Source organism: Lepisosteus platostomus, chromosome 11 (assembly GCF_059453375.1).
Source record: "Lepisosteus platostomus isolate fLepPlt1 chromosome 11, fLepPlt1.hap1, whole genome shotgun sequence".
Lineage (NCBI taxonomy): Eukaryota > Metazoa > Chordata > Actinopteri > Semionotiformes > Lepisosteidae > Lepisosteus > Lepisosteus platostomus.
In genome coordinates this window covers 9,034,238-9,178,416 of record NC_142621.1, presented here as the reverse complement: position 1 = coordinate 9,178,416, position 144,179 = coordinate 9,034,238, and the positions used below count along the sequence as shown (strand labels likewise).

The 144,179-nt window shown below is 35.2% G+C and overlaps 4 protein-coding genes across 11 annotated transcripts; 3 read left to right on the top strand and 1 right to left on the bottom strand.

Moving 5' to 3' along the window:
- The first annotated feature begins 5,878 nt into the window (after window positions 1–5,878).
- snx7 (sorting nexin 7) lies at window positions 5,879–27,476 on the top strand. Of its 2 annotated transcripts, XM_088598324.1 has the most exons (10): window positions 5,879–6,314; window positions 9,238–9,420; window positions 9,908–10,018; window positions 10,308–10,472; window positions 12,234–12,432; window positions 12,874–13,073; window positions 14,246–14,332; window positions 15,834–15,938; window positions 19,398–19,550; window positions 25,508–27,476. In XM_088598324.1, exons 1-10 carry the CDS (start codon window positions 6,186–6,188, stop codon window positions 25,580–25,582), a joined length of 1,407 nt encoding a protein of 468 aa, XP_088454450.1. In that variant the 5' UTR covers window positions 5,879–6,185; the 3' UTR covers window positions 25,583–27,476. The 2 variants fall into 2 exon arrangements, with proteins under 2 accessions (XP_088454450.1, XP_088454451.1); XM_088598325.1 differs by lacking the exon at window positions 15,834–15,938.
- A 5,135-nt stretch (window positions 27,477–32,611) lies between these two features.
- On the top strand, window positions 32,612–88,642 carry LOC148651950 (uncharacterized). Of its 2 annotated transcripts, none has more exons than XM_088598316.1 (4): window positions 32,612–32,753; window positions 35,508–35,569; window positions 39,508–40,508; window positions 87,475–88,642. In XM_088598316.1, exons 1-4 carry the CDS (start codon window positions 32,698–32,700, stop codon window positions 87,490–87,492), a joined length of 1,137 nt encoding a protein of 378 aa, XP_088454442.1. In that variant the 5' UTR covers window positions 32,612–32,697; the 3' UTR covers window positions 87,493–88,642. The 2 variants fall into 2 exon arrangements, with proteins under 2 accessions (XP_088454442.1, XP_088454441.1); XM_088598315.1 differs by lacking the exon at window positions 87,475–88,642 and adding an exon at window positions 43,242–44,041.
- On the bottom strand, window positions 43,809–108,151 carry LOC148651949 (phospholipid phosphatase-related protein type 5-like). 6 transcript variants are annotated; one of them, XM_088598319.1, is made up of 9 exons: window positions 107,873–108,151; window positions 101,587–101,669; window positions 79,378–79,566; window positions 64,649–64,781; window positions 60,398–60,648; window positions 54,893–55,069; window positions 51,922–52,056; window positions 51,280–51,419; window positions 43,809–47,495 (listed from the first exon to the last, which is right to left on the bottom strand). In XM_088598319.1, the coding sequence occupies exons 2-8, from the start codon at window positions 101,647–101,649 to the stop codon at window positions 51,282–51,284; spliced, it is 1,086 nt and encodes a 361-aa protein (XP_088454445.1). In that variant the 5' UTR covers window positions 101,650–101,669; window positions 107,873–108,151; the 3' UTR covers window positions 43,809–47,495; window positions 51,280–51,281. The 6 variants fall into 6 exon arrangements, with proteins under 6 accessions (XP_088454445.1, XP_088454444.1, XP_088454443.1 ...); XM_088598318.1 differs by lacking the exon at window positions 51,280–51,419 and adding an exon at window positions 48,143–48,307; XM_088598317.1 differs by lacking the exon at window positions 51,280–51,419 and having other exon boundaries at window positions 43,809–48,307.
- A 2,918-nt stretch (window positions 108,152–111,069) lies between these two features.
- On the top strand, window positions 111,070–134,283 carry plppr4a (phospholipid phosphatase related 4a). Its single transcript, XM_088598314.1, has 7 exons — window positions 111,070–111,534; window positions 117,712–117,897; window positions 122,619–122,748; window positions 123,314–123,509; window positions 126,481–126,538; window positions 127,508–127,681; window positions 130,278–134,283. Exons 1-7 carry the CDS (start codon window positions 111,457–111,459, stop codon window positions 131,622–131,624), a joined length of 2,169 nt encoding a protein of 722 aa, XP_088454440.1. The 5' UTR covers window positions 111,070–111,456; the 3' UTR covers window positions 131,625–134,283.
- The last annotated feature ends 9,896 nt before the right edge of the window (window positions 134,284–144,179 follow it).

Sequence of the window (144,179 nt, the reverse complement as noted above, 5' to 3'; positions counted from 1 at the left end):
GTAGAACACATCATAAACAGTATTTTATTTTGACACTATTTAAGGGAGTGGAGAATGTCATGTTTAGTTAGGAAATTAATTTTGTTTGACAAAATCAAACAAGAATCTTCTCTTTGATACCAGATTAATGTAAAATAACTAGAATAAATGTGTTTAAATAACACACAAGTGTGTATACAGTATAGAATTTATGATTGCAGGTAGAATCTGCTGCAAAGAGAATATTTTAGGGATTATATTAACACTCACTTCTTCTTTAGATCCCACCCTCTCACAAACACTGGCAGTAAACTCTGTCTCCTGGTTCCCATAGAAACCATAAAAAGCATGTTGACTCAAAGAACTATTGATGTCAGGGGGTTTGTTTGTTTATTTTTTTAAATCTAACAGTTTTCTTCCTTTAGAAGAATAAAGATAACATTAAATAGAATGTTGTTGCTGGAAGCTTCCAAATGCTACAGACAGAGATATGACACAATGACACAAATTTAAAGACACAAGCACACATGCCTTGCAGTGCAGAACAATCCTTTTCAGTATCTTCTTGAATTGCTGCACATCTAATTTCATAGATACAGTGCACCTGCAGCTCGATGGCTTTGAATTATGTAATACTGTACTTATTGCAATAAAAAGGTAGCAATACAATCATTGTGTTACTAGGAGAAATGTTATGCCAATATAAACAATACAGCATGAGGTTTTCCCTCCTATACTGTAAGTTATAGTCCATGGCTGTGGTTGTAAATAAACTATAAATGTATATTACTTACAGTGAGTAGGTTTTATACAAAACATATTAACACACATCTTGGAAGATGTTTTTTTTCTCCAAAATTTAAGTAATACATCTCAGAATGTAATATTGCAAAAACAGTAATTATGGTAACTACTGTGTAATCTAAAGATGTTATTGCTTGCTAATGGAGTGAGGTAATAAATGCCTGTTGAAACTATCACCACAGGAGGCACATTGGTTGTCATTAATAAGGGATAAGGACAGAGGCTCATTGCCCTTAAACAACCCAGGTAAGCCAATGTGATTATATTATGTGCAGTTATCTTGTAATATTGCTTCAATATCTGACCTGAAGACACTAAGTATTTTTCATGTCATTGTGCGACAACTGATGTGATCATTTCTACAAATATGTACATATATGTACATACATATGAGTATAACATACTACCACTTGGGTGTGCAAATTGGGATGTTCCACTCTGAAAGAAGAAGGTTCTGTATTACAGGCATCTCTTATGCTGTTCTAGGACAATTAGTCTTATACTGTTTTCAGTATCACTTGTTTTTTAAAGATTAGGGACTTTTAAGTTATGAGACAATTAATAAATAATTAATAGTGTTCAGAGCTCTGATCCTTGAGGGCTCAATCATTCTAATTTTATATCCATATTATCTTAAAAATAATTAATTTAACACACAATCTGCTAAACTGTTCACAGTTAAATTGTCCCTGCTCTTTAGATTACTTATAATTACCAGTTAGATAAGGGCTCTCTGGGATCAGATGTGGAGGTCTTTGCTGTAGTGAAGCAAGGTTACTGCCAAATTGTTCAATCTGTTCTATATCTGCCCAGATATATTATGAGAAAGCAGAGCAATATTACAGTGGTACAGGAATTGAAAAATGCACTCAAGAAACATGTGCTCTGTCATGTTAGAAGGTACACAGAAATATGCTATTCATTCAAATTATAGAGACAGAGAAAGTCAAAATGAAATAGTAACACAGATCTCTTTTATAGTATTTCACTTTGTAACAGATGGAAATCCTGAAGCTCACTTTCAGTGGTGCAGACGCCTGGAGCCAGTGTCCTGCTCCAGGGAGAAAGGATATCTTGAAGTACGTATCTTGTCAATTTCACATTGCAGTGTGTTGGAGTTACCAGTCAGATGATACTACTCATTATCAAAACCATTCTAATTTACTGGCCTAGTTGTTAAGCTCAACCGTGCTGCACTTTAATGTAGGTACTAATTAATCAGGCAAATCAGGACACATCCACTCAGACTTTTAGATGTCAGAGTCCCTGTAGGCATCACTGGCTCCACTGCCACACAAGTCCAACTAATGTGACATGGGCAGCACAGCAATTATGACTTTGAAGGTTCTAGTAATTTATTAAGTATGCATACATCAGCACAGAAGGAGAATTAGTCCCCAAACAGGCCAAATCAAAGCCAATGTGTTAGTTTCATTAAAATAGCCATGAAAAATGATTAATCCTTTGGCAACAGAGATGCACTGACATTGTGGCACTTGAAGTGCATTTGTGCATAGTGAATTTTTGACATTATTGCTTATTCAAATTAGACCTTGGGTGTAAGAGAAGTAATTAAATTGTTAGAATCACTTGTAAAGGAATCCTCTGATTACCTGTTTCAATGGTAATTCCTCTTTTGTGCTTTAGCAAGGTAATAATTTTGACCACGGAAGTGAAACAATTTGTGCTGTTTTGAATGACTTGAAGTATACAAAAAGGGTGAGGTGTTCAGACAACAATTATGTTTTTCCAAGTATGAAATCGTAAGGGGTTTCCAAAACATTCAAATTACTTAATCACAATTAAACCTGTATGTACAATACATCATTCTGATTGACTAGTATCTGTTGATACAAAACAACCTCAGCTGATTAAAGTGGTGTCCAAATTAAATTACTGTAAGTTTAAAAAGTGCTTTTTCACCCCCTAAGCCTTCTAACACTTACAATTTACAGTAGGTATCTCTGTAATATCAGTGCAAGGAATTGCATATTTCCTGTTAAACTTAGACATCTTTTTCACATACAAATTTCAATTCTGATGTTTTGTTTTGGGGGGACAATCCTCATACAAACTTTATCTTGAAAATAAAATCACAGCACAAACCAAAATTATGAGATATTTGAATGGAGTAAAGTTCTCTGAGAATTTAGAGGCTGGTAAACTGCAGTATTTGTTTTACAATATTAATAAAGAAACATTTAAGAAAATAAAGATTACAGTTGTCTACATCTAAATCTTTCACATATCCAGCACCTGAGACTGGCCTATTGAGCAACCCAGGTGGTTGAAAAAAGTCCTTTTTTTTCTACAGATGTAGTTCATTTTGGTGATAAAATCAAAAGCCCATTAGCTCTCGACTCACGAAAGAGTGAACATTGACCCAGCAAGTACTGTAGAGTACGTACAAATTTAGAAGGGAAGTGAAATAAATTTGTCTCAGTTGTTTCTTGGAACTTTTCATCTGTTTCATCTACTGTGTCCTCCAAATGTATTCATGTCCCTGATGAAACAGGAACAATAAAAATCTAATAGCAGGAAAACCTATAGACTGGATAATGTTTCGTGATTATAAAATATAAAAATGCTATACAGTAATCTTAACAGCATTGTATAGACCAAGGTAATATTTGCCATAAATAATTTATTTAAGTCCATAAAAAATGTGAGTCACATTTATTACCACCCTTCTCTCACAAGGATTACACTGACTAGACGCCTCCTGTAGTGGGCTATGTGGTTCTGGCACTTCAGAGGGGAAATTTATGAACATTCCACCATGTAGAACTAGATCCTGGAGATAGAATAACAAACTTTCAATTGTATTGAGGTCTGGAGACTGAGACCAGACAACAATATTTATTTTCTAAGCAGTTACCCCTTCCTTTGTCGATCTGGATGCACTGTCCTCCTTTGGGATCCTTGTCATGGTGGAATGTTTTTGACTCCAAATAAGCTTCTTGGCAGAAAGGACCAGATAACCGTCCTCATATGAATGGGCTCCGTGACCCGTGAATGCAAAAACAAAATGTCCCCCTCAAAATATTTCACAGTGAGCATAGATATTTCTCAAAATGCGCTTCATCTTTTTTATACCAAATACAACCCTGATTAGCATGTCCAGATAAGGCATTTAAATGATCTATGGAAATCTTGAGTCACCCTTATTTGTGGCACACCCACAGAACTCCCTTCTTCTTTGCAACCCATCCACAGACGCCCAAATGCCACATTTGTGTAGGCAACTTTGAATGGCAGTTAAAAAAAACACTTATTTCGCAGCCCATAGTGGCAAGATACACCTGCTTCTTATTCAGAAGTGGTTTGCCACCTTAGTAGTAGTTTTATACTATTATTTTACACTACTATTTTACACACTATTTACTATTTACACTATTTTGTACTACTATTTATAATGGACACTATGTTGGAAAGTGGTCACGTAGATTAAGCTTTTCGTAGATTCTTTTAAAGCCATCTACCAACATGTTGTGGTCAATGACCAATGCCTGCAGTCTCCAAAGAGCTACCAGACCATACCTACAACATAATGATGCATATTGCTGCTGAATGTCTGCCCTCTGTTAATGTCCCAGAGGCTATATTGTTCCAGAGGCTTCCATTCCACTTCCAAAGAGATGAAAGGAATTGACGATTTTTTTTTACTTAGGGTTTTACTTAAAGGAATACTTTGGGGTGAAAATGAGAGGTACACACAGAACAGTAAATGTTTCTGGAATTCAATAAACAATTGAACCACAGAACTCCAAAGAAAACCTAGGCAGCCATAGGGAGAACATGTAAACTCCACACAAAAGGGTTGAAACCAGGACCTTAAACCTATAAGGCAGCACTATACACTACACCTCTGTGGCGTGGAGTAAACATTATTAACATTGGACAACATTATAAGTATTAAATATTAAAGGCCTTTTTGGGAGAAAGTATGGGCATGCTGTAAAGCTAAAAAAGATGTATAGGTTTCTAAATAATATAGATGTAAAACATTCCAAATAATAATGACATTCCTCATATCAAAGTTACATAGGGCTATGGGTTAACATAACATGTTTTTTTGTATTCTGGGATTCTTTGAATTATTCCATAAAAATACAGCGCATATAAGCTGCAAAGGGCTGCTGCCTTTCTTGAACTTTAACAATGTGCTTTAATAATGTTTTCTGACATTATCACACGCTTGCATTAACATTTGACATTAGTAAAATGTCAGCAATAAATATAGGAATGCATTATTCTGACTGTTTTTTTATGTAACATACACACTGTGATTTCTACATAACAAATCAAATCTCCAAAGATGTGTATGAATAACAAACTTCCACCTAAAAATAAAAAAGTCTATAACAAATGTTATGCAATGTATGAAATACAATATTAAAATATCATATTTTGTAAAGCAGAATATTTGGAATGCAGTTCTAAAAAATATTTCCTAAACTAATCTTATGGTTGATAGTATTCTTCTATTAACTGTATTGTTGTTTACATTGTTTATGGTTTTGGATTACACAATTGGGTGTGAAGCTATTCATTTGTAGTTTTTAAACATGAAAAAGGATATTTTACCTACGCACTAAAACGTCAGAGGTCAACTAGCACGAAGGGGGGGAAACTGCACAAAAAAATGATTTACCATTTAAAAGTTATTCAGAGATTAAAAATTAGACCTTCTCTTCATATGGGCCATGGTGAAACAACTGCTTTGTTATGAGTTGTCCCTTTTCTGTTGATGTTATGAATTGCTCATTTGAATCCGTACTGCTGATGTTTTGTTTTGTATACCATGTACAGTACGGTATGTCCGCGCACTCTTTGGGAAACGTGTGTGTACACAAATGTGTTTGCGCTAAATGTGTTAACTTTATCTACAGATGTGACCATGTCGTTGTCTCTATACTATCCCCGACGACTTTAAACTCTGTTGCCTCCCGATTTCAAACTAGACAAAAGTGTTATGGCAAATCTTCGAAAATAACTAGGTTGCCCGCATCTTTTTCTGAAGCTCTTGTGAATGTCGTCTAACCTGTTTGTCAGGCATATTATCACGTAATCTTAAGAACTACAGGTGCGGTCATGTGTCCACCGGAGGCCTTGAGCTCATGATGACAATTTAATAACAAAGCACTATAAACTGATAATCGCAACAAAAACTTTGTTTTTTTAAAAATCATACGTTCTTTTTAACCAGTTACACTTTCGATTCCCACGTTTGGTTGTGTTTTTTTCTCTCTCTCGGAGATTGCAGTCTTTCCTGTCTGCGATATTTCCGTTGTTGCGCAGTGAGAATCTGATTTTCCAGGCGGAGGCTAGAGTTGCAGTGCTTGCCGCTGAACTGAACTGAATACCTTGCTGGGTTGTCCGGAGTTTGCAGGGGAGTTGATATGGATACTTTGAACAGTGAAACTGCAACAGATTCCGCTGTATGTAGCACTTTTGCCAAAGCTGCACCGGATTTCTCCAGGCAAATGCTAGATTTAGATGAAGATGAGGACCTGGAGGTTTTCAGCAAGGTAAGAAAAGGGTAATAAGAGACTGTTTTCCATGACAAGATAAAAAAAAAGTTCCCGTGAAGAGCTGAATGCATCGGGAATTTGCTACGTGGTTTCACTAGGCTGCGCGTTTTTTTTGACGGTGCACCAAGATTAATTCGTTCAAAGTTGCTTTAGACATTTCACGAGGTTCAAATGTTTTTGCGAGAAAGAACTGTTTACACTCCACTTGTAGATTCACGATGCCAGGTTTGACTTCACTTCTTGGTATGGCTTAAAAATAACACGTAAAAATGGCAGATGCAAGACAAGCGCATATTTAGATTTATTGGCGTATCAAAGTTCAAAAGCTCGGGTTCTGTGTCAGGCGCAAGGAGAGTGAGAGTGCTTGCCAATAATTTTGAACTCTTCATAGAAGGAACAAATCAGCAATAGATTACATTCTTCACCCATACTACATACTGTACAATGTAAAAACAGTAAAGTGAGAAAGCAGTGGGAGCCTCGTTTTTTTTTTATTCAAACACATGTACAGTTTCTTGTTAACTTTCTGTCGATCCCTTATTGTGATTTGTATAGTTTTATTGCAGTTATTGGCACGCGTTAGAGGGTATGTTAGCAGAACTACTTTACAGTGATCAACTTTGTATCGCAGTTCATAAAACAAAAAAAGTTTATATAATACTGTAAGTTCTCCAGAAAGCATTATTTGCTGTTCTGACACTGTCACCTTTCTTGTGCTTTAAAGTTGAAAGGCAAATTGGGTTTAGCCTGTGTACTAATCAAGCATTATAACTAAGTACTGTCGTGCTACACAATATTTGCCATGGTCTGAATGTGGTCATGCACTGTTTGACTCATTAAATACCGATTGTTTCCTCTTATGGTTTCAAGCGAATCACTGTTGAGGGGATTTTGCTTTGCCGACTGCTGACAAGGCAGTCGCCGTGTTTTGTTACTGCTGTAGGGGATGTCATTATAAAAGCAATGATTGAAGTATACCCCGCACTGTACGGCTTGTTTGCATACTGTAGCTATTCAGAATTTGAATAGGAAGAAAGCGTTTATTGTACAATGCAAAGTTATGTAAAAACCAGAAGTCCTGTAAAGTTTTGACTGTCAGTGCTAAAAGTGAAACGTGTTTGCATATATCCATTCAGAAGAAAACAAAATGTGGTAGTGGGTGTATTACATGATTTTAAGGTGTTTTAGCATTATATTGTTAGTACTAATAATCAGCAGCAGTTCTGTTAAGTATGAAATATGTGTATTAAAAGGAATAATAGATAATTGTTTGTTGTAATATTTAGACGCCAAAAATCGTGAAAGTCCATCAGTCCTATACAGTACATTAATTGAAAATATATGGAAACTTCATATTTATGTAACACCAGCCATTTTCCCTGAAACATTTATAAGGGTGTTGTTTAAGAATTCAGCTGGTGTTTCAATTGAAACATACTATTCTTCATTGGTGTAAGAAATTATAGGATTTATTTTTTCTTTTGAACAGCTTTAATTGAAACAGGGCATTCAATTAAATTTTGTAGTGCCACATGTATTTGTAGTTTATTAATGCAAAATATGACTTTTTGCCCAGGGTACCAGAGAGTTTAAAGTTTTTTTTTTTAGGTTTCTTCTTTGGTCCCCTGTAAAGTCTACTTTGTCATTAATCACCTCATATTTCGCAATATGAGCGGGTGGTGAAAACTGCCCAGTCCATCACTGGGGTTGCCCTCCCATCTATACAGGACATTTATGACAGACGGTACTTGAGGAAAGCTCTAAGCATCATCAAAGACCCCACACACCCCAGCTACAGACTATATGATCCGCTACCATCTGAAAAACGGTACCGGAGCATTCGGGTCCGCACTACCAGACTCAGAAACAGTTTTTACCCCCGCACTATCAAACTATTAAACTCCCAGCCTCTCTCGCTCTCACCTATGATCTGAACCTCACAGTGCCTTCTTTCTTACCAAAAACCCAAACACACATTGAAAATCTACCTCTACCATACATGTCAAAAGCTCACTCCCCATAATTTCTATCCCTTTATTTCATTCTGTTGATGCATGTTTTTGCACATAACCTGTTACCTTTTTGTTGTTTTTTGCACACTGCCTGTTGTCTCTGCCTTTCTTTTGTTATACAATTGTATTGTTGTTTTTTTTTCTTTGTACTACCTACAGTATGTCTGAGAGCTAGCTAAATCGCATTTTGTTATACCATATACCTGTATATGAGTGAACTTGAACAACACTGAGCACATTTCCCTATCTGTAAGGTGCTCTCTTACAGTATCTCGCACAAAAGCACAAGGTAAAGAGATGGTATTGGAAGGAGGACAGAGTCATTAACCACAGTGCAATGTATGAGTGTTCAAGACCAAAGAATTAGTGAACAGATTTGTGACAACTATTTCAATAGTAGTAAAAATTAACTAAAAGTTTGGGTAGCTAAATCTTTTCCCAGCTATCAAAAAACACTTATCCCCAGCATTCCCAGCATAAAAGCATTCCCAGGGTGTAAGTAATTCCCACTAATTCCATTTTGATGACCCAAACCTACATACAGTAGATGTCCTGTACAAGGCCTCCTCAACTTGTGATGCTCGCAGTCCACTCCATTCCAGAATAGTGATATACCCAGCTACTCAGTTAATGTATTGATCTTACTGATCATCAACTAATTAATTAAGGAGCTGTTTGTAGGAAATCTGTAAGTGGATTAGAATGACCACAGTTTGAAATGGTCTGCTCTAGATTGTCTTTTATGACAGATTTGGGCGTAGAAGGCATCTCATTATTGTCATATATGTGTCAGAGGCCTGTTACCCAAAAGTTCCATTTGCTGTATAATTTTCTTTTCAAATAAAGTTTGCCTACAATTTGTCTGTAACCCTTTACTGAATCTTTTTAATGGTATTTTACATGTTCAGGATACAACTTTGACAGATGGCAGCTCCTTCAATGCTTCTATGCCAACATCCCCCTCATCCATGATTAATCAGTATAAGTTTGAGGAAGAGCCAGACACTAAAGATATATTCATTACAGTGGATTGCCCTGAGAGCCATGTGACAGCTATAGAGACCTTCATTACATACAAGATTTCAACTAAGGTAAGATTGATTTGGTGCTGAACTTCAGGTGTTTTATAGGAGGAACTAAAAAGTGCCATAACAAGAAAGAACTCAGTGGCTTTTTCTTAAAAATTTAGAGAATATATTGGGGGTTTCTCTGTTATTCCTGTCTTGACTGTTTTAGATTTTGTAACATTTAATGTGTATTATCTGTAACACAGGATTAAAGCATATTTTTTCAATACATACACATTTTCATATAGATGTAAAGTCCAATCCCATGTTTTTTTATCATAATTGTATGATTAACATACATAGTTGCTATCATCTTTCAAATGTTACCCTTAAACGGTTCTATCAAAAAAACATTAGTTAAGTTCCCTGCTTTAAAAATGAATGTGAATGGTTTCAAAGCAACCTGAATTTGTAATATAACTCGGCAGACTAACTAGTGTAATGCCTGTTAAATCGGTAGAAATTAATTGAAAACATTGTTTTTTGTCTAACCTTTACTTTCTTCTTTCAGACCACTCGTAGTGAGTTTGACTCTTGTGAGTATGAAGTCCGCAGACGCTATCAAGATTTTCTTTGGTTAAAAGGCAAACTGGAGGAGAAGTATCCAACTTTAATCATTCATGTATGCGATATGCTTTAACTTCCTAAACTGTTAAACCAGAGCTTATTATTGTTGTTATTATTATTATATGATTTAAACATCTTTGTTTTTGATAGCTTTTTATTATTCTTTAAAATGAACCTTTTTTCACTAATACTAAGTTCTATAAATAAAGCACTTTCATATGCAGACTGCAACATTGTTAGAGTAGTAAAATATTTAATTTGGGGGGGTTTGTTTTTTAGGAAGAAGGCTAAAGATCTAAGCGTGCTCTTCTTTTTTGGATGACTGTATCTTTTTTTCCTTTTAGCCACTGCCAGAGAAGTTTATCGTAAAGGGAATGATGGAAAGATTCAATGAAGATTTCATTGAGACGCGCAGGAAAGCACTTCACAGATTCTTAAACAAAATTGCAGATCATCCTCTTCTCTCTTGTGATGAAGACTTCAAATTTTTTCTCACAGCACAAGCCGAGGTAAGATTACATTGATACACTTAAGTCAGAGTTTTATTACCATTCAGCATTAAGTAGCGCAGGGTGAAATGGATTTTGCAGAGTTTAAAGATGTGCATTTAATGTGTCCATAGTGGCTTAATCATTAAAAATAGTGGTTCACATTGAGCGCTGACATTATCAACTGAGCATGTCTAGAGTGACTATATAAAAATCTGAGACATTGACCCTTCAATTATTATGGATTTGTCAAGGTGATCACCCTGAGAGCAGAGTCTCTTAATTCTCAGAAGAAAATCAATTATTTGTTTCATTATTATTATTAATTCTATTATTATTTTTCTTTTTTTTTTGTCAGTCATGTATACAGTTTGTCAAAGGTGTCAGCCATCTGTTAGTACAGATCATTCAGTCTGGACACTTGCAGGAAAAGTAAAATGGCTCATTAAGGACAATTTAAAACCTTGTACTGTCTCCAAATGTCCCGGGAATTATGGAGCTATATGATCATCTTAGCTTGGGATTTCCCAAGCAGTCGCTTTTACTGTGGTTTTTATAATGCTACAGGAGTCGAGAGACTTGAATCAACCCTGATATCCTCATCATGGTACAGTGAGCTCTGTAGATCGCCTTGCACCTGTGACCTTGCTTTGTGATGAGTAAGAAAAGTGAAAGGCTCTGACATTGAACATTTTAGGGATAATGTGCTAGCTTTTCATCCTTCCTGTGCTGGTATGAAGTTTGATCTTTTCACCATTTTGATTACGTTTAGAGAATTTCAAACTGGAAGGTGGACAAGTTTTTGGGGAAAAAAACCCACTGATAATTTACAAATGAAAAATTACTTTGCAGTCAATTATCAGTGCTGATTTCAAACATGTAGCAAGACTGAGTCATTGTTTTCTTAATGAAGTATTTGACAAACATGTCCCATTTTTAATTAAAAAAATATGAATTGTAATTTAGTTATATTGAAGAATGTGGTCCACAGTCAAGAGTTATGTTTTGGAAATATTGAAGTTGATACATTAATTATAAAATGTGCCTCATTGAGTATGGCTTTAAACTCACTGTTGTTGATTGGTACCTTGATTATGAATCAGATAATAATGGTTTTATGATTTATAAAGTGACCCACTTCTTAGAGTATTTCTTCGTAATCAGAATTGCCACTTGATTGATAAATCTTGGATATTTACAATTTGACTGAACACACATTGGTGAATTCAATTAGCCATTTCATCTCACTAGCCAGTTCAAAAATTCAGAACCTATTTATATTTGCATTTTTCATATTTTCCTGCTAATAAGTATTGTTATTATAATGACAACATTATTTGTTCCTCTATTAGGTATGTATTAGCAATAGCAAATGCTTATTGTAAGATTGCTAATTCTAACCCTTTTAATAGTATTTTCAAATCCTCTGATCACCTCTGTTTTGATTTTGTTTGAATTCAGGTACATCTTTGCAGGACATTAAGATGAAGCCAGTGTTACCTGTTCACCCGTATTTCTTGCTAGTAAATTTTGCTTGTCTGTAGTGATTACATTTTTGTTTAATTTCCCGAAGGACAATGAGATACTACATTCTTCATAATCACTATTTATAATCCTTGATTTATTTCAGTGTATCAAAACTGATTATCATGCTGGTAGAGATGCTCCTTTCTGCTTGAATTTCTTTTATAAGAAGTCCTGGGTATTCTTAAATGTATTGGGTACCATCATTTCTTTGTTAATGAACTGTTCTTTGTTTTTCAAAATGTTCTTATTTTCTAGGAGCTGACTTCTCACAAAAAGCAGGGCCCTAGCATCCTAAGCAGGGTAGGAGAAACTGTGCGGGCAGTTGCTGCCTCGGTACGAGGTGTTAAGAATCGACCAGAGGAGTTCACAGCAATCGGTGATTACGTTGAGACGTTCAGTCAAAAGATGATTGTGCTGGATAAAATTACACAAAGAATTGCCAAAGAACAGAAAGGTATGGCTAAAATATTAAATCGCATATAAGCCATCATAGCAGGTTAATAAAGGCAGATCTGTGTTTCAGTCTGGGACATTTGGGAGTTTGAACATACTTTTAGAAATGCATTTTAGAGTCATCTGCCAACTCATTGTCTTTTTAATATCTTTCATAATACAATCTTTTTAGTAATGTTAGAATGTCTGTGGACAAAACATCTGTAAATCCTTTCTAAAAATGCAAGTGTTGTTAAGTAACATTACCTTCAGTGTATTATCAAACATTCTGTGATGGCCTTTTATTCAAAGCCAATTATTTTTATTGAAGTTTTTATGCTAGGTTTTGTCCACTTCTACATTCTGAGTATCTCCATAGTAGCAAGTAATGCAACTCTCCCTTCATTTTGGCGCAGTGTTTTAAATTGAACCAACACGGTGTTCATGGTCAATTTTCTTTCAGAGTATTTGGAGGAGATGAAGGAATATGGTCCAGTTTATATGCTGTGGTCTGGATCTGAAGTAGAACTTGGGGATTCTCTTAAAGATATGGCTAACTGCATCGACAAATGCTGCAGAGAAACTGAGGAGCAAGTGAATGCACTGTCTGAAAATGTGGTTCCAGTTCTGCATGAATATGTTCTTTGTGCAGAGACCTTAAAGGTATGTTTCTTGTTTATAAAAACACGTCTTGCATATTAAACTCTTAAGGCAGTCCACATCATTAAATGTATTTAAGGGAATCCCATCAAGGGAACTTAAATAATAGGAACTAGGTGTGCGATGTTGGTTTTACTTAAACAGATTTTGGCAGAAACTGTAAGGAGAAGATGTTTATTTAAATTACAGTAAACCCTCCCTTTAACAGACTTTGGATTTAATGGACAAACTCTGGTAAGGAGTGTTTTTGCCTGCTAAAGAAGGGTGGTGTTGAATTGCGATCCAATACATGAAATTTCAGAGACAGTGATGGATGGATTTAGAGATTTCACTATAACTTTATGGTATAGTGAATAAAAGAACCTATGGTGAAGCTTTGAGTGCACCCACTGAAGAGATGGAAGCATTCGTTAAGGAAATTAGTAAATGAACCCAAGTTGAAGACATCATATTATCCCAGCTGTACAAGGCTGATGTCTCGATGAGACTGGCCTCTTCTGGCGTTCACACCCTGAAAATATCCAAGCGCTAGATGTCTGTGCTAGGACCTAAAATCAGCAAGGAAAGGATCTCTCTATTACTGTGTGCAAATGCTGATGGCTCACTCAGATTGCCACCCATAGCAGAGCCCAAGGGTCCTCAAGGATATGATGAACAAGCTTCCAGTAGTCTATTACCATTCCAAAACTCTTGGTTTACTTCTGACTTTTTTTTCTCATAAATGATTTTTATGAGCCTGAAATATGTCATTGGTGATTTAATAGACAGCTGGCAAGACCGGACACCCCTTTCCCCTGTTAGTCCAGTAAACCAAAGGTGTATTGTACTGTAACTCAATACAGTGTATTTATATGAACAGTACAATAAAGTAATATTAGTGCTGTGCGTTAAGTATTTACATATCCATAAAGCATATACTGTATATAGTGTATATTTTTCTCATATAACAGAGTGTTTTTGGTTCGAATGGACACCTCTTTCGCCTTTATAGTTTGTTAAACTGAGGGTTTATTGTATTTCATTATGGGTTAAATATGTTTATAATTTTAACATTACTACAGACTTCAGAGATAGCTGTGAAGTCATAATTTTTTACAAAATAACAGTTTGGGTCTCACCATATATTGTCAGATTTTAATGGTTCTTCACCTTGTTAACAAGCTTTCAGTTTTTAGGCTGTACTAAGAAGACGGGACAACATTCAAGCTGAATATGAAGCAAAAAATGATGCTTTAGCAAATAAGAAGTCAGACAGAGACTCAGTAAGTGCACAATGTTTTTTTTTTCTCCCGTAGTACACGTCTTTTAGCCACTTCATAAATATTAGTAGTTTCTGTCTTCGCACATTTTCTCTTAGTTTTAACAAACGTATTTATGTTCTAAAACAGGCCAGTTTAAAGTTTATACACATATATTGCAAACATCTATTAACTTTAAAAGGTGGTCTGAATATTTAAAATAGTTAAACTAAGCACTCTGTCATAGAAGGTCAGATGCTTTTGACGTTATGTCTTATGTCAGCAGTAAAATAATAGTTTTGAGGCAATAGGATGATACCACTCCAAAATTGATATAAAATTTGAGGTTTGATATTTGATACATTCAATCTCGCTGTCATCTCAGAGGTTTTTACATTGGCATTTATGGTGAGGAATTGAGTGCACACTTCTCATTTCTTTCAGGAAGCAAACATAGAATGGACAGTAGTTAAGTGCAAAAGCACAATTAAAATTCAATAAAATACTAAGAAGAATATGCAGTATAGTTAAATTACAGATAAGCTATTTCTTCTGGACTGATCAGATACTGTTTCAAAATAAATAGAAATTGGAAACAAAATGAAATTAGCTGCTTCATTTTAGTTGTGATCATTTCTGCCTACAGTTAGGAATGATTTCAAAGAGAATTTGAGTTCTTTGTAAGTGTGGTAAAGTGTGAACTCCAATAAACCTGTACTTTTTGTGACACAAGAAAGAGAGTGGTGTTCAGACGGTAAAAACTGAAGTGTGTTAGACAAAGGCCTTCAACGTGCTTTGTAAAATCACTTTCATTACTCAGCATAATTTCTTGGTACTATTCCATTATAAAGGTTTACATTTAGGAAGAAAGGTCTGTCTGTCAAAGTAGGTTTATTGTCTTAACTATATGATTTAGAATTGACATTATACATGGGTTTTATTTAGAGTTTGAAGTATCAAAGTCATCTCTTCTAAAAATAGCCCAATAGCCCATGTGCCCAACATAAAGCACAAATTGTAGATTTAGTTTTGAAAATTGTGCTGTGCATACACGTACAGTACAGCCTTTTTGATGTAATGTGTTACAATTTGTGTTGTAAGTAATTTGGGACAGAAAAAATGAATTCTTTTTTTTCTTTTTTGTTGTTAATTTATACTGTTTTTATCCAATGTCCACTGTCAAAGTTGTCTAGAGCGATTAAAATGATGTATCTATATGCTTTGGAGCATATACATTTGTAGCAGTCTCTTGCTAAAAATTCCTGAGAAGTTTTAAATAAAGTCTGACACCTTGCAGTAATCAGTACCCTAAACAAACAGAAAATCAGTTTTACCGAATAAAATAAGTGTTTGAAAAGCAGTGTGGGAAGATGACCTTGCAAGGGATAAAAAGTTTTAAATGATTTAAAGAACTGAAATGTTGCAGAAGTGATTTTTTTCCTACAGCTTAAGATATGCTAACTTGTTTAAAATCAGGATTGCTTACTGTCACAGCTAATGATTAACACATTCACTGTGTCACTAGCTGAAGGACTCTGATCTAAGCTTTGTCTTTGGGGGTTTCCTCGGCAAAAACCCTGAAGAAGCCAAACAGCAGAAGCAGCAGAAACTTGATGGTGAAATTGAAGAGGTACACTGAGAACATAGAAAATGCTGCAGAGCTGCTTAGTCTTGGGCTTTGGCTTTCTTCTGATGTTAACTTGAGTTGGTAATGTTTTAAAACTTTGTATTTCTTTAACCAAGTCTGGTATGATGCTTAATTAAAAGAAGTGATCTTGCCATCCTGTAACTTGTCAGGTTGTTCTAAATTGTCCAGCAGAGTTGCATGGATGTTACAGGTTTAAGTCAATATTTAAATCTGTATTTGTCCTTTCAATATCAAATTTGCTATCCCTATCATTTGATATTAAAGTGGATGAATGATACGAGTTGTCAGGCACGCACAAGCTCAGCAAATGCTTCCTATTAAACCGTGCTATTACCATAAACTTCAGGCTTTCTAGCAAGATTAAATGCTGTTTAAAATATACCATGGGTGATAGGCAAAAGCATTTCAACATTTTTCCAGGCATAAACTGTTCCGTTGAATCACTGGATATTTTTTAAATGAGTCATTATTGCCACACAAGTTTTGATTTGGTGGATTTGCGAGAGCTTGATTTCTTAATGCTTTAAAATGCTACCAACTCAGGATGTTAAGGGCCCCATCATTAAAACGTCGAGTCAGTGAAGAGAGATCCACATCAGGTTGAGAACAAATTGATTTCTCTGTTAAGTAGCATTTTTTTTTAGTTTTGCAGGATCCCTTAATCCTGTTCTGGGAACAGATTATTTCTGAAGATAGCTTGCTGTGCAAACAAGTAATATGTATATAGAGCAAAAAGGATAAAGGGATTTTATTGCCTTTCATGTAAGTGTTCTATTTTTTAATGCATAAACTATGTAATGCAACGATAAATCCATGTGTATAAAGGATTAATATGGTGGCAGTTTTTTTTTGCATTTTTATGCAGTAATGACATTTCATCTTGGATTCAGCTGCAAGGATAATAGGCTGATGTACAGGGGCAATATGTTTTAATTACAGTATACAATACGTGCAGTAAAATTAGGTGGAATTTGTGAGGAACTCTCTTGCAGGTTTTTAAGGATGGGGCACTTATCATACCATGCTAAAATTCTTAATACATTCTTATTCCCTCTAATATGGCTTTGCTTCCTTGTCCTCTGTTAAAGCAACTGTGCAATTTAATAAGGCTGTTCCTCAAGTACTGACCTGTATTTAAAAAAAACTGCTTTTATGTGTGGACACGAGGAGTTTAGCGATTTAACATTGCTTTGAGCTTTTTTGGGCTTAACATTTTGCAGTTTTTTTCTTTCATTCTCTACTGAAGGATGTGACTAAGCTTATTCATAGTGAAAACACATTTCTTATCATCTTTCGTTACACAAATATACTCAATCAGTTTATATACAATAAAATCCAGTCAGAGTAATACAGTTTGTATCACAGCAAAACTGTCATTCTAATACATACTGTAGGTTTTAGTTTGTGCCACCTGAGGTTTTATTTGATCAAATCTAATTATTTTTGTATGCAAGTGTAAGACTAGAAACAGACTCCTGTAAGTCATGCATTAACCCCCGTGCATAGACTGGTCAGGTACTTACCTTTGTTACCAACCAAAGCAAATACTACAAATTGACTAGCACTTAAAGAGTGAGTAAAGAGCAGTATGCTTTACAGGTGTCTAATTTGTTAATAAATGTTTTGATGTGAGTAACTGTAATAATATTGACATCCATTAGATGGCAGCTAAGTCAAAGGTAAACATTGGTTGAGTATTCTAAGCTTTAGTCTCCTACTTGCCTGTTTCATTATATTTATCATTTGAATTGTTCACCTATAAACCATATACTCTAAAGAAAAATGTTAAATTTTGATCACATGTAGCATTAGTATACAAAGACGCAAATACTGTCAGAGTGCGCTATATATTGTGTGTGATATTGGGAGGTCTGTTTCTACATGAACATTTAGAGTTATCTCTGGAGTGTTCTGATGTGACATTCTAGAGCAGTCATAATGTCCAATGAACAGCCCTTTAAATAAGGGTATTAAAACCACATGAGGTAGAGCACGCCTGCTCTCCAGTAGACCAGAGCTTGCTGTTCTACACAGCAGACTTTTATACACACGGCAGCCTTTTTTCTGTTGTATTGTAGATAGGCATGTTAAGGTTTTTTTTTTTCCATACTGAGCCCCTGAATGCAAATTTAATAGTAGTGAAAAACATTCTGCTGCATTTATTAGCACAATTGTCAGGGGGTGGATGATTTTAAGGAGGTTTCTTCTTATATTAAATAGGAACTTTAGCTTCTAGGGGCTAAATCATTCATTTAAATTGTATATAATGCTGCTGTCTTAAGTTGCGCATACATGGAATTGATTGACATGTCACATTATGAGCCAGAGGAAAAATTGTGCAGGTACTTGAATCTTATTAGAATAAACACCAAACAATTTGAAAGACTGAACAACAATGATTGAACCACTGATTAATCTTTGTCTAGACCATTGTCCTTCAGTTGCTTCATGGTCTTCTGGGATTCAGAACTGTTTGTGCTTCACTATAGAAAAAGTCTTGGCACTGTGTTTGGTCTCTGGTACCATGTTTTTCCAGTGTTAGAATTTTCGGGTTACTTTTTCCAATGGCTTTTATTAAGAATCTCTATTTCAGCATCAAATCATGGTGCAGCAGTTCATGTATTGTCTTTATGGTCATTTGTCAGCGGCTATATCACCCTGAAACTCACAACTGGCAGCCCACTGAAGCTCAGCAGGTGTGAGCCTGGCCAGTACCTGATGGGAAACTTCCTGGGAAATCTAAGGTTGCTACTGGAAGAGGTGTTAATAGGACCAATGTGTTGTGTGTGGATCCTAATGACCCACTATAGTGATAGGAACACTATTCTGTTAAAAAAAGGTTCCGTCTTTTGGAAGAGCCATAAAACCAAGGTCCTAATTCTCCATTGTCATTGGAAATCCCAGGAGTTTCTTGAGAGGAGTAGGGGTGTTACCCCGGTGTCCTGGCCAAATTTCCCCCTCACCTTTATCAATCATAGCCTCCTAATAATCCCTATCTATGAATTGGCTTCATTTCTCTGTTGTCCTCCCCGCTGATAGCTGATGTGTTTTAAGTGTACGGGCACATTTTGGCTGCCATCGCATCATCCAGGTGGGTGCTACGCACTGGTGGTGGTAGAAGGGAGTCCTCATGGTCTATTGTGGGACACCGTTTGCTCGTGTGAATGCAGTGATGTCTACAGTAAATGAGTACTCTCCACGTTAGCATTTTAAATGACTTTGTTCTTAATTGACTCATCTGGCTAAATGAAGTAATGTGAGTTCAGTCTCACTGATTCTTCATTATGAAATATAGTAGTTTGTGTTCTTGTAACATTCATGTGGTATGTTCAGTATTGAGGCTCTTGCTTCGTGATGCACAACATCTGTAGTTTGGAATTCTGAATGCTTTGAATGTGATACTTTAAACTGAGTTTCAATGTATTTTTCCACCTCTTTCAGCTTAAAGAAGACATTGAGAAGCTTGAAGATAAAGTGGAGTGTGCCAATAGTGCTTTTAAAGTAGACTGGGAAAGGTGGCTGAAAAGTATGCAAGGTGATCTGAAAGCTACATTCCTGAACATGGCTGACACAAATATTAATCATTATGAAAAGGTGAGATTTGAAGGTGAAAAGAACCAAGTTTTGTCATTAACTTTTCTAGACTTGGTGTAGAATTGTTTCAGTGAAGTATGTTTGCTTAACTTTTTTCTTTCTTTCTATTATTCTTTCTTTTATTATTTATTTCTTACAGCGGTTTATATTGTTTGTGACCTACTTTGGTGTGTAAACCAAAGAGTGGCTAAACTGTCCTGTTTTTTTTTAATGAAGTATCTGTGTTCATTTCAAACTATATCACAGCTGGATTCGTAAGACATCAATTGCATAGTGTAATAATTAGGTATAGATAAAAAATGTTACACTTTAGAATGGGAGACAAGTATGGCATGTTAGTTACTGTACTGTATGTGAAAATGATACTGTACTACAACCTTTGTAGTTCAAAGTCTAATAAGGAATTCGTAAGGTATTTACTAGCACTCAACAAGCAGTCATTCAGTAATAAGGTATTAAGACATCCTTTTTCTAAAAAGTGTAGTTTTAATACTAAAGTACAATTATCCTAGTGCTAAGTCTTGCAGCACCTGCAGTTTGTGTACTTACCACATGAGGGCTGTAGTGGTTCCATGTAATTTAACATTTAATGTCCAAAGTGGATTTTTAGGTTGTAATTATGCAACTATTTTATTAAAATATTATAAAATATATTTTATTGGCCATATAAATTGACACCCTAGAAGTTTCAATATTTCAATATTAATCCAATGAACCATTAAAAAATGTGGCATTAATTTTCTTTACAAAATGTAATGTCAGAGAGTTTGCAACATTGTGTGACAACACATTTTTTAGACAAGGCTTTGATAGTGACATTATATGACCAAGGACATATTTTGAAAAAGAGACAATTTTGATGTATTAATTTAATGTGATAATGGTTAAAGCTTTTGAATTATCAGGTGTATTTGAAGAAAGATATAGTACACATAACAATACAAATGATGTATAGATACGTATAGTACATGTATGAATTGTAAATAAATTAAAGTGCATTTTTTTTAAATAATACTTATATACCCAAGCAACCACTAAGCAACTGAGATAATCCTAAATAAGGATAATGAGAATTAAAATATAATCAGCTAGCTTTAAATGGTGAAGCTATAAACAAATTATTTTGCAAGTTCAGAAATGTATATACAGTCCATACAGAGAGTCAGAAAGCACAATAAAATATACCCTTTCTTCTTTTAAGTCTTTGTCACACTTATATTTATCTCCAAATGTGCTACAGAGGTAGCAGAAGGCATCTGGTCTGATAGTATTGATTGCTTTACTGTAAATGTCTGCTGGAATATTTTCCAAAGGGTTTTTTATTTCATAGGTAGGTAAGACTGAAGTGTTAAGCAATTAATGGCTTGAGGCTTTTAATGATTTATGTAAGATGAAGTGACCCCAATAAAGAAAAGCTTTGCAATACTCGTTTAGATTCCTGGATTAGGCACACGGTTCACAGAATTCTTAAACCTTCAAGGAAGTGCAATTCTTCTGTATGCAGCTGTCACTGCAATAATGTGCCCTGCTTAGCCTGAAGAGAAGGCAGTGGCAGTGCTCCGCTTTGAGGTCATGGGGATATATATTTTTACAGTGCCAGAACTGGAATATTAAAGTGACAGTAAGAACGCAGAGCCTGTACTGAAAAGTCTTGTGAGCCAGATGCGTGTTCCTTCTAAATTTATCTCCACACTTAACACAACAGTGAGGGAATTTGTATCTCGCAGTCTACCTGCAGCTGTGAGGGCTAGGTAGATGGGGTTTGACATTTGGCCGGTCAGCATGGGTATTCTCATTGATTTCATTTCACACTTAGTTTACTTTTAACTTGCTTCCCCCAGCCTCAGTGAATCCTGATAGCTCTCTAGCTCATTTTCATCCAAATGAAGACAAAATACTTTTCTGAAAATGACTCACCATGTCTCCTCCACACCTCCCATCTTCCACATGTTTTTTTTATTTCATTTTTTATTAAGCACTGTATACGGCATGTGTTACCTCTGTATGAGCTACCAACTTCAGGGGATTGCCATGGAGACACCATAGCAACAAGAAAATTGAGGATTTTAAAGAGAAGTATCCTTTTACTAAATCACTCTCACGGTTCAAATATTTTTCCCTAGTTTTTTTTATTGGAATTGTATAAGGTACATGGATGGTTTTAGATGTATTTTGAACAGGGAAGAATCCACATGTGTTGTTTCCTGAGCACATTTACTGTATCTTCTTTAACAAGCAAGAGGAAGGTTTTGCTGGCAATCTTTCCTCATCTAAATCCCCCAACCACCACTCACTCCCCCTTTTTAGCAGTCTCAAAGCTGAGTATATTCTAAGCATTCTGACACACAGCTTCAGCATCGACAATGTACAGTATGTTTGCTCAGTCCTAATCATCTCCCAGTAAAGATTTGTAATAGTAGTTTCTTATTGTTTCTTCCCTATCCTCCTGCCTGGGTCTTCATATCCCAGTAGTGTTTCAGTGGGGTTAAGACCAGCATATCAGTTTCAGAGCCTGATTATCTCCTTCTCCTATGGAAGCCATACAGTAGCACTGTTACACATTGTGAGGCTTTCCCGATTGCATAGTTGTCAAGCCAGTACCTTGTTTTGGTGTGTACAAGAGGTTAGTGGAGGAAAGAAACACGTCATCTCACTGTATTTTTAAAATTGCCGGAAAGGAACTGCACTGTCATGGGAGCACTTTAACTACCTTTAATATGGGAGTGGCAAAGGAATGACCATATGGCAATAAATCCAGTTAATACAGTTATTATTATGATGATGAAAGGGCTCTGTAAACATTTTTGTTCTCTCTTTTGTGAACATCTGACTGTCTCTCTTGAATTTGTGAAATGACTTAAGTTACAGTTGCATTTGGCTGACATCTCAAATGTGGTGCATGTAACTATTGTATGTCTTATACACATATTGTGCTGTTTTAAAATCTAGTGATAGATGTTAAGTTTTATTTATGTATGTTTAGCTGTGGGGTGAGTGTTGCATAATACGTCTAATTTGTGCAGCAACACTTTATGAACAGTAGCATGTAAGAACATAAGAGAGAGACTGTTTTTGTTCATGTTAAGCTGGGCTTGGGAGTGGTGGTGTAATGCAGTTGTGGAGGGTAAGGAAGTACCCTCAAGCAATATCCAGTTATCCTTCTGATAACACCCTGGATAATAAGCCTCAACTATAGCTCAAAACCCAATCTTGGCAGACTGAAATTCTTAATGAAGACAAGGTACAGTGTCCAGCTGTGCAATTCTCATCATTTGAAACTCCAAATCTGAATAGCTCTGAGCAGCTGGGCATCCATATGGCATTGGCACAAATATAATCAAACACTATAAAGAGCTCCACAGGTACTGTAGGTCTTTATTTTTCATTTCATTCTAATGGAAAATTCTTAGATTTCCGGCAGTTTAATTCTGTTAAAGGGTATTTTAAAGTGTCTGATAATATGTAATGAACAGACTCTTCATTTGTCGGCATGGGTTATATAGATAGCACAATCGCAAAACAAAGTCTTAACTAAAGTTTGTTAATTAATGAAATTGAGATATATACAGTATATGAATCTGCATTGATTCTTTTTATTTATCCAATGCTGTTTTTTTTATTTCTCGTGTTTTTTGTATATAAGGGGCTTGATAAATCACTTTATAAACTGCTTAGTTTAGTAATACAGAGAATTAACTCAAGGGAGATCTGTTAAGGGCCATATACCAGGGGCCAGCCCTGATCCTGGGTATGGTGGGTGTGTCTGCAGCTTTTATTCCAGCCCATACCTTAAAGAGCTTAACTAGCTGGTTACTGCCTTAACTGTACTAATTTAATAGCTTCTCTCAGCTCTTAAGAAAGAATAGTGGTTTCCAGCATTCATTTGTTTAACTCTTGGGAAGTGTCAAGGCAAATTGTGTGTATACTATATATGATTTATGAGTGTAATTTTCTCGCACAGACTTACCAAGGTTTTTCCACTCAATTCAAATGTGCCTATAATGTTTGCTTTCTCACATTGAAGTTTGGTTAGATCTGATACATTTCTGAAAGGACTGGTGATTGCTGAAACTCCTTGGACAGACTGTGAAGTGTCATATATTTTGTATTTAACCTATATTGTTACCTTCAGCTGTTGAGTAAGTATGTGGTGCAGCAGTTAAAACCATTTACCCGTATAAGCTTTTTTTTACGAAACATTTGTAATTGAATGCAAATGAAGAAAAAGTTGTGTTTTGATAGTATGGCCCTCCTTCAATGCACTGTACCTGTCATGCCAGTAAACCCTATTTATGAATCAAAAAGGGGCAGAATAAGATGTAACAGACTTCACCACCATTGTAAACCAGATGGCAGGTTTTATGAATAACCCCCTGTATGCCTAAAATATATCAACAGATGGGAGGTCTAATTTAATTATCTGGAGAGGTTTAAGTGGTCACCCAACAGTTTTTTTTTCCTCTTTTTCTGTTGGCTCTTTCTATGTATTGCTGCATTTCATTGAATATTTGCAGTTCTCACAAACTCTGCTGAGCTTGTAAGAATGGGTAATTAAAGTATTACACTTAGGACAAAAAACAGAAACTTTAACAGATCATGTTTTATCCTTGTTTCCTATGTATATGTACTGTAAAACGTACCTTAGAAAATTATATATGTGTTTTTTTATTGGATGTCAACATGGTTTATATTAAGATTACTGCTAGGATATTTCAAATTTAAGTATATGTGGATCCCATAGCATTTTCCATTGGCATCATTGAAAGAAATCTACATTAGCAATTCAAGCTAATATTTTTTTTTTTAGGATTTGTCTTTTCTGGAAGCATTCTTCACAAAGTTAAGAACCGCAAACCTGTGATTATTAGTTTGTTTCTTACATGCTAATAGCCACTTAGCAGGCACTGTCAGAAACATCTAAGGGAAAGGTCAGAATCAGGCTTGCATCCGCTGGTAAGCTGCCATCTTGATTAAATCTTTGTGACAGTTTGTCAGCTGCAGTGTCTTTGAATTGGCTTCAAGTCTGTTCATAATCTCAGTGATTCAGAAGAGCTTGAAAACTTGCGGTGTCAGAGGAGTGCATTGGGGCTCAGAACAAACATTAATCAAAGGCTTGCCAAATGACAAATAATAACTCAGCTTGGGACTGACCTGAGCTTGTGAATGAAATTGGATGCTAAATTTGAAGTAGTTTTGTGTCTGACTTGCTTCAGGTATTAAAAAGACCAGTTTCATTTTTGGTTTTGATTTACTGTTGCAGTGTATGAAAAAAGCATTTTAAGCAACGAGTGATCTGTCATTGGTAATTGAAGCCTGCTGATTTATAACAATGATTTTTTTTTTCCTGCCAGGTTTGCACATCCTACATTACACAATAAGCAATTAACTTTTTTACTGAATTGTGTGAGCCTGAATCGAAAACATAAAGGTGTAAAGTTCCAAATTGCAATAAAGTTGATGAACACTTTTTAGAGTTTAACAATCTCTGTGTTTATTGTTCAGTGCCATCCTATTATGGGAACTGCAGTGGGGTTCTTAAATTCTGTTTTGCCCCAAGAGAACTGAGTTAAACATTCTCAGTGGGGAGGGAGAAAAGGGTCAATCAAAGCCAAACCATGCTTTTCCCTTTGCTGCTTCATTAAGATTTAATTGATTTTCTCTTTGAGGAACAAATGGCATTATATTGTCTTATTGAATTAGCTATGACTGTCAGAAACGTTACTTAAGTGAATAAGCAATTTGAATTATTAAGGCTATATTATCACACATTTTCAGTACAAGCAGAGATAGGGGAATTTTAATATATGTCTGCTTTTAGTTCTTAAGTGCTTAAATTAAAAACTTAATTGTTATCAACATTTTATTTTGAATACTGCCTGTATTACTGTGATCTGGTGGCCTTTTGATGAAAACTATATGAAGAAACTCTACCTAAATTTCTGTTTCATGTTTTGCAGTGTCTTGCCATATGGGAGTCCTTCCTCATTTCCCAAAAAAATGAGCTCAGTGTGGAGAATGGCAGAGATGAGTAATTCTAGGACAGCCTCCGGCACTCTTAACAACTGACCAAAGCAGTACCCCAGGTTACTTAAGGACATTTATATTGAATTGTGTGTTTTTTTCCTCCCATTTATTTTTATATTATAAAAATACAGACCATAATGCATTGCCAAGAATTCTGTCTAAAAGTCAACCTCAGGGTATTCAAGTGCCACAATACATTGGATCAGGATACTCAGTTCCACATATGTGGCCTTGTTCATAAAAGATGCACAAATAAATACAAATAAACTGTGGGGAAAACTGATGCACATACTATTGGTATTTATGTTCTACTTATATAGGATAGAAAACGTTAAGAAATATTAAAGTAGTGCTTGATTTCTTTTTTTCCCCACTACACATTCCTTAGCTTTGTAAAAATAAAATGAAAAATAGAAAATAGAAGCATTAGCAGTAAGCGGTTAGTTGTGTAAGCAAACCTAGCTAGGTTAAAAATGTGATTAAACTTCAGTGTGTGTTTTTGTAAGATTAACTAGGTCACTGATGCATGACTTCAGTTGTGCATTTATTATAGTGACTTGTCTTTGGTCACCGTTAATCCATTCCTCTGTGTTACACGGGCTTCTTGTGAATACATGAGTTGATTTTTGCCCTACTTTGGGCTAATTAATATTTTATATATAAAGTCCTTGCTTTATAAATGCATGTGACAAAACCATTTTGCCTAAACTGGTGTGATTCTTTAAAATTTTTGTCCATGTTGGCTTGCATAACCGAGTAATTTGTACGGGGAGAATTACTGAACGTAATCTTACGATTCACGATGAGCATCCATGCATTCGTATAAAATTAGATCAGAGAAAAACAATCCCAGTTTGATTCATGTCGGCCTTAAAAACTGCTCTGCTGTCAAGGATTTCTCTATCAAAAAGCTGCCTCTTCTCATGTATCTGATAGATGCATACTTATCTTTCTTTGATGGTGCCCAGCAGAGTATTCAATATAGCTACAAAAAAAAGAAGCTGCACAGCTTGAGGTTTGTAATCCCTTAGCATCATTAGGTGGTGAGCATTTATTATTACTATGGTATATATCTGGGAATTTAGCTAAAAACGTCATTATACTGAATCTGCAGTCCAAAGTAAAGGAAGAAAATGGTTTCGTATTTTGAAAGTGAGGCACACAGCACTTAATGTACATCTCCTGATAAGATGTTCATTTTTCTTGAGCTGGTGGCATTTGAGGTGTCAAAAAAGTAATGAAAATGCAATAGTTTACCATAGTAACACATTTAAAACATCTGAAAACATTTTGCATTTATCTTTTCACATTTGTGAAGAAAATCATTTTCTACCTTAAAGCTAGAATCCTGGATCGTTCAGGCATGTAATTTGGATGAAAAGTATACACCTAATGCAATTTCTGTTACTGACATACAATGTAAACTTTTTTAATGATAAAATTATCCTTTTACGTATGTTTTTGTTTGGTGAATTTTAGAAATGTTTTTTTTTCATTTACCCTTTTCTGAATGGCTAAATGCTGATATTTAATCGCTGGAAGTTTATTTAAATGAAACGCTTACAAAAAAAAAAAACCTCAGCCACATTACATTTGTATGATATACCAGATACAAAACTGGGTTATTGGCTTGGTTTTATCACATTAAATATTAAATTGTTCTCTTTAAATTGTTCTCAGTGGCCTTGGTTTATTCTATTTATAAGTGTTTTCCTTAGTATTACAGCTGTACTGAGCTGTGTCCAATTTTATTGTTTTGAATTTTTTAATTCCACCATTACTGCAAATTGTAAATTTTCTGTTCAGTAGTATCAGTTTTGTTGACTGTTTTAGGTTGATACGCTAAAACATCATCTTCAGCCAATATGTACCTATTATATGAAATAAAACATTTGTACAAAAGCTGAGATTTCTGTGTGACTTTTTACTTGAATGATGATTACAATCTTAATTTTTTCCTTAATTTACAACAAATTAGAAGTACAGTGCATTAGCATTTAATGTGGTTACAATGTAGTACCTGTTCCTACTGTGAACAGATTTTCACAAAGCAAATATTTAATTTCCTATGAGCATAATGCAGTGCATTTTCAGTTCTTATAATAGATTAATATTACTTTTTTATTTTGTGTTAACTTCCATATCAGCTCTGAAAATGAAACATTAATTTGAATTGTTCTAAGAAAATCCAAAATTATATGCAATATATAATGCAAGCAATGTTGTACTGTATATGGGTCCCCTTCTGCACCCACATATAGTACATTCTACATCTCTTCGGGATCCTTTGAGATAAAAACTACTACATACTCTGAAATCAGTTGCACTGATTTTCTTCTGGAGAGAAAATAAATGTAGAACATGCAACTAAGATGCTTTCTGCTTAATCAAATTACAGTGGAAGTTCATCAATGAAGCCTTTTAATTATTCTGACCCTATTTCCATCTTTCTTACTGGACTTAAACTGATGGATACTGGTGTTGGACTTGTCCAGATTAAAGGCTGTTCAATGTTTTTCAGACTCGGCTTTGTGCCTATGCCTTTGCTTTGTGAATAAGTATATATTTCACGTAAGAGCTAACAAAAGTCCCCGAGGTTACCATGAAGTCATACATCAGAAATCAAGCTTCAGATGAAGCAGCACCATTCTAATAAGAATAAGAAGTGGAAGAAAAGCCAGAGGTCTATGAACTAGGGATTTTGCAGATCCACAAATAAATTCCTGATTGACAGTAAAGAATGGAATTGATCTGTGATTAATTGCAGTAAAGAAGGTCATGCATTGTCGAGTTCTTTTTCACTAGTACCAACAATTGTTCAGGCACTTTCTTGTTCCCTTATAAATGATTATTCCTAATGTCTCAGTGGATAACTGAAAGTGTTAGAAAAGGTAACAAACATAAAAGAATAGAAAACCAGGACAGAACAGTTTCTAAAACATACATATTGTTGTAACTTTGATTACCTGCTTTATTGTGTTTAGCACTTCAGAATTAATCTAATAATTATCCCACTAGTGTTTCACATTAATGTCTTGCTCTTTATACTGAATATCAAAGAAAACGGCACTTACAGTGATTAACCCTTCTTTTAATTAAAGAAAACTTTAAAACCAAAGTATTGCATTTATACACTTAATTATATTATTTACAATCACTATGCAAGCAAGTACTCATTATGAATAAAAGCCAGAAGACCTCAGGCCTTCCAGGTGAGTCTAACGTGCCTGGGATGAAGTAATTTTACAGTCACAAATATCTCCAACCTTTTGCATAGTAGTGTATTCTTCCTGACATTTTAATACAATTGCACAACATTCAAATAGCTAATTTTTGCATCCAAAGTGAAAATTTGGAATAATAATGCATTGTTATTGTTATTGTTACTGGTTGTAACCAGTGAACCATGTAAGCTTCTTTAAATCTTGTTGTATAATATTACAGTAGCTCTCTGCTTAACAACTGTACCTGTTCTTGTTAGTGAAAATATTCTATACTAAAGAAAGGATACTAAAAATCATATGGTACATACAGTAGGTTGTTCATTTGCCATGTTAAATGTGGAGTTAAAAAAGAAAGCAAAAAAATAATATTCATAACATTTTAATATTTTGATTAATAATAATAATAATTACTTACACTTATATAGCACTTTTCTGAACACTCCACTCAAAGCACTTTACAGGTAATGGGGACTCCCCTCCACCACCACCAATGTGCAGCATCCACCTGGATGATGCGACAGCAGCCATAGTGCGCCAGAACGCTCACCACACATCAGTTATCAGTAGGGAGGAGAGCAGAGTAATGTAGCCAATTCATAGATGGGGATTATTAGGAGGCCATGATTGGTAAGGGCCAATGGGAAATTTGGCCAGGATGCCGGGGTTACACCCCTACTCTTTTCGAGAAACACCCTGGGATTTTTATTGACCACAGAGAGTCAGGACCTCGGTTTTACGTCTCATCCAAAGGACGGCACCTGTTTACAGTATAGTGTCCCCGTCACTATACTGGGGCATTAGGACCCACATTGACCGCAGGGTGAGTTCCCCCTGCTGGCTCCACTAATACCTTTTCCAGCAGCAACCTTAGTTTTTCCCAGGAGGTCTCCCATCCAGGTACTGACCAGGCTCACACCTGCTTAGCTTCAGTGGGTTCCCAGTTGTGAGTTGCAGGGTGATATGGCTGCTGGCAATATATAGAATACATTTATACTGGTATTTGAAATTATAATCATGTACTTAAAATGGAATCACGCAAAGGTAAATATAAAGTACTGTCATATGAATGATTCATTGATAACAATCATCATTGCATTGTTTCTGGAAATCCATATTGTGGTTTTCAAATTGGTCTGAAATCGATTCTTCACCTCCTAAGGTAAAGGATCGGTTCATGTGTGTTAAGACTACCTTTGGCTTGAAATATCTTGTACTGTAAGTAAAAAATCGTACTTCTCTTGAGGTAGAGTTAGATGTTATTTACTCTATGGCATAGTTTGTTTTGCTATTTAATTTACTGATACAATGCCTTTTCAGATGTGTACAGTTTTAATTTCGTTTCTTTAAAGCTTGCTGTCATGATACTCCGAATCTCTAAGTTTTTGTTTCTAATGTTTTACTTTTTTGAAGCTTTCTATCATAATACTCTCAATCTCTTAATTGTTACATTTAATTTTAATAATGTCACATCAATATACTATATATATATAAGCTTTTCCTGAGAATAAGCTCTAGATACAGCATATCATTTATGCTAGAATTACACTGCATAAGAATCTTTGAATGCCCTTGTGGCATGAAACAGTTAAGTCAAAACACATTAAACCGAAGTGATAAGATAAAGGCTGTCTCCTTGATCCAAGATGCTCTCTAAACTCATTCTTTGTTGACTTAAGTATCTGAAGTCAATCATTTAATCTGTTTGAATATATTAGATATAACTTTGTGTTTTGCAGTTTTTTCTTTTTTTGACAGTATTTTCAAAGTCATACTTTTTGCAAAACATTGGCTGGTTATTGCTAGGGGAAAAAATATGGTTACATGTTTTTCATTTAGACTGCTTTCCAGTTCTTTTCACCTGAGAACCACTGGAACATTTGAGGGAGCTGTTTCATCAGCCGACTTTTATATTCTGTAAATAGTCTCACTGGGTGGTGATTAGTTAATTAATGAGATGATTGGTGAAGTGTTTAAAAGTCACATTCTCACATGGGGGGGGGGAAGGTCATCAATTAGTAATGTTTGTATAGTGACCTCTCTAGGCATGTAGTTTGAGGTATGGAACAGGGTAACTAGGCAGGTGTTTTGCCTGGTTAACTAGTTGCCATTTTTTCCCTGCAATGTCTGGGTGTATTGTAAGAGTTGGAGTGGATTGAACCCTGTGGGCTGCAGGGAGCTTCTGTATCAAGGACAAGCATGATGGCCATTAACCTGTCTAAGTGGAAGAGCTGAAATTGATTAGTCCTGATCATAAAAGGAGTTCTCCTCTGCCTAATGTTATGTGGAATCTGATGTGTTTATTTGTATTTGGATTATATTCAAGCAGTTGTTTCCTTCTCACTGATTTCCTCCTTAAGCATGACCTTGGATTTTCCATTGGGCATTTTATGGGTATAAAGGAGTGGATGCGCTCCAGCAAGAGGTAGGAGGTTTCAGGAGTATTGAGAGCTTAGAGCCTTTGACTGAGGTAAAGAGACTGCAGGACAATGGCCAGAGAGTGGTCTACAAGACCCCTTTGCCCCAGTTCTGTGCTACAATAAATGCCCTGACTGTCAGTAGAAACCATGACAGACTTTGCTGGAAAGAAGTTTAAAAAAAAAAAGCATCATTCTAGTACAAAATATGATATAGTCCCCTCTTTAAGTTGCCCTTCCCTCTCTTTGTAGTATTGTACATCCAATTCTCCAGCCCAGAATGACTCTTAAAGTGTTGTTGAACACAACTGTGCTTCTGGTTGTAGTATCTTGAGTACAGTATGGCTGTATGATTTTTTTTTTTAGAAAAAAATGAGAACCTTGTTTGTTTTTGCCTGAAGGCAAATGTTTGAAGGATAAGTACAATTTGTTTTGTGTGTGTGTGCGCGCACACAACCTGTAAGAAAAGTTACTAGTCTTTGAAGTATTCAGAGTCTGTAATGACATGGACACTGCTCCTGTTGGGTTATTTCCATTTCCATGAATTTGTGTACCTGTAAAAGGAGAAAGAAACATGTACTGTATAAAAGAAATAAAGAATAGTAACTGTTCCTTTGCCTGGTTTGGGATACTTTGGGAATGTAAAAGTACTACTTTATGTGTTACTGAAAATTGTTTGAATGCTCACTTCTCATGGTAACAATATCTGGTTTTATTGCTTATACTGTACATTTTAAACTATTAAAGAAATGTGCACTTTAGAAACCCTAGGTGCATGAACCTAAAGCATGATTGGATATATAAATAGAGCATAATCCTGATATTGACTTTTCCATCAACGAATGGGTAGCAGGAAACTCTTGAATTGTACTAATGTAATAAAATTGCAGAAAACTATTATAGGGCTTATCTTCACTTTGATCTTGTCCTCAGATTGTAAGTTTTTGAAAAATGAGTTATATGGTTTGGCATGAAAATATAGTCAATGCCGCATTCTAAAGATGAGAAAAGCAAACCTTTGCCAGACATTGAGGAAGGTTTTCATTTATCGTTTTCCTGTACTTTGTCTTCAAAAGCTTTAGAAAAGTGAAAGCTATTGTTTTAAATTAATTTTCACTTTTAAGCTTTATTTTTTTTGCATTGGCTCAAATATTTATTCTGCATTTGAACTATGGAAAAGCCTCTAAATACAAGAGCACAATCAAGATGAAAACAAGAGAAGGCTTTTTGGCCCGTCTAGTTTGGTTGACGGTATTTTCAAGTTTCTCATCCATCCATCAGATTCCACAACAAGAAAGGGCTGGATAACTTCCTTTGTCCCAGGCTATTTTAAGCCGGTCTCCTTAATTAAGCAAATACTGTTCCTGGTTACTGTTGTGTATTATAATTACGAGGGAGTGACCAGCATCAATATTGTATGTCAACATCATGGCTTGCTTATGTGTCTGAGTAGCTGTTGCTACTCTTAGCTGAGTGTTTCAAAGAATGAGCAATATTAAGGACAGGCAATATCGAAGAAAGTCAAAACCAGCAGTTAGCAGGTAATCCCATTCTATGTTTTTCTTCCTTTTTTAACTTTGTAAAGAAATGTGGGTACTTCATTTCTCCTTCACATAGTGCTCTAGCAGTGAATAAATCCAAGTCCCATATAAACCATTTTTTACTCTTTCTGTTGCAGTTTACTGTGTTGTACAGTAGCTTTCTCTCTGCCTGGAGGGATGCATCTGTCACAAACCAAGGACATGGAAAAAGTTTGTTTTATTGATTAATGCTGTTGATTTTAGTCATTAAAAATGTGTATTTTCTAAGTTATGAACAGCTAAACAGTAAGTTCTGCCATATCTATTCTATCTGTGGACTTTTCTGTTTAATGCCCAGACTGGCATCTGGTAAACGTAATGGAAAACATTAAGGTAGAAAAATCAAGCCATAAGGATACAGTTTTATTTATGTTTCTTAACATAAATTGAGGATCTTCGAAACCTTAATGAGGGTATTATTCCTTGAAAATTGTTTTGTACATTGTATTTACAGTATACCTGAGAGTAGCACCCATTTTGACGGCTCATGAAGCTGTAATGTATTTCACAATGTAGTTCAGGTGGGTAGCTGCGTCAGCATGCATAGGCTGCAAAGGAACAAGTAATAGGTTTATTCCATGCTGAAAAAAAAAAGAGAAAACACAACATTTTGGCTGTGGAGCCTTCATCAGGTGTTTCACAATGTGCTTTTTTTGTTTAATTTTAGCTGTAGTAATACATTCCAGAACGAGAGTTATGTAGCACCATGAGCAAGGCCCTTAACCCAAACTGCTCCAGGGGCGCCGTACAATGGCAGACCCTGCGCTCTGACCCCAGGCTCTCTCCATATCTGTGTGTCTCATGGAGAGCAAGCTGGGGTATGCGAAAAGATAATTATTAATGCAAGAAATTGTAAAGGGTTAATAAAGTGATATTATTTATTATTTATTTAACCTGCCAAACCCAAAGCTAGGGTTAGGGTTAGGATTGTTTGAAAACATAGAGGATTTTTGATGCCATGGCTGTGTTTTAGGGCAGAAATTAAATTTAGGAAAAGCAATATTTCAATGTAATGTTCACTTTTTTTTTCTTGCATATTCTGCATGGTTCCATACACTGCATTGCCCCAAACTGTTGCATTTGGCATTGAATGCACTGGCATTTTAACAGATACAGCTCACATTTATTGGGTATTCCTGACTCTTAACCCTAAAACCATACTCAATAGAGCACCATTCAACACATATTTTTCAATTACAGAATGCTTGTCAAACAATAAAATTGTACCATAGTTGATACAATTTATTTGATTAGGCAAGGTTGCTGAGTCTTTTCAAACTAATATGTTGATGTCTTGGGTTATATTTCCCACTCAAAAGAGTGGAAAGGCTGCATTACTTCTTTGAAGAAAATCTGATCCCTAACCCTAACCTGCCAAACCCAAAGCTAGGGTTAGGGTTAGAATTTTCTAGAAAACATAGAAGGTGTTTGATGGAATGGCTGTGTTTTAGAGCAGAAATGAAATTTAGGAAAAGCATTATTTCAATCTTATCCTCAATTATTTTGCTTAGGTGTCTCTATACATTGCATTGCTTAAGGGAAACTGCTTATGCTTTTCAAATATTCAAGTTTGCATTGAATGCATTGGCATTTTAAGTTACATCTAAAACTTACTGAGTAATCCCGACTTCACCTACTATACAGTATAAAGTATCGTGGTACCGACTCGTGCAACAAATTCAGTTAGGGTTTAAATTTTATGTCCCTTCCTGATAAAGCTGCAGGGTTTAGCCATTGCCAGCTTTAAATTGATAAAATAATCCTCAGATTTTAAATTGATGTGATGGAATGGGTTTATCTGTTGCAGATTGTCTAATTTGTAGTAGTTAGGCAGAAAAAAGGGGAACACATTTTTTGAAATGTTAATGCAAGTGAAAATGTTTCATTAAAGGAAGACGTTTAATTGGACTGAATTATGAAAAACAAGTGAGTTGCCCCTTGTGTTCTGCGTACACACTCTATGAAAGTTCTGAGTTTCTCCTGAGCTGGGGTATATGAGACTTTTTAAGCAAAGTTTATGGCACATGATCTGTAGCATACTGTATTAAAAATGCGTTTTACAGGATTAATTGTGTTAGTCAGAAATGTGACTAAAAAGTGACAGAAGTGAAACATAGATTTGTTGGTTGTTTAAGGATACGGAAACTACAAATTCAGACGAACAACTTTAAGCTGTTGATTATTAAAAGAGGTATGGTGCTGGAAACCCCTGGATGTGTGGTTGTGTACTTATACCAGTGACACAGCTTCAGGGATTAACTAATTAAGACTGCAGAGGCTGGTCATAGTGCTATAATGCTATCAATCATGGCTTAGTTCACCAATATTCTCATTCATGTTAATACAATATTGTATTATTATTGTTATAATAACCCAATATTATTATTATTATTATTATTATTATTATTATTATTATTATTATTAATAGCAATAATGTTTTTAATTTATTTTGTATTACTGTACGTATTTTAATTTTTCGTCTGTTGTGATGTCTTTGCTTATCTTGGGCTGGGCTGCTGTAACACCTCCGTTTCCCTTCGGGATCAATAAAGTCTTATCTCTCTATCTTATTAATAATCTCTTTAAAATATTCATTTTTCTATGGGTCGTAAGGCTTGATGAATATGGTTTACAAATAAATTATTTGCATACATACATGGTATAAATCTCTGCTTTTTAACATTCCTGAGAAAATGTTTCAAATTTTGTTTCCAGAATTGAAGAAAAGGAATGTCGATACACAGGTTGGAAGGTATGTGATGTGGAAGATGCAGTGGGTAAGTCAACAGATCAAGCTCACTCATATGTTAGAAATGTGTTGCTCTTTCAAAGTATGGTACATCCATATAAAATTAAAGCACCGGCCATATCTGTTCCTTTCCTTCCTAATCCTAATCTAATTCCTAACACATGAAGTAAAGAATGTAAATATTTTCATTCCTGACTAAGGGCTTGTATTCTATTCAACGTTTGCAGATAAAAAAAAAAAAGGAATTACTGTTGTATAAAGCAACAGATTCACTTGAGATTAACCACTACCCATTTTCAGGGTTAATGTTTGTGCCTGATGGTCCCTTAAAAAGAACTGTGCAATCAGATATTGATTGCTAACCTTGTGTGTGTACGCTCACCCATTTATTTTTATTTCCTTGTACCTTGCTCCTCAGCCTGATGATGCATTGCATGATAAAATACACTGCTGCAGTTGACTGCTGTGAGAACAAGCTAATCATTTACCAGTGGTATCTTCAGCAAATGGTACCATTCTGGGAAATAGCACCAGCCCTTCCAGCTACTGCTTTGTGGCACAGGATTTTCCATGACTTTTTGTGGAACACAAAAAATTACGTTAGTTGTAGTGTCATTTCTTCTTAAAAAATATGTATCAAAAATACCCAAAGGTATCTTTTCCTGCTAAAATAGAAACAGTACATACATATCTCCTTAGAGGTTACATATTCCAGAGTTCATGTGATCGTCAGTGGTTATCTTCTCATATTACAAATACTTCGCAGGGTTTGTTCTTCAAATATCTATTTAGCATTCTTGAGAGTATCTTTCTCTGCCAGTGTATGCTCAAAAGATTTGTTACTTTGAGTCAGCAGCTGGTGGATTTGGGTTTGATGCCAGAAAAGTTTTCTTGATTTTCTTCACTTTAGCTATTGTGAAGCCAAACCATAAAATCTGGCAATGTGCACTGAAGCACAATGCAGACCTCGTATTATTTCTGTGTACACTATTTCAACTCTATGCACAAAAAATCTTATTTTATATTCCTATTTTCCCTTTGTTATACAGTACGTTACATTTCTGCAAAACATCTCTTGAGATATGTTATGCATCAAATTCAAGGAAAATAATTCCTTGATGTATTTCAACACTATGACTTCCAGTTTCAAAAAGAATACATTTAGATTACGCTGCTCTCTGCCTATAAGCTTAAATCCTTTTCCATTAACTACCAAGAAATCATTCTAATCTTTATTTTTCTGTTATTAAAAAACATTTTTATAATATACTCTACTGCAATACACGTTATACTGGTAATGCATAAATGTGAATATAACAAAAACAAATATAGGAATAATTACAAATGAGAGGAGGGTATTTGTAATATTTAGCCTGTTTGTTAGTCAGTAGTAAATAGATCCAAATATCTTATCCAAGAGTTTCTTGAAAGAATCCAGGGTCCCAACTTCAATAAATACTGTACTTTGTCCACATTCTCACTCTTTGAGTACAGAAATGCATCCTGTTCTCCCTTTAATATAGTTTCTTAAATTGAGTAGTTTAAGTAGACCAGAATCCAGATAACTGATGTAAGTTAAAAGCAGTAGTGATTGTAGGTAATGTAGCTCAGATTCCATTTAGTACTTATTAACCAATTAACCATTAGTTGTTTCTTGTTCAAAGAATTCTTACAATTTGGTAAGATCTATGCCATAGATGATTTAAATTATTTTTTTGATTCATGTACTACAAGCTCATTGCCTGGAGGAAGGCAACCATCAGGCCTGGGACTCTAGAGGTTTTTCCCCCACTGGGAGTTTGTTTTCCTCCCCTTCACTTGGTTTGCTGTTGCTGTGCAATATTGTCATCTCTATAAAGAGCTGGGATGAAGAGTGGCAAACAAGAATCCATAACAAAAGGATGGATTGGTTGATTGATTAAAATGCATTACCCAAAAATGATACGCAAAAGATATTTTGTACAAAATGGGAGCTGCTGTCTGAAGTGGCTCAGGTCAAGAAAAAATATCAAAATGTGCAAATAGTCAGAAGAAAGCAAGCATCTACTTTAAAAAAACAACTCCTCTTCATTCTTGAACCTCCCATAAAACTAACACAAAATGAGAAGGATAAATTCTTTGTGGCCTCCTCTTTCTTCCTTGTGCAAAGAAGCAGTATGCTTTCAAATTCTATGAATGAGATAGCACAACTCTGGTTTACAAGACTGAAGCCTATTGCTGGCTGACTGTGAATGAGAAAATCCTATGAAGTAGATCTGCTAGGATGTTTTTCACAGGAATTAACCCTGGATACGTCCACAAAGTCATATTTAGGCTAAGATCTAGTAAGTGTCCATTTCACAGCTGACCACAATGTATTGTATTGACCCACTCATATTTTACAAGTGTTATGCGTCCTTCCAAATTAAGCTGTCCTTTCTCATAAGACTGGACAGAAACCCTTAAAGAAATGTCCTACAGTATACTAGCGGGATAAAAAAAAATAAAAAACCTTAACTTAATTCTGAACTAATTCTGTGCACAGTCTAAAGTACAGTATCTGACACTGATATGATATAGAGTAATGTAAATGAGGTACAAAGGTTTTGATTTTCAAAATATTTTTCTTTATTTGTTCATCCATAAATGGAATACTTTTGTTATACAGCTACTGTACTTATTATATCACAACATTAGCAGCAACAGTTTCACTTCTTGTTCAAAATGTTTCCCTGTATAATTCAAGACCAAGGAATGTATTATTATTACGCACTAGAAAAAAACTGGACTGGAATTGATGTAGCTGCCATGTCTTTTTAAATTGATTCACCTTGACTCTCAGACAACAGAAATATGAATTTTGTACTGCATGTACTGTAAATGTATTTCACCTACAAAGCACAATTTATAAACAGAATTAACTTTTTTTTTTGCAAATGGCACATTCATTAATATTCTTATGCATTTACTTTCTTTGTAAATTATACGTAAAGAGCATATAGTACATTACATATGGAACCAATTTGAATTTTGTCTCTTTTCTCTCAGGCAGTCAGATTACTCTGAAACGTCAGTCATTACTTTAATTTACTTTGTGGCTGAAAATGACATTGAATTTGTGACCAAAACAAGCTTGTGTCAAAGATCAAGTACATTTTAAGTCCAATCTGAAGAATTGTGACACTACAGTGAAATCAGAATATATGCATAGCTTTAAAAGCCCAATTGTAAATTCTCATTATTCATGCTAAAATTGTACATGCTCATTACCCAAGTGATTCTTTCTGTTTCTTTTCTTTTTTTTCTTTAATTTAGCAGTCAGGGTCAATACTAGAGAAGGCTGCTGGAAGTACATTATTGATCTGCTTTTGCGGGGGTGTAGTTGGATCAGACATTTATAGTTATTGCTTCTGATTAATCATAGCCTTGACACAACTAAGCAGGCTCAGCAATTCTAATGTGCTTGCTTTGTAACACAGCCAAGCTGAAAAAGAAGTACATCCTCTCAGGAAATATTTTGTTCTGTGATGATTAAGAGCACAACCAGGGCATGGAATATAAAAAATATATACATGTACTGTACGTGTGTATTTGTATATGTTATGGACATAGACTTTGCATTCAGTCCATAATAGACATTTACATTTATTCTTCTCAATTTTTCATTATTTCATTTTGAAGTTGTATGAATCTGGAATTGGCCCTGTTTTCAAAATCTCTTTCTCAGTTCATGATCTGGAGAAATCTAAGACTGAAATATTTCAGTGGTGTTTGTCACAATAATAAATGTCATAAATGTGGGTTCAGCTTATTTTATCGGAAGGTTGTTTTGTATGCTAAGTAAACAATTATAAGTCTAAGTGCTTGTGAAAATAATATAACCTCATTTATACAGAAAAGCTTCCAACTAGAAACTATAGCTGCATTACTATAATTTATTTTTCCTTTTTAGTAAAGAAACATTTTGTATTTTTAATTTTATTTCAGATACTGAATTTCTTGGAATCCCAGAAGTTAAATCGGTACGGACACAAAAATGCAGAAGCCTAGATGAGAACAATATTGTTGTATCATCTCATTTACTGGTTGAGCCTCTGTCATCATACGTCCAAGATGGGCCTCTTAAAGAAGATCTACAAGCAACAAGACAATTGTCTGCCAAGTGTTTCTCATTTGAAAGCTGCTCCACAAGAGCTCTCAATGTTCACCAAGACAAACAGTTACAGAGCACACCCAACACTGCAATTAGAATAGATTCATTCCTTCCAACAAACACTGAGCCAAGAAGGGCACACAGGTGCAGGAACCCCAGTGATACTTCCTTCAAATTTTCAGAGATTAAGCAGATCCTATCTCTGACACATGGTAGCTTATCAACCCCATTTACCCAGAAAGCTATGCAAACTGCTATCAGCAAAGAAAAAGATGCCAAAGTAACATCACACCATCTCACCTATACCGATTGTGTATTTCAGGGATTTTCAGCAGTGTATCCAAAAGAAACGGTACCAACCACACTTCAGGACTTTAATCACAATAATTTTTGTGCTGACCATGCCATGCTAAAGTCTGCATCAGGAAGCAGCATATCTGATGAAATAAGAGCACTAAGCAATACTTCACAAAGCTGCAGTTCCATGATTCTTGGAAATAATTTTAATGTAGGTGACCAAATAAAGATCAACCACATACAGCACCCGTTGGACCCTGGAACCTCAAGTTGCTGCAGTCCAAATTGCTGTTTGGGTTTTTTAGTGCAGGCCATGGCTCAGCACAACTTACAGTGCATGCCTTCTTCTTTGCAAAGGGTAGTGATTAAGAGATGTCATCCAAACAAAGGCCAGCATTCCACCAGGCAAAGAGGGAGAAACATGTCATACCAACAGAATCAACAAGTGATTGAAATACCCTGGAGGAGAGTTCAAAGGGACACAGCGAGATTCTCAGAACAAACCATTGGCAGTGGAAAACAGAGACCTGAGGCTATGGTAAGCATATGTTTCTTGTGCATTGACATAGAACCTGACAGAGCACAGGCACACTTGAATAAACTGCAACTTTTCTATTTATTACTGAACCACAAGAAGGAGAACATGAAAGCAGTAGGTCAGTGTGAATGTCAACAGTGATATTTCCCAATGGTCCATGCATGCGACATACAGTAAATATGGATCACAAGGTACTGTATAACGCACTAAACTCACAGATGAAGGAACACCTCGGATAGTCTGTAACTAATTCTCATTGGGAGTCATTTAAATATTCTTTAAAAACAATTCTTTGTGTGTATTTCTTCACATGCACATATTTTATGGTATTTGTACTTTCTATGACCTCTAAAGTAAGCTTCATGCTTTCCTAATCAAAAGGTGGAATTCTTCAGCAGATTCATACCTAAAAAGTAAATTTGGGCTGATATTGATTAGGTACAGTATATAGGAACAATGAATACTATTGGTCTGATATACATGTACAAGCAGTATACTATATAGAAGGCTATAAAGTAAAAAAAATCAAGCTCTCAAGCTCTGTGCACAGGCACTTTCATAAATCTATCCTGGACTCCATTTCTTCTTGAACAAACAGACACTCCCCCCAGTGCAGCTGAGATCAGGGTATGATTAGCAGAGTGTAAAATACAAGCTGTCATTCTCCATTTAAAACCCTTTGGAGATTTTGCATAGATTAGAAATGTATTACGTGATTAATGGAAGAATAAGTGTCTTTTGGGAAAAAAAAACGTTCTTTATAAGTTGATATTGTCAGTGCAACACTTATAACAATCAGCAACTCAAGTAAAAATCCTTGGATACTAAATGTTATTAAATATACCTTATATATATAAAGAACAAATATATTTTGGATCATTTTGATTTATTGATAAATAATGACCACAATTCAATTGAGTGGCATTTGTTGCATAAACACTACATCCCATAGTTTGAGAATTGTTTAAGCACAGATCATAAAATGATTTAAGCTCCTGATTTTTAAGACGGATGTAAAATGTAAACAGACAAAGCAAAACACAGAAAGGAAACAACATATCCCTGTTATCAAAAGATCCATGCCTTTATATTATCAGCATGTTGGATGCTAGACTAAGTGCATGCACTGTCACTCACTGTCGGGAGTGTTCACAACCAGCTATTTCTAACTTGTCAAGATATTACAGCCCAACACAGACCATGAATTACAGGCCACGATCTGGAAGACCACAAGTCACAAGTCAAGTGATTGGGGGGGGGGGTCTAAGTTTAAGGGTCTGGGCAGATACAGTATATCTCGTCAATACAGACGATCCCCAAGTAGTGATTTATGGTAACCTGACTGCAGGGTTCTACATTAAACATGCGATCTCACTTACTGCCCTTCCTGTAGGCTCATATTAATGTAACAAGTGTTACAGCGGGACAATATACATCTCCATGCTGCTTGTGTAACAATGGCTTTCTTGTGAGATGAGAATGCAACAGTTAATACATTTAGTAGTAGAAGATAATTTAAGAATCTCATGCAGCTGCCTCTTGAGAGAAGGCTATCACAACATTTTATGTATGTAAAGTACTTCCTGTTCTCATTTAAAATGCATTTCCAATCAGTTTTCTCGTGTCCTCTGGGTCGTGTTTTCATTTTGATTCTGAAGCAGTGTGCCGAGTTGACATTTGGCTCAGCTCCCCTCCTAGTTTTCTCTCTTCAAGGCAAAATATTCAGTTGTTTTAGTCTGTCAGTGTAGAATAGTCATCTAAGCCCCTGTTTGCTTTTCTCTGGACTGATTCAAGAGCAACAGTACATTTTTGTAATATGGTAACCAAGACTGGAAACAATCCCCTAAACCCAGCCTTGCTATTATTCCTTGAGTTAAATTGAACATTATATACTAATGGAGTAAGTAAAGGTTTATTCCATGCTGAAAAGAGAGGAAAAAAAACACAACATTTTGGCTGTGGAGCCTTCTTTGGGCGTGTCACTTAGTGGCTACGTACTTGAACTGTATTATATACTGTACTAATGTTTTGTTTACCTTTTTATTGCTTCCCAGCATTGACTAGAAAATGTAAATGATGGTGAGGATGGGCAGGGATGACATCTGGAGTTTAGGGATTTAGAGACCAGTGAACAGGCACGTGCTTGGCCAGGCTCTAAGACAGGAATTACACAGAATATCACAAGACCGCTTCGGCAACCTGATGCAAAGCATGCATCACAGATGTACAGTACAGCTTGTATTACTTCCAACAGTGACCATGCACTCTATCAACTTGTGGCTGTTACAGAATACTCCCTGCTGATCAGCCCCATTGGTTACAAAGAGAAATTACTTACAAATACTTTCTGTTTTTTGGTATTTTTCATAAGGGATCTTTTCTCGCTCACAAATGAAATCGGAAAGCCTTGAAGAAAGCAATTCTAAATAAACTAGGGTCCAGGGTAATCAATTACTAGCTTGCAGGGAAATGACATTTTTAAAATGCTTCACAATACTATTCATTTCCCTCTGAGGCTTCACTTTCCACCCAGGGTATTCCGTGATGAGCCTTTTTCCCCTGCAGAAAAAGAAGTCAATTAAAAAAAAATAATCTGTGGAATCAAATGCAGTTCACATTTGAAAAAAGGGTTCTCTCCTTCTCTAAAAAAGTTCTTCCGTCAAGGGAGGAAATTAACTTTTGTCCCTGGTTTCTGATACCTGGTCCCTTTTCTTCTTGTTTGATTTACGACAGGAGAGATTTTGTGAGCCAGACTCCCAGCGTTACCAGACTGCTGCAGAGCCTGAGATGCCAAAGGATTGTGTCACAGTGCCACTTATTCTCCAGGTTATTAGAGAGAGGATGAATCAAGCCTCTACAGCAAGAAGTCCAATTCACTAGTTAATTACTTTTACTTACCTTTTAAGGAAATTCCTTTATTGAAATTGCTGTAGATTTTAAACTACCACTAAATGATAAACTCTAAAATATCACTATAATGGAATATTCTGCTTTTTGGTTATATCTTTTTTTTTTTTACTATGATGTTTAGTGTAATCAGATATATTAATTTTTATAAATAATCATATTTCTGTATAGCAAGGCCTATATATATATGTTAATAAACTAGGATTGACTAGGGCTAATAAGGGAACACAAAGAAATAGCTTGAAATTGAAAGATCCCTCTGCAATTAAACTCACACAACTTGATAAAATATTATGGTGTAGTTTTGTTAACTTTATTGTGCAAGTATAGTTTATCTTCCTATTTACTGATAATGTTGATATTAACACTAATACCTATAGACAACGTACACAATTTCTTCTAGATTTTTTATTCAAAGAAATCTTCAGACGATGTAATTTTCTACAGTGTAAAAGGTAATGACTTCTTAAATTAACAAAGGAAAGAATATATGTAATAATTGTACAACAATGTGAAATCCAGAATTTTAACAACAGAGTTACAAAATCATTGGCTATCCAGATGATACTGTAAAGGTTTAAATAATGCAAAATAAATCAATAAAGCCATTTCCTTGATTCTTTAAACAGATGTGATACATTAATCCATTAATATATTACTAACATATATTAGTCCATTAATATCTGTGATACAAGCAAATTCTGGTTCAGCGGCTGTAATATAAAATTCCATGGAAAAATAAACATTTTATTCAAAGATTAGAGCCCAGAAAGCTGCTTAAAGTCATAAACTGCCATCAAATCTCAGCATTAACACACTTATCACTTAAAATAACAGGTGCTGAAGTACGCTTAATTCAAATGCAGAAAACCACAAAGCAAGCAAGTGATTTTCATGCAAAAATTCTTATTGATTCTATTACTCATAGTCACAATCATAGTAATTATCATGTAATGTACATGGTTCTAAAAGGGAAAAGGAGCAAGAAGGGGGAATGATGCATTTAATTTTTAGGATATTGTTAATTATTCTGGCTATTGTGAAGCAGCTCAGAAGATATTGAGAGTAGAAATCAGCTTGGTTAAAGGTGCAAGTTATATTCTTAATCTAATCACCTCCTGTCGAGAGAAGTTTAATTAAAGTGATAATATTCTTTGATGATATTCTATGATTTGTGCCTCTCTGGGGAGTTATTATGAAGCCTCAGCACTGTAGTCAGCTATTGTTTACATTAATGGGTTAGAAACCACAAATGTTACTGCTCTGCAGATTACTCTGATAATGTAAATAGAATTTGGGGTTGACATTGCATAATATTCAAAGGACAGTAAGTAACAAAGCATATTTGATGAATAACATATTCATCAAAAATACAAAATTAACTGTATTGCATCCACGAAAGCATCGCACAGTTTATTTCACAATGCTATTTTAAGGTTAATTTAAGCCAGTCATTTTTTAAATAAAAACCTTTTATTTGGCTTTTACCAGGTTACAGAATGTTAACAATGATGTAATCCTCAAGGGCCTGTCATCTGTCCCTACGTTGAAAAAAACAAGGACGAACAAAAATATAAAACTTGACCTAAACATTGAAAATATTCACTGTTCGTGCAGACTAAAAAAACAGCACATGAAAGGTACCGACAATGGGAATGTCATTTGGCCTAACTAGCTCAAAATGGGAATAATATCATTTGTTTTCTAAAGGTCCCAGCTGTGAACGAGTTTTGTGAATGTTTGTGGAAACAGTAGCATTCATACTGAATATATTAGTGTATATAAACATAAATTTTAATTATATTACTGTATACTGCTCAAACTAAAGCAGAAAACTTTAGACTATTTCAAAACCTATTATTAAGTGAATAATATTATTATTATTTAGATACTATCAATATCTTAATTGAGAGACACATCCAGAGAGAGAAAATCTTATTAAATGCAAATTTACGAATGCTCAAGTCCTTTCAGCAACAAACAGACAAGAAAGAGGCCAGCTAGTGCTCAGTTATATCTTCTGGTACATTCAGACACATCCTGATGAAGACACTGTGAGATCCCATTAGGCATTGAACTACCTCCAGAGTGGTACCATCCCTGACCATGCTAATGACCTCTGACAGGTTCCGAAAACACCTACTGTAACACAATCTGAGTCACTGTTTACTGCTCCTACAACAACACCACAACTACAAATCCATATATGATATAAAAGTGACCAAGAAGGTAGGGAACTGGAACATTATATTATATATGAGTGCCTGTAAATCGCAACACCTGGTGACTTCAAATCATGCTGAGTTAGTTTCAGTAGCCTATCGGTTCATCCATGAGCAGTGACCTTACTTTACTGTACATGTTGACCAACTCATGCTGGCTATCTCATGTTACAGTAGCTCTGTAGTAATATTTCTATCATGTAATCCTTTAATTGTTTGGAGCACTCAACATATAACATATTTTATTTACTTACAGTATTAAGGACCAGTCTACCAATGAGGATGAGAGTAAATTATATTTCACAGAAATAGTTTTGAATATAATTGTTTCCTCTAATCTAAAAATGAACACATTTATAAAAAGTCTAAACCTGTCTAAAACCCTTGATCATATCATTTATTAGTAGGGGATAACAATAATGGTATAAGGAAAGAAGACGTTTGGTGCTCTCGGCACATAAAACAACAAAACCTTTCCAAATATGAAGGGTGACATTAAAAAAAAGTCATAATAACTACTCTACTTATGAAGACAAAAAGCAGTATCCTATGAAAGCATTATGTATCAATGTGCTTTTTTGTGGAATGTTGATATGTATTGTAATACTAATTAAACAGCATAATGACTTTTAATTTACCAAAATAGATTGTTTTATATATTATGAAGGTGTATAAAAAGTAAAATTGTACCATACATAGTGAAATAATGCTTATCCTCTGCCAACAACGAAAGATGAAATTTGACACATAAAAGAGAAAAGCAGCATGGACAACAGAAACTGTTAAAAATACCTTAATGTTATTACTAGAGGACAGATCTTTTGACACAGTAACATGCCCTGAGTAACTCTGCATGTACTGCAGGAATATTGCAACAGCCTATGAACTCCAGTTTGCCTGGGCTCAATCAGAACAGCTCAAGATTTCTCCAAGCAAAAAATACTGATTGTCTACTGCAGCCAAACCTTCATTAAGCTGTAGGCTGTAGCTGTAGGCTTAAGTCCTAACAGCCTCATGGCCTTTTCACATGTACCATCTCTAATTTAGGATCTATAAATTGTGTATGTAGCCAAACAGAAACATAAATACAAATCTTCTTCATTTTCTTGTTTAGGGAACTTTAAAACACTTGTGTCTTAAATGACGTATTTTGTATAGAGTGACTATGTTCAAGATAAAATGTTTTGCTTATGACAAACATAATCTCAATCTTTCCTATTAACCTACTGTACAGCAATGGATAGTTTCTGAAATATACCAAGAGGGCATGTAACTGAAATTACATTAAGGGTATAGATCACAAATGTTCCATGTATGTTTCTATGAACAATTGCTTTATATATATAAAAAACAGGACAGTAATAGATAATAATTTATTGCAATGTGCAAATATGGTATAAAATCAGAAATAATGAGTGAAGATTAATAAATACATCAAAAACATCAATATAAAAAGAGCCAAATACCCTAGATTGTCTTCCTTCTTTTCATTTAGACAGTGCAATCAGCTTCCATTAATAACAATAATGCTGCCACAAAAAGACAAGGTTCATGTATGAAATGTATTAAATGTTTGCACAAAAACAAGACCTTCTTGGCATCTGTGCCTCATGTATGATTTAGTACAAAATCAGGGGAGAAAGAGGGGGTATTGTCTCTTTAAATACTGCAGTTTTCCATCTGGACTGAGTAGCCTTTGTACTAATGCGGCTGAAGATACTGTGATCATGAACAGGTAATCTCAGGATTAGAATAGCACTCCAACTATGATGACTGAACAGTGAACAGCGATGATGTCCAATGAGTAGAACAAACTGCCACTTCAACGTCATGTGACCTCAGCGAAGGCGATGTGATTCTGAAGGACAAAGAAACAACATTAGACAGGCATTAATTGAAATTGAATCTAAATTTAGTTGAATTGTTTACCTGGCACACCCACATATAAGAACCAAAATATACATGTAATATACATTATGTTTTAGACAAATCAAATCTTTTGTATTTTCTCTTCCACTACTGCCATATACAGCATGTAATATAATGTGTATACATACATATACAGCACATTGAAAAATAAAACACAGGTAATTTTATGATGTAGTAGGGAAATTCACAGTGATGGTTTTTGACATTCTGTTATAAAACAGATGTAGTTAACTCAGCTGAGGAAATTAATTTTTCATGTTTTCTGCATGATATTCATTTTGCATAAGTCGCTGTTCCCATTGAGTTGAACAGAAAAAAATGTCCTTTCTTTGTACTCAAATACCACTGTCTTGAAGATAGACTCTTATTAGTCACAGTCACAAGAGTAATTTATCAGTAAGTCTGAACAGACTATTAAGTGTGCTGTTAAAATTTAATGTTTGCATCATTGCAGTTAAGGTGATATAATATTCCCAAATGCAGTTGTCTGAAAAACACTATTTGCCTTTATTCTGTGCATGTTAGTTTTATAAGTGGTCATAAAGCAGGCAAAAAGCACAGTGTGTGGATTTGCACCTTTGATCTTGAGCAGCCAAACCTGCCACTGATAGACTGGTGGTACTGTTGTCTTGGTAGAGCCATCATAGCAAAAGGAAGCAGTGATGCATTGCAGGCAGAAATATCTTTGCTACCTTGATAATCTTGTTCAACTGCCATATAACCCTTGTCTGCCTCCCATATCTGAAACCAAATGAGGCCCCTGTGAGATGCAAATCAAGCATTTATGAAAAGAAGCTGAATCCACCCTGTAAAGATGAACATTTTGAAACAAGAAACAAAAGCTATTAATTTCAGGGAACATTTCAAGATTCTGAGGTCCTTCTGATCACTGAATATTTATACCATCAAATGTACAAAGAGTTTTTTACTAATATAGATATATTAGGAAATCAAACTGTACAGTAGTTTAATGTTATGAATAGTACACTTCCAAAAGCAGTCCTTTTTGAATACCTCCTCCTTCAGGTACATTTTAATTTTGACAACAGCAATTTTGCACAACAATTTATCTGTAATGTAATGTCATTTCTGCAATTGTCGAAAAACCTTCAAAAATAAAGATCACTGGGTTAGCAAGGTCTTTTATATTCCTTCACTGATTTTTGGTTAACCTTCCATTTTATACAATAAAATAAACCAATTTTGCCCATGTCTATCATGTGAATTAACTAATTAATTAACATACTGCTTTGAAGTTGAATGGCTGTTCAATTTCAACATGCGCTTCAATATTACTTTACATCTTATGTGGTTATGATTAAGATGAGAATGTAAAGTCCCTGAATGTTCCAAGCATCTGTTTTACAGTAGTTTATGCACTTTTTTCTTTTCTGACATCCATTTTCAGGAATTCCTATTTGACAAAAGCTATGATGTCAGAGTGATTGTAATTTCACATTAATCATACTTTATATGACAGTTCTAGTTTTGCAAACAAATATAGAGCTATGTTTTACTTTCCACAACCAAAGGTATTAAGAGAGTCACTACAGCTCAACAAAGAATTTCATTTTTTGTGTGTGTTGACAGTACTGAATACTAAAGGCTAGTTAATGTACTAACAAATATTTCTACATTAGTGTTCTTTATGTAAACATTTGTAGAAAAGTTTGTGAATAAGATTAATCTCTTCCAGTATTCTGGTTAAGGCAGAGCTGATCGTGTGATGGTACAAATATTGCCATTATACAGTGTCAAATAATTAATTCATAAAATGTATCATGTAATATAATAATTTAAGGAAAAATGTGGCACACTTAACTGGAATCATACTGTGCCAAAGCCCATATGTTTATTTAGATAAATAACAATATTACTTTTATACCTGCCACTTAATATAACATGTACTGTACACACATAATTGTGCACATACATTCTTTTATATGTTCAACACTTGTAATGTAAATATTTATATCATTTTGAAATTGCATTACACAACACACATTATTTAAAATGATTTATTTTGCATAAACATGAGTGAAAAATAAAAGTCCTGGATGGTTATGTATGTACTTGCATGTGATCTTGTTTTGTAAGAATGTCTGCAGTATTCTGTATAGAAAACATTATTTATCCACTTAGTGATCTGCGGCATTTTGAAAACCAAATTGTCTAAAAGCCTTTTTTGAAACCAGAAAACAACAGATGAGAGGAACATGGGCTTGTATCATTCTGATGAATTGCATGCTCTCAAACACGTTATCCTTAATCAAAAACGTTTCCCTTAATGCATCTAACTGAACTGATGATCTATCAGTTTGCTAACACACTTGAAACACAAACACTATATATGTTTTATATAGAGAGAGAAAATCAAACCACTCAGGGGGGATTTTCTTTTATCTTTTTTAGTTACCTCAAGAACAAACAAGTTTTTAATCTATAAGCCACTTTTGCCCTGAATGAGGCTCATTGTTGACTTCACTAAAATTTTTATCTTTATTTCAACTGCTAGCTTTAAGTACTGTATTGCTAGGGATGATGATGGACACATATTTTAAAAGGACAGCTGCCAAAGGAATCATGTCAAAACAGACAGAAAAGAATAAAGCAAATAAAGTTTTTCATAAATTCATAAAATCGTACTTGTGAAATTGCCATGGATACACTGTATGTTAATATGTAAGTGGGAAAGTGAGGTGAATTTTTGTATAGGTTTTCAAACATACATCAGTTGGGGACCTGTCTTATTTTCAGCACAATCCAATTGCAGACAAAACCACAAATGTTTTGTCTCTTTGTTTATATATGAGAGTACTAAAAAAGATAACAGAATCACTTTTGTGATTTAAAAGTTCATGCTTGAAGTTTATGCCAGATCTCAAATGGAATGAGAACAGATGAAATACAAGTATGTGTTTTAGGTCATACTTGTACCAAAAATGCAAATCCAAGAACTTATTTGCCACCACAGCAACTCAGGGTATGTTAAGGATATTATATTTAGAGACATTAGTTCAAATTCTTAAAAAGGTGAATCAGTCTCATACGACAAAAAATGTAGCCTGAGTTGTGATGTCACTGGGTAACAAAAACATGTTTCTGTCAATGTGATGACTTAGTATCCTGTACTCGACCAGCATCAATGTATTGCCCTAGGCTATGCTCATACTGAATTCAGATGAAGCAGCAAAGTTGACCCCAAAATTTCACAATGAAAGAGAACGTGTAAAGTAAAAATGTATAAAACCGTTTTTCCATGCAGCTTTATTGTCTTGGAAAACATGAAATCAGGGTCTGATGAAAGTTTTTATATTTAGCTATTTTTTAAGGAAAGTACTGTGAAGTCCAGTATAAATGTCTATTCTAACGTTTATCAAAGCAGTGATGCTTTGGCAGTTGTCTATGTATGACAATAGGATGCATTCTTCTGTTAAATATACGTAAAAGTATTAATAAAAAAGCAAGCAAACAAAATTTCAGTCATGACTGCCAGTAGCTCTGGATATTATTAAAATGCTGCTATTTTAATAATTATTGGAATAGCTAAAGCATATGGGGTTTTGTTACCAAACTGGGTATCAGTAGTAAATCCATCCATGCCAGGTCAGTGGCACTGAACACCAGGCCAAATCAAATTCTTCTTTGCTCTTAACCTCCAAAGACTGGCAGTCGTAAGTTCTTCACACAGGTGCGCGTTGTTGCGCACATACGTTTATTGCCTTGTGTGATGAAGATGTTCGAACCGGTTAATTCCTGTGATCCAGGTAAAGAACCTTATGAGACGAGCTTTAAGAGAGTTCGACTGAAGTACTTCTTCTCCAGTATTTCCAATCCCACAGGGCTGTGAAACCTGAAGCATGTATTGTATTAAAAAGCAAAAAATACATAAAGTTTCATATAAAATAATGTTTATACTTCTGTTAATGGCTAACTTCATTCCAGCTTTATTACTTGATTAATTAATTTGAAAATTCCTTTCTTCGTAAAAGTTTAAATGATGCTGCCCATTTGTCAACAGAAATCCAGAGGCTGGTTTAAAAGGTTTTTAATACAACACATCTCAAATATTTCCTGTATTCAAAATAACATTCCATCAACATTCTTTGGCACAGAACAATGTGACACACATCTAATTGAAGTGCAAAATGTCTAACAATTCACTATGCAAAGTTCTAGCAGACGCGTTAAATCCATGACTCATCTCCGTAGAAAGTACATGTATGATTATATTGACATCAAATGTGATTTTCCTTTGTACAACAAAACCCCAAAATACCGTCCCATTTTGCTGCTGAATGCTCATATTAAAATTGTTGTGGAAAGTATTGCAGTTTGGATGAAACACTGTTTACCTGTGAAGCTGTGTATTTCTCCAAAGGACTCTCTACTCTTGGAAGGTTGATCATAGGCATGTTAGTCAAGTTGTCAGTTTGGGGTTTTTCACTCAGCAAGGTCTTCCCTTTAAAGTTATGGACCACACAAACCACCTTTAATAATGGAAAAAAGGAAGTACAAAAGAATAAAAGAAAACATTTCAATTGTGATTCATTTTTACAAAAGAATCATAATCCAGTATGGCGTAAACAATAAATATCACCATATTCCCTGTCATTTATTTAAGGACTTCCTGTTCTACAGTAGTATGTGCTCTAACTTATCTTTTCTTATGCTTAAAATTGCCATAGCAACTAACCACCCTGATAAATACAGCTTCTGAAAAGGCTTTTTGAAGCAGGCATAAATGTAACATTAAATGGTGGAGAATGAAACATTTCCATAAGAGAAAATTGACAGGAAATTAGTAACACGAATAACCTTATCTTCTTTTAACATTAGTGGTTTCTTTATGTTACTTCATTTCACTAAATGGAGCACAACACTGATGGAATAATAAATGCAAGAAGTATGAATTGAAAATAACAACATGTTCAAATGGATTTACCCTATTGTTTATATAAACAGAAATCAGCTAATTGGTTTGCTTCAATTTTTCAAAGACAAAGTAATATTTAGAAACTATAAAAATGATGATGAGTAGTAGTACGGCTATTTTAAGCTATTATAACCACTTGCTGTTAATATGCAATTGTTATACAGTAGTATGCAATTTGTGTTCTGAATACTAAAGGTATTGATGTCTTCTAGATATCAAAGCATTCTTAGAAAATAAGACACCATCATCAAAGTTGTTTAAAACTGGCTTGGTTCCGTATCTCTGTATGTATGTTTCAATAAAATCATTTATACAAGTAATACCATATCACTAATTTTACATTTGAATAAAGGCGGGCATTCTTTACACCATTGTTTTACTATTTTTTGTCTTTGACACATTCAGTATTTTCCAAAATGTAACATTTTAAATTGTTCGAATATCAAATAACTATAAAAAAGTAGCATGTGAGGTAACTTTGTGAGAGCCATCTGTTAATAGGAAAAGCCTGTAGAATCAGGCACACCTAATCTGAATGAGTAATTAGTCTGATTGAAATTCCACATGAGGGAGAGGAGCTGTCAGGATAGGCTCTGCATGGAATTATCCACACCTTCACGTTAATTGAGAGGCTTATAAGAATAGCTAGATGGCTGAGTGTGAGAGAAGTCTAGATGACATACATGAGGAGTCCAAGTCCAAGTCCAAGTCCAAGTCCAAGTCCAAGTCCAAGTCCAAGTCCAAGTCCAAGTCCAAGTCCAAGTCCAAGTCCAAGTCCAAGTCCAAGTCCAAGTCCAAGTCCAAGTCCAAGTCCAAGTCCAAGTCCAGGGATGGAAGTGTTAATTTACAGAGCGTTGTCCCTGGCCAAATAGGATAGTTAATAATGAATTTCCGTGCTGTTAGTGAAGACCTAGTGCTTGATGAAGAGTCAGCGTAAGCTGAATTGTTTTTATACCTATTGTGACTGGGTGACATGGAGTGATCCTGAGTGTTCTAGTACCTGCTTCTTAAAGAGTAGTGACACAGGGACTTGAATTCCAGAATTGGAAAACCTGGAATTAATTAGGTTGAAAACTCTAGTACTTAGTGATTAGATGAAAAGATCTAAGTAGTACTGTATGTAATGTCAGAGTAAAGTTTAATATGAAGAGCAGCCAAGAAAGAGGATTGTAAAATCTTTGAGAAGGGTATACCCTGAAAGAAGTAGGATCCTGGAGGGGGTCAGAAAGAAACTTATAAAATGCAAAAATCTAAGGAGACATACTGATTGAAGTGGACTTTAGAGCAGTGGGTGTGTGTGCTAACAGATGTGCCTTTCCTACCACCCAAATCCATTTCTATTTTTTTTAACCTGGGTACAGACAAGCAGTTCAATGATAATTGAATATTAAAAGTACTGTCAAAGCATTTTCTTTGTTTTTAATGCCTTATGAATAGACCTGCTTATGTTGTGTATATCCTGTAAGCACTACACTATATGTATGTATTTTTTATATAGTGTATATAGCGATCTGAAACAAAGGAAGTCTAGAGAAATAAGGGGATATATTTAGGTTCACATAAATAGCATTTATATTAGGGTTTAAAATCCTGTTTTCTATATGACTAAGAAAACTCACTTCAGCCTTCAGGCACAGAAGTTCAAAGTGGTACCTTAATAAAATACCATTTAAATATCCTTCACAATCAATTAGACTGTGTTTGACATAATCATGGCCAATATTTAATCAGTGTGAAAAGAGAAATGTCTAATGCATGATTACCCTGGAGTCATATAAGAAGTGAGAGACCAAGTAGTATTCTTTTATAAAATGCCTATCCCTTGAAGTATTGTACCACTGATTCCTGTTGACTGCTTTTATGTGCCTCCCAAGATAGAAGAGCTCAAGCCCTGTCAGGATGGGTTCTGGTTTAATCTTATCTGATGCTGTCTCCTTTTAGCATTTAACAGATTTTTGGAATAAGAAGTTGATAAGTATCATGTGTTTCATCTCTGTGTACGATTCTACAATGTACATGCAGTAGAGATGGGATTCTGATTTTAAAGATCAACTCAGAGAGTGAATATATAATCTGTTTAATAGCGTATTTTGCATTGTGATGCCAGTGCGTAATTATCTACAATATGTTCTTCCAAAATGCCAAAGTGATTTAACTGTAATGTGCGTTTTTACCACAAATAGACAGGAATTTTGGTAAAACAGACTATGACACATGGCACAAACCAAAAGCCTAAAGAGTGCATTATTCCCATCTGAGGTCATGTGGATAGTTTGCTATCTCCTTTGACTCTGTTTCGTCTTACAGTACTAAGACTTCAGAAGACTCTAGGCAGACAGACCTGTTTTTTCACCCCTCCTGAACCAACACAATGGAACATGCAATCTTACCAGAAAAGCTGCTATCGCCACTCCTATAATAAATCCTGCAATGACATCTGACCAATGGTTTCGGTATTCTGCTACCCGATTTATTCCAGTAAGAAATGCCAAGCACATCAGCCCCAGAGACAGCACAGGCTTCGCTAATCTCGATCCTCTGGCTTTTACTGTGCTGGTGATGTACATCTAGGAAATAAAAACGAAGTTGTTTTTCAAGATGCTGCAGTGATAAAAGCCAAGCAACTGGATTAATCCCATTGATTGGTTTTTCAAAGTTCTTTAAAACATGCACTTCCAGCCACATACAGTACAAAAAATAGCATTTTCTTTCAGTTCTTAAAATTTTTCACTAGGAATAACAACACTCAAGAATCACAGTAAGTGTTGAGTGAAAATTTGGCTTAACCCGCTAGGCTGAGAGCTGACCTTCTGCCCAGAGGATGAGGAGGCTGGAACCCCCATGAGGAGTGAGGAGTGACCAAGGGGCAGCTGCAAAGGTGGAGGTGGGATGCAGAAAGACAAATGTGAGGGAGAGAAGTATAGTATTTATAGAGTTTTAGGACAGGAAATGACATCTGGAGTGATAGCTAATTACTGACAGCCAAGTCTGATTGAACCTGGTTCTTGTCATCCCTGCCAAACTTTCGTTACAAACTCTACTAGGTTACTATCCCATTGAGAACTCGGGCTGTAAAAAGAAATATAGGCAGGCTTCCTTAAAAACATATTTAAAAGTGTGGTCTGAGGAAAACCAGGCAACTAAGAGTGTATGTATGAATCACTAAGCTTAATAAATAACTTGAGCTAAACATGGATATTTAAATGTCATGCTTCCAGTATAAATCATCTCAGAAAAGTACAGGATAACGTATTTTAACTATTTGACATTTGTAGAAAACTATACATAATGAAAGTAACACAGATCAGGTGTAGTGAAGATAATGATCACAATCTAGTGTATTCAAGAAAGTTATCAAGTAGATAACTCTACCAGAAGAAACACAGACCATTATTTTTGTGCATGTATACTTTGCCATACACAATATAAATGTATTTCTTGAAGATGAAGATAAAAATGTAATGAAATAATGGAAGGGCATTCATTGCTTTAGCCCGAGGGGAGTTGTGTACAGTACCTCTAGAATAAAAGCACTTTCATTCAATCCACAGATTAAAAGAGACAAAGCTGTTTTGTACTCAGTCAAATTATGTTTCCTCGACGTAAACACAAAAATTCATATCTAAACAGAAGGAACATTAGAAACATCATAAACACATTCTGCTGTTGTCCTTGAAAGAGAAACAAAACCTTAATGTATTTTCATATCTTGACCATGTGTTAAATTAGAAAAGAGTGTACTGAAACTGCTTGTGTTTTTTTCAAGAAAAAACCCATATTCCAACCCTAATGACATGTCTTTTTATTTATGTCTTTTATATATAAAGTAAAGTAGCAGCCAACTGTATGTAAGACAAATGCTGAGATTCAACATTAAGATGTAAATTAAGCATTGCAGGATGACATTTACTGTATATTGGTCTCCAGATACAGTATGTGTAAGTCTCAAACTCTATAATAAATACTGTCTCACTTATTTACAAAGACAACTGAATTCTCCTTTCTGCAATATATACTGTAAGCAACAATTTGAAATCCTTCCTACACTGTCTGCAACCATATACTTCACACAAATATCATAATACACATACTGTACATGTACAGAGAATTTTCATCCTTCATCCAGCTTTAAATCTGACTGACTCCAGCCACTCTCATAGAATAAAAGGAAACTCTATTTTAACCAGCGAAAGGAGGGAATTCTTCTCATTGAGCAGCCCAGCTGCAACACCAGCAGATCCAGTGCCTGCTCCAGGAGGTGCTCAGAAGAGCAGCTGGTGCCAGCTGTAAGCTAAACAGGGAAAGCTAATAAAAAAGAAATGAACTCCCCAGAGCAGTGATGTCTATAAACCACCAGGGAAGGGCAGCAAACATAGGAGTGATATAAGATGAGTTCTATGTACAGTATTAGCAAGTTGTTCTTATTCTTTAAATTTTGGTTTCAGGTTATTTCTTGTGGGGAAAGAAATCTGTCAACATTCTGCCATCATTACACCCTTTGATGTAATGTTAATTCTCTTCAAAGGAAGGTTGTTTTCTTAGTGATACAAGAGAGTCATTTATGAAGGAGGTCTTTTGAAAGAGATTTATTCAGAACTGTCTCAACTCTCACATAGCAAGAACACATTATTTACATGATGTTAGTAAGCTCACTTTCTGAGCTTGTTTTCTACACTCACAAAGTTTGATCTTTACTAGTAAGTAAATTATTCACTTGTTTAGCCTTAAAATAAGGCCTTCTGTTTCTCCCATGAGGAACAAAATACAACACACTGTAGAAACTAAAGCATTGGCAGGTGATTATGATGTAACTGGAATCAATCTAAGTTTATTTTTGTTTTCCACAAATGGAAATTAAGAGGATGTACTTAGACGTTTTTTAACAATAAGGGTTTTGGGATTGTGGAACAAACTATCCAGCCGTACATAGATGGAAGTGATCCTCCTATCAATTAACTACAAGCAACCAAATAAATTAGATGGTGTGGATGGCCCCTCTCATTTGTAATATTTTTCCATTTGAATAACAGTGGCAGTTTTTTTAGAGTACACTAAATAATTTCTCTCTCATGCCATGCATTTCCTAAATTTCCCATATTTTCCCACATTTTTTCCACACGTCTTGACGTTTTCATGTCCAGCTTTTGCCACTGGCTTCATTTACTTGAATTGTGGCATGCTAGACAGCAATATGTTTTTAAGAAGATGCAAATGGATCATTTGCGATTGTAGAATTTGTAGAGGGCATATTACTAATATAATTTCAGATTTGCGTCTTTCAATTTGGCATCAAGTAATGAATATAGGTTCATTTCATAGAATAAAATATTCCATTTATTATAGAGACAGACATTTTTTATTACAGCAAGGCTGGTGTGTGGAATGAATAGAGAAGTTTGTGACTGTTCCCAAGAATATGATTTCAATAACAGTACTGTATGTCCAAAGAGAAAGCTGGATTTTAAAGATAGAGAAATCTTTGTTGTAATCAAGTTCTAAAACAAATTTATCTTTAATTCCCTTCTTTCAATAGAGTGAATCTAATCAACCAAAACGATGAACATAGACAGACTTTCTTGTTTGGAAACCATTGCAATTTTTATTTCTCTACTATCACAGACAAAAGTATAGACATGTGCACTTACCGAAGAGTGCTATTTCCATCACTTTCACAGGTAATTAGTAATTAGGTAACTCTATTTAGCAGATACAAAATAACCCAGCTTTGTACTGGGGTTTTAATAATTATTTGGAAATTAGATTTTTTAAAATAATAAATTTATTTAACTTATAATATTTGATGCTACATAGATATAAGCAACAGGAAAAAGATTCTTCACAATTACAAAAAAATCTTTTAGCTTTAGCAGTGTTATTAGTGTCCCACCAAAACTTTAGAATTCAAGGCCGCTGCATTTTGGAATATGTTAATGCTTTTATAATGTACATGTCATGAATAGCAATAAACAAACATTTTAAACAATTAAACGGCTTTTTTATAGCTGGTGATAAACCAATGTATTTTGAAATCTGCTTTTTGATTTCCAGAATTAAGAATAACAGCTTCTATCCTGGATAAAACCAGTGGAAAACAATATAACATCTGACCTACTTAATCTGTTCAGATGTTAAGGGTAAATAGTGCATGCAAATATTGCCTGTTGGGCAGAAAGTCTTAGTCAAAAGGCCCTGTGTGCTAGATGTCACAGATGAAGCCAATGCAGAGGCTAAAAATCATATTACTAATAATAATCCCCACTGAGTTACTAATTATTTTATCTTGAAACGAAAGAATTTCATTGTCATCTATTCTACACCCTACGCACAATGATCTTTATTGAGTGATGTTCTTGTTAAGGAGCAAAAAAGACAGCACATTCCAACTAAGAAAATGAAAACTAAAGCACAAAAATGGCTTTAATCAATTTTTAAAGTGCCACTTCAAGCAATTCAATTCCTACGGCAGTGTATTTTAAAAGACAATTTTAACACTAGCTGTTACACATCACATCAGTTTTACCCATTTAGGAAAATTCGCAGTATTAGTGTTTTTTTTTTCTTCATTTTTTACTATTTGCCTTTAATCTAAAAATGGCTTTGGAGTGGGATATATTTTTGGAAATGTGATTATATATTTAAGACCTACTGTATATGCTAAGCAAATGTAGAGATATTTAAATATAATTACCAAGAACTATCCATAAATGGTTTTAAAATGTCTTTAAATGTACAGTATACCATGTACTTTATAAACACTATTTTTTAATTCTCATTTACTTATGGGAAATCTTAACCTCTGTATGCTAAGATGTAAAACACTATAAACACAATCAAGAACCAATGAGCCTTATGACAAAAGAAGAGCTGTATTTTTGGCTAACTGAGCATTAACAGAACCGGAATCATGTGTCCAACTTTTTCCTAATCATCCAGAGATCTTGGTATTGCTAAAGACCAATGCATTTCTTTATTTGAATATTTTAAAATAATTTTTGTATACGTGTTACATGTTACGTGTTACACGTGTTTCATGAGACCTTTAAATATATTAAAAGCTTCCTTCTAAACTCAATACAGTAGAAGGTAGGTATATTTTAACCTTCCTTCTATATAAAGTTATTTAACAGAATAGTTAGCAGTTGTCATTTCTAAATATACAGTACAAGGGCCATAGCAATTCATTATTATGGGTATTGTACCCACCACGTTCTTTAAGATTCTGTTTCTAAAGCTAATGAGTTTGAAGGTCTTTATATTACAAGTGTAAATGTTTTTTTGATGGAATGTTTATTAAATAGTCAGTTATGCCAACATACATTAAGCAAGAAATTATTTTAAAATGTCTACTGCCATAAATTGTGTGACTGACACAGGAATGATTAACCTGTTCAACATAGAAGGGTTTTAGCTTTGTTGTTTGTTGTTTAGATTTGTTTACACTGTATGAAATTCACTTACTGGGTTCCCAAAACACAGCTGAAAGAGAGATCCCTGTTACAACAGAGAACATGTAAAATACTGTAGGATGATTGCTTTGTGAATTGTGAATTCGAGATATAATCTCCCGTGCACCATTTACAGAATAACTAGATGGAGCCCTCAGTATGTAATCCAGTGTGGTATAGTCTAACGACAACCTCTCTTGCAAGTCAATAAAACCTTCAAAGAAGCAAACCTCAGATTTCAGGAACAGCCTGGTACAGTATGTGTAACCTTCATCAAAACTTTTTTTTTCAATTAAAAAATATTTTTTCCGTGTTGAAAGCATGGAGACGAGCATTAATAAATTCTTAAATCATAAAGCATCAAATACTGTCGAATTGAACACTTTTGAAACTCAAGATGAAAATGAAATGACTAGTATTAGACAGTAGATGCTAACAATGTGTACTTACAGCTAGGTAGAGGGCTGCATAAACACTGAGTGCTGCCTCTTTTGATGGGAATGTCTTTCTGGCTCTTAAGATGTCGTCTTCATTGCCTGTGCAGGCCTCCTGGTGACTGATGAACCGAATGGCCTGTTGACAGCCCAGAGCAGTGTAATTGGGTTTACAAACAGTGAGGAAATGTGGTGCAAGGTTCCCCGTCACAACCTGTCCAGCATTAACGAATATATCGGTGGCAAAAAGTCCAAATATATAGACACCTGCAAAGAAAGAAACGAGTTACTATATGACTCACTTTACTATATATTCACTGTAAATGGCTTTCCGATCTACCACATACCTCAACAGGTATTACAATTCTGATCATTCAAAATGTTATCCCAAATCCTCTACAAAAAGTGTACAACTAGCACAAAACAAACCAGTGAAAGAAACTTCATCTTACCCAAATAAAACCCAATCAATTTTTTACACAAAAACGCAAATGTGATAGTACATTATAAAATATTTTAAATATTTCTCATGTAGGAATTATATTTCCATGTATTAATATATGTTCATTCAATAATTAAATCAAGTTTGGATATTATACTGTAAATATGTTTTAACAAATAAATTCACATGTTGTCTGTCTAAGATATTTGCAGGAAGTAGAATGCCATGCACTTTTCAAAGTATGTTCAACACTGTTCCCTATGGCCACTAATTTGAAATTTTCTATGCTTAGTTTATTAAGTTGACAATAGAAATATTTAAAGGGATCATAGGCAAATGTACTTGACATCTGCTTCACTATCTTAAATATTTGATTCAGTTCATGATCCGTATCTGTATGTTCAATTTTTTGTCATTACAAAGTTTAAACCAAAGTCATGTGTCTGTTGGCGTGTTAAAACTCATAACAAGTTTTCAGCATAAATTAAATTGTTTTCATTTAAAAAGGAATAGATATGTTAACACTGGTAAAGGAAAGGAAGATGAACAAGAAACAAAGGGAGGATATCACTGACGACATAGAGTATCTATCACAAATCAGTTACAGATCCATAAGGTTGATTCACAGTTCATCTGCTCTTAAACAACAAATTATGAATTCCAGTTCAGTACATTTTAATTGGACAGAAACTCTTCTTGAATTATTTTTGTGCTTACAGAAACTTTCAGTGTCACATGATCTAGAGACACCATTTTGAAGCACAAGCAGTAAGGGTTCGATGTTGTCTTCCAACAGCAGGCATGTTGTGCCTTCATACAGTACAGTATGGAGTCCATTTAAAACAGCAATTACAATACATGAAAATAAATACCCTTTCGAAAGAAAGCACATTCTAACAGTGTCATTGCTGACAACAGAGGGGCACTGCTGTTTTAAAGTGAGTTTTGGATTAGTTGTATTTCTTGTCAAGTGACATCAGATTTCAATTACTTTCCATTAATTTAAAAAGAAAATGACTGATATCACCTTACTTGGAGAAACCCAGAGTGCTGTGCTTTCAAAAAGAGAAAGACGTGATTGATGGTGTTGTGCCACTAATGAATTAACTAGAAAACAGTATACTTGGGGATATTATGTTTGTCTACAAAGAGCCAGTAATCAAAACACAAATGAAATTTGTTGCTAATCAGTAAGGTGCTAAGCCTTAAAGCCTTCAAAAATTAAACTTCAAGCAGGAATAATAAATCATTGCCATCTAAGGCTGGTACTTTTTTTAAGAAAGTTATCCAAAAGCCTGCTGTTTTTTTACAGAATGCCTTCCTGATGGTATAGTCCAGTTGTATTTTTCACTCTTTTTTTTCTATTGTAATTGAATGCTTTCTTTTCACGATTTACTTTATGCATTGTTTCCTGTTGGCAGCAGCAGGACTGTTTCTTTATCTGTGGTACTATATGATGTATCTGAAGGGGTGCAGAAAGTGGCTCACACCAGGGGTCTCAAATTCAGCTCCTTCAGGCCCTGTGTCTGCTGGCTTTTGTTCCATTCTGAGTAGCAAATTAAACAATCCGATTATTTATTATGTTCATTTTCTTAGTCTTTTACAGTTGATTAAACATTCACTACATTAAAGACACCTGCAAAACACCTCAGAGCCTGGTTGGAAATTATACCGCTAATTAAATAATTACACTAACTGTGTAAGTGAACAAGCTATAACAAAAACAAGACAGTAGACCTCCAGGAACTGAGTCTGACCTCTGGCTTTCACACTTCGAATACTGGACTGCAGTTTAACTCTAGAAGAAATCATCACTGTCCTGGAATTTATTTATTTAAGGTCATCCTGTTAATTAATTGTTGTTTTCTATTTTGCTTCAGCGTCTTGAATATACTGTATCTCTCTGGCTGCATTTTGTAGTCTTGACTTACACAGTAAATCAAGCATGAATGCCCATGTACTGTATTTGAATCTGCTGCTAGAATATTAATGGGAGTTTCTGTGGTGTCTTAATTTAAGAAGAGTTTAAAGTTTTAGTAAATATCACCAGAAGGACATAATATTAACATACAGTACATATTAGAGGAAAGATGTTTTACACTACTTGCCCTGAAAGAACCTCAGCAACTAATTAAATTCAATTTACTTTACATTGCTTCTCAGCATTTCATGTGTTTTTTAGAAAAAAATAAAATTTGGTTTTCTTCTTGATTTCAGCAACAATTGTTTATATTTTCAGAATTATTTCCATATTTATGCCCTTTGACACTGATGCTGCATCTATGACGAGCCTCATGGATCATGGGTGGGTAGGAAAAATGAAACTCACATTGGTACAAACTTTGATGACCAAAATATTTCTAAAATTAAACTTCAAAAAGTATGAGTCATTATACAAATTTTAAAGACTGCAGGTTTCACAGCAACTGACGTCATCTGAAAAAAGGGAAACTACAGTAAAAAATGTTCCTTCTGGTTCTGTAAGGTCAAATACATTATTTTGCTGTAGTTGGTGATTGCAGGCGATGCTGAGCAGAGAAAAAGCCTGCAGTTACTGTATGTTACACCACATGTGTCACCAATTTATACAGTAGCTTTCATGTATTGTATTTGTAGAATTATTTGATAAAAAGCTAACCTCCACAAATAAGACAATATTCTGCTAATTTTCTATGTAATATAAAAGACTGCAATTTCATTTAGTTTCGTTTTATTTCCAGCAGCACCAAAGCATTATTTTCCTGAAATTTACCTGTTTGCTAATATTGCTTTGCTGGAATGAAAAATGTGATCATGGGAAATGTCTAGAGTTTAGGACTGGTGTGTATATTTTTCTAGGCTTGGACAACTGACTCATAAATTTAGGTAACCGAATTTTACCTAAATTACACACCAAGAAAATGATGTGGTCTTGAAGATGATAACCTAATTAACACCCAAGTATTTGGTGTAGAAAATGTTTGCACAGACTTAGAAAGCAAAAAGATATAGCTCCATGAATTGTATGTGTATAAGCTCTCCTGATTCCATTTGATCACTGAAGAACTCATTACTCATTACTCATTATTTAATAATTATTTTTAGTTTATAAGGCAGCAAAACAATGAATTTCCTTAAGAGTGTAACACCATATGGAGAAAAGCCATCTTGAAACAGGAATATTTAGTCTGCATAGTATTGAGTTACTAAAGCAGGAAATAAATAAGGATTAAAGCAGCCTGAGTGGGATTTTCATCGAGGCACAGAATATAAGGCTTGTAGTATTCCCATCTGGACCAAGCATTTAAAACAGAAAAGAATCTGTGGGATATGTGACGAATACAAAGTGTGCTTCTTTCTCATGAAGATTATCATTGATGTTTTTTCCCCTCTTAGTTTACATACTGTAGCCAGCAGCTTCACACTTATTTTTGGAGCACACTTTACTAGGAGACAGCGAATGGAACCCACCTGATTCCATCAGGATTCCAGAAGTAAATTAATTATACAGATGAAAGGGTGCTACATGATGTGAAGTGACTTATTAACATGAAAACAATAGTGTGTTACACATCCAAAAATATGGTCATGTAACACAGTATTTTCATCAAAGACAAGGTTGTGATTTTTCCATGGTGCTTTGTGTGAATGTAGTAATAATAGAATTAAACATGTTTAGGTGATATAAGAGATTTGAATCCTATTATGAAAACGTCCACATTGGTTGGAATTTAACATAAAGCAAAACATTTTTCTCCTGAAAGCCAACATCATGTTTCTTCTCTCGTGCAAGTAAACATTACTGATCATAAAATGAAGTGACAGTTAGCAAAAAGTCTGTCATACCAAGGAACCTGACAGTTCTGCGCACAAATGGGTTGAGGTAACAGCAGTCTCCAGTGACTATGGTCTTCTCACGGTTGTCAAAATCTTTTGTAGCATACTGAAGGAAAAACAGCACAGATTCTGTAATTGTTATCTAAAAAGGGAGAAAAGAGAGAAACTAAGTTAGAAATTAAGTTGCTCAGGAATAATGCAAATTAGTGATGATATTCAGTTCTCAAATCCTCTGCATAAAGTATTGGTTTCATGTGCATGTGACCTTCACTGAAAGAATTCGAGTGGCATCTGAGAAGCATATGCCTATGCTACTTATGCAATGTTATACTGTCAGTAAAGCACATTTTTAGAACTTTTAAAATGTAGGATACACATTGAAATTGATCATTCTGATTTGATGGGAGATTATTTCATAAATAAGAAGGTAAAATCAATTGCGATACTACTGAACTGCACTATAAATCACACATTACACACTGAACAATATTTACACATTCTAAAGTGAAAATGCAAACCATTTGTAATTGAATCAATATACAGTATAGCACTTCTCTCTTTTAGTGTTACTGCACTGTCATACCCTAAATTACACAATACTGCTTTATACTGTATGTGACATGGTAAGTTGGAGATGTCAGACACTATACAACAATATGAATTACTGATTTACAAAGCCTACTGTATATATTATTCATTTTTTTAACTATCATATGAGTCTGTTTATTATTCAGAATTAGCACAGATTAGAGGAAAGCTGTTGAGACATTCATCTTTACCATTTTCCTAAGTGCAAATAAGAACATACACACATTACAGAAATGTATGGTTGACAGATTGTCACTTCCTCATGTACTAAAGGCATTTGAAAGTACATACATTGGGTAACTGTCATTGCAAATGACATAAGTAATGCAAAAATGTCATTTTGTCAAGCACAAATGCTATGAGCATTTGTTCCATGTGTCTTTTTTATCTTTAAACACTGTGGACATTTGATCTTGAAGATTCAGTCATCAGCCTCCTGAGGTATTAATAATAGTTATTCTATTTCAACATACCTTAAAAGCAGCCATCAGAAGCAGAGGCACTATAAAATGTAACAATAATTTTTGAAAACAGCTATTTTAAAGTATGTTGTGCCACGTTCCTTACTTTTTGAATAAGTATTTAGCAATAAAATTGCCAGCTCTATATTTAATGCATCACTGGCACAGTAATAAAGGTAAATTTGCAGTCACAAATTATTTCACAGTACAAAATATTTGATTTGCTTACAGCTCAATATTTCAAAATGCTAACATAACAATTCAGTATTCAAAACATGTATAATTTATTAATGCAATGTTTGTCTTGCACCTTATGTTAGGTGTAAATGTACAAATGTGTAAATTCAATATAACTTTGAAGAACAGTCAGATAGCTTGATACACATTTTTCTGAACACTGAAGTGAAATCAGTTTCTCTCGTGGTAGGTTTATGTGGTACTTTTATTTAAGCCTTTTATTGTGCTTTGAATTATAGCAGGTTGTGACGATAATAAATCTCAGATTATGGGGAAAATACTTTAATACTATGAAACCAAAAGTGTGCTTTTAAACTGAGTTATAAAATTTTTATTTGAGGACTTGAGATTTTTTTCAGTTTTGCATATCTTAGGCAGCAACCGCAAGCAGCAGTGGCTGGCATTGCTGCCTCACAGTGCTGGGGCCTTGGGTTCCATTCTAGACTTGGGCTGCTGTCTGTGTGGAGTTTGCATGTTCTCCCCGTGTTTGCATGGGTTTCCTGGTGCCCTGGTTTCCTCCCACAGTGCAAAAACATGCTGGTGAGTTAATTGGCTTCTGGCAAAATAGGCCCTAGTGCGCGTGTCTTCGCCTGTGTGTCTGCCCAGTGATGGACTGGCATTTCGGCCAAGGCATAACCTGCCTTAGGCCCATCGCTTGCCGAGATAGGATCTGGGTCCCCCATGACCCTTAATTGGAAGAAGCAGTTAGAAAATAGACAGATGGATGGATCTATATGAAAACTGAAACAAAAGGAAATACAAATGTTACATCTTGATGATTCATTACTAGCAGATTACTCTGTTAATGATCATGAAATATTATGCCTGTTGAAACGGTAGAAAACATACCCCTTTTTGCACTCCTTGTTACCACCTGAGTGTGATATGACAAAAAGGGTAACAGTATATGGGCGGTAATTATATAGTCTGTATATGCTTGTACTGTAAGTAAACGAGTGAACAGATAACCTATGCACACATAGAAAGCCAATAGATCTGCCTGTTTTAATCATACTATAGTGAAAGGTAAGGAAAGGGAAAGGTTATTCAATCTATCTACCTTCACAAGACTCCAGGACAGTTCTCAACAGACAGGAAGCTGCATATTGTATTGTACTGTGTATTTTACTTGAGCACACCTACTGTACAGTAAATGAACACTATCATTCCAGTACTGTAAGTGGATATACTGTAACAAGGCATTATACAGTACCATTGGCATGGGTAAAATAAGATCAGTGGATCCTTGGTCATCTCAAATGTTCAATTTTACTTTATGAAGCACTTTTCCTTGATGAATCCTGTTGATAGCATTTATGTTATCAATAATTAATCAATAATGGAATATCAATAATTTGGCTTTTCTTGTTAAACTTGATATTTTATATCATTTTGTCCTGATATTGCATATAACCTGAAACTATCTAACATCACATACTTTACATGTTTATATTATATTTGTGAAGGTCCTAATACATACTGTATATTCTGTAATTGTAGTTTTTATGCTTTCATAATGTATTATTATTAAATACACCTCATCAAAAAAATGAAAATAATTTTCTAAAAAAATAGTGTACAGTATGATTTTTGAAATTCCAAAATATATTTACTGAGTTGAGTCACGTTACTTAACCTGAAGGCAAACACATGTGTAGTATGTAATGAGCAAAACTGAAAAGTCACTTTGTTTTTTCCTTACATTGTTTTAAGTGGGCTGACCACATCAAGCTCCTGGTCATGTCATGATAACTTAGTTAGCTAGAGGCAAACAGCTGCATGTGAAAAGCAGTATACAAGCAATGGGAAAGGGCTGCTCTTTTAAAAAATTACATTTCTGCCATTCAGTGCTGTAGCTAAACCTCTTCTGTCTGTATTTTATCCTTGGCTACATACAGTATAATGTACAGTACTGTATGTAGTGTGCATATGTGCACTAAGGACAAAACAGTCCCATAAGCTGTACACTGTAAAGAAAAATGCACATTGTATGTAAAGAAATTAGTTTAAAATAATTTACCTAGAATTATTATAAACATTCTGCTTCAACCCACTTAGTTGTAATTCAATATTTAGTCCAGGTAACATAGACCATAGATTTATATAAATATTATATATAATTTATATAATAATTGTTTGAGTTGCAGCCAAACCTTAAAACATCTTTTAGGATGTGCATCTAATAGGCTAGATTAAACCTCAAACTTCAGCATGACCATGAAGCACTCAGAAAATCCCTTAATATCTTCTTGCATTTTAAGCAATTCATGAATTCCTGAAGATGAAATGCTAAAAGCTTTATATTAGTTCAGCTCTCTATAACTCGGAACATTTGATGGTGCAAAATATTTTATTGCAATTTTCCCATTAGTCACCTTTTGGGATTTGACAGACTGGCACACTGTACAATTCATGCATGATGATGAGATTATAATTTATCCCTGAAACATGGATTTGTCTTTCTCATTGTACGATTTCAACAGAGATGGAAAAACAAGATATAGTGTGTTTTGAAATGGACAATAATGTCTGTTAATAATTGTAAGGGTTTAATTCACATTTGATTAATGTGTTTTGCATGCAAATCAAGATCAATTAGATATTCAACAGCAGCAACGATACAGTACAAACACTGACTTTATGGTTTACCAGAGGATGTATTTGCCTCAAAAATAGAGAGGAATGCCATCTTTCAAAGATACATATTGTATGTTTAAAATGTAAAATCCTGAAAGGAAATTCTTAAAGAGGTCAATTCCACTCAAGCATTGCCAAACACACAAATTGTTTAAATAAAGAAAAATAAAAAACTCAAAAGCATAATAAAAATAGTACTGTAAGGCAAGCTACAAGCTACCTCACAGGAAGTGAGATTAAAAAAACATGCAGATAACTAATAAAGATTATGTGTGGTTTTGTGTAGAAATCATTAAAATTAAAACAAAGGGAATAAAGAGATGTTTTTGTAATGTAACATTTTCCAGTGTATGGCATGCCCATTTAATACTTGTGACATTAAAAATAATCTATATTCAATAATCAGTAAAGTTACTTACAGTATTTTCAGTATACAGCAGCAGTGCCACCTCCTACCCTGACTACAACACACCTCTGAAGCCAAGCAAGACTAGAACTATTCAGTACCGGGCTGGAAGACCTCAAAAGAAAACCAGGTTGTTGGATGGTAATACTAGTGGATTGGTAGATAGTGCTTTTCCCTCTGGACCAATAGTTCTAGACTAATTCCCCAGAATTGTACTGCGCCGTAGGAGGTAGAAGATATTAAACCAAGGTCCTTACATCTTTGTCAGTAACGATCCCGTGTGAGGTGGGAATACTCATTGACATGTACTCAGCTATATTTTTTAAATGTGTATGCTCGAATAGTGTTTCTTAGATCCATTCTAAATAATGAACGTGCTTCATATGGGTATTATACCTCAGAGAGCTTTCTTTGCAAAGCATAATGCATGTCAGTGTAGACATAATATATTTCTCCTTAGGCACCCAAACGGTTATTATTTGTGCTGTCCTATCAGTAACAAGAGGAATGTAGTTTTATTTTTAGTTAGCTTTTTGTCCTTCCAGTAATCACATTTCTTATATTTAAATGTATGACATCTCAGCTAAACGATAATTTTCAGCTCCTTTTTTTACAGTTATAGTACTATATCAGGCTTCTTCCATCTCCAGATCAGTTGGAACAAGCCCAAGGCTTCATTCTGACAAACAAAAGGCAAATCTGGATGGAAATAAATTAGGACATTTAAGAGACCAAAATTTTCTAAACAGCTCATTTGTAATTGATTTATGTCCTTGTTTGCACAAAGTGGACACTATATACTGTATTGTAGCATTTTTTACACAGAGGTTTTAACTCACAGGTTGTCATTTTACTTCCTATATTGGCTTCTAAAGATGCATGACCCTTGTAATGGCATTAGGGGCCAAACCATTATAGTACCTTTTACTAATGAACACTGTTACCTCCATTGTGAAAAAAAAAGTTGATATGGCATGCATTCATATCAGAAAAGAGTGGTTTATTAATCCTCTAGGATTCATGTAGAGCCTGGAATGACACAGTTTGACATATTTCTCTATTTTCTTCAATTGTTTGAGCATTTTTGACAGTGAGACAATTAAATTGGAAAGTAGTGTCCATCAACCCATCCGTCTTCAATTCCTGTTAAAGAGCAGGCAAAATTGTATCCATCAACAGATGAATTTATAAAAATCATTCAATACAGGAAAACTCATATACGGTAAATCATATACAGTACGCAATATCTTATAAAGTTTTAGCTAGATATGCATATACAATAAAAATATTCTGTTTGAAGAGTGTAACATGTGATACTTGAACATGATTGCCCTAGTCAAAAGACGGATATAAAGTCTATATCAGGAACTTAGCTTGTTTGGCTGTGCTGGTGCAGCTGGCTGTGATTGTTTTCCCCACATCAGTGAATTAATTTGCTTTGGTTATCCAAAAGGAGCAGATGGGTGTAACACTTTTTGTGCAGTCCTGTAATGAACAGACTGCATTTTGATTTGTTCAATTGAATAAATAGAAATGCGAACACTGCATTTTGAACAAACAGGCAATAAACAGAAGGCAATATGGTTCTTTCAATTTGCTCAAAAGGGGGGAAATGGGAAGTCTCTGACTTCTTTTCAACTAAATGGAGTTTAGAACAAAAGGCTGGGTGGAGATCCAACCCTAACCTCAACCACCTCCTACTTACGATAAAGGTGTATTCCATACTGAAAAGAGAAGAAAAGAAACACAATATTTCAGCTGTGGAGCCTTCTCTGGATATCACAGCTGAACCATTGTTGCTTTTCTTCTCTTTTCAGCATGGAATAAACCTTACGTGTTCCTTTGCAGCCTACGCATGCTGGCGTAGCTCCCTACTTGAACTTATACAGTAAGTATCCTGCTTCTTGCTTATTCACTTCATATTCATATCTCTCCCTGCACCCCATCTTTGTTCTGGTAGCAGCTCCCTGGCTCACTCCACATTAAAGGGGTGGGGGTGTTCCGAAAGCCCTGTCCTTACAGACAGGTTGTCCTTCTCCTCAGCCAGGCCAGTTACCCCAAAAATGCTCGCTGTTTGAATCCCATCTTTCCTTTGCCTTAATTAGGGTTTGAATGCAAACGCAGCAAGATACTGTGCTCAAAAAGAAGTAAACGAAGTAAAACAGAAATGCAGGTTTGTTTTGTGAAACGGATAGCACTTCTAATGTAATTTTACTTTGGTTGTAAGGAGCAAGGAGAAAGCACTACAGAACAGGGTCAGTATGGTGATGTGAGGGTAGGTTCCTGGATTTGATTCCATTCAAAGAAGGTGTGAGTATGTTAACCTGAACTCATAAATGTTTTTGCCAGGTTCTCCTGTTTCCTCTCAACCTCCCAAGACAAGTTAGTTAGGTACTACTGTCCCTAAATTGTCCCTGAGTGTGTGTGCCCTTCAATAGACTGCTATCTTATCCATAGTTCAATCCCACATTAAGCTCTATACTCTATACTTCCAGGTCAGGCTCTGGGTTATCACAACCTTTACCAGGAACAAACTTTGTCAATAGATAGATATATACTTTTTTTTAAATCAGATTTTTCTTTAATACAGCATTACAAACAATTTCAAAACTATTTTAATATATACTTTCAAATAGTTTATAGTATTTTTTGGTAACAGTATTTTCTAAGCCGAAGACATGTTTTTTGTGATACATGAATTTACAAATCCTGTTTTATTCTATTTTAAACCAGACAATTACCTAGGAATTGATCAAATAGTATATTATATTGCAGAATTAAAATGCATTATGTTTTTTGCCTTTTCTTAAAATGATCTCTTAAGGGTTTGTAAATTTTCTTTTTTTGTCTCTCTAATTTTCTTCTTCATTATTTCAACTCAACAAAACATCCCAATTGCACGTTTTAAATACGTTCTGTACACTCTATTATTTATACTTTACAAAAGGAAACATGGACTAATGACTGAGGAATTAGCATACAGTACGTATAAGAAAAGCACCAGGATCTCCTTCAGATCCTCAAGCTTCTCATGATTAGCAAGAGACACATGAGTTTGTGCTATTTATGGACACTGCACTGGAAATACATCAAAGGTTTAAGAGTCATCAGTGCTAGTAAGCTTGCTAGTCTTTCACTAATAAAAGGATTTGTGGCCTTGCCCACAATAAATGTCAAATAAAATCTGATAAGGTGCAGTGTTGGCAACAACCACATCTTTTTTATCCTTTTAATGTCATTCTCTTAACAAACCACATATTCAGTGGAAGTCAAATGAGCCTCACTTTCAATGCATCAGTGATTCATCAAAGACAATAGCTTCTTAACTTCATATTGTGCTGGCAGAACAATACATAAACGAGCTATGTTAATCATTATTAACTTAATTAAAAGCATTCAAATCAAAGTGCCTGTAAATGATTCATAATATTGGATGGAAAATGTGTGTAAATAAAAGCTGAGTGGCAGAATGAACTCACATTTCCTCTTAATAGTGGTAAACACTGGTTAAATCAAAATAACAGATGAGGATTATTGGTGTTTAGTTATTTATTTAGTTAGAGAATAATCCTAAGTAAATAATTCCATGGACGTTTAATATTTCTTGATAATAAATCAGGTATTACTTTAGCTATGCATTTTTGCTGGATCACCCAGCAAGTATTGTACGGTACATTTCTTTATCTGCATTTATATTTCTACAACAAAGCTAATCACTATGATCCTAACAAAGGCAAATAAATTGCAACTCAAGTATGAAAAGGATGCTAACTCAACATTGAGGGTCTGAGGACTGCTGGGAGTTCAGCAAAAGTGACATTACAATGTTAGCCACATCTTCCACAATGAAATCTGTTAAAAATGGATTTGTGACTTCACTAGTTTTTCAATGTTGTGGCGTTACTTTTTTTTATGTTGAAGGACATCATACAATTTTCTTAATGTATAAAACTTCATAGAAACACAACAGTCTGAAAAACACAGGGATTTATAGTTTTGTTGAGACAATTTGCAGAACAAAGAAAATATATTGATGTGAACAGCCTTGCAGAATATTATGTAAGCTTTGTGATACTTTCAGAATAAGTAACTACGTATGGGCAACATCTGATTGGCCTTTACATACAGTATGTACATAATCTATTACTGTATACTCTTATGCTATAGCAATCATTGTGCTGTTGAGGACAAGTTAAACACAAAGACAAATCACCTACACAGAACAGTTCGTAAAACGTCACAAAGATCATAACACTTGGTAAGCTACCCAGCATTATTGACTCATGTGAGCAATTTACAATCCCTAAAACAAACTCAACTATTTAGTGCATCTGGGCCATAGCCTCCAAATAAACTGTGCATCAATATGTTAAATATTATTTTATTTTGTCTGTTTCTCCTTACAGTAATAAAACAAGGCAAATTCAGGAAGAGGAAGAGGGAACAATCTAAGATTTAAAAATAATATACAGTAATAAGACCTAGGATGTAATATACTAGTTGCACTAGTATATGACTTTGATATGATATATTTTAAATCATTCTAAATCCTGCTACTCTACTCTGAAAAAGTACTACCTAATACCAAGATTAAAGGCTTCAATCTATTTTCCTTTAGGCTACCACAGTCAGTGATTATATAATCTTTTCATGTACTAATAATAACCTCTTCCAGAATTCTAACTGATTGTATTCTGCTTGTCCCCCCTTCCACTATTTTCATTAATTCCTTTTGCAGGACGCTGCTCATTTTACACTGCCAGAAGTATTAACAATTATCAGTGACTAATAACAGAATGGGGAGGACTAAGAAGTGATACACTCTTACTGTATCAGCAATTTATCCCTATTTGAAATCTTTCATTTAAAAATTTGTTATAGCTAGGTAACTCCCACAAGTCATTATCTTTTGCTTAAGATGTGATTACAAATTATCCGGGGTTGCAAAAACTACAGTAGCAGTGTGAATCAAGACTGTCAACTTTTATTTTGTGTGTGTTGTCTAATCCTTAACACAACATTGAGTCAACAAAGATGACAGTGAGAAATAAGTAAGTAGTTGCAAGTAACAAAAAAAAATACTTGCAAGCCCTTGAATATCATATGTTTTCAGCAAAACATTCATATCATAACTTTTTCAGCAAATGTCTGCATTCCATTTAGATTCAGGGAACCTTGATAAGAGTATATCTTGGAATTCCAAATTAATGTAGAGTTTCCAGATTGTTGGTAGACCCTCACTTGCAATGTATCTGTGATTCATCAAATACATTAATTATTGATTATATACTTTCTAATGAATCAACGGTGGCCAAGTGAGTTGTTTAGATCTGCTTACTACAGAGGACAAGTATGAATACCAAACCCAGACATTGAGTGAAATAACTACCGCAGGCAAATTTCATTTTTAAGGCAACTGTTGTTAGAGGTATATTTTTCATAAAATGCCCTTACAGAATTAACAGTACTGTATATCATGCAATTTTAATTAGTTCAGATATTAATACCATATTTTCCTGGCCAATTACATTATCTTTATCATTGTTTTTGTTATTACACACTGTATGTTTGCATAAGAGATGGCTTCTCATTCATACAGTACATAATTAGTTGTAGTAGTAATAGTATTTTTAGCAATTACTGTACACTGTACTAATTCCTTGTATTTTACAGTGTTCTTTATAACTTCTCACAAAGCGCTTTACATATATTATGGGAGGCACCTAATCTGCAACTGAAGTGCAGCACCAATCTGGGAGACAGCACATCATCAGGTGGAGAAGTGAATTGAGAGGAAGCTTTAGGTAACAAGACTATACAAGATCAGAGTGTAGACTGGGGTTTTACAAGGATTTCCAAGGATTTGTTTCAGTGCCAGTGTACACAATGTGGGGCATTACAGGGTAAAACAAAAGAAACATCCATCCATGCATTTTCAAACTGCATTTTCCAGTTCTGGTTTGTCAAGGAACCAGTACAGGCACAAGGCAGGATACACTCTGGATAGGATGCCAGTCCATCACAGGGCAGACACTCACAGTCACGTCAACCAGGGCCAATTTTCCCGCAAGTCCATTAACCTACCAGTAGGTTTTTGGACTGTGGGAGGAAACCGAAGCACCTGGAGAACTCTCGCATGAACACAGGGAGAACATCCAAACCTCATGCAGATAGCACCCCAGGCCCAGAAATGAACCCAGGACCCCAGTGCTGTGAGGCAGCAAAGCTAACCACTGAACCATAATGTTCAACCAGGCCTGTATTTCGCTTATACGGTTTGATAGAATCAAGATGTCTTACATAGGATCAGACAAGTACAGAGATGTACTGTAAAGCAGGATGTCGTTACAGTAAAAATGAAACCTTTTTGCCAAATGTCTAATCAGAGTAAATAGATTAAAAACAATAGGACAGAGCTTTAAGGGACACCTGAAGAGAATGGGACAATTTTGATCTTAAAATTCTTAATGGCAACAATTTTTCCCCAGTTTGACAAATAAAACTAAATACACTCTAATACCAGTCCCCAGTCACAAACTGCATGTCCAGAATTACTGGGTTAATACCCCTTCTTATGAACAGTGCCACAAGACCTTTAAAGGCTGAGGAGTTGGGGTTTTGTCACATCTGCGTCTATTTTCCACCATGTGATCATAATCTGTTTGCATTGGCTTCTGCATTATTGATATAAATTGGCCTCTGGGTGCCGTGTTTTCATCTGCTATTAATTTCACAACTGGATTAACAAAACCTGACGTGAAATTGTTTGACATACTGTAGGAAGGTAAAGTCCAATAAGCAGTGTAGATATCACAGTGTGCCATCCAATTTTGAAGGACAAGAAACTTAACTGTACATTTCACTGTTTACTGTAGGTAGAGTAAACCAAAAACTAGGAAAAACAAGATACTGGGTTAAGATAAATGTACTGAATCCTTTGGATAACAATAGTTTAATATTACTGTGGTAAATTAGGTGGAGTCTAACAATATGTCGTTAATGTGCAATTACCAATTAGTAAATGTGGAAGTGTTAAGGCTGGTCCCCTTAACCCAGGCTGGGCTGAAAGCAGACACTATAGTTACAGAAATATACATATTATTAATGTTGGAAAAACATTTTTAACTAACTACTTTTAAACCAGCCACCAATTCAAGGATTCAAAAATGTCATCGTGCTTCAGGTACAGTATCTTTGTTGTCGTTTCTTTTTAAAAAAAAAAATGACACCACAATAAAAAAGCTGAAAAAATTCCATGGTGAATTTACAGCGTTGCATAGTTTGATTAAGACATTTCCTGTTTTGCTCTCCAATTTTCTGTTGGACACACAAACATGGAACACATAAACAACAAGCACAAATTCTGCACTGATTCACATTGAAGTTTCCACTGTTATTTCATGTATTGCTAATAAGGCTGGCAGATTTTGATTTCTGGTTGTTGCCATGACTAATCATTTAACCTCCCTGTAAACAACGAAAATAAGTAATTGTTTTTTCACAGCTGTAACCGTTTGTAGCACCAACAAGAACCATTTTAAAGAGGTACTTTATCTAAAGTGGCCATTTACTATCCAATAACGATTGATCTTCTTTACTTCAGCCCCCAAGGTGTGAACTCCTCTGTTTCATGGGTTAAGTTAAATAATTATCTATTTAAGAATGCCTGTGACTTGTTAACGATGATGAATAGGATTACTTATGCAATTATTTAAATTAAGTAAATTAAAGTAAAGGTGTATCTAAGACCCTTACATTTTTCACTTCTGTGGTTTAATCCATCATTGTTTCCAAGCAAAACTCCCATTGTTTAGACAAATATCTGCTGCTTCTACACAGCCAGCAATGATAATAAAAGACAGGATGGCACACATCAGGACCCAATTCAGTGTTCAAGAGACAAGAGGAGACACGGTACTTGATCTTTTTGTACCTTGCTCAATTACAAATCAATTGCAAAAAGTCAATGTCAGCCAAACACCAGTCCCTTGTGATGCTTTTTTGTCACAATAAATAAACTTTCAGTCTATACAAAACCTTTCAATGCTTTCAAAAAGAAGTACATGTACAAAATAGGCCATACGAAATAGGCCATACATAAAGGGAAGCCATTAAAAAATCAATTGAATTTAAAAAATCACTTCAACAGCATGAACTATAATACTTGTAATATGTAGCCCACAACAATTTTAACTCAAATGAGTTTTAAAAGACAGTGAATACGAGATGTGAAAAGTGAGAAATGTATGAAGTAATGTATAACATAATTATACATTACTGATAGCTGATGTGTGGTGAGCGTTCTGGCGCACTATGGCTGCCGTCGCATCATCCAGGTGGATGCTGCACATTGGTGGTGGTGGAGGGGAGTCCCCATTACCTGTAAAGCGCTTTGAGTGGAGTGTCCAGAAAAAGCGCTATATAAGTGTAAGCAATTATTATTATTATTATTATTATTATTATTATTATTATTATTATTATTATTATAAAGACATAAGTGGTATTCTTACTGTTACTGTTTTTCTCCATCAAAGACTTCAGTATAACAATTATCTCTTTCACCTGGCCTTTTATTGCATACAATAAAAGTGTACTACAGATGGAATTCTGTGTGTGTGGGTTGCAGTATGTGGGTGTCGTTGCAGACTGTTATTATATGGTTGTATTTTTAGACCCTGCAATTAGATGCTGTGCTATGCATATTGAGTATATCAATATGTTAGATCTTTAACATTTCCTTAATACTTAGGTACCTTGGGTCACAGGAACTGTCATAAATAATTTGTTTATTTTACTTTAGCAATTAATGCTGACAGCCACATTTAAACAGGCTGTTGTACCTATATTTTTAACATCACATTATACATGTTCATGGTGTGGCATAGTATAATACAGACTGCTTAACATCACATCCAAATTAAAGGCTTCACTGTTCATCCTTTACGTTAAGGGTGGTTCAAAGGGATTTTTATTATCATTTATAATATCCATTCCCATTCAGTTCATGAAAAACAAGCTGTTTTCTAATGTGTTTTTTCTTACACGCTTGTGTAGAATAGACTAAGAATAGAAAGAGATGACAAAACTTAAAACGTAATTGGAGAATCCACTGATAAAAGCTTTGTGCTGTATGCAACATTTCTTGTTTCTATCTACTAATTGTTGTAGTGAAATCATGTTTAAAGCCTACTAGTCCTTTGGTGTTGCTCACAATACAAATCTAAGGAGGCAGCAACCACAACCATTTCCACCCTACAAGACAGGCATCTCCGGCAGACCTTTTAAATGTGTGCATTCAACCTTTTCAAGTTGTGTACTTTCAATAGTCAGTGGTGTGACTTAAGCAATTAAAATGCTGTTGCATTTCACTGTGTCACAGGTTCCATTAGGAAAATGAAAACTAACAATAACATATCAGTTTTCTGCAATACTGACAACATTAATTGTGATGGAGGCTGAAAATGAATTATTTCCCTAATTTCGATAAAAGTATTATTTAAATTAATATTTTACAATAATTAGACCGATTTCGGTTCAATATAATCAGATTAATAACAATGATTTGAAATCAAATTCAACTTGGTTTCTTTTGAATAACTGCAGGTGGTGCTAAACATTAAAAGAAATTAACCAGACTCAAACGTGTTATGAGATACAGTATTATTTTAATTTTTTTAAATATCTTAACGCTGTGGCTTGCGTGTTTCCAAACATGAATGAATAAAACATGAATACAGAACGATGCTGTAGAACTCAGCCTCTTTATCTTATAAACTGGTTTTAGAGTACATATAGTATACTTAGGCTATTTTTTTTTTGTATATGATTGTAAATACGTCTAAGCAGTTTAAAGAAAGTCAAAATCTGGATCTGGATTGTTTCCAAAAGAAAATCCCGGGAATTTCAATATACAGTATGCTCTAGAGCTATTTCTACAAAAAAAGCAGAGAAACATCCTCTTCTTGAATACTTCGTTTTAACTGAGGTATCTTCTAGAGCACACACTTTTGTGGAAATCAGTACCTTTCGTTATTTCTTTTACTGAGTTTGTGGTGTCCAAATCGAAAGGATTTCAATTTACTGCATAACAATCGCGTGCTACAATTACAGTATATTGACTGCAGAGCAAAGTATCTAGTACAACATGTTAAAAAGGCCGATTACATTACATTTAATCGTTAAACCTTTTAAATCATAATTCATCATGAAAAACAAAACTTAACAATGAATTAACATCCTGTCAGCTCTTAATTGGTGAATTGCATATATTTTCCTTGTCGACTAGCATTCATTGCTAGGGACCGAACCCGTAAACCACTGTTGATAATTGAGGACTTGGCTATTGATCATTATCCCCAAGGACAGCGAATACAGTTCACAGTGTATAAAAGAGGAGAGAGGTAACTTACAACAAGAGTAGGGACTCCCGCGACCACTGCATACAGCAGAGCTGGAGGGATGGCACTTGTATCCTCCGGTCCAAGATAGGGCTTCGTGTACGAGCTGTCAAAGCAGAAAAATCCTTGCACATGCACGTTGAAAGTGTCGGTGTACTCGAAGTAATATGCCAGCATGACAGTTCCTGCCATTATCACCAGCTGAAAATAAAGCATGATCGTGAAAGACAAAGGAAAGAACATTTAACAACAGGATCCAGTGTCATAAAAACACCACTATCTGTCTCCCTCTCCCTCCTAATGCAACCCGGTCATAGCTCCCTCCAGCTCTGTGTTTCTCCTGCATTCACAGCTCATTAGAAGGGCTAATCCATAAAACATTGAATGATCCGCAAAAAATGCGCCCTCTTTCCACCGTCACTGTTTAAGGGCTGTGGATGTACTGAGGAGAGACCGAAATTAACAGAAAACGGTCGTGTCGGTTCGCGTCTACGAGGTTCAAGCAGTCACCTACAGTACTACTTGCTTTAAGCTCGGAATGATTGACACAGCGCTGAGCTCCATCCCCTAAACAGTTTTGCTCACCTCTGAGCAACTTGTCAGACCATTAGGCTTGTTCCTCAATAAGCTACAGTAAATCAATCACTGATTTCGTCTCAAGGGTGCTGATGTCGTTATTGTAAACGATGTGATTTGTTTTGTCGTTATATGGAGTAAGATGCTGTTTGCACTGCAGTGTGTACCGCTTGGGAAATTTTAAAATGACATCTACAGAACAACTTCACTGAAAATCACCCAGAATTGTATCACTGTATCACTAAAAATCTAATGGAAATGATTTTTGTGGTCCTGGCTTTAATACATGAATGTTTACAGAAAAGGATGAATTGCTGTGTACAAAATAATTGAAAAAGAAAATACATTTCTAGTAAACTACATTTGTAGTTTACAGTAAATTACTACAAAATCCTTTTTTTCTTATGAACAATAGTTCTACTTTAATTGTCTGTACATTACAGCCTATCAAAATCGAGTTTGCACATCAGTATTAGGGAGGTATGGCTATCACAAGTGCATGTTTGCATGTCCACATGCTTAGGCTTTAAAACAATCATCAGTGACTCTTACATCACTTTAAAATTATTTTAATTTGTTTAACAGATAGAGGAATCTTATGTTTCAGCAGTCCATTAGATGTCTGATTTCTTAAATACCACAGAAGTGAAGCAGCCCTCTGAAACACAGGATAAATTAAAAATCAAAAGTCTACTGGTGTATCAATACCATACCTACATTAATGCAGTTGGGTTTGAAGTTTATTTATTATCAATATATTTTAAGAATAAGCAAGTAATTCTAGAACCCAGTAAAGGACTTGACTGTTTGAGATGGAAAGGATTAGAGTGGGGAGAAAGTGCTCTGATTCAGTAATGATCTGAGAATGAGCCCCGCAAGCAGCTCAGAAGTTATCAGCTTTGTCACATTCATCTTGTTTTCAGTGTGTTGGCGTCAAGGGAACAACAACAAATTTCACATCGGCCATTCCTTTGTTTTAATTGAAAGAGTGTCAGGCTAGGACCCAGATTAGATCAATATTTCAAAAGATCCTCTATTCATGCACTACAAACAGTCCTGGCTCTAGTAAGAGCCCAGTCCCCCTCTCTGCTAAATTGATATGGGGACCCTACGAAATGCAAATGAAACCATCAAATTTCAGATTTAAGTAACCTAACCTGTAACAACTGAGGCTATAATGACTTCCAAGAAAAAGGAAATGTTCAGAAAGGTCAGAAAACCTTGGAGAGTTCTACCCCACTTAGCCAACAAAAAATGACTGATGGGTATTTTACCTTACTGTGATTGGGACATTTGTGGGGACACCACCATGTGATATTGTACTGTACTGTATGTTGGGCAACAAAATCTAAAGCTAAATTTACGAGAACATTTGATGGATGGTTTAATGTCAGGTAGAAGGAAGAAACATCTAACAAACATCCCAAACAAGTGATTTTTTTATAATCTGTGGGTGTACCAAAAGTCTGCTGCAATCTGTAACTAAATAGATTTAGCTTCCACTGAAGTGGAGTTACAGGTGTCATCAGGTACAGCTTGTATTGAGCTCACACACTAAAGTAACAAATGAATTGTACAACAGGAGTAAATACGTGTCGTATTTTGGTTTTGGCTAGACTGAAGTTCTGCCTTCTGAGCAAAGAGCTGATAAATGAGGTACCATTCATGAGAGATTACATGTCAGTTGGATTTATTGAACATTATGCTTGTTTACTACATTCTTCAGACCTAGTTACTAGAGCGCCGAAAAGCACTGTAATAATTCCGAAGTATTTCAAAACACTATAATTTGTTCATTTTGACCTAAATCCATAATAAATTAAATTACTTGTTCTTCATTCAAACATATATTCATAGTCCTCCAAAGTACAATAAGCTATAGCTGTTCATCACAAATCCACCACCTAATTTAAATAATTTGATGTGGATAGGAGGATACCTAAATTCACCAATGTGAGAAAGAAAGGGAGACACACACTACGAGCATTTCAAAAAGAGACAATCATAATAACTAGGTCACAAGTACTTCCCAAAATATGTTTTAAGTCTCCAACCGCATGGTATTTAGAGGGTTTTCATAAAATGTGCCACTTCCAACTTGAACCATAAGTTAATCAAATACATTCTGCTGCATAAATCAGTCTTTAGAAATAATTTTGTTAATGCTTTCTTTTGCCTTTTTAGAAAATGGTGCTGTTTTGCATGGCTTGGTACGCTGTTCTAGTTGTGTTACAATTCATTTTCTTCCAGTTCCTTTAAATGTATCTTGAAAATGCAACTTTTCTTTCTAGATTTTTGAGTCTTTCATTAAAAGTTTTTTAAAATAAAATAATGCCTGTTAAAATGCTCTACTTTAATCAAGGAAATGTTTCCTTTTGAGTAGAAAGCCTTAACTGAATATCACATCTGATTTTCATACACAGTGTTCTAAATATCATAAGGTATAGACCAGGTGCCAAGGTATTGTAAATTTCACAAATGTAAGAAAACCAAGGGGGAAACAACATTTTCAGGTAAATTATTTTCTAAAAATGCTGAAGCACTGCGCAAAATCAGAAAGCAGACAGGACCTGGTAGTATTTCTAAACCCCAAAAAACTGCAATCACAAATAATACTTGGATTTTAATTCATGGCAAACTGTTATTTTATTTAAGATTTATGGAGAAGAAAAGCAAATACTCCACATCAATTTGGAAGGTAGGCTTTTATTTATTTTAAAACAATCTGTTTTGTGGAAACAAGAAGGATCTCCATTGTAACTGTTGAATTGTGCTCCTCCTGCCCTTTAACCTTAACAATCAGAGTCACATCAGGACGGTTCTGTAGGAAAGGTTGCACAGGAGGCCCCAGGACTTGTTCGAAATACAGTAACACCAGGTTGCCATCAGTGACTGCAAACCCAGATCTGCAGCAACAGGCATTCCTGAACTGTTTATCACACTTAGACCTGCCCATTTAGCTTGGTGAGTTGACTCATGGTCTCCCAGGCCGTCATTGACAGAATGTGCTTGGTTGTAATGTCTTGGCAGATTAGAAGCAACTGAGAACACCCTAGATGACAAATGACAGTGCAGTTTAGTCCCGCTTCCAAAATACCAATGGAAAAAAAGCATTGTTCTGTTAATATGTGGGGCATATTAGTTAATTTCTGTGTTGAATTTTCCCTAAATCTGGCATTCAACAGGTTAAAGTACCTCATCCTCTGTGCCCAATCAGCTCTCTAACTAAAATGATTTAGTAATTATTCAAAAACCAAAGTTACTCACAACAATCACAAGAGTAGCACATTCAGTTACAGTAGTTAATAGTGATCAAAAATATTAAAATCCTAAGGCTGCATACTTTAATTTTCTAAAAACGTTCACGTATATGATATGATCTGTTTCTTTTGCTGCTTAATATAAATACATAAGTAAAACAAATAATCCAAAATAAAATGTTACTTTATAGAGTACTTTTTTTCGATAGTTTGTGTTAATGTATAACAGAATATACAAGGTGACCATTATAAAAATTGCTGTACACTTAAGGAAACCTCTATTGTTATCTTTTTGTCATTCATCTAACAAGTCCCAGTGCTCATTCTTTTTTTTCAGGAGTATATTATACACTTTAGCTATTATATATGCAAAAAAGTTTGTGAAGGAGTTTTACAACAGCATCCAAACTACAGTACATCCCCCTGTGTTTTGATAAGATCCTAATTAAAATTCACAATTTTGATATAATCACATAGGATTTCTAGCAGTAATTAAAAGAGCTGTGTCACTTCAAACCAGCTCTAATCAGGTATAAAAGCTCATTCGAATGGGTATGTAAAGGGAGAACGACAGAACAGTAATTCAATTCACAGAGTATTAAACACAACTAAAAACAAACTTTTAACATGATTTACTGTTACTTTTGTGACCTGGTATCACAAACTGGGTTTGCCCTACTATATGCCTCAGTGAAAATACAATCAGCATAACATTTGCTATATTCTTTCATTTTAGTTTTGATTTTGATTACTCTTTGTTTTAGAAAGTAGGTTATGGATGTCAGGTTTAATTAAACTTTTTATTTTATTTTATTTTTATTAACAGTAATCAAAATTACCCTCTGATAAGCCAACTTCTCTTCCACCCTATGTCTCTGTCCCAGTCCTAAGGCTGTACTTTATTTAGGCATTAAAATCTTCCCTAATTTGTAGCAGATTTGTAAAGAGAATATACTCAAATGTCTGAATAAAATGAAAGCAGATTTGAGTAGATGGTCTTCTGCAGAGGCTACAGAATTTGGTAAGATCTCCATTCTAAAAATTGAACAATCTGCCTTGCATTTATTTCTTATTTTCAATTGTCCTCATTTCGCGCCCACCACTATACCAACTACAGCGTACCACCACGATATCAAGCAATCTAATTATTTAATCTGAAGGGGTTAGTGGCCAGGAGCTCAGTTGATAACTGAACAGCACCTCAAAGCTTCCACCCAAACAGGACTAAACCAAGTCATCATGTTTAAGTGGGTTTTACTAAAACCTAGTCAGCTACAGTACAGACAACATTCCCCAACTCCATATCATCTCGACATTGACATTAAAATCCCATCTACAGTCCTGTAATTAAATGCTGAAAAGGCTTCTGATCACACAAAATGGGGATGGTTGGTATTAGTCCCTCATGGTCTAGGGACTGAGTTCGATAAATTGCTCAAGACTTTATATGCAAACTACTCAGTGATGATGCTGTCAGGCTGCAAGTGTTACCACGGTTCTCTGAGCTTCAGCGGTACTCTTCAAGGCCTTTTTCATTCTATTCACTGCTGTTTGCCATTTCATTAGAGCCTTTTCACACAAACATTCTGCCAACCTGACACGTTTGTCCCTATTAGCATTAAAAATAAGCAAGATCACATCTCACTTTATGCTGACAGTATCCTATTACTGTTTGAGGATATTTCCAAAACACTCTATTTCTTACTCTGTCTTTTCAAGGATTTTAAAGTGGCTTCGGGATATAACATTAAGTGAAATAAGTCTGCCCTGCTGCCTTCACATACTTCACTGGCAAAGTTAATTCTAGCTGTAGACACGCTAGTGGCTAAGCATGATACAGTAAGTACCTTGGTGTTAAAATCTACCCATCCCTCTGCATGACTGTTTGTAATTTTTATGTTAGAAAAACTGAAATATTTGTACTGTAAACAGATGGGTGCTATTTTCTAGTTTCCTGTAGACCAACATTTCAATGTATTTTCATGTATTGGACTAAATTGCACTCTGTAATCTATAGATTTTTGTGGACTGATATACGACCACCTGTCAAATACTTGTTTTATAACTGTCTATATGAAAATATCTTTTAATTTACAGTAAAAATGTTGTTTTACACTTATTTTTATTGGTGAATTCACTGTGTGACATTTGTTCTTATGGAATGTGTTCAATGCCTGTAGTACTGTGCCATTTATTTCAAATCCATCACAATACTGGGTACAAAATAATTCGTACTTTTTTAACATTTTTGCTTTTACTGAATGTTCTTATGAATATTTCCTTTTGCTCATTTTGGGGGATATGTTTGAGAAAGGAGGGAGGGGGCTTTAGCAGGTGGAAGCTAGAATGACCTGAGAGAATGTACATGCTTCTTCCTTTCACAGACAAAATTGAATGTGTATTCTGAGATCTTCATTTGTTCATTAAAAATTGTCCTTCAGAATGCAATCAAGCAAATGAAAGTAACTTCATATGAATTTGTGAAAAGGAAACCGAGTGATTAGTGTTGATACTGTATGTAAAGTTTTATGACATAGTGTTCTACAGCTCTTGAAGCTGAACAATGATGTGATTTACCTTTTGGCAGATTAAGTGGCAATTTGTAGGTTGGCATAGGCATTTTAAAACATCTGTTGTGGCTTTTAAAGGGTTTAATTACTATATTCCCTTGTTAAGACATTAAAGCAAGCAGGAAAAGTCAATATACAGTAAATATAGTCAAATAAAAATGGGTCAGATGCCATTATACAATACCTCTGTAGTGAATGTTGATTACAGATTTGGATTTGGGAGTAGATTAAGGTTTCCACCACGTTCACTACCTTACTACAGTACATCTTTCTCTGTACTTGTTAATTGAGGTATTAGCAACATATTCTCCAGAGCAGGTCTTACTAATAATGCTAACCTGATAAAAAAGAAAAAACGAATTTCCTTTTCTAAAACTGTAAGTACATACCCTGCTGGATCATGATCTTGTTAATTACTATGATTATGCCTCTCAGTAAAATAAAATAATGATTTGAAGACAGTAAGTAAAGATGCTGGCTATGAAATTATTCTTTCCAGCAGATAAGCTAACAAACACAGTATTAATCTCCTTGAACAATTATTTTGTCTTTTGGATATTTATTATAATGTAAATACATCTTAAATGAAAAAAATGTTATTTTGCTGGTGGGACAGGTGAAGATGTAAATGGTAAGAATAAGGTATGCAAGTGAATTAATAGGATATTATTTTGGAGAAAAAAATCAGATCTCCAGCAACGAAACAAATAATTGAATACATTTGGACCCTTCCAATTTATGTAAGGATTGTCATACAATTGCTAAGTGCAACAGATGCTATGAATACAAATACAAAAAGAGCCATAGAACAGCTCATTTAGATCATTAATGAGCATGAACCTCTGAAAAATTACAGCAGGTTCTTTTTTTCGATACAAATAATCAAACTCTATACCTACAGTATTATAATTGAGCTCTATATTGGTTGCCTTAATTTACATAGAATTCATTCTATAGACCTTCAGAAGGAGGTGCTTCTTCATTATTCTTCCTTGTATATCCTTGACTATCATTCACCTGTCATAAAGCTGAGTTTAAAGACTTCTTTCAACTATAAAAGAGTCCTCCTCACAGTACACTGAATATCACACTTGTTGTGACCTTTGCCTGTATGCTGGAAATTCTGCAATGCAGTGCAACTCCTTGAGTTGAGATGTTTTTGCACAGTGCTGTTAGCACCTAATGCTGCCCCCTAGAGCTATGGGGTTGAGCCAGTGCACTGAAAATGTCCACTTGATTTCAAGTCACTTAAACTGCCCAAGTGCTGTAGGTGTATCCAAGCCTGTACCATCTGAGCTTACTGGACAAAAATAATATTCTGTAAAATAATATTCTCTGGTAACTCAAGTCCCACAAATGTCAATGTTAATTGTTCAGCAATTATATTATTACAATTATAGCTAGTAATTGCAGTGGTTGGTTTCTCATGATGTATTATGCTAGCAATCCATAGTTCAAGCATATTAAAATAAAATGTCAAGATAGTTGGTAGTTGAATATAACAAGGTTTTGAAAACAATGCATTCCTGATTTGTATTCCCTTTCATATTTTGCTTTGGTTTTGCAAATCTTAGCATGAGCTTGAGCAGATTCTAATAACTCCTTGTAATTTCAGTTATCATATAATCTTTTTTGAAGATACAGAAATAACAATGATACAAGTCTGTAAATGTTTATTTTATAAATGTATTTTTTACCTACAGGTCAACCCAAATGTTTAAGATGACCCAGAACGAAGCCATTTTGCCTTCCTGAGAAGATCACACACAAAAAAAGGATCCTAGACTGTCATATGCCGCATATTCCAGAACAATGATTTGTTTTTAAATGCTAAGTGACTTGTCAAAAACAAATTCGGTTGAGTAGGAAAAGATGTAACTAAAATAACAAATGTACTGTATAAATGTATATTTAATTTATTTTAAAAATATCTCAATAGGCAGAGCACTTGTACTTTTTTTGATTTCCTCATTCCAGATGAATAAATACTAGATATTATAAGGCAAACTAACAGAGAAAAACTTCAAAGCGCCAGGCTTCAAGCAGCAGTCTTATCTTGCGTGCCATGCTTCATAAGAAATTCATGCACTGTCTTCCTCATACCCCTGAAGATTTCAAAGGATCCTGTTAGCTTTTTGAATGAAAATGTTTGTGGCAGCCAGAAAAATAGTCCGCTGTAAAGGGGCAGGGGAACATGTTAAACTATCCCTTTCTTCACATCTGCCCTGAACATCAGGAAATGTTAGCTGGGTGAAGTGGATGAAAAGGAAGTGTGAAAATTTCTTATTTTTCATATGAAGTGGACAAAATTCACATTCACCCAACATTTTGCAAAGATCATATTCCATACACTGTTTAAAATGTATTCAATAGATACTGTATAAAGAAAGAACCCACATTTTTTTTCTTTAAGTGCAAAGGAACAAAACCATTCACTTTTTCCTCCACCACCCTCTCTCACCAAGTGGGCATTTCATCAGTCTTGTGAGACATTTATTGAAGACGTTCACAGAAAGAGGTATCTTACTGCTCAGAAAAATAGCAGTAAGCTTAACCTATGGCAATGTGAAATACAGATAAAGCTGTAAAGCTTTATATATAAAAAAATAAAAAACTAATAGTGTTTGCCACAGAAGGTGCTCTACCTGTTCTCTGATACTGACTTAAGTGTGCCCTTACTGACAACGGAAATAGGTGTTTTGTTCAAATTGATTTTGACTAAAATAATACTAAAAATGTACATAAAAAACTTTAGTCTTATTTTGGCTTAAAGATGTTGTTTTATGGGTTTTTTGTTTTTGTTTTTACCATGTTGACTTACTGTGGTTTCCTTAGTTAAGCATTATATACTCAAAAGCTGCCTTACATTGAATAGAAGTTGGTTTTATTTTTTTAAGAGTGGGCAATGCTATAATCCTGTAATCCTGCAAACAGCTCTTTCAGGAACTGCGTACGGTTTGCATTAGGACCTGTTAACACCTAGAATACTTAAACTGCAGACTCCTGAGTGGCTTAACTAGAAAGGACAAACTGAGTCCTTCAGTCTGCACATTGCCAGTTTAAATCTGGTCTACGTCATTAGCTGACCAAATGGTACAACTGGCAAAGCACCACCAGGGCCAAATGGACTTGTGGTATCTCAACTCACCATGAAACAGTGACCTGCCAAGTGCCTGCGAGTTTACACTGCTGTCAGTGAGTAGCATGATTCCTCTGATCAATGTTAACCCTCCTGTGGGCTCTGTGGGAATTGCAGCACTATGAAGTATAGTACTGTAGGTACAGTAGCTCTCGCAAGTACTGTATATACAGTAATGTGTTGTGAAGTTTACATAGTCTCCAGTCCTAGTACTAACATTACGCTGCTGGTAGTTTTGTTAACAAACCAAGTCTGTTTCATAAACAGACCATTCTAATCAGATCATGTATATATAGCAATCTGAAATGACCATGAGAAACAGTATTTAAGTCACAGAAAACAGTACTGGTTTTATTTACTGTATGCCTACATTCCAGGAAACAATTCTAGCTGAAAATTGTAATTGTACTAAAATTTGGAAGTACGATGCAATTTGAATTATGCAAATTAAGCGTGATGCAATAAGGAATTAAGGAAAACAATAAGGTAAATTTGCTTTGAATGCACTTTTGCACAAAGACTATGAAAACATTTTATGACTGTTTTGAAAAAATACACGACAAACTTTTGCTGTTTTAAAATGATAAGTGATAGGATTACTCAGTGCCATTCCTTGAATGTGTTTGAATTGGGTTTTTTTATAAACAGGATAAAAAAGCTGGCAAAAAATATTGACTACATTTAACAGTCAGTGCAAAAATTGCAAAATAGATTAATGAGTCTCACTTTTGAACAGAATGTGAGATGAAGTGGCTTTTCAGCTTAAAGACTAACTGTAAACAACATGCTTACAACAGCTCATTACCAGAGCTACAGTGACTAAATTACGGTATTCTTTCCTTCATTGCTGTAATGTCAGCACACTATTGTTCAAGAGACACAGCAGGGAGGTCCTTGCTTTCAGTACAGTTTAGGAAAAGACCAGAGACTGAAGGCATAGTGCTCCTATTTAAAAAAAAATGCTGAAAATACTTAATGATAACAACATTTTCATTTTATTCCATCAAGTTAAATGCCCAGCTGGTGCTGCCAATTTTGTCCAAGGAATATAGATATTGATTTTCTTAGCTTTGAAAGACCGCCAATTGATCTTGCCTTACAAGAACATGAAAATTCTGCCCACTCTCAGTGATGGCTAGATATGTACTAGACTCTATCTCAGGTAACTGGCAATCAGCTTCATGCTTCACAATTATCGATTTGAGCTGCTTTAGGATAAACATTATTTGTAGCTTGTTTGCAGGCAGTAAGTAATAGGCCGTACTTGAGCCTAGAGGGTCATCAAACCAGAGCCTATACTTGTTTATGATACTTGTTTATGAAGCGTTAAGTGGAGTTAAGTTGAGCATGTGACACCCTCTAGGAAGGGATGGTAGTCCTTTGTAGGGTTAGCCCCAACAATGCTGGTACCCATTCATACAGCTGTGTATAGTAAAGCAATTACAGCAACACATTGTACTCAAGAGCTTAACTGCAGTGTCTGTAAGAGAGGTTTGTACCCACAATGTTTTAGCCAGGGGTCCAGACCCCTATCTACTACTTTGAAATCTCTGTCCCTTGATGAATATTTGATTAAATGTTGAGATGTATGTCTTAGAAATGCTTATTGTTTCAATACATTAAGCATTCAATTTCCATTGTTTTTTATTAATAGCTTAAGCACAGTGTTGGTTATGTTTTATTCAATAATGCAGCCAAGAGTCATTGAACACTCCTTTAATTTATTTTCATGTCTCTACACAAGGAGACCGAAAAATAAACCCTTCTCTTATTTGCAGTGTATCAGTTATTGCCTCAAAAATGATCATGTGTGCCTGTGAATAAAATTGGCTGTGTTTTTAATAAACAACTTTTTAAAGTGCAAATACAACTCATAAGAAGTTAATGGAAGTTGAACACAAACTGAAAGAGATTTCTTTTAAAAGTGTTTAGTTAAGGAACAATAAATAGCTCTGAACTGCACTTCCTTAGACTTCCTGTGATTATAAGGTTTGCTTAGTTCTCGCCTCCACACAACACTGTGGTATGCTTCTGCCTTTGTTTTACTATAGACCTGTCACAAATGATGGAAGGAACTCCTTGTTACAAGTCACATTACGTTCTCCAGTGCTGTAATTCATTTGGGGTGAGAAAGATGTTTTTTGTTAATTGTTACACAATTGATAAGACTTTTTTTTGTAACCACTCAAACATTTTTCAAAGAATGGGTGATGCACATGTAAATGAGCTGTCAAAGCAAAAAGCTCCAGAGGATTAATATATTGAAAAATAAATTATCACTTTGCTTACAGGAACATCAAGTGATTGAACTAATTTATGAAATACCTCTATGACCATGCTTGAAACATCCCAAGACACATACTGAACAGTGCCTTGCAATAGTATTCACCCCCTTCCAATGATGTTGCATTTTATTGAATTACAAACGACGTATTGTATATGTAGCGGAGCAAGTTTGGATACGGTGACATCAGTGCCCTCACTGCGCGTAGCAGGGACCTCAGCTGGCTGGGCTGGGGAAAGTCTCCTTTAGCTCATGCTGCTGGTTCCCTGTTGCGTTATGCCGGAGACCCGGGTTCGCGCCCCAGGTGCTGCGGGACGGAACGGGCGGCGGAGGGCACGAGTCCGCGCCCGTTCCGTCCCGCAGGTCACCAACAGGTCACATATACATAGTTTAAACTTTATAAGTCCCCAACCAACTTACAGTAACAGAGTTTGAATACGTTTTCGAAGAACAATGGGCAAAATGTGCACCATCTTGGTATCCAAAGGTGCTTCCATACAGGACTGGGATCTGATTTCAGGCACTTGTGGGCTCTGAGAATAAACAACTGTACTCTGAGTCATATTACATATGCAACAATTCAACAAAATGAGACATCACTGGAAGGGGGTGAATACATCTGAAAGGCATTGTGTACTGTATATTGATTTGTGGTAGATAAAATGTCATTTGACACCAAGATGATGCTACACTAATATACTGTACCTGTTAAGTAAATTACCTGCCCTAGTAGAAAACCAGTTTAAGATTCTTTCTGATGTTTCAAATTGACAATTTAAGCATATCTCTAAAATCTATATCTATGGCAATTGTGATCGTTAATAATAGGCAATGTTGTCATACATTTGTGATACACTTGATCCTTTACATGTTCACATACAAGCCCACAATGTGGGGTCTAGGCTAGGGTATGGTCTAGGCTAAATGTGTCAAAAACATTTATATCATAAGGTTTACCTGCATGTGTTTCGGCCAAGTTTTACTAAGATGTTTACTGGCTGAAATTTTATTTTTTTAGATTTGGATTCTTAAAATATATTATACATACGGAAGTAGCTTTAAAAAAGGCAAATAAAAATGTAAAAGATTAAAACAAGTAGTGATCTGACTGACTTTATCAGTTGCATGTATATTTGAAGATAGTATCTATTACTCACACAAGATGCATAATTTTAACCTATTCTGAGTTTGTGGTATTCTGCTTTATATGGCCATATGCAAGTACTGTATTTTGGTTAAATACCTACTGAATAGTAATTCTGGTCATATGAACCCATGTACTCTATACACTAGTTTCACATAACACTAGATATTTTAACAAAAAAAATATTATTTCTACTCTCCTTTCAATGTGTATAGTATTAGAAGCCTTAAAAAACACAATCTCATTTGGTCTCCAATCTGATGAAATAAGAATATTTGTTCATCAAACGTTTCAGACTTGGTACTGATTGGTAGATTTCTATTAGGCAGAATAAACTAAAATCTATGTCCAATCAGATGTATCCACTACTTTAAAATATTTTACCATATTAACAGTACTTTAGACCAACAGACAATTATCAGTTGCAACTGTATAACTAACAGTGAACAGTGCCCCGTAACAACTATTAAACAGACCTTTTTGTTTATGTTTTCATTAGTATGGTACACCAGAAGTTAAAAAAAGCATCAATATTGCAGCTCAGTGAATTGGCTGACATGATTTCCTGTTCTTATTCAATATTGCATTCTTTACTAGATTGTAATATTAATTGATATGCATAACATGTAAAGGAATGATCAATTGTCTTTCTGTGAAAGAAATAAAGTGGTGAGTAATATCTCTTTAGGAAGATAAATAACAGGCTTTAAAACAAGAGGATAGCTCATCTGCCTTCTCCTGTTATTTCATTTTTATGTTTGTTTTTCCATTACAACTGTGTGTATTGAATTATTTGCTGCTGTTGTTTCAGTTTGAAGTGTAAGCTGTCATTCAATTAAATTCATTGGATAACAATGCATTAGAATAAAATTCAGAAAGGTTTATGGCCAAAACATTTTTTAATTTCTTCACACTTTCTTGTAGGCAGTGTTTTCAGGAATGCTTGTGTTTTTAATAATGCTTAATTTGTCTTCCAAATCATAGTATAGGCAGAAAAAACAGAAGGCAATTACAGAGAAGATACTGTATACAGTACACTCAAGTTCAAAATGGTATAAAGTTCCCAAAATCTCCTAAGGAACAGTGTCATTTGCAACCATGTCATATTGGTAAACATTTCATGAAATGAGTTGTTACATTAAATGGTCCCTGGTTTCAATGTCTTTTCCTTTCACCACCATAAGTTCAGAACAACACTGTACACTGTGGTAAAAAAAAGATGCATGGCCGGTCAGCCACTTCAGAAGCCACAAATACTTCCACTCTGGCTGTTCCAACAACTGTGAGCGTGGCATTGCTGCATATCTCAAAAAAGAGATCTGGGAATTTAAATCATACAGTTTAACCGACAGAAAACCACGACATAAAACAAATTGATACGTAGTGGCAGTCCAGGAGAGGAAAAGACAATATTTCAGCTATCTTGCCACTCTTCTTAAATCCTTTAGCTCTTTCGGGAGCATACAGTAGGTCATTCACAAATGCTTTTCAGTGGGCTCAATGCTACACTGATTCTTTCCATCACCCTCCATGATGTTCGTGTTCATTTCAGTGTGGCCTATACTGTTCTTCTCCAGCAGTTTCTTGGTCTGCCAGGTCTCCTCTTCCCCTGTGGGTTCCAAGTGAGGGCTTGCCTGTTAATTATTGATTTTCTCATTCTGTGCCCGATTTTGCCCTTATTTTCTACGTTTAACCTGTTGTTCAATTTGTTCTTGTTTTGCGCTCTTCCATAGATCTTCTATTATGTTTGGCCAGTACACTTTATGCCAAGGATGTGTATCAGGCATTCATTTATCAAGGTTTAACACAGTTTTCACGCTTGTGTTTCTTTTGGTTCTCCATTTAATAGATGGAGTGTACCTGCTCCATCTATTAAAACTGACTTGACACTGGAGTTAATTATTCATATTTTGGTCTGATTTGATATCTTTTGGGAGAAATTTGTCATAGCATTAGAAAAGTTTTTCTGGCCTTCCTTGTTCTGGTCTGGACGTCTTTGTCACTCCCTCCATCTTTCCCAGTGACACTTTCCACATAAGTGAAGGTGTCCACTTCTTACAGTTGTTCTCCATCAAGTGTAATGGGCTCATTTATAGTATATTTTAATTTATATTAATAACTTTTGTTTTTGATTTGCACTGGAGACCATTATAGACTGCTAATATTCATAAATTGCTACACTTGAGGTGAATTTGGTCATTATTAATTAGTAAAGGGTTGCATGTGACATTCTCACTCTGGGTAATTAAGTCTGTTTGACATACAGTATAAAGAGCTTCGTTGTGGTAGCTGGGCTTTATACCATCAAGTCTTTTTTTGTATCCTGGAAGATTATGTCACACTTAGCACTCCCTTCCCTGTTTCTCACATTATTTTTAACTTATGGGGCAGTACACTTCATTGCAAAATTTAACATTAGTACCCATTTTCAAACACTTTTTTTCCAATGCTTTCTTTTAATGATCATATAAGAGGAAGGTGCTATTCTGTTGAAATTCTGAATGATTTAAAAGCGAATGAATTCAATTGTACGTATTATAGGAGCTAATGTAGAAATCCATTCACAATCATCTTCACATACTGTACCAAAATTAAAATTGAATTCAGAAAGAAAGTTTTGTACAGATGGGCAAATTTGTAGTTCTGCATACCTGTATCACTACAAAACGTTCTATGCTGTTGTGGCCTGCTCGCTGGTTAGTTTTATAAGCTGAACAAAGTAAGTGAATTTATACACAGACATATGGCAGCACAATGTAACCCCACATACATTTAATTTAAAAAGAGAACTGCAGTAGACTTTATTCAAGAACATAATCATTTTAATGCACATTTTTGTCACATTTTTTACCTTTTTGCTGTTTTACAGAGGGATACTAATTACACTGCAAGTTATCTTTACCTCAGCACAGATCTTAAATAATTCTGAAAAGGAAACAACAGGTTAGAATATGACTGTTTGACAACTATTACACATTATGTAGAGGTATACAGTACAACATGATGTTTAAGGACAATCTTTGAAATAAATTAAAAACAACACCACCTAGTGGAAACAGAACATATCAGAAAGCAGTATTGTTCACCGAAGTCAGTAATCTGAATGTACTAACAGATTTTCTTATAACACAGTTTTAGTTTAACTATTCAACAGAATAGCTGCAAACAAATGGTAATTAAGGAATCAGAAAACTGAATAACTATACAGTATTGAGAATAAACTGTGCATTACCACACACATTTAACATTTTAAACCTAAAAGTAATTAAATGCAAATATACCTCCTTTTTAAATAGAAAAACCTGATAATGAAAGGCCAAACTTCAGAATTAAAGTTAGGGAGCATATACAGTACTTACATAAATATTTGAACACCAAGGATGAAAAAAAATCTATGCACAGTACTATACTATAACCGCAAAAAGAACAGTAAAAGATTAACATTTTAGTATCCTTTGCACAAGCACACAAGGATACAAACAGAGAAATCATATGGTATATTTAGATTTTCACAGGGCTTATGACTCACACACAAAAAAAAGTTCCACTAAAAAATCAATTCTAAACTTAAAGAGGTAGGCATCCAAGTTAACGCATGTATTTGGACGTAAAAGTGCAAAAGTGCATTTGGATATTCAAATTAAAGTGACAGAATTAGCAGAGATCACAGGGATTTGGGATTTAGACCACTACTCTTCCCCCTGTATATCAATGCGTAAGTTTCTGGTGATGTTATTGAAATTATTTTTTTTAATTAGGAAGATCAAAAAGCACTGTAGAGACTACAAAAGAAATGCAAAAAAGATTAAAACCAAATCCAAAATAATAATACATTTAATGTAGACTCGTGTACAGAGTCCTACAGGCAGGTATTGAAAACATAAACTACAAAAATATAGTGGAAAAATAGTGGAATAGTGGAAAAAATGACCTTACAGAAGCTGCCCAAGAAAAAGACTTAAAATGAAACATCATTTTCCGCTACTTAACAATACTGGAAAGGAGTAAAAACACATAGGGTTAGGATATATAACTAAAAGTTTTTAACTTAAAACTAAACTTTTAACTTAAAACTTTAAAGAATGTTCAATAAAATGGGAGATATTTGGACGGCAATAAATGCTTTTGCAAGGCACTTGATGTTGGGAGTATGTATCCAGTATACTCAGCATCAATTTTCTCTGAAAAAGATCAGCATAATGTAAAAGAAACTAAATGCTATGTTTTTTAAAAAGCAAGACATTTGTGTATGCAGTATATAACAGAGTAGTGACATCTGGCCCTTAGGGTTTCTCTATAGCAATGGAAATTGTCAAAACATAAGCTGTCAAATATGATAATCAGGATTTTGAACTCCTTATCCTTTGCAGGACTACATGTGTGTCAAAGCCTCAGCTGATGATATGCAAATACTGTACGTCTGTAGATTATACATATTTACATATTGTTATTCTTGCTTTTACAAGAATTTTACCCAGCAGTATCTTTCAAACATGACTGAATGAGTGACTTCTAAATAAATTAACACGAGCCAGTAACAAAAGGATTATGATCCAGAATTTAATTTGAAGATTGTGCGGTAATGCAAAAGTAAACCATTGGTTCTGCTGGCTAAGGGCACCTTGATGTTTTGTCCTCTAATCTCATGCTGTAAAAGTAAGATAGCATGTCACACTTCATCCAACTAGCCAGTACAGTGCTAAGTCTAAGATGGTATCGTGCTTAAAACATTTGAGTTTAGAGAAGGCTTGCTATTTGAGTATCATATTATGTAAGAGAAACTAAAGTGTTGTCAGAATCTGACAATGGAACTTAAAATTTGATGATACAACTTAAGGCACTGATGTATTCAATTATAAAGTATACAAACTATACAAACTATGGTGCCTTCCAGATTTAATAATTCTCCCACAACAAAAAGCATTGTTCAGTATAACATAAAGATCAACAGATTAGATTGTTCTTTACTTTAAAAGAATTAAAAAATGTTATATTATAATCTTAGTAGCTGTGCACAGAAAATAATGAAATTAGATTGTAAAAGCACAGATGCACACAATTAATCACACCCCCGTCGTTAATATTTTGTAAATCCTCCTCTGGCATGGATAATAAGAGACACATTCTGTAGTATGCTATGAATTTCTGACACTTCTGAAAGGGGAATTTTGACCATTCCTCCAGGCAGAATTGTTCTTGTTTCTTCTGGTTTCGATAAATGCCTTCTTTAGTTTGAATCGCAAATGTTCAATTGGATTGATCAAGACACTCAGTCAGGATTATGGATTTCATGTGTAATTAGCTGATAAAATGTCAATTTGGAAGTATCTTTTGGACGATTGTTATGCTGGTTGGAATGTCCATCTTCTTGGCAGAGGAAACCAGGTGTGTGGCCAAAATGTCCAGGTGCAGTCTGTGCTGGAGTTCTCCCCATCTTAACAGTGCAAAGTAACACATGCAACATAATTCAACCCCACCCCATATTTCACACTGGGCATGAAGATTTTTTCCATCATGAGACTCATTTTTGTAACCCTGATGGGCACGTCTAAAATCCACAATTTTCATTTCATCTGACCAGAAGACATGGTGTCAATTGTAATTTAGATGTAGTCTGACAAATGTGAAATACATCTTTTTGTGGTAGATCCTCAGTAAATTGGTAGTACCACTGTTAATTTAGAAATGTGCAGCAATGTATGTCCTTGTACATGTAAGCATGTTTTAAGAATGACAGACCTTTGTCGAATAGTACTGTAAAACACGAAAGCTTCATGTAGTGCTTACCATAAGGAGAGAACATGCTGTATGCTGCAGGGGTGCCCTGGAGTGTACTTCAGCCTAATTCTTGACATGCAATTTAAGACTGAAGAGGCCAGTCTCTCAACCTATTCTACACATCCTAAATCAATTTCTGCAAAAAAAAATCTATTCATAATTCATATTGAAACAGATATCACCCAAATACGTAGGGGAAAAGACACTCATATTTTGTTTTTTTCTAACTATGTGAAAAATAGGAAGGATTCCAAGTGTATTCTTTTTCCATGGTAGTTCAACCAGACAGGAAGAGGGTCAACCTTTTTAAAACCTACAGGTATTATCTTTAGTGTAATTGGACTTATAGTAATTGGGGACAACAAGCTTAGTTCTTGAATCCAATGATTTTGAACCTCTCTTGACATGTAGTCATTTGTAAAAAAATGCACTATGTGCTCTTTCTGTGTCCTGTCTTAATACAAAACTGACTATATGGTGATTTACTAAAGATCTTACTAAAAGAAACACATTACTAAAGAAAAACACTACAAGCCTGTCAGTTTGTATTGTAAAGAATTAACATTGTCTTCAGGGGGAAGGGAAAACTTTAAGTTTGAGCACAATAAAAATCAAATATAAAAGGAGCAAAGCCTTGTCTTACGAGGTCTACCGTTGTCAAAAATGATCAAATAAATAAACGTTTCTATTCCAGCCAAAAACCAAGATGTCAACATTAGTCTTGCGATTGAAATGACTAGAGAGAAACAAACAGTCTGGTTCTGGCTCCTGCTGTGTAGGGGTATTAAACCTACATGATGTATGACACAGGCAATGGCAATTAAACCGAACCCAATGGCTCTGCTGACTCAAGAAAACCTAGAATACTGAAATCAGCTGAGGCTCTAGCAGCAGCAGCAAAATATCACCAGTGGGAAGAGAGTGTTCCGGATTTCTTTTAAATGTTAAGCTTTTCCACAAAGGGTATGCCATATGCATTCTGTGTTTCTTCTGTTGTAACACCTTCAGACTTGCAGATAATTAGTGTATCATCGAAAGCGAAGCAATGCATTACTATAACCATCTGCACAAGACGAGTCCCACTACAGTCATGACTACTAATTTAAACAGGCCCTGTGTTACAAACGTTCATTCAAAGCTGTTAGAGCTATCAATGTTAGTAAGTTGACTTAAGGAAGGAATCTTAATACAGGTGTATTTTGTTCCATGTATTGTATGTTTTAACTATAACAAACTTATAAAAAAGGAAAAAACAGTATTTGCCTTCTTCCACAAAAACTTAACCTAATCAGAAAATATACTTATGATACATACACATAAACATACATATATAATATGTAGGTATATTTTGTGATATAACTCAATTTCTATCCTCCTAGTAATATGAATATAAAAAAAATCGCCACATTTTTCCTTTCAATCATTTGAAAAATGTAAGAAGTAATAAATTATTACTAAGTGAATAAATATCTCCCAGTGCAAGCTCTAATATGTATATGCGTTATTGAGAGATCCATACCAATACTTACAGCAACAGCTAAATACTACCCTAGGAAACAAGCACATTGTATACAAGACACATGACACATACTGTAAGTATTAGAGTTTCTGTTAAAATGCCAACATGGATACCAATCCCATCAGACATGACTGTATGGGATTTCAGAGAATTCAGATGGTAAAAAAGCTGTCAGAGAATGCTTCCAAAAGTTTGTTTGTACAGTATGCTGTTTATACATTGTTAAGCACAGACTGGAATTATTTTTTCTAAACAAACATAAGAGTAGATTTAAAACATGAAAGGAAAGGAAAAGATGGGCGTGTTGAAATAAAAAAATAATAATGTTTTAGACCTTGCAGCCAGCACAATGCACTAGTGTGAACTGCAGTAAATCTAGCAAATAATCTGGGGCTGTAATTACTCCCTCTTGGTTTGGGGTATTTTTTCTTGGATTTGCAGCTTGTTGATGTGCTTTGGACAAGCACAGTCTAAGACATTTTGATTTGTTTTAATATTCTTGTGTTATGATACTCAGCATTTTTTTATTCTGTTTTCCTACTATATATTTTTCTATTATTTTGTCTTATATGCCTTATATACCCACTACCTCTCAGTACTTTGATTATTGGACTTAAATCACATCATTTGGGCTTTATAACCTCTTGGTCATGTGCTAGAAAACTGCAGGAGAAACAGGACGAGAGGGATAAAGAAGACTCTGTGAACAGCTCTTCTGCTGTACAGGAAATAGAAGAACACCACATCCTAGGTGGAGACATAAGTGTTATTATTTTCTGTGTTCTGTTAATTGTTCCCTCTAGTCAATAGTAATTAAAACATTGATTTACTTATTCTTACCAGGGCCCATTGTTCTCTCTTGAACCCACATGAAAAAAATATCCAAGCCAGTTACATTTTAATTTTACCCCTAATTTATCCACCAACAGGAACTTATTTTTGGACTGTTCTGTAATGCCACTTCTTGGATGTTGCTGTGTAAGTACAGTCATGTTATACATTTACATATTTACCACATATGTAACACAGCTGCCATGCCTTCTTTTACAATTAAAATCAAATTTCTGGCTAGCCGTATCCTGGGGGATTTAAATGCGACAGTTGCTCAGACAACATGTTGCAGAGACAACTGCCACGGTCGTCATCCCTCCTCTAGAGGGCGCTCCTACCATTTCCTGCATTGTTCTTAGTTTAGTAGTTTCACCTGTGTCTCATTCCCTTTGCCTTATTTAAGCCCGGTTTCTCTGTTGATCCGGGCTCAGCTTTGGAAGATGGATGCCCGGAACCCCACCTACCACCGGGCACAGGAGTGGCCCAATGGCATAGGCTTCATCACAGCGTCCTAACCTCTGAGTCCGTGGCCCATTATGGTTTTACCCTTCCGTATTCCTACTTCCCTGTTCCTGTGTTCGTCTCGGATGGACATCCTGGCAATGGACTTTGGACTGAGCTTACTATCCCTTTGGACCCTATTGGATTTGTCACCTCGGCCTTTCCCTGTGCACCGGATCTCCACTGTCACAGCCCCCTGTCTGTCGACCCAACCTAACCTCGCTGTGCCTCCCCCGGATTATAACTTCCGGATTATACCGTCAGGCATAGGGTCTTTTACAACGCATTTCCACAACAACAGTAACAAAGGCAGCTGTTTTAATTTGAGGAGTACTGGTACTTACCTAAAAAAGCAGAGGAATTATAATACTACCACAGGATTAAAGCATTTTCCCTAGTATATTATTTTTATCTAGTGTACTGCCTTCCATTTTCACGGCAAAATAATTAGACATAAATATTATACACTCATTCATTTATTAAAAATTAAAGATGTACTTAAGAGCCTGAATTATTTATGTTATATGTTATATGTTGTTATACAGTACAGTATGTTATACTGTATGTAGTAAGATATATTTTGTTAAAATAATTCCCAAAACAGCAGAAACAATCTTACCTCAACCAGGACAAAACAGTAGATTAGGGTACGGCTTTTCTGAAACTCCCTTTGCAGTGGCATCCTCTTTATATTGTTATCACCTACACACAGAGAAGACACAATAGTAAAAACCTGGTATTTATATTGAAAAAATGAACCATGTGAAACATCCATCCCTTTTCTAACCGCGACATCCAGTTCAAGGTGGTGGGGGAGCCGGAGCCTGTGCTGGCAAGCAGCAGGCTCATGGCGGAGTACAACCAGTCCACAACAGGGCAGACATTCAGACACACAGCGCACTCACACCAGGGCCAGTCTTCCCAGAAGCCACCTCACCTACCAGTGTGTCTTTGGACCGTGGGAGGAAACGTGAACACAGGGAGAACGTACAAACTCCAAGGAGAGAGCACCACAGGTCCAGAATTTAAACCACGGCCCCAAGTGCTGTAAGGCCATAAGGCTAACCACTGTACCACTGTGCAAATAATATAATAATAATAACACGTATGATTTTCAGGCTTTCAGGCTTCTGGTCTTTTAAGCCTTACGAATGGCCATACAGTTTTCAGATACAGTATACAGTATAATGATCAGAGATGACAGGCACAGCAGGACATGTCCACCTGGACAGTCCATCTAAAATCCCGGACTAAGAAAAGATGGTAACACACAATGCATTCACCCTTCAGAAAGCAAGTTTTAAAACTGACAAAGTGACAACATAGCAGACAAATATAAGTCCCTGCTACGTGTGTATGTGGTAATCTGAGATACATTTTACTATCTCAATACAGAATAATGCAGTATGTAACAAATAACACAGTTTTACTTTTTTACAAACTAAAATTTTTGAAAACAGAAACTTCAGATTATATGGTTGTATGAAAGCAGAAGACAGATTGCCCTGAGTGATTTTCCCCATCTCTAGTTATGTGGGTGTTTGGAGATTTTACAGTCACTGGGCACAGCTATACGCTGGCTTTTTTTCAACAAGACTGTGATGACAATTCACCACTAGGTGGACTCTTCTTCTTGCGTCATTTTTTTTTCCTGCTGAAGCCTCAAGTGAATTATTTTGTTATACTTTTAATTCCACTTCATTTTGCATTAGGGAATGTATTTATGAACTAAACATCAGCAAATTGGGCAAATTGCGCAAAGCAAGTATTTTAATAAGAACAGCAGTTACTGCATTATATAAATGCCATTCAGTTCTTCAAAGCTGCCACCAGATGGCAAACACTGCAATGTTCTTAATTCAAGGTACAAATTAAGATCCAGCAGCACACAAAAACTGGCACAGTGAAGCAACCATACAGTAATCATAATAATGAAATAACGATGTCAAACACGCTCTGCAGCTTTAATGAAAATACTGACGTTAAAGTGGAACATTTAGTATTGCGGATGATGGGAATGTTTTTAAATGAAATGTATTTTTAGACACAATATAGTATCCATAAACATAATTTCAGTTAAATGCTGCATCTGTTAGCTACTGTGGTACTGAAATACATTTGCTTCTACTCAGCTATATCTACACGTAAAATCACCTTGAACTGTTATTTAAAATTGCCATCTGGGGTTAAATGCTATTTATTCATAATCCTGTGGTTATTCCATCTCAGTGTCAAATATTACTAGACAAGACATATCCAGTTTGACTTCATGGAAGTGCCTTAAAAACTGGGAACAGGAATCACCCAAAGTGTTGAAATATGGAACAAGCAACTCAGCCATATTGTTGAAGCCAATACCCCAGCTTCTTTCAAGAAGCCACTGAATGAGATTCTCAGATTAACCACTAACAAATGCACCAGATGAGATGAATGACCTCTTGTTTGTCATTTTTCTTTACTCTTATCTTCTTATGAATGGCTCTGGTAAATCCACTTACAGTACCTGTAGTTTTAAATGGGCCTTTGTGCTAATCAGTTGGTAAAGACTATGTTCATAGAAGAAGAACCCACGATACTCTATACCGCTCCAGAACCAATGTTGGAGGTGCCTGCTGTACACAAGTCAAAGGATATTTTGAGGTCCAATAAATAATTTACAGTACTTTCTATTTTGGTGCAAGGACTATACTGAACATTATATAAATATTATAAAAAACATTCCTTTTTAATTAATTTAATTTAGTTTTTTGTAGTAATTTAATTTATCTGTGAAAGTCAAGTGCTGTATATACTATACTCACTCGTTTTGTAAAACAAAACTTTTGAGTTCATAGTTTTTTTTATTATTGTTGTTCACTTTGGATGAAAGAAGGTTAATCTTTTTTCAGGTCAAGGAGGAAAATATAAATTTAGGCCATACGTCTTTTTCCAGGGGGACTGAAGCAACCAGGCCATTTTCCTCCTTTGTGTCTATTCTAAGAAGGTTTTCATATGTGTTGCAAAATTACATTGAGTGTGGAAAATTACAACCAGCCTGAAATATCCCTTAATTTGTGGTGCTTGAATATTTTGCATAATATATTTAAGAAACTAATTAAAATCACACACAGTGATTTTAAAAATAGCACTTTTCGCCTCAGTATTAAAATGAAATTTTCATTTGAAAATGTATTACTGCTATCACAAAAATATAATTAAATCATTTTTTTAATAAATATTGTTTCTGTATTTTATACAGAAAAGAAAAGGGACTAAAGACTGGCATGGTGACACATTGGTTAACATTGCTGCCTCACGGTAAAGGGCCCTGGGTTCAATTCTGGACCTGAGCTGCTATGTGCAAGGAGTTTGTATGTTCTCCCTGTTTTCATGTGTATTTTCTCCAGGTGCTCCAGTTTCCTTCCACAATCTAAAGATAACTGGTAGGTTAAATGGTTTCTAGGAAAACTGGCCCTGGTGTGAGTGTGTGCCTCTCTGTCTCTGTGTGTGCCCTGTGATGGACTGGTGTCCTGTCCAGGGTGTACCCTGCCTTGCACCCATTGCTTGCTGTAACAGGCTCTGACTCCCCCATGACCTTGAATTGAAAGAATACTTTAGAAAATGGATGAATGGAAAAAGGAATAAACCAAGCAAAAACAGGCCCCAAAACTTTTTGGGGAGAGGCTGTTGCAATTATGCTCCCTGTCGGTGCCTGCCCTAGATTGACAGAAGACAGGCATATTGTAAAGAAAGTTCTAATATAGTATATTTGTAACTATTTAAGGAAAAGGAAAAGGTTTGGGTTCATGTTCAGAGTTGTATACAGTATATTGTCCACTTGCTTAGTTCTATGGCATTCCGTGCAATTTACTGCACAGTATGTCATTGTAGTGTAATAGAAGATGATCTTTTTCTTCACTGAGCAGAGAATACTCTCTTTCTTTATCTACCGTACAGATTGATAAGTAAAGTGAATATGTGAAATGTCCACAAATACTCTTCAGGGATCAATCAGAGAATGTCCGTCAATACACCAGGGCTCTCACAGTGTGCAGGTGCAAACTGTAATGCTGTAGATAGAATGACTTCTCATTTGAATCACCAAAAAAACACTTGGCACCTACCTAGCAAACACTCCACAAATGTATGTATTATGGCTTGTGCTGTACCATAGTAATAACAGATACTGTGGCATCTACAGTATGTAGATACATGCCTATCATTGTATATCAGTCCATCAATCCTGGCTACATTGTTTGACACTGGTCATCTTGGAGTGAAGCACAAATTATTTTCAAAAGCTTTCACACAATTCATCCACCCTTTTAAGTGTTTTAAAGGTCACACCATATTGTGCAGACAGTCTCCTATGAATTCCACATGGTTTGACACCTTCAATGAAAACAAATCTGTCGAAGGCTTGCTTCTCATTTAAGGTACATTCTTGTACAGGCCATCTTTACAGAACAAGTGCACTTAATAGGAAAGATGGATACTAAGTGTTCATCAAATGACTCATAAGAGTCACATCCAAACCACACATAATACAACAGCATTACACCAATATACACGTTTTGATAGTGAACCTCACTTCAGCTTCTTACTCACAAAAGTAAATGCACTAACTCTAGTCACAGGGATAAAAAAGTGAGAGTTGGAGTAAAAATGCACAACTTGTATGATTTAAAATTTGTATGTACTAAATGTATACTGGCAGAACATGCTGCAGCATCCTTGCAGATAAAACTAAATCAAAACCCTCACATGAAATTGTTCATCTACTGTAGCTGTTTATTGCCATCAGTAGTTCTTGTTGTTATTAGCCCTTCTTCAAGGTCCATAGGCATAGCATAGAAAGAATGAGGGACACATGCATTATTCTGATTTTCTTTTAGGCTGCCTCTTGCAATTTGCTTGACAGCTATTCATTATCTCGACAAGACGTTCATTCTTACTAATTGAACATGTTGTTCTTTCCATCTTTCCTTTGAGACTGCTGAAAACTGTTGATTTCACTAAATTGTTATTATTAATGAAAACTATAAAAAAACACTTTAAGCGTAATTAACATTTGATTTAGTCAATGTACTTTGACTGTTAATGCATTAGAAAAACATGAATTAATACAATTCTGTTTTCCATAATGATTAATCTTTTCTACAGTGTTTGACTGTTTTAACATTACTGAAAGTACAAGAAAATTATTCAAGAAAACTCATTTTCATAATGCACTAGAGTGGATGAAGAACATTTTCATCATATAAAAACTTTGCTTTATAAAATGTGAAGTTAGGTAAAACATTATTAAATGTCACTAATTTCAGTTTTTTTCTGTGGTGACAGTAAAATACATTAAACAAACTCAACTACAACATTCATATTACTCTTTTCAGGAGACTTGGAAATGAACTACTGTATAAATGAATATATGAAGATGAACTATATTCAATTCAGAATGTTGCACTCTTACAGTAGATGTACATGTACTTGACAAGGTGACATCTGATATTTGCTCAAGTGAAAAATTATAATTGTACTATGGCAAAACAACCATTTTCCATGATTGACCAATTTTTGTCTTTTAAATCAGTTTTAAAGGACATTCAATGCCATAATTAATTGATTACTACTGTATGTGTGTTACTTGTTGATCAGTATACCTACTGTATACCTACTGTATATTACCAGCATATTGTCAGAGTATTTTAAACACTGTATCTTTCTAGATTAACTTTTTTAAGTGAAAACATAACCTCAGATTAAGTTGGTTCCATAATCTAGTCCATGCTCATTAGATGAATTAAAACAGAAAATCAAATTATTCTAAAAACAGACATAAATCTTAAAAGGTAATAGAATTACAGTATGTGTTAGAAACCAAGTTTAATCATGTAAATCCCTCTTTCCAAAGTACATTTGGATTGTGTTGAAGTTATTTTTAGTTATACCTAAGATTAGATGACATAATAAAACTACATTCTTCTTGTTAAGCAGATTTTTGTTTTAATCAAGTATTCTGTTTTTCACTTCCTTAAAAGGAGTCATAGTATTACACTCAAACGACCTCCTATTTTTACTGTGAGTAAATGATCTGTAGTGTACAAGTTCACTGTTTTAAGAACTTGAGCTCTCCCATGTAAACCTTCCTACACTGAATTTGGAATTAAGATGCTTCTTCATTTCACAGGAACGTAATCCAAGTCAGAAACGCAATCTAAACGTGACAATTCCAGAACACAGTTGTACAATAGTTTAAATAATAGTAAATACAATAGTAAAAATAATACAGAACAATCACATGATCATGCTAAATTATTCAAGGCACGTATTATCAATGAAAGTAAAAGACATTCTAAATAAGAAGAAAGGTTAAAAACGAGAGGATTCCAGATTTAATCATGAATATTTATTAAAAGTTAAGTATTCTATTGTAAACACAGAATAAATAAACCAGCTAAAACAATTAGACTAAGTTTTACGGTAGACATTATTATTACAGACATACAGTACTGTACTATGTCTCAAATGGTTTGAATCGCTGTATTAAAAACACAGTATTAACAACGAATATGGAATTATTTTAAGTACATTCTTTTATCAACACACTATAGTTTATGATTTCTTATGTTTTTAGATTGAGAATTTCTTTCTCCATCCTGACTTCTTCCTCTTTTTTGCTTGTCATTTCCACCTACAGTACTGTACAGTAGGTACAGTACGTCCTTGAAGTAGTTAAAACCTCTCAAGGCAGGAAACCGTAGTTTTTCTTCAGTGGTGCATTGTAGTCTTTTTTCATTCGCAGCACGTACTGTATGTACCACAAATACCATATTTTGCAGACAATTCCCTTTAGTAACACAAACTCCGCACGGCTGTATTTTGTTAACGTGATGATAAAACAATGTAAACTACAAAAGAAGTCCTACCTTGGACAGCGCCTGCAGTTTCGGTTCACAGCGGTTGCAGAAAGGTATGCACGCATTTAAGGGAACTAATTCTTTTTTCTATTTTTTCGATCTCTTTTCCTGAATTATTTTTGTTTGCAAATAACTTCTTCTTTTTAAAAGTTAGTGTTCCTTCAACTAATGTTTAGCTGCTTTTAGGCGACTTTGTTTGCCTGTATTCATTTAATTACTGTACTTCATACTTCGCGTAGACTATGCAGGAACGCGCAGGCGCCGTTGTGAGTGTCCTTTTCAGTGTAATTTGGCCCTGGAAGTGGAGTCACTATAGAGTTACTCCCCTTTTTCCTTTTACTGTACAGAATAGATATCCCTTTGGGAGTTAAAAGGTGCCTTAGAAGTAAAGCATTGGATTTTATATTAAAAATGACTAGGCAGTTCAGCACATACTGTATGCAGTACATAAAGTTAGGAAAACAACTCAGAGTTAATACGTTCGAAAATATGTAAAAACCTGTTTTGTTGCACTGAAGGGGCAGCCCTGTGTTTGTTTGACAAACTATATCTAAAAAACATACCAGGATCATCAGATTTTGGGAAACAATTAATGAGTTTCTCAAATTAAATCTGAAACTTTTGCAAATGTGTTTTCATGGAGTCAAGTTTGAAATGAGCCTTAATGAGCGTGGACTTATTGCCAGCTCTGGCTAGCGATTTTGTAGATTTTTCAAAGGACACTTAGAAAAATGTGCAACCTTTTCAAGCGCAATTCACTAAGTGTGTTCTCATAAAATGAAATGTGATTCCGAGTGCTGTGCTGCCCTTTATATGGGCTAATAAGGTGTGATATATTTATATTTACAATGTGGTGAATATTGCATTGATAAGGTACTTATTAAAAGAAAATAAATCTGAATCAGCTTACACTCCATATATTGTAGGAGTCAATTTAATTTACATAGCAGTCTCCAGATAATAAAAATTAATGGAATATAGCTGCAACATGTACAGTACAAGTATTTACCCCTCTGCCCAGTCTGTCACTTACAGTACATGAAGTTTACATAAGCTTTCAATCAACGTTTTAATTCTTGTCAACTTTAAATATTATTTATGAGGGTCACAGAACAGTATAGACATTCTAATGCTAAAAGTATATTCAGCATGCAATTAATGGATTTGCATCTATAGTAAAATTAACAGTTCTCTAGAATTCTTTCTTGCTCTTATGTTCATTGGTGATACAGTATATATTCAGCATTTCTACCAACACAGCTGGAAAAAGCTGTATGATTCCCTGTTATCTGTGAGTACCAGGCACTGCAGTTTTGTTTGCCACTATTAACATTTTGTTTCAATATAATTTATTATGGCTATTAGAAAGCACTGCTTAATTTTAAGGAGATTGTAAAGAATATTTTCCCTGAATTTAACTTTAATTCAGTGCACTTGGTTTCTATTTCCCTCAGTGCAAGACACACTTAGGATAAAAATTAAAATATACCTGTGGGATTCAAAATAATTACCATCTTGATTAATATCTCAAATGAATTCAACCTTAGCAAAGTAGTTTAAGAAGACTGAAAAATCACCTTTTTGGTATACTATTTACATGTATAAGTAATTATACCTACTGTATTTGATTAAATGCATTAAAATAATATGAAACATCTTGTAAATAATGGAACTAAATACTTTGGTATTTAATGCATCATTTGATAATACTTGAAACTGATGAAAAATGATTAAAAATACCTTGCATTTTTATAGAACTGTTAATCCCACAATTATGTAACTTCTGTTTTAGTCATGTAAATGTATGAAAGAAAACATGTCAAATAGTTAAGGAACAGGAGATATGATTAGGGATCTGGAATACATTTTACTAATCATTTATCTATATGATTTTCTGTCACACTATCGTTAAAGAATTAAGTTCAGACTCAATGATTTTTTTAAACTGATCTCAGTTCGTTCCAGATGTGTAAAGGAAAAACATATCTCTATAGATACTGTTGCTCATCTGTCCACAAAGATAGAAATGCCTTTTCACATGAGAGGATTAGACTTATTTGCAGGATTCTGCTGCATCAATAGATATGCAATATAAATGCATCCATATAAACAGTATACTGTACATGCCTCTCAGAAGAAACTTCATAGCAAATAAACAAAAGTTGCCAGCTAGTTTAGTCTCTTTAGGCTGAATCAAACCAAAAATATCTGTAGAATAAATGATGATATACTGTACAGTACATCATGTCGAGGCTTCTGGGAAAACCGGCCCAAGGTGTGAGCGTGTCTGTCTGCCCTACAATGGACTATAATCCCTTCCAGGATGTACACTGCCTTGGGCCCAATGCTTGCTGGGATAAGCTCTGACGGCCCAACGACCCTGTATTGGAGGAAGCAGTTAGAAAATGGGTTGATGGAAACATCACTCTGAGTACTTTCATACTGTTAAAAAATAAGAAAATAGAAGTGATTCATCGACATTCGAAATTAAAGAACCCACTTTAGGGTTGTTCTGTGTTTCTCACTACAGTGACACAACATTGCTGGTGGATAATATACTTACTATGAGGTGCTGACTTCTGGTTGTGGTAAGGCATGGTTTTCACTCTCCCTGAGGCTTTGATCACTCAGTTGAATAAATGATCATTGTACTAAGTGGATGGTTGCACTGTAGTGTTTCTTAACTTGCAGTATTACGTGATGGCAAAAACATAAAGTTCTTTAAAATTCTCTACACATGAGAATAAGGATTGGGTTTTGCTTTAAGTTCAACTACAGGATGTGTTTAAGTTTTTCTATCCAAACTCTTAGAGTGCAAAACATTTTAAGATAAGCAACACCTTAGTCATAGAAGGATGTAATTATGAAACTGGTACTCTTTCATGTTGTGATCAAATCTCTTTATTTTTAAATTCAGTAAATAAATCAAAATGTCCTTGCAAATAAACAGGCAACAAGAAACGCAAAGGATGTGAAACAAAAGTATGATTTTTTCTACATGTGATAATTCCCCAAGACTGACTTAAGAATGTTATATGATCTAAAAATTAAATATCTGAGGACTTGCCACAACGTTGTTGTTTTTGGTGGACTATGGGCTTCATAATTAAGTCTTGATAGTTTTTGTGCATGTGTTTGTGTGTGCGCGTCTCGCTTGCTGTGTGCGCGCGTATGTGTGAAAAAGCTTTAACCCAGTTCTGACGTCAGGTCGCTTGGTATTTTACCTTAGCGTTATCCTGCAACACAGTTCAGTAAGTAGATATCTGTTAACGTACAGTATAGAGGAAGGGAGAGACAACCCAGCAAAATATTAAAAACAAAAACAAATAAGCGTACTACTTCAGGTGTGCTATTCGTGTCACATTAGCGTTAGCTAACCTTAATTGTATTAGATTTGGTATTGTTCAGAGTAGGCAGCATTTTGTTACAGGCTGGTAAGCCGTAGAGAAATCGCACTCTCCACCCGTAGCGACAGTTGGGAATGTAGCTCCAGCCGTAACCGCTTGATTTTTAAAGGCAAGATCGTCTTGGATTTTCTTAACTACAGAAACCGCTTATTTCGCCCGTAATAAGACAGAGGCAAAAGATCCAACATGTCTGCGAAGGAAAGGCAGAAAGGAAAGGTGACCAAAGACAGCGTTACCTTGCTGCCTTGTTTCTATTTTGTTGAGGTAGGTGTTCTTGTATTTAAGCATCTTTGGAGAGTACAACACAATGCGTCTCCAACAAGGTTGTTGCCTATGGAATAGCAATGATAGCAGTATGGAATCAGTGTTTTATGCAGTGTGATGCATTATACCTTAGGTCTGCAGCTCTCTCAAATCAAGTGAGGTTTTTGTGGATTTAAAGGATTAACCGCTATGCACTAACTAGAGTATATTTGCATGAGAATCACGTTTAATAAAATGTCTCCATGACCACTGGTATTACGTACAGTACTGTGGCTTTCAGTACCTTGAAGCTACATTTTTCCTGCCACCATTAAATTAATATATTAATTGAATAAATAATTAAATGAAACGTTAATACCTCCCAGTCCTGTCTGGTTTGCGTTAGCAATTGGAAAAACTTAACATTTTTTATTGAGTTCGCAGTACTTAACAAGAGCAATGTTATTGTTCAGTATCTCGTATCATTAATTCTTCAAATCCTTTAAAGGGTACAGGCAGAATCTGCATGCATAATTAGATATTAGTCCCTAGCCTAAAACAGTTTCTCCTGCTAGTTTTTCAATAGAAATGTGTCATTATAAAGACATTTGCTTTGTTAATGTGTTTGTGTTTGCGTCGGCAAAGCGTTGATCTGTTTTTTTAATGTTAATTTCAGGAGCATCTTAAACTAAATTGAGAATAAACGCTATGGTCATTCAGACAGTAGGCTATGTACTGTATGTGAGTGATAAAATATATACATGTGCTATGTAAGCTCTAAAATGCAAATTAACCACTTTTAATAGGCTAATTATAGCATTACATATAACTTAATACTCTAGGTTGCCAAGGGAGTATTTATAATAAGGACATGCAATATTTAGTATTTGATATGATTATTGATTGTGCACAGATGTTTGTCCATAATTAGCTTCCATTCTAGATTTGATGTAGAACGGTTGTACTTTCTGTGCAAAGAAACTAATAGAAAAGAGTTGCTTTAGTATATTTTAATACAAACGTTTTTTTTTTCAAATTGTAATTTTGTTGGAAGTTATTATTGCTCAAGAGTGTATAATGTTGATTACTTACAGCTCTATTACTGCAAGTTCATGTTAAGGCCTAACGTACTGTTTTCTAAAGTTACAGTAGCTGTTTTTTAGAGAAATTCTGTGCTATTGAAGTTCATTGTTTTATTCTACTAATCATTTCAAGTGCAAATTAATCATTACTGTCATACTGCAATCAAAGTAATTTTAGTTACTAGTTTTAAAGTATAGTTCACCCATACAGAAAATCGCATCTGTAATGTCTTCAATGCAAACTCACAGCAAAAAAGGTAAAAATGTCTTGACTGCACACTAACACTGTGAAATTTCTGCATGGTTATAGGTTTAGAGCATCTCAGTTAAAAACCTTGTTTTTAGTTTTTGCTTTCAGGTTGAATTTGAAGACACTTTAAAAAACAAATAAGGTAACATTTTCCTTTTTAGGATAATATGTAAACTTAAGAAAGGAAAGAAAAAACTGTTCCAACGCATGGCCTGAAAACAATGACTGCAGCATGTGTATCAGGCTCGCATTAAAGCAAAATATATTTTCAACAAGTAAAAGAAGGCTGATGTAACACACAAAGTGCAATATGAACAGATGTGTTAGCTTACAGCTGACAATGAAATAATTGTTCACATCTATCAGTTTATATTTTATCTTATATTGATCAAAGATTGTTATAACTGTGTAAGATTTTTATTTAAATGAGCTTTTGAAAAAACTACATTGTAGCTGTTCCCCTTTTACACATGAAAATGGAAAATTATTGCTAGAATGATATACAGTAGGGGATTCTATGGCTTTTGTGGTCCACTTTATAGGCCTAGAGAACAGAGACAAAAAAGGAGAGAAATACAGACAGAAACCCCAAATTGCCAAATAAAGAATCATTGACCCATTTAAACTATTTTGTGGTATGATACTGTATTGAAGAAAGTACCTGTTCCATTAGCATTTATAATATCCAGGCAAAAAAGAGAACATAAGATAAAGGGTTCAACAATCACTCTTTAATACAATATACAGTATGTGGCTACTTACAGTAAGATCCCAATGCTTCTAAAATGGTTCGCTATTGTAGAATCACATATAAATGCCGTATAAATGGGTGACCCTGCGCTCTGACCCCAAGCTTCTCTCCCTGTCTATGTGTCTCATGGAGAGCAAGCTGGGGTATGTGAAAAGACCAACTCCTAATGCAAGAAATTGTATATGGCCAATAAAGTGATCTTATCTAATCTTATCTTATCTTACATTTTGGACCTATTCCATTATTCTGAAAAAGGGGAACGTTTCTAGTTTTGGGACATTTTAACTGTATAAAGACAAAGTTGTGGGATTCCCTCAGTGGCCATTGTACTGTACATGTGCCATTGGTTCACTATAAGATTGCAGTTCAGGTTACATCATTATTCAAGCAGAACTCTATCCTCTCCTCTGGGTGTGGGCTAATTAAAGCACAATACATGCCATCAAGACAAAAGTGATTAACACATTTCTTGAAACACAGGATTGGTTCCTTCCATGGCTGCAAATCGGGAATTCCATCACTTTCAATCTCATCTACAGGGAAAAGCATAAGAATGGAGAAAATAATCCAAATCTCCCATCAACATGACGTCTGCATCAAATACCAGATTCTTAATAAGGAATTGTATAAATCCTTAACAACCAGCATAACATTAGATTTAATAAACCTTACTAAAAAGTGTTGGTGGGTGAATTCTATATGCAGTACATTAAATGATGCTCCGGTTTCCTGCCACAGTCCAAAGACATACTGGTAGGTTAATTGGGTTCTGGGAAAATTGGCCCTGGTGTGAGTGTGTGTGTACAGTATGTGTCTGTGCCTGTGTGTCTGCTCCTGTGATGGACTGGCGTCCCATCCAGGGTGTATCCCACCTTGCGTCCATTCTTTGCTGGGATAGGCTCCAGCTCCCCTGTGACCCTGAAATGGACAAAGCAGTTAGAATTGGGTATGTAATGGGAGATACTATCAAAATGGCTGGAAAAGGGCAAGAGAAGCAGCAGACATTATCATTTCACTTTGTCTTACACTGAAATTCCTCCTTGGTGGCTACACCTCAACATTAGCAATGTATGTCTCATCTTCATAGAGAGAAGCAAAGGACAGAATCAGAATTGCATGAATGACAGTTGCACAAGCTGCATGAAGTTACAAGTAAGGGATATAACATGGCAGATATTTATTAGTCTTTCAGTCAACAGCAAGACCATGCAATGACATTTTGTATTTCATTGGTATACTTCCCTAATGAGTTTTATCAGTTTCCTTTTTATGTTCAATTACTATTCATTCAACTACTATTCAAATGTACAGAGGTGATGGCACAGTGGCACAGATATTAGCATTGCTGCCTTACTGGGACCCTGGGTTCAATTCCGGACCAGGAGTGCTATCTGTGTGGAGTTTGCATGCTTTCTCTGTGTTTGCCTGTGTTACCTTCCAGGTGCTCTGGTTTCCTCTCACAGTCCCAAACATTACTGGTAGCTTAATTGGCTTCTAGCAAAATTGGCCCTGGTGTGAGTGTTGTGTATGTTTGTGTCAATGTCTTTGCGTCTGGCCTGCAATAGACTGGCGTCCTGCCCAGAGTGTATCCTGCCCTGCACCCATTGCTTGTGGGGATAGCCACTGCCTCCCCACCACCCTGAATTGGATGAAGCAGTTAGAAAATGGATGGATAAGATGAGAGGCAAGGAATCTCATTCCCAGATAAGTACCATTTCCATTTTATGAAGGCTTAGGCCCACCATCTCCTGTTTTTATCAAATGTGCCAGACAAAGCAAGCAGTCTTGCATTTTTACAAATGAATTATTGAAACTCTACTGTAAGCAAAGTGGCTTTCTATGTTTGTAATCATGGTATTGTGATACCTGGGGGAAAAAAAGATTATTTGAATATAAGAGTAGAATGATTTTAAATCTTGAGTTATGGAATAATGTATGAACAGTTAGGTAAACTATACATAAAGTAGGTATACAAGAACAATTGGAGTGTTAAGTTTTTTTTTATTCTAGTGATGTTTAACACACTAACCCATCTTGGCACCATATTCTTAAAAAAACTAATTCTTCCCTATGTTTATACAAAGCACTACATAAGGGGGTTTCTGTTGAATTTTACATAACCATTCGTGATAAATACAATGATGTATAGTAGATCCATGTGAAGAATGAAGATAATGCACAGAAGCTTTTTATGTAAAGTCTGCTGGGTTGTTCTATTATTGAGGTGGCACAGCTGACCTATATTTCCGTCCAAATACCAACACTTGGGAAATGTAAGAATAATCTTTTGTGGAGTGATCTGAAGCAAAATTTAAAGAAACAGAGAGGAATGAAAATCAAAACAACTGTGTTGTGTGCTTTTTAAAATTCTTTGTAGCTTTAAAATGCTGCTTTTGCCCCTTCATGCATAATATGGATGGACACATTACTAAAAGTGACACATTATTCTGTAAAAATATGTGTGATTAAAAACAGAAAAGTGCCTTTAAGATGTGCTACATCCTGTACTCCCCAATTAGATACAATCAATTGACATTTGAGTTAGATGCCTCTGCATCAATGCAAGAAATATGATGTAATGTTACATAAAGTTACAGTGTACAGTATGCATTTTTATCTGTCGCTTAATGCTAACCTGACAATCGTGTGTGAATAAAATATGAAACAGTCATGTTCAGTGTTACACTGTCACTAATAGCAATTGCAGAGTATTTTAATGACACCTGTCCATTTGATAAAGAATGCTTAGCAATTGTTATTCAAAGACATGCTTAAAATTCTTTGCTTCCCACTATGAGTGAGTGACAGGGCTCAGTTAGCAATAATTGGGTAAAAGTGAAATGTTTCTCCTGAATTTTGGAAAATGCCATGATGTTTACTATTTGTGACTACTCATTTCCATTTTGAAAACTCATTAATGAAATACTGGGAATATACTGAATCTGAAAAAAGTCACCATTCTTAACCTTTACAGTGTCACAGTGGCAAAATAATATTACAATTGACAAGTGTATTTAACAGTGCTAAAAGGTACACAGCGGAATTCTGTTTTATCTGTCATATAAGATGTACTGCACAGAGTACATTCTGTTTATTTCAAAAGCATAGCAAATTGTCTTTTCCTTATTAGAACAGATTTGGTCCTATAGGTTAGTAGCTGGGAAAACAGCACATTTAGCACAAAATATTATATATTCGTATTGGGTTTCCTTAAGAATGTTTCTTATTGCTAGATTTTTTACATGGAGGTGGTGAAACTTGACCATGTCTCATGAACTCAGTTACAACTGCCCAATGATCTGTTCTGGGCAGAATATCCTTTTAGGATGGAAAATTTAATTACTACTCATACGGTCCTATAAAACTTGGCTAGCTCAGCATGAGTCAATTAGAATTCTTACTTCAAGAGACCTCTCTCTGTTCCAGAAAGGCAAACACACAGTGCCGATCGATTGTGTCCTTCTTATCAGACATTCTAAAATAAATTTAGAATCATTCCATATACTGTAGAAGTTCTTGTGCCCGATGAAAGTAGTGAACAGTGAGATTAGCAGTACTCGGTTTACTGAGAATCTGACAATGATCATCGATTTTAAAATCTTGATGATCTCCCGGCCTTGAATTATTTTTCTTTTGCAGAAAACAAAGTAAAGAGCATTTAAGAAGGACCAGATACCTAGGGTTATACAGTATTTTGCTCTTCTCTCCTAAGCCTCCCAGCCCTCTCCAGAATATAAGAATAAATTCTGCTGCTACTAAGAAAGAAAAAATGTTATATCTAGCATCAGCTATATTGTCTCTCGGGAAACAAGGTACTTCAACCACTTTAAGATAATTGCCTAGATGTGCACAGGGAACTGTTAACACAATAGCAGAAAGTCAGTACAGTACATAACAGAATCCACAAAATACTCTGAATAAGTAATTAGTTTTTATGTCTATTGTATATATTAATAATAGTTTTGAATTTCTAATCTCATTTAGGTACAACTAAGTGATTCCTTGGACTAATACAACTTACCAACCTGAAGAGGAAGAAATAGTTTGTTTTCATGCTTTTGCTACCTAAAAGGAAACCTAATCCTTCTTAATTCTTTTGTGTTACTAATTTACAGCTGCCAATTCTGGCCTCCTCAGTTGTCAGCCTGTATTTCCTGGAGTTGACGGATGTGTTTAAACCAGTGCGCTCTGGGTACAACTGCAATGACCGCAGTCTGAGTATGCCCTACATTGAACCCAGTCATGAAGTCATTCCATTCCTCATGCTGCTCAGCCTGGTATTTGCTGGACCTGCAGCTACGGTCAGTGGTACTCCACAACGATTAGAAATAAGAATGCGACATGAAGACTTCGCTTGTATATTTGTTGTGATTTGTTTTGCTTCAGTCCTAGGAATATTTGCTGAGGTGACTGAGTGTACAAATTGTTATTGTCAAGGAGGTTTCAAAGGTGAATCTGTTTTAACTGTTCAAAATATTTAAGCTTTTAGTGGAATTAAATTTAATGAAGTGTACAGCACATCCCCAGCCCAGATTTGGTTCCTTTCTCTCAAGCATAATGTCAGCTATAGGGCACACACCCTCCTTTAACAGTAGTGAATTCTGATATGCCAAAAAGCAAGCCTCTCTTCACAGGAGTATTAAATGCTGCTGAGAGTCCTAGATGGTTATGTCACCACAACACTTGTAATACAATGAGCCTTGTTACAAAAGCATACATTTTTAAAAAGGTAAGTTTAAAGGCTGGGGGCCAGTTAGCTGTGTTTAGAGACCAGTCATCCATCCTCAGTTGCTTCCATGGCAACAATTTGGTAACCCATTCTGTTCAATTTCTTAATCCGTAAAACTGTTGCATTAATTATTATCCTATTATAGAAGCATTAACACCCTTCTGTAGTTTTTCTAGTGCCATTTGTATGTTTCCAGCATTTTTCTTCTGATCTAAGCTAAAGGAAACTTTTTGTAACATAACGCACAGTATACAGTACCTTATAAAATAAAGATCTATCTTGGTCATGAAATGGGCGAACAAGAAGACTGATGGGTTTTAATGGACCACCTAATTATTTTCACACTCCAATACCTATGACACTAACACCACTCAGTGACGCAGAGCACCCATAAGTCCCATTTTATATATCCAGAACTCATACAGTTGTAATGTTATGACTCAATCTCACCAGGATTCTTGCCTGCAGAATACAACGTAGATGTGTTTTCTCCCATAGATATTGTAAAATGATAGTGTTGTCAGATAAATTCAGGTGTCACTTAGTAAAGACACAGCATACACTGACAAAAGAAAAAAGAAACTACAAAAGACTTGCTGAGATCTCCTGGTGTCAGGAGTGTAACATGTCTACTTTACTGATCACATTTTGAGACTTCTGATGCAGCAACATTAACATCAGTGCAACCACTTAATCAATATATTAATCATATGTCAAGGGTCACTAAAGAAACCACTAAAGATGTTCAGCATAAATCTTGGACCATTAAGATTATGATCCAGCTGTTCAATGCATTTGAGTACCTGTGGGATGAGATTGGTAGGTTTGTGTGTCAGTATCAACTACAGTACCAGCAAATTATAAAAGGAGCACACACAGCCTATATATATTTGTAATACTGTACACTGTTTAGTTTTGTGAATGTTGCTATACTAACACTGTGTTTCAAGAGGACTCCCTTAAGCCTTTATAATTAAAGTCATATCTTTGTAATGACATATTTTGTGAACACGACTGTCATTTCACAGGACTTTCCTTTTCCCTCCCTCCATATTCTATCATGTTCAGTCTCTGGTGCATATACTGTTTTTTGTTACTGTCAGCTTTAATTTTACTTCAGCCTTCCCAGGGCAAAATCTTACCATCACTTGGGGAGTCTGTTCTCTCTGCTCTGGAGGGTGATTGTTGTATTATTGATGTCCGGGCCTTTCTTTAAACTTTCAATGTAACAGTGAGATTGCTGGCCATTTGAAAATAATGGATTTTTTTCTTAAATTCTGCTTGGGTTTTTTGCAATTGTATGGCTAGGAAGTTATGTGATATGTCGTATTGCAGTTCAGTATTGCTTTAGTTCTGTTGTTTAAATCATAATTCTTGATAAAGTTACGTGAATTAGGATTTGTTTAGGTAATATACACGGTACTATTTGTTATGCTAAATGTATTGGTTATTGTATAGCCGCCCAAAATGGCTGTTAAGCAGAGGAATGCTTTTATCTATATACAGTAGAGCAACACAGTCAGATGAGCTGACAGATGAGTTCTTCCCAGTCAGTTTCCCTGTCCAATGGCTTTGATCCAGATAGGATTGTTTAATCACAGCAAATCTGCATGAGCGTTCTTATAATCTGCTCATACATAAATTGAATGGGGGAAGGATGGCAGTTTGGAGGTCAGGGCTGCTGCCTCAAAACTCAGTTTTGGATTGTGGTGCATTTTGTGTGGATTTCACATGTTCCCTCCTGTGTTTTGTTCCGGAGCCCTGGTTTCTTCCAACCTTCCAAAGACCTTAATCAGTGTCTCTAAACTGCATGTGTGTGCCTGTGTGTGCTTTGCAACAAACTGGCATTCTATCTGCAGTGAAGTCAAGCCTTGCTTCCTGATTGTCATAGGAAAGGCTCCAGATTGTCACAACACTTATCAGGAATAAGCAGCTTTCTAATAATGGATGGATAATTTGAATTATTTTTCAAAATGTTTGCCCTGTGATTACTTTAATTATTTTTAAAAATGGGTTCTGAGAACATACAGTTTTAGTCCACTTAATGGGAACCTCATGCATGAAGTGGTAGTAACTATGGAGTTATCAGTCATTATCTTAACGTCCTTGCAAGAACCACTTAAGGGCCTTTAAAACAATTACTTTGGGAATTCTATCTTCTTTTTTAAATGTTTGACATAAAAGCAGTCATTGCATCTCAATGTCTGTCAAATTCCATTTGAGAAAGTTTTTAATCTCCTTTTTAATTGGTAATTACAACTGTTTTCTAGTTCATTAATCAGAAAACCTTCCTTCTTACCTCCCCTATATGTTAATTTGATTAGTTTTTTGGGTGACTTTTTTATTCATTCCTGTTAGACACCTCATTAGTTGTTTTTTTTTCATTTGTTTCAATTATGTTTGATTGCTTTGAATTTAATTTACCTTGCCAATCTAACTCATTATGAGTCCCATGGTTCCATTTTCTGCCTGTAATGGGTATCATGTATATCTTTATACATTTCCAGTTGTACAACCTGGAATCATTTTGACTGAGTATTTGAATGTCTTACAGTAGGTGATTTTTAGTTTTTCCAGATCATAAAGCAATATCTTATATCAGAGAGGTGTAATACTTCTTTCTTTTTATTAGAATTTCTCATTTGTTAATAAAATTAATTTATCTCCATGTAATTCAGTGTCCCATGTTGATTGGGATGAGTTCTTTCAATTTGGAAAAAATCTATTAATGCCAATCAAATTACATTTTTTTTCCTTTATCTTTGTAAGTTGCCTTTTTAACCCCCCCACAAAAAGTATGAATCTTTTAACCTTGGAGGTAAATCCGAGAGAGGCAAAATAAAAATCAGTAAGTGTCTTTCAGTCCCACTTTGTTGCCAGTTGTCATTCTCAATAGCATGAATCTTACCACCACTGGTAGACACTTAGCTCTAGAGAGGAGGGTCATGCTCAAGCAGTCACTACAAGATCAAACTGGGCTCAGGTTCAGGTTGTTACAGTGCTGTAGAGTGAGCCAGTCTCAGGTGATTTCCATTATACCAGGATCACAGCAGGACAAGACCAAATATATTGCTCACTTTTTCTCCCTAGTGTGATAATAAAACTGGCACCACTGTTATAAACTTATGATATAATATAACTTTCAGTGTATGCACTGAGTGCCTTGCAAATACATTCACTTCCATATTTTATTTTTTTATTATTTTACTTTGCAGTTTTTGCTGACGGATAACTTCTTCCATGAGGTGTCTGAACATTCAGGTTTTAATGGAAAGTATACACTTTAAAAAATGTGTATACATCATTTATAAGTCAGCAAAATGGGACATCACTGGAAGGAGGTGAACTCCTTTGTAAGACTGTATTGTCTGTGTAAAGTATGCTATGGCACTTCAATAATAATGATGATTTTGATCAAGGTTTCTTATGTGCTAGAAGCAGTTTGAAACTGGTAGTAACTCTTTGTATGTCTACAGCACATAACATACTGTATGAATTTTTATTTTTTAATTAATTTTCTGAAACGAATTACAGAAGGAGAAGAAGGCCCAATAATCTTTTTGGAATGTGGCTAGACAGCCATTGTTCTATTGTGACAAGCTTGGATAATTCGAACAGGAGAAGAATTAGTAGTTTATCTACACTTGTCACACAAAACAGAACACTAAGAGTCCTCTAGAGCAATCTAAACTGCAAGGCATGCACAGAATATAAAGAAACTTAAGAAGTTGCTTCTTAACATTGAAACAAACAGCAGTGTGACAAACAGCAGGCTGTCCCTCCATGGTGTCCCAAAACCATGTCTAGGTATACAAATTAATATTTCCAAATAGAAAAATAAAAATATGGGTAATAGGTTATTTTTTTATACATGAAATGTGAGTCACATTTTTTGTGTAAAGAGTCATTTTTGGACATCAGAACTAGTTACACCTCATTTCTCACTAATTAAGTGCCTGACAAGCCTGAAGAAAGCAGTGTGCCTCATTCTGTGTGCAGGTGATCTTTTTAGATTCTCCTGGCAGATAGTGAGATTGCTGAGGAAAAGTAAAAAACTCAGAAATCATCATCCTTAAACTTTATGGAAGACTAATGAGAAAAGGTCTGTGAGGAACCAGTAAAATGTGTTTGTGGGGAATGTTTAGAGGGAGTTCTGGAATATAATTTTAAGAAAAGACATACTGGAGCTCTAGGATTCCTCTTCTTTTTTTATTTTCTTTGTTAACAGTACATGTTCACAGTCTTGAACTTTTATGACCTGTACATTGAAAACAATCAATCATCTATCCTCAGATTATGATTGGAGAAGGTATTCTTTATTGCTGCCTGTCAAGGAGAAGAAATGGGCTTGGAACAGAAGCAAATATTAACGCGGCAGGATGCAACTTCAACTCTTACATTCGGCGAGCTGTCAGGTTTGTTGGTAGGTCTTAATTTTCATATGTCATGGAAGCATTTTTGGTCTACAGTTTCAACTTCAGCATGAGGGTTGTAAATTCTGCTTCATTAGTTCTGTATTCCCTGAAACACTTTTTTTTAGTTCTGAATGTACTTCAAGGAAACACCTTTCTGAAATGGTCACGTATATAACATACATCAATTCTTAACTTGAATATACACGCATGGCTTAAGTATTAATCCCTTTCTTTAGCCTTTATTCTTCATATGAGTTTGTGGTATATACTGTACATTAACCTTCTTTTCTCAGGCAGGCTTTGGAATACTGCCCAAAAAGTGTTTTGCTTTTCATTTACAATAGGGGTAGGAGAAAAAAATGTATGTGTGTGACATCTAAGTTCCATGACTTAATTTCATATGCTTGGCCTTCTTTCCAGTTACAAACTTCAACATCAAGTATTCTATACTAATCTTTTAAAATATCTTTTAGTTTAGAATTCCTAAATAACTATTGGTAAAATAATAATTAATCTGTTAAAACGTATCTTATAACACACTTTTCTTATTTCCTTCTCTGTGTTTCCTGTTAGGGGTTCATGTGTTTGGACTCTGTGCCACTGCTCTCATCACCGATATTATCCAGTTGTCAACTGGATATCATGCTCCTTATTTTCTAACTGTATGCAAACCCAACTACACCACACTGAATACATCCTGTGATGAGAGTTCATTTATCGTAGAGGACATTTGCTCAGGTGTAGACTCTGCTGTTATCACTGCTGGCAGGTAAATTAATTCCGTCTGCTTTATACTGTATAACACTTTAATCTTTTGTCTACTTTAGTTATCAAGTTAAATTTTAAGTAATGAACTGAATGTCTTTTTTCTAAGAAAAATGTTGAAATTTGAAAGGGGTGTGTGCCTAAGAGTTTCAAAGAGGGAATTTTTTTAAAGTACTCCATTTATAATCATAAACATCTTTTTCATTATAAGATACTCCAATTTCAATAAGAAAATGTAACCACTAGTTTCCTTTTTACGTATTTGTTAAAACAGCAGTGCAGTCAAGCTAGTCTGAATCTTGCATATTTTAATACAACACCATACCTTCAAATTAATGATTTTTAAAAACTATTATGTTGAAATGAGTGCGTAAGAGTAATGTAAAACTCGGTTATGTTAGAGCAATTGTATTATTTACACCTATGAAACACAATATTAAATGTGGGTTTTCATGCTAAGTACACTTTTTTCATTTGGTTTTTAATGTTTATTGAGAAATGATTTAACAGATTATCACAAAACCCATTAACTGTAACTTTGATAATGTGTTACCGTATGTGGTTGTTTGATACACTTCAAGAGTAGGCTATTAAGAGTTTCCTCTCACGTTTTGCTCATATTTTATCTTAAATATAAAACACAAAGATAGAAACTTAATGGAAAACTGAAAATATGTTCCTACTTTTAATATATTAAAGTAAAATTGTATTCATTATTTTACAAAAGGTTCTTTACTTCATTTTAATAGGATTTTACTGTGGCTTTGGGTTCCTTTATATTGACATGGAAAATTTAAGTGCCAATTGAGAGATAAGCAATTGAAACAAACTGAAAGATATCTCCTAGATATAGATGTAGAATCTCTTTTTCTTATGCCTGACTAATTTACAGTTTATTGTGGTTTCAATTTTCTTTTATTTTGGTTGATAATGTTACTCTTTGAATGAGGTAGGATTTGTGTCTATTCCAGGTAGATCAGATTCAAGGCTTTTGAAAATGAGCTCATTGATTCTAAAATGAACCTATAGTATCAGTGGGACTAGAAAAGGGACAGATGGCAAATTCATAGAGTTGACCATCTTATTTATTTTTCATTGTTCATTCTCTTATTGAGTGAGTAATAAATTAATTGAAATGGTTTTTCACACTGACTGAGCACATACAAATGACCATTATATCAAACCTAAGGATTATAAAATATGAGATTGGCAGTAGCTCAATGTATAAACACTATGTAGTTTTTTTCCCAGTAGAGTACATAATGTGTTGATCCAGTCATTTGTAATAATCATTGTCTTACATATAGTATTGCGTAATTTATAAATTGCATAAGTTAAACCTTAAAGCTCTGCACTGTTGCTATCATGTATGGTTTAGGGGCATCCGTGTTTGAATATATGATTAATCTTTTTTCTTTTAATCAAAGAAAACAAACTCTCATATTGTATGCATGTAATTGAATACATGTAAATACTTCATCAGACTTTACAAATGTCAAAATGTTTAATGTAATAACATATAAAATAACCCAGTATTTCAAGATGCAATAATGAGTTATTCCAGCTATGTGTTGTAGTTATCAAATAAATGAAGATGTATTTAGATTCTGAGATTCTTTAGAATTCAAAAGGAGTTATTCTAGTTTATATTTTATACATATTCAATAAAAGTGCAATGGAGCAAGGCAAACACCTGCCCACCACTTGCAACCTTTCATTGAAACCATCTGTCCATTGAATACTTAAATTATTTTTTACAGCGACTTAAAAGAATAATCTTGGCTTGAGAATCACTAGAGACTCTCATGCAGAAGTCTGAAAAAATCCCTGTTGTAGGAATTGAAGAGAACAGTGAATGTCATTCCTTTCAGCCCACACAAATTTGAGCTCTAGTGCACTTACTGGATGAAGCATCGTGCCGTGCAGCAGTGTAGCTAAAAAAATTGCTAACACCTACACGCTTCCACGCACAAAATGCAAATTCGGATTTATTGGGAAAAAGTTTCCTGGTTTTGTCACTGTATGCAAAAAAAATCAAATCTATCTTGGGCTGTACTTTGTGACATCAAGATTTGCGGTTGTGTATATGCTTTAAAAAAATCAAGATCGGTGCCTTAAACGGCTGATTACTTCAATAAATACAGTATGACACCAGTGTGTAGAATATTTTTGTTGAGATTCCTAGTGGCTTTCCCACCAAAGGTGCTTACATACAGCAAACAAAGATGTCTGTAGTCCAGACAATGCTGGCTGAATCTAAAATATGCCATCAGTGGAATCAGTACCACCAGGGTGGGTACAACGGAGAACCTACAGTATGACTCACAGTGTGAGAGATGGCTGATGATCCTGACAGAATGTGTTCCTGAAGAAAACACGGAGAGACCCCTTTTCTCCTATTATAGGAGGATCAGAACAGTAAACGCAGGTTAACTACCAATTCGTGTCCCAAAGAATGAGATGTAAAAATAATTCCATATTTCAAATTTTAAAAACAAATAACAAAAGCTCATAGTATTCAAGTCATATTAGCTGACTAGTCAAACGCCACTTTCATTTCTGAAAAAAATGAAAAAGTGCATTGAAAATGTGCAATTGGAGGAAACATTTTGAACATATTTAGTGATTTATCAAAATGTACTCTCAGATTTGTATTACATCATTTAAAAAAACATTCCTCTGCCTTTTGTATATGTTTTTTTCATTTAGTGCTTCTTTTATACAAATGACTTACAAATCCTACAGTTTATCATCACTGCAGCGCATCTTTATGTCAGTGTCAAGCAAAATAGACTTTTTTAGAATTACTGTAATGCATTGCACATCTGTAAATGCACTTTCATGGTCTCAGTAAATCTGTATACAGTTCCTGCTCATCTTCACATTTGAAGTATCATTCAAATCCGTTGGTCTCTAGTCAGAAGCTGGAACATTTAAAGCAGAAGAAGAGTAATCCTGTTTTTCTTCCTTTTTAGGAAATCCTTCCCTTCCCAACATGCTACACTGGCAGCTTTCGCGGCTGTGTATGTCTCTGTGAGTAATTGATGCCGTGTTAATTGCCTTGAAACACAAGGAGTGTCTACCTAAAAGACTGGTTTCTAAAAGCAACTATTATGTAAAAATAATTTTGTTGTCTGCTGCCTTAAGAACAACAGCCTGTTCTTAAATGAATGACAGCCATTCTCTTCTGTGACACGCATATAGCCAACAGTGCATGTTTTAAAGATAGATAGCAGCATACTTAAAATTGTCGCAAAATGCAATTCCATTTTTTACAGCATTTGAAATGTTTATACTAGAAAATAAAAAGAAGGAGTAACAAAGAAAGAGAATGATATGTGTTAAAGATCTCCATATGCCTTAAATACACCTGTAATTAAGAGATATTTTAGATTGAGCCTCGTCAGTACTGGGATAGGAAACAAAGTTCCTGCTATAAGTGTTGTTGGTGGACCAGTACTGGTACTCTGGTTCCCTCTGGACCACAATTTCCAAAACCAAAGCCTCATTATAGAGACAAGTATCAGTGTGATGTAGTTGTTCCTCTTTCAGATGAGATGTTAATCTAGGAGGCTGACTTTTTGAACAGCAGTGTTAACATCTGTGTCCCACCCAGATTCAACTTTGGATTTTAACAGTGTCGCCTACCTAAAGTTGCTCCTTAATTCAATCTGTGAAATTTCTCCACGTGATCTTCAGTAGTATGGTATGGTGAGGTTGCTGGTAGACAGTTGTTTTGCTTGCTATGTACAAATGCAGTGAATCTTAAGTAATGAAAATATTTCCTTTGACAATTATTGGAAAAAAATTTGAGGATTAATTGATGTTGTTACATTCTAAAGTGACATCTGTTTATAAAGAATTCACAAGGAAGGCAAGAAAAAGTAAGAATGTAGTACTGTATGAAATACACTGTCGAAAGGTTTTGTGGAACAACCTAATCAGACACAGTAAAAATGATTAAACGCAATACGTTTTATATTTCTCAATGTTGTTTTTCAGATGTATTTTAATGCCACATTGACAGACTCTTCTAAACTTCTGAAACCGCTGTTGGTTTTCTCCTTCATCATTTGTGCCATTATTTGTGGGTTGACACGTATCATTCAGTATAAGAACCACCCTATTGATGTCTACTGTGGCTTCCTCATCGGTGGAGGTATAGCTGTATATTTAGTAAGTAATCAAAATCAAGACTTTTTTTGCAGACTACTTTTTACCTGTACTTGGTACTAAGATTGCAAATAATTACCTATGGTTATCTACTTAATAAACCTTAAATGTGTTCATTATGTACTATTGGTAAATCCTGTTCATATACTGTAATAGAACTCTGAACTCTGAGACTACTATACTCGAAACTGTAGATGAGGTAACATCCCCATAGTTTCCTTTAGGGATTTAAGTATCTAAGTGTTTTGGATATGGGGCCTTAATTGTACCATAATCCATGTCTTTAGTTATGAAGTTAAGAAAGTCTCAGTAAGATAAATTACAACACAGTGTTTCCTCTTTTTACAAGTAGAAGCACTTTCACACAAAGGGCCTGACTCAGAACAACTCTAAACACTGCTTTCTTCCATCTTATGCTTGAATTAACTTCATGCAGTATTTCAATAGTTCATGTCAGATAACTCTTGATGGTATTCAGTCTCAGTGAAATACAGTGGAGAAGAGTATGTGGAGGGAATGATCCTTCTCATTCTCAATTAAATCATCTGAACTCAACTTTTGGTGGCACACTGCAATACAGCAGGACATCTCTGAACTCTGAATTCTTTCTGGCTATAGGTATTTTATTCCTTTTAAAATAGCTGAAGTCACAAGCGTTCTTCCATAAGGCTCATGTGACTTTAAATGTAAAATGATTAGTTGGTTGAAGATAAGCAGTAATTGCGTGGGCTTTATCATGCCACATCTCCTTGAGTTAAATGTGGGATTTCTTTTAAATCAGCGTTTGTTTGTTTTTAATTCAGGAGGAAAATAAAAAACAAAAACAACACAGCACACCACCTCTCACTCCCCTCCCACTTTTCCACCATTCCTGCCCATGTGGCCACCCACCACCATCCCAAAACTATAGAGAAACCCAAATATTTTCCACGGCAGCACATACTGTACAGTAGGAGTGGGCTTAACAGAACTTTGGTGTTGTCCACCTCTGAACCACGCAGCTGGTCAGTCCCCTGTCTTTAGCCATGTAGGGTGGCAAGGAGTCAAAGTGCATCTCAGTGAAGGTTTGAGATGAGTAATTATGACGAAAACAGCCATTTCCAGAGAACACTGGAGAAGACACACACCAGGTGTATTTCCCACAGTACCGCGAATTACAACTGTATTACAGAGGGATTTATAGTCCAGCCATTGTTACCCTATTACCATGAATGGAGGTTTATGAGTGGCCATTCTACTTGTGGCCCAGTGGCTATTCCTGATGTTATCCCCACCTTTCTCCTATTCGTGAACTATCACGTACAATAGCAGGTGTCTGTTTTAAATTCACTCGAGCCAGGTCAGGAGGAATTGCCCCAGGCCAAAGTCCGATTTCTAGAGTTGGAGCAATGCAATGCAAAACTCTGTATGAGCAACATCAAGAGAAGAAAGGATCCACTGGCACCAGGGGAGGGAATGTAACTGCCACCACTGAGTGACCAATCTTTTTAGCAGCAGTGCTGCCAACCAGCCAGATCTGTCTTTGCTGTACAGATAAATCAAGCGATGATTCACCATTCAACAAAGAGATCAACAGAGAACCAGAGGCTTTGTTTCCCGAGAACAGTCAGCCAAGTTGAACAAACCTGCCCCCAGAACTCAGCCTTATTATTCTTAACATGCTCACATCTTTAGAAAAGAGGGTGTCAGTTGCACCCCGGGGGTACAAAGCACCCTTCAGGGTGCCACTGAATGATAATGAATACGCTTTTAAAATCTCTTGAAACCGCTGTATTGTTGCATGCATCCTTGAAGAACACAGGCATTATAATGAAGCCAGGGGCTTTGAATAAGGTTTTAGATATTTAAAAAAGTGCAATATTTTATAATGAAGTGACATGTACAGTACACTTTAATAACTGATTATACAAATTATTTCTAATTGAAAAAATAAATATGCCACAAGTTACATATAGTTAAAATCATTATCTTGAATTAATTTTGCTATTACATAATTAACATTGAAAATTATATATAGTATATATATATATGTTTGACCATGTTTGTTATAACAAATATATTTAACCTTTACAAACAATGGAACTTGAAGGAATACACTCATTTATACACCCACACACATACATATTCACACAAGAATTCTGTTCTGTAATGCCTTTGGCGGTATTCATCACTCATTAATGCCATGACAGTAATAAAGACTGACAACTGTGTTTTCACTGACCCTGCAAGATTCAGATTTAATTCACTAGTGACATAGTCACATTATGTTTAGTGACATAAAGGACAAAATCACAAAAAGAATTTTACTACTTTTGGTGAAGACTCAAGTGTAATTATTCTATAGTAAGAACAGTTACAAATGTGACAAGGCCATTCGCCCATCTAGCCAGATTGGTACCAGAAATCCAAACGGTTTTTGTCTTTGTTTGCTTCTGCTGAGTTTGTTGATCTTAGTTATTTAATCTACAGTTTTTAAAGAAACAAAGATTTACAACTGTAGTGCAAAAGAAGAAGACAAAATCGTAGGTATAAAAGCATGTTGCTCATGTGTGGTCTTCTGAAGAAGCTGTGATGGCGTTTTTTTATTTTTGGTTTTCAGGGACTCTACGCTGTAGGCAACTTCCAGTCTAGTGAAGATAATACAAGCCAACAGGCACATCACAGAGAACCTCTGAGGTCTCTCACAGACCTCAGCCAGGACACAAGCAGACACCTACAAGGCAAGAACGGGAGCAGCAGCGATGGTATCTCCTCCCACCATTCCGAGAGCATCCTGAACCGCAACCACAGAGAGTCCAGCTCCCTCACCAACCTCAAGAGAGCCAGCGCCGACGTAGAGATCATAACCCCCCGCAGCCCAATGGGCAAAGAGAATATGGTGACCTTCAGCAACACCCTCCCCAGGGTGAACACACCTGCTCTGGAGGAGGCTGCAAGAAGAAATGCCTCCATCCATGCGTCCATGGATTCGGCACGGTCGAAGCAGCTACTCTCCCAGTGGAAAAATAAGAACGAGAGCCGCAAACTGTCCTTGCAGGTCATGGAAACCGAAGCAGGGCATTCTCCTCAGAGGTCCATAGAAATGAGGTCAAGCTCAGAGCCAGCAAGAGTAGGTGTCAATGGAGAACACCAAGGTCCAGCAGGTCAGTACTTGAAACTTGCAGCCGGCACAACCCCCTTGCCTAATAACAGCAGCGGTATTGCTGGCGGGGCTAGAGTGTCTATCCAGTCACGCCCTGGTTCTTCACAACTGGTTCATATTCCAGAGGAAACACAGGAGAATGTCAGCACATCTCCCAAAACCAGTTCAGCAAGGTCAAAATGGCTGAAGGTTGCAGAAAAGAGTGGAGCTTGCAGAACTAACAACCAGCCTAGGATAATGCAGGTTATTGCTATGTCAAAGCAACAGGGAATGCTGCAGAGCAGTCCTAAGAGCTCAGATGGCAGTACTGTCAGTTGCACAGGAGCAATCAGGTACAAAACGCTGACAGACCAGGAACCTAGTAATATAGTCAGAGTGGAGGCTCACCCGGAAAACAACAGGCCAGTCGTTCAGCCTCCATCAAATGATGGAACCGGTTCGTGGAAATGGAAATCACAGGAAAAAGGCAGCATCCGTCAGTCTTACGAGCTTAACGACCTGAACAGGGACTCAGAGAGCTGCGAATCCCTGAAAGATGGCTACAGTTCAGCTGACAGAAAAAGAAGCAACCCGGACAGCAGCAGTGAGCACCACCATCACCATCATGGGATAACTACCATAAGAGTGACACCAGTAGACGGGAGTGAGGCAGCCTCCGAGACTTTGTCTATAGCCTCAAGTCGTGACTCTACACTCAGGAGGAAAGGTAACATCATCCTGATTCCTGAAAGAGGCAATAGCCCAGAAAACACCAGGAACATCTTTTACAAAGGGACGTCACCAACACGGGCTTTCAAGGAGTGAGGTATTCTAATGTGTGGCCTTGTTCAGTGGATTTACATTGAAAGATGTGAATGAAGCTTGCACTTGGGTTTTTTGCTGTCATTCAGTCGTTTTCTGTATAGGCTAGTCCATTGCTCGTTGCCCTAACTGGAAACGTACTGCTTTTTTCCCCAAAATAAAAAGCTATATTGTGCATGATATTTACAGTTTTGTATAGACAAGAAAGCACAAAGCCCAGTGTATAGGTAATACATTTGATGTATATTTCATAATAATCTTCATTCTTCACAGTTTCAAATCTGACACTCATTCTGATCTCTGGCTATATTTAAAATGTTCCAATTTTTTAAAAATAAATCACTGATTAACTTTTACATTCAGAAAATCTTCTGCTTTCAGACAGAATTCAGTTATTTCTTACTTTACACCATTCGCTTTCTTAAACACCACAGTGTTATTGCTTATTGCACTTAAAATAATCACCGCAGGATGTGCTTCTAAAAGATCTTCTTATCATAAATATTAAAACAAATTTCTATATTTTTTCCAGTGTACATATTTGTGCTATAATATGGGTGCTATACCACCATCTTACTCAGATTCTGTCACAGCTGAAATTCATATAATGAAAACAAAAAAACATTTATTTAAACTTATTCTCAAAGACCTATAACAGGGGATTATTTATGTTTGCATTTGCCAGTAATTAATGAAAGAAACTGATGTCTCAGATTGGTTTTTATTTTGTGATGCATATTTTGGATTTGTGCAGACCTTGAATACACAATTACAGACATTTGCTGCCTTGGGAATGCAGCGTTGAAACCAATATGTGCACATCATGATTAATTATGAAATTCTTATACAAACACAACAAAGTGCTCTTCTTTGGCGACATAATTTACTGTAGGGATGAGTATCATGGACTCTTTTGTCTTAAAGTCTGCTTATGAAGCTGGTAAAACTACTGTTTTTAATATAAACATGTTTTAGATTGTGCTAAGTCAGTTGTATTTTTTATAGAATTCACACAGATTTTCTGTTTTTCACCTCTAAGGAAGAAACAATGTAATATTATTTTTCTTCAAACAAACCCTTCAAATAGCTTCCCTGGAAAATCACTCTCTCTTTTTTCTCTCTATTTTAGCTGAATTCCCAAATCATTAGCATCACTTTGCATCAGAGTCTAGTCATTCTGCATTACTATTAGTGGAAAAGAATGTGCAACTGTGTAAACTCTGTGCAAAATATATGATCCCTCTTAATACTTCATTTCTCATCAGTAGTATTTGTGAAGTGAATAAAATTCAGTCACATACAGTAAGTACCATATAAAAGTATTAAAATTCTTAGAAAAGATTGGTTATTATAAAACTGCTTTATGGCATTCTTCTGCTTCTTTTTACACCATGCACAGTGATGAGCTGTTCATAAACATTTAGAAGTCCAGCAGGCACTATAGAGTAAAGTGGTGATTTGTTAGCAGCTAAAATAATAAGGTGACTCTGTATTATGTGTGTGAGAATCTTTTTCTTAAATATAGTTACAAGCAGCATAGACTAATGGATGGAAGGCTCTAAGAAAACAGGGTTAATTATAGACCAGATATCACAAATATAAATACAGGTAGTGAAATTATCTGTATCAACATTTTTTTCTTTTTAGTATAAAACCCATGACTAAGTTTCATTCTTATTCTCTCTCACAAATTAATAGAAAATAAAGCACGAATTCTACCAACTACAGTATACTGTAATTTTCAACATTTAAATATCAGCAGTATTAGAGTTTACACCAAAATTTCACAGACATCTTAGTGTTTTTGCTTTAATAATATTTTGCTGTTATCTAGACACCTTAAAATATTAAAAAATAATCAAGGCTCAAGGAATGTATTCTGCTCATTTCAATTTATTTGTGTTAAACTATTGAACGTCAAATAAATAACCTTATAGAAATCTATAAATTCAGTTGGGAACTCTCTATAGTATTTTTGTGATTAAATATGACAAGTATCACTATTATATCATTATTTTTAATATACTATATATGTGCCAAAGGGTAACAATATCTTTTGTTATTTTGTAATATGCCTGTAATCTGGTATATTCTTTTATTTAAGCAGTTGTAACATCAGCATGGTCATTTGATATTTAACAGAAGGCATTTTTGTAAATTATGCCATTATTTGGCATTGACTTGTACCTTAATTTTTACTTACTATTGAATTAATTGCTCAAATATTTCATCTTTGTACCACTGTAAATAAATATTTGTTACCTGCCAAAAAAGCAAACAAACATGTATCTTAGCATTATGTAGAAATGATGACATAAAATGAAACCTTGGACATGCATTATGTGAGGTGTATGCATTTAAATTGGAAGATACGTGGAAATTTGTACATAGTGTAGGACAATGTTATGCAATGTTTTGCCAGTGAACATCTGTATAATGTTAACTTCTGTTGGTCGGTATGTGAATCAATCAATGCCTTTGTAAGTAAGCACTGTAGCGTGTACAACACAATCTTGTGAAACTCTCCAGGTTGTGAACAGGCCGTCTAGCCCTGTATAAAGTTTAAAATACAGCTTATATTTAATTGAAGACCTGACTGGGTTTATAAAAGAAAATTGTGCATTGTCTGAATATTGAAATAAATGTTTGCTACTAAACCAAAGAGTGTCTCTTCTTTTTCATTGTAGTATGGCCATGAATTATTTTTAATCTGTGTAAACAGGTAAGAAAGGTTCAAAATAACAGGAGGCCATTCAGCCCAACTACGGTAGCCTATCTGGTAGTTAGTAGTTAATTAATCCTCATTTTTTTTAAAGATACCAGACCATCAGCTTCACCAACATGGCTGAGTTGCTTGTTACAGACTCCCACAACCCTGTGAGTAAAGAAGTGCCCCCCCTTCTTTGTTTTAAACATTTACATTAAAATGACCAGAACCAATAAATATTATGCATTATTACTGTATCAGTATTGGGTACTTTTCACTGTATCTTTAAAATACAGATTAACAAACTGTGATAATGCACAGCAGAGAATTGAATGAATATCCACAAAGGGATTTTAATGTTGTTACATACAGATACGTTATATACTACCAGGGCATCAGTGTTCGGCTTCTAAAATTTGTAAATGTGAGGTCCTGGGTGGGACACTGCCCTGCTGGGACACTGTACCTTTGAGCAAGGCAATTCACTTGACTTGTTATACTCAAGGTACTAACCCCAAAAATAGTAAAACATTCAGCAGTATGAAAATGTAAATTGCTTTAGATTAAAGTGTCTGCAAATCAAATTAATAAGGTGATATGCTGTACCACTTTTCTTTCACAAACCAACATTTTAAATTAAATAGCCTTATAAATGAAATAGTTAAAATTAGATCAGTGCAACCAGTAGTATAAAAGAACAGGTAAAGGTTTCTTCCATGCTAGAAGGTAACACAATGTTTTGGTTGTGGACCCTTCTTAATTTGTGAGAGATAGAGGGAAAGTGGTAGATAAATAATGATAAGGAGAACAAAGACAGAGTAGGCAAGGAAGGGGGGAAATGGGCATGAAGCAGGTGAGAATGAGTTTCCAACCTCAGGGAGAACAGGAGGACAGGTGTGGAAAGCTCACATCTGCAAATGAATGGAGAGCATTTAGAAGGAGATGAGTCTGTCATTAGGAGAACTGGGAAGGTGTAATCCAAATTTAAGGATAATTTGAGGCGTCTCTGCAATATTGGTTCTGAAACACTATCTGTGAGGAATGCAGATGGAGAGATCAGAAAGATGGTGGCCATTTGAGGTGACACAGGGAACTATCGGTTTGGAGAGATCTTTGATCCTCACAGCTCTGACATGTTCCCTGAAACGACATGCCAGTCTTCGTCCTGTCACACCAGTGAAAATGGTTGGGCATTTTCTGCATGAGATGCAGTAAACAAGATTGCAGGTTATACATGATGTCATCTGAGTGACAGGGCATTGTCCAGAGGGGCCTTGAATGTTCCTTATTTATCTGCTACTTTACCTCTCTCCCTCACATCTGAAGAAGACTCCATGGCCAAAATGTTTCTTTTCGTTTCAGCATGGGATGAGTCTTTACCTGTTCCTTTACAGCCTACGCATGCTGACGTAACTACCTACTCGAATGTCTTGAATATTGTAATATTCATTTTTGCTTGCTTGACATAATAGTTATGTAACTTTCAGGTCTTGTTCAGTTCACAGGTTTCTTTCTTATTCAGCTGAATGGCATTACAATTTTTTAGACAACTGTATAGCAGTAAAATGCAGAATGTTTAAAGCTATAACCACATTATCGCTAATTGTTTATACCGCATTACGATTGTTCTGTGCCAAGTTTAATGTTGCTGTTTTAATTACACACACAAATAAATAAATGTGAGAAAAACTGGGTCTCGTTAGTGTTGCCATGTGCAATTATCATCATGAGGTCTAAAGTAGGTCAAAGGATTGACCTACATTGTGAGAGAGCACTTACAGCTAAAACACTTTTCTGAAGGCTGAAAGAAAAAAAAGTGCATTCAAGACAGAGAGCAATGACAGCGTGGACTGCAAAGGCCATTTTCACAACCCACACACCACGTTCATACTGAGTCCTTCAGTAGAATGTGCACCAACTTTACATACAACATATTATGAATGCCTGTGACGATTGTTTTCAGATTTACATTTAGGAAATTAGTTAGGTACCTGCTATATTTTTGCTTCAAAGCAGTTGGCATTAAAGAAGAACATTTCAACAGCTGTGGTCAGGACTTCTGAAATGCATGATATAAAACCTTGACACATGCCTTCTTCATTGTACAGTACAGTATCAATTCCAATATCACGTGCTGTAATGTATTATTTTAAACACATTGCAACAAAAATATGGAATCCTTCTTTAATCAGGATTTGTACTGTATGTCTATCAATACCAAGTGATAGGTGATACATATAATGAATAATAAAAAATGTAAAGTAATTATGGAATGACACATCTTCAGTTTGACTTGGGTTTGTTTGTGTCCCACAAATACAATTTTTAAACCTGGAGCCGATGCAGATGATCAATAGACTGTGATTTTGGACATTAGGAATATTATTACAGATTGTTGAAAGGTATATGTTAACTAACCATTCAAGGGTTGCATGACTTCTCTGGATACACAAGAGGGTGAACTATATATTTTTACAGCAAAGAAAAAATAAACTTAAATAAGAATAACTTTTTTAACTTTTTCAATAACTGTCAAATTAGTTTTACCTTTTTCAATAACTGCCAAAATCCATGGTACTGGATTCAATGTGGCGATTTTAAATGCACCAGCATTAATTATCATTAATCCCTAAAAATTGAACATCTGTGTTTCTTTTTATTACAAGCATTCAGCTTCAAAACAAAGAATGCAGTTGCTGCAGGTGTAAATTAGAAATTGAATAGGTGTACTAGCAAGATTGTAACAGGAGCTGCATGCTAATGTAATATAATCTTGAGAGTGCTTTGTCTGTTGCTTCAGCAATGTAACAGAATCATATGGTAAAAGGCTGCAGTTCTTTTAGAAACCTGGTTCTTTAATTATAGTTAAGAAATTGTAATTTGTTAGTTTAGCCTCAGTAGCAGATAATAAAGTGCTATGTTTGCTCATAAAATGTCATACAATTCTCATTCACAAACAGTACTTTTTTATTCTTCTGTGGCAACTCAGCGGGAGGTGGAATATTACAGTACGCACAATGGGTGGTGCACAAGATGTGTTATTTACTCATTTTAATATTGTTGGTTCTGTGAAAATAATTTGCTTTTCAATTTCATTTAAACTGCCAAGGAAAGAATCACACAGCAACATAATCTAGGACAGTAACCAATACACCCTTAAATAATTTGGTAGGATCCAGTCCTTGATGAATCTAGTATCTGGTAGCTAGAATGTGTACTTCTAAATAATAGATTGCAGCAAGTTAAATAATTTAGATTAACTCATCATCTCAATGCAACAAATTGACAGTAAATGCAGCAGTTGGCATTGATAAGTCATTTTTGATCTTTAAACTCAAATTAATAATTGGGTGCTTAGTAGTGATAAAAACCAAAAGAGCACATTAGTCTCTAAGATCAGGACTAAGAGACCCCTCACATTTAGAGAAAGGCTCCCTAGTCCTGGCTCTAAGGAATTCTCCCAGTGGAGATTTCAGCCACTTATTGAAAACGTAATTGGTTTTCCTAATATTTTGCTTAGTTAAAGTTGATTATATTTTAAATTTACATTTAAATAATTTAGTCTTCCTAATCCCTGCACATGAAATAAAAATAAAATGGCTGTAAATATTCTTTATCACTCTAATGCAACCTAACATCTCTTTTGGAACCAATGTCAATGTTTTATTGGGCATGAATAACATACTGTAAATTATCAAGCCTTTTTACTTCCTTTTGTCCAACTTTCATTTTGGTGGAGAGATCTTTAGCCCTGGTCCCAGTGAATCACTGTGCCTTATACTTTCCATTAAAGATGATCTGTGATAATTTAAATGGACATCTTTCTACTTAAGTAGAACGTGTTAAAACATTTCCTGTGTTTCCACTAATGAGCATCAAAAGTGGGTGGCTCACATGGTTTTTGGATTTGTGTTGATGCTACCAAGTCCCCATCAACTATTCCACTGTATTACCTTCCTGTGAGCGGCTCTGATGTTTCTCTCATTTAGCATCTACCTGTAAAACTGTTTTTCTGCAGGATATGGGTAATAGTTTGCTGTTCATGAGCACCAGGCTAAACCAATAATTAATTTGTTTATAACAAAATATTTAATTCCAGCCTGGATTTAAATAGCCTTTTTTAATCACTGTCTTATTGAGTCAAAAGTAGCAGAAATTTTAACCTGGGCAGGAAAAAGATGTTATTTGTTCCCTTTCTGAAAGTAAAAGTAAATGTTTTATATGGATGGATCATCCCAATCTGGTGATCTTCATAGATAGACCTTCACAATATTCAAAACCCTCCTCTTGCTGTTAAATTTTAAATCTCCTTTTCACTACTTATTGTAGATCCACATTTGTTATTAAAAACACTTTGTCTGCAGCCATTGCAAGGCTAACACAAGTGTCAAGGTTTAAATGTATAAGATGACCTTAAGAGTGCTCAATAGGTGGAATTTATTGCCAGTGTCACAGTTTATTTTTTGCTGTGTACATCATTTCTTTGCTGCAGTGGGAATAATAAATATGAATTGCCTATTACCAGAAACTTTATGAAGAGAACTTCAAGTGCCATTTGTATTTAAAGGTTAAAACATAATTCCATGTACTTGGCCTGAGAATATGCATTAAATCAAAATGAAAGTAAACTAAGGAACCAGCATGATTGTAGTCAGTGAACACACTGTACTGTAGGACTAATTTCTTTCCAAGTTCTAATATTTTCTGTCATTCCTGCCAGATGAACTTTAACAAAATAATGTTTAACAGTTACATAACACTAGGCAAATTGCTAACTTTGCCAAGTCTCTAATTTGAAATCATTTGGAACTTAGTTTTAATCTAGTGCATTGTAACCTCTCCTCTAAAAAAATGTTTTGAGTTGTGACTAAATCTCCTGGCAAGAAGTTCAAGAGTGGTGTTAAAAGTAAAAACATATAGGCTGGCCGTAAGAATAGTGTAAAAAAGTGTACTTAGATGAGCTCTAATGCAAGACAAATATTCACCAAAAATAGTACACTGCAGTTTCAAAACAACAAACCCATAAACATACCCTTGGCCAGCAGCCATGTCACCCTGCAATTCACATCTAGCAACCCACTGAAGCTAAGCAGGTGTGAGCCTGGTCAGTACCTGGATGAGAGACCTCCTGGGAAAAACTAAGGTTGCTGCTGGAAGGTGTTAGTGGGGACAGCAGGGGCATTCACCCTGCAGTCTGTGTGGGTCCTAATGTCCCAGTATAGTGACGGGGACACTATATTCTAAAACCTGATGAGTCATAAAACCGAAGTCCTGACTCTCTGTGGTCATTAAAAATCCCAGGGTGTTTCTAGAAAAGAGTAGGGGTGTAATTTCCTGGCTAGATTTCCCATTGGCCTTTCCCAATCATGGCCTCCTAACAATCCCCATCTATGAATTGGCTTCATTACTCTGCTCTCCTCCCCACTAATAGCTGGTGTGTGGTGAGCGTTCTGGCGCACTGTGGCTGCCGTTGCATCATCCAGGTAGATGCTGCACATTGGTGGTGGTGGTGGAGGGGAGTCCCCATTAGCTGTAAAGCACTTTGAGTGGAGTGTCCAGAAAATCGCTATATAACTGTAAGCAATTAATTGATTGATTGATAAATTAATTACCCTAAGCTCCACCCTAACTCCTCCATTTAAACTAGATGTGAGGTGCTGTCTGTAACACAACACAAAATGGTGGAACAAAGAGACAAGGGAAGTACTGTGGGGCCACAGCAGGTAAGACAAATGTGCAAACAAAAAATAAAGTGCTTAAACTCACAATGCATGTTCACAATAACCTCAATATTACTATAATCCTATAGTCCTCAGCAGAGCACTTGTGGGAAAGAAATGCAACAGCCCTTTGCCACCTAATGTTTCTTGCAATCAGCACTGAAGTCCATATACTGTAGACATATTCTGATGCATTTGTTGTGCATCAGGATGCATTTGAAATGCAGGAAAGGTGTTGGTTTTTAGTTTCCTTGAAAACTTAATTTTTCAACATTTTGTAATTTTTTGTGAGCCCCACACCTGTCAGGCAAACACAGTCAACACTGAATGTTTTGAAAACAGCCATTCTACATGCTGAATCCCCTTATTTTATGTGGCTTGGAACAAACTAAATGGAAAGTATATCCAAAGTTTAGTGGTAAATATAATCCTAAGATGTAAACGGCAAAACTCATGCTCATTTAATATACTATTTCATCAGCAAGTTGCAAAAACCAAGATAATGCAGAATCAAAATAGATTGAAATCAGATACCTTTAAAGTACTAAAATACTGCTAGTGTGAATGTTTCTAAACAATTTGTACTCATTTAGCTAAATTTAAAATACTATTTCAACAGCAACTTGCAAAAACCTAGATAATGCAGAATTAAAATAGATTGAAAGCAGATACCTTTAAAGTACTGAAATACTGCTAGTGTGAATGTTTCTGAAGAATTTGTACTCATTTAGTTAACTTTTGTAGCACTTTTTCAGCATGCCAGGATTTTGAAATTTCTTCCAGAAGTGCCCGAGCTAGGGTTAGGGTTAGGGTTTGACAGCACCTAGACATATTCTGATGCATTTGTTGTGCATTAGGATGCATTTGAAATGCAGGAAAGGTATTGGTTTTTAGGTTCCTTGAAAATTTAATTTTTCCCCATTTTGTCATTTTTTGTGAACCACACACCTGTCAGGCAAATACAGTCAACACTGAATGTTTTGAAAACAGCCTTTCTACATGCTGAATCCCCTTATTTTAGGTGGTTTAAAACAAACTAAATGGAAAGTATGTCCAAACTTTAGTGGTAAATGTAATCCTAACCAGTAAACAGCAATAATCATGCTCATTTAATATACCATTTCAGCAGCAGGTTGCAAAAACCTACATTATGCAGAATTAAAATAGATTGAAAGGAGATACCTTTAAAGTACTTAAATACTGCAAGTGTGAATGTTTCTGAACAATTTGTTGTCATTTAGGTAACTTTTGTAGCACTTTTTCAGCAGGCCAGGATTTTGAAATTTCTTCTAGAAGTGCCCGAGCTAGGGTTAGGGTTAGGGTTTGACAGCACCTAGACATATTCTGATGCATTTGTTGTGCATTACGATGCATTTGAAATGCAGGAAAGGTGTTGGTTTTTAGTTTCCTTGAGAATTTTATTTTTCCCCATTTTCTTATTTTTTGTCAGCCCCACACCTGTCAGGCAAACACAGTCAACACTGAATGTTTTGAAAACAGCCTTTCTACATGCTGAATCCTCTTATTTTATGTGGTAGAAAACAAACTAAATGGAAAGTATATCCAAACTTTAGTAATAAATGTAATCCTATCCAGTAAACGGCAAGAATCATGCTAATTTAAAATACTATTTCAACAGCAAGTTGCAAAAACCTAGATAATGCAGAATTAAAATAGATTGAAAGCAGATACCTATAAAGTACTGAAATACTGCTAGTGTGAATGTTTCTGATCAATTTGTACTCATTTAGGTAACTTTTGTAGCACTTTTTCAGCATGCCAGGATTTTGAAATTTGTTCCAGAAGTGCCCGAGCTAGGGTTAGGGTTAGGGTTAGGGTTTGACAGCACCTAGACATATTCTGATGCATTTGTTGTGCATTAGAATGCATTTGAAATGAAGTAAAGGTCTTGGTTTTTAGTTTCCTTGAAAAATTAATTTTTCCTCATTTTCTTATTTTTTGTGAGCCCCACACCTGTCAGGCAAACACAGTCAACACTGAATGTTTTGAAAACAGCCTTTCTACATGCTGAATCCCCTTATTTTATTTGGCTTAAAACAAACTAAATGGAAAGTATATCCAAACTTTAGTGGTAAATGTAATCTTAACCAGTAAACGTCAATAATCATGCTCATTTAATATACCATTTCAGCAGCAGGTTTCAAAAACCTACATAATTCAGAATTAAAATAGATTGAAAGCAGATACCTTTAAAGTACTGAAATACTCCTAGTGTGAATGTTTCTGATCAATTTGTACTCATTTAGGTCACTTTTGTAGCACTTTTTCAGCAGGCCAGGATTTTGAAATTTCTTCCAGAAGTGCCCGAGCTAGGGTTAGGGTTAGGGTTTGACAGCACCTAGACATATTCCGATTCATTTGTTATGCATTAGGATGTATTTGAAATGCAGGAATGGTGTTGGTTTTTAGTTTCCTTGAAAATTTAATGTTTCCCCATTTTGTACTTTTTTGTGAGCCCCACACCTGTCAGGCAAACAAAGTCAACACTGAATGTTTTGAAAACAGCCTTTCTACATGTTGAATCCTCTTATTTTATGTGGTAGAAAACAAACTAAATGGAAAGTATATCCAATCTTTAGTGGTTAATGTAACCCTAAACGGTAAACGGCAAAAATCATGCTAATTTAAAATACTATTTCAACAGCAAGTTGCAAAAACCTATATAATGCAGAATCAAAATAGATTGAAAGCAGATACCTTTAAAGTACTGAAATACTGCTAGTGTGAATGTTTCTGAACTATTTGTACTCATTTAGGTAACTTTTGTAGCACTTTTTCAGCATGCCAGGATTTTGAAATTTGTTCCAGAAGTGCCCGAGCTAGGGTTAGGGTTTGACAGCACCTAGACATATTCTGATGCATTTGTTGTGCATTAGAATGCATTTGAAATGAAGTAAAGGTCTTGGTTTTTAGTTTCCTTGAAAAATTAATTTTTCCTCATTTTCTTATTTTTTTTGAGCCCCACACCTGTCAGGCAAACACAGTCAACACTGAATGTTTTGAAAACAGCCTTTCTACATGCTGAATCCCCTTATTTTATTTGGCTTAAAACAAACTAAATGGAAAGTATATCCAAACTTTAGTAATAAATGTAATCCTAACCAGTAAACTGCAAGAATCATGCTAATTTAAAATACTATTTCAACAGCAAGTTGCAAAAACCTAGATAATGCAGAATTAAAATAGATTGAAAGCAGATACCTTTAAAGTACTGAAATACTGCTAGTGTGAATGTTTCTGAACTATTTGTACTCATTTAGGTAACTTTTGTAGCACTTTTTCAGCATGCCAGGATTTTGAAATATGTTCCAGAAGTGCCCGAGCTAGGGTTAGGGTTTGACAGCACCTAGACATATTCTGATGCATTTGTTGTGCATTAGAATGCATTTGAAATGAAGTAAAGGTCTTGGTTTTTAGTTTCCTTGAAAAATTAATTTTTCCCCATTTTCTGATTTTTTGTGAGCCCCACACCTGTCAGGCAAACACAGTCAACTCTGAATGTTTTGAAAACAGCCTTTCTACATGTTGAATCCCCTTATTTTATTTGGCTTAAAACAAACTAAATGGAAAGTATATCCAAACTTTAGTGGTAAATGTAATCCTAACCAATAAACGGCAAAAATCATGCTCATTTAATATAGTATTTCAGCAGCAGGTTGCAAAAAACCTAGATAATGCAGAATTACAATAGATTGAAAGCAGATACCTTTAAAGTACTGAAATACTGCTAGTGTGAATGTTTCTGAACAATTTGTACTCAGTTACGTAACTTTTGTAGCACTTCTTCAGCAGGCCAGGATTTTGAAATTTCTTCTAGAAGTGCCCGAGCTAGGGTTAGGGTTAGGGTTTGACAGCACCTAGACATATTCTGATGCATTTGTTGTGCATTAGGATGCATTTGAAATGCAGGAAAGGTGTTGGTTTTTAGTTTCCTTGAAAATGTAATGTTTCCCCATTTTGTACTTTTTTGTGAGCCCCACACCTGTCAGGCAAACAGTCAACACTGAATGTTATGAAAAAAGCCTTTCTACATGCTGAATCCTCTTATTTTATGTGGTAGAAAACAAACTAAATGGAAAGTATATCCAAACTTTAGTAATAAATGTAATC

Excerpts from the sequence above, each read along its gene's own strand:
- snx7 (XM_088598324.1), top strand. The coding sequence starts at position 6,186 with ATGGATACTTTGAACAGTGAAACTGCAACAGATTCCGCTGTATGTAGC. Across the intron at positions 9,421-9,907 it reads CATACAAGATTTCAACTAAG|ACCACTCGTAGTGAGTTTGA; the intron begins GTAAGATTGATT and ends TTCTTCTTTCAG. Across the intron at positions 10,019-10,307 it reads ATCCAACTTTAATCATTCAT|CCACTGCCAGAGAAGTTTAT; the intron begins GTATGCGATATG and ends TTTTCCTTTTAG.
- LOC148651950 (XM_088598315.1), top strand. The coding sequence starts at position 32,698 with ATGAGCAATATTAAGGACAGGCAATATCGAAGAAAGTCAAAACCAGCA. Across the intron at positions 32,754-35,507 it reads TCAAAACCAGCAGTTAGCAG|AATTGAAGAAAAGGAATGTC; the intron begins GTAATCCCATTC and ends TTTTGTTTCCAG. Across the intron at positions 40,509-43,241 it reads AACAGAGACCTGAGGCTATG|GAGAGATTTTGTGAGCCAGA; the intron begins GTAAGCATATGT and ends GATTTACGACAG.
- LOC148651949 (XM_088598317.1), bottom strand. The coding sequence starts at position 101,649 with ATGCCACTGCAAAGGGAGTTTCAGAAAAGCCGTACCCTAATCTACTGT. Across the intron at positions 60,649-64,648 it reads CAGAACTGTCAGGTTCCTTG|GTGTCTATATATTTGGACTT; the intron begins GTATGACAGACT and ends CTTTCTTTGCAG. Across the intron at positions 52,057-54,892 it reads TGGCGATAGCAGCTTTTCTG|GTGGTTTGTGTGGTCCATAA; the intron begins GTAAGATTGCAT and ends CCATTATTAAAG.
- plppr4a (XM_088598314.1), top strand. The coding sequence starts at position 111,457 with ATGTCTGCGAAGGAAAGGCAGAAAGGAAAGGTGACCAAAGACAGCGTT. Across the intron at positions 123,510-126,480 it reads GCTGTTATCACTGCTGGCAG|GAAATCCTTCCCTTCCCAAC; the intron begins GTAAATTAATTC and ends CTTCCTTTTTAG. Across the intron at positions 127,682-130,277 it reads GAGGTATAGCTGTATATTTA|GGACTCTACGCTGTAGGCAA; the intron begins GTAAGTAATCAA and ends TTTGGTTTTCAG.